Genomic DNA, 121,896 nt, shown 5'->3' with positions numbered 1-121,896 from the left:
CTGGGCTGAGTGTGTCTCTTTGCTGTGCGTGTGTCCAACCCTTCCTCAACCTTCCAGCTTCACTTACTTTTGCAGAATACAAGTTTCCTTCATCACTCTGTCTTACAGCTGAGGAACCAGCCTAAGGCATTCATATATAAACAGCCCCTTGGTGTCAGACTCACGACCTCCCATCCTAGAAAGAACTTGAGGACCCATGAGACCAACTCCTTACCCTCCCCAGGCCTCTGAGCCCCTTCCCAGGGCACACAGTCTCTCTAAAGGACCCCTTCCACAGGGCTGCTCTGCCACAGTTTGCACAGCTCCAGCGATGGGGAGCTCACCCCTTCCCCCGACCTTCACTCTGTGGCCCCAACTGTATTTGTTTTTACGGAGCTGAGAGTTGCCTGAACACTTCCACTGGGCTTGACTTCAGGGAGTAGCAGGCCCCACTTCCCCTCTCTGCTCTGCCACAACTTCCCCAGAGCCTTCCCTCAGGTTCTTCTCAACACTCCTCATCACCACCATCCCGGGAAGGTGTCACAGCCAGGAAGACCTGTGTTCCCACTCCAGCTCTTCTCAGCCTCAGTTTCCACATCAGGAAAATAGGGGGAAGTAAAATAACACATGGCTGTCTCTGAGATGGAACAGGCCTCTGAGCCCCCCGGGAATGCGACCTGGTGTCACACGGCCCTCCTGGGGTCCCCTGCCTCTTCTGCGTCCCTTCGATGGACAGGAACTGATTGCTCACCTTGTCCAGGTGTGCTTGGCGGAGGACACTGGCCGGGTGGGGACAAGCATCCCTGCCCCCACAGAGGGAAGCTCTGTGTGACAGCAGAGTAGGCCAGGCCACAAGGAAGGAAAGCGAAGCCCAGGTAGAGGGAATAGTGTGTTCAAAGCCCCACTAAGGAAAGAACCTGGCTCCTGGGAGAACTGAAAGATCAAGGCGGCTGGAACTCGGGGATCATTTCTTCAAAGGATTGGGTGTCAAAAACCATTGCACATTCATTCAATAAGTTGCTAGCCGTCAAGTTAGAAAAGAAAGTAAAACAAAATAAATGAACAACAACAAAAACCTGCCTGTGTTCATTGCAGTATTATTCACAATAGCCAATACTTGAAAACAACCTAGGTGTCCAGGATAGATGAATGAATAAGCTGTGGTACATACACATATACCTAGACACCCGATGGAATATTCCTCAGCCTTAAAAAATAAAGAAATCTTGCCATCTGCAACTACATGGACAGACCTGAGGGGCACCATGCTAAGTGACACGTGCTAAACAGGGACACATGCTAAGTGAAATAAGTCAGTTAGAGAAAGGCAAGTACTGCATGATCTCATTGATACCTAGAACTTTTTTTTAAAGTCAAATACATAGAAACAGATTGTAAGGTGGTTGCCAGGAGCTGGGGGGTGGGGGAAACCAGGAAGTGTTGGTTAAAAGATACAAATTTTCAGTTACATGAGATGAGTAAATTCTGCGGATCTAATGTATAGCAAGGTGACTATAGTCAATAATACTGTATCTGCCTTATACTTGAAAGGTACTGTTGAGAGTAGCACAAAACAGCCACAAAACATCAAAATGGTAACTATGTAGGTGAAGGATGTGTTCACTAACATTATTTAGGGAAAGGTTCTGCAGTATATACATGCATTGAATAATACTGTACACCTTAAACTTACAAAACGTTATATGTCAACATCAATTAGATCTCAATAAAGCTGGGGGCAAGAAAGAACAGACTACTGACATCTACCACAGGTTGGATCTCAAAAAACATGATGCAGGATGAAAGAAGACAGCATTTACACAGAGAGTTATTCCAGTGATATGAAGTTCTAGACACAAAAGCAAACCTACAGTGTCAGGGAGCAGGTCCATAGTTGTGACTGCGTGAAACTAACTTGGAGAGGGTAAGAGGGAACTTTCCAGAGTGATGAAAATGTTCTAGATCTTGATTAGAATTTAGTTATACAGAGGTATACATTTATGAAGAATGTACACATAAGCTTTATTTTACTGTATAGCTACAAAGCATATCCTAAATTAGGCTTTAATGTAGTTCGGATTTTAAAAGAAGAAAACAAAACCTGTGTTTGCTAAAGGATGAACCAGAGTGAGGTAGAAAGCAGGTTCTGGATGCCAGGCCTGGACAGAAATCCTGAGCCCTGTCACTTCCTAGCAAAAATCCCTCAGCTCGCTATACTTCAGCTTTCGAATCTATAAAACAGGGACACTAATAATATTCCCACACTGGGTAGAACTCAACAAATGTAAGCTTTAAAAAATAAGGCGGCCTTGAGGCAGCGGGCCCTCCCTCGGCAGAGAGTGCCAAATCCTGGACTGAGGAAAGAGGGCAGCCTATGAGAGTGAGGTCTGCAGGGACTACAGCTCCCAGCATGACCCTGATGGAGCGGGGCGCGATGGGAGTTGTAGTCCTAGCCGGCTAATTACACCCTAGGATGCAGTCGGCGGGGATGCCCTCTGCATCCCAGGCCTGAGCAGGTATTCACACTTTGTTCCAGGCTGGCTCTAGCAATGGACAGAAGCATTCTCTTGTCGCTAGTCTCCCTACCTCCAGAAGAAGGTTATCATCATTCCCATTTCACAGAACAGGAAACAAGCTCAGAGAATGACCCACAGAGAGGAACCAAGATCTGCTGACCTCAGAGTCTTTGCTCTTTGTATGTATATCCCTGACACCTCTCTCTCTCTCTCTCTCTCTCTCTCTCTCTCTCTCTCTCTCGCACACACACACACACACACACACACACACACAAATTCCAAAGCTGAGGGAGGGGAACAAACTCTCCTTGAAGCAAAGGGTCTTTGAACGGCCACAGGCTCGTATTATCTTTCCTATTTAGTCACTCATCCAAGGTCACACAGGTACCAAAGGGATCGCCTAAGGTGCCAGACCCTGTAAGCCTCGCCCTTGCGCGCCCTTTGCGACCGGACACTGAGTGGGCGTGGCCGAGACACGCTCCGCCTCCTTCCACCCTCCGCTCCCGCGCTCTTGGTGCAGTCCAGGTACTTCCATACGTGCGCGGGAGCGAGGGTGAAGCTACGTTGCTGCTGTAGACCCCGCGCGCGCGCGCGCGCCCGGGTGAAGAGGTCTGTGGACCGTTCCACTGCGTGGGGCCAAAGGGGGGACCGCGGCAGGCGGCGCTCGGGCCGCAGCGGGACCAGGACCCCGGGCTGCAGCGGGAGCAACGCGCCGGCCGCCGGGTGGGGTTAGAGCCCCGCCGCGGCCCCAGGTAACGCACGGCCTGGACTCTGCGCCGTGCGCCCCAGACGCAGGGCCAACGAGGATGGAGCGATAGGGGGCGGCAGTGGGCTGGCAGTGTAGCGCAGGGACCTCCAGCGAGGCCAGAGTCCGCCGGGCTGCGTCCTGGGCGGGAGCTTGCAGTCCTGGGACTCTGGGTCACCGCCGCTCCGCCCGCTGTCTAGTGTTCCCGTACGGGGAGCCCCTGGGAACTACAACTCCCAGAGTGCCCTGCGCTCCACGCATGCTCCGATCGCAACCCCTGGCGAGTCCCGGCTAGAGCTGGAGCCCAGGAGTCCGGGACAGAGCTGCAGTGCTTTGGCCTCCTTAGGGCTACCCCAAACACTTTACCAGCGCTCCTTGTCCCAGCTGCTGGGGATCCAGCGAGACTCGAACCTTGCCCTGGGGCTGCCTCGGGTCGGAAGAACAGACCACTGCACGCCAGCGGCGTGGGTACTGCTTTGAGGGTAAAGGAAGGCGCGGGGGCTCCAGAGGGTCTGTGTCTTGCCCAAGGTCACACACTCTGTTGCCTGAGGGCTATGAAGTCCGAGTCGAGATGGGGCCGGGGTAAGAAAGACGATGTGGGTGTAGGAAGCTGGCCTTGTTGGAGGGAAATGGGGAATTCAGCTGGATTCATCTCCCAGGAGCTGCCAGGCTTCCACATTCTTGGAGCTCCCGATTTTCATCTCTGGATGCTGTGGTGACCCATACCCGCTCCTTCCTTTGCAGACCCTATGGGTTCTACGGGTGACAGCTATAGCAGGGAGGGAGTCAGAAAGGGGATCCCCTCCCGTTGCCCTACCCACGGAGCTCACACCCTTCAAGCGCACGGTGTCTTCCAGTACCGTGGAAAATGAGCACACAGTGGAAGCCACTGTTGACTCACAGTCACCTCTATTTTCATTGGACAAACTGTGAGCCTCATAGAGGTGGCAGCTTTCTCATAGTCTAGGTGGCTGGCTTCTGAGGCACGGCACTTAACCATCCGTGTCTGCTGCCCTCTCAGTAGCCTGTAGGAGATGAACAGCAGTGCTGCACACACTAAGTGCTCAGGAAATGTCATCTGTCACTACTGTTGTCATCATCCTGGTTTTACAGAAGTGAGACTGAGGAAGAGAGAGGCCACATCACTGACCAAGACTCAGAGCTGGGGCCAGAGTGCTGCAGCCTTGAACCGGGACCTAGGAACACCTTTATAGACAGGCCACCCTCCCCCATATGCATAAACAGCCTCTGCTTTTTAGGGCAACCGAAGTTTGGGGCTCAGGTGTGTTCAAGCCTGCCCTAAGCAGCAAGGACTTGGCAGAGTGGGGCCCATCAACCCCTACCCTAGTGTGTGAGGCTCAAGTCTGATGCTCTGGGGTAGCTGGGAGGTCTGTGTCCTGAGCTGGATTTATTAGGCTGTGCTGTGTGTTCCTGGACCATCCCTCAGTCTCTGTGTTCTGCCAGCTTCACTTGGGAAGGCTGCTGGGCCCTGCATCTGGAGGAGGGCTTGAGGGCTCTTAGAAGAAAGGAGTGGAGTACTTTCTGACGCCTGATAGAGGGAAGGAGGCAGCCAGCTATCCAGGGTTTTAGGTAGGCAGGTGGAATAGGGGAGGCCTCAGCAGGATCCATCTCTTGCAGAGTCCTGGGGTGGAAGCTGGAAAGTAGGTAGAATCCAGTACTTTGCCTTCAAGGGACCAGGGTTCAAATCCCTCTCTGTCTTTCTTCCAGTCTGTGATCTGGAGAGGCTTTTTCCCCAAGGACATCTGTGCTTTTGATTATTGGACACCTGGAGACCCTGTGTTGGCATTTGCATTGCGTGAACCAAACTTAATGTTAGCTTAAAATGTGACCCATGTTTGCCCCTTCATGGCTATGTAACGGTGGGTAAGTCACGTCCTCTTTTGCCCAAGCTTCCTCATCTGTAAAGTGGAGCACACACTGATACCTAGCTTTAGGTCACTGGGAGGACCAATGAGATATCAGGGTAGGATTTACTCAGATCATGCAGGAGACTCCAGAACTCTGATTTCTCCACAGAACTTCATGGGAGGTACTTGGCCAAGAGTGAGCCACCCCCATTGGTCATTTCTGGAGCTCCCTGGGCCACACTTCTGGGAACTGGGTCAAGGGGAATCATTTCCTGAGCCATTTTCTTCATCTGTAAGATGAAAGTAACAGAACCTCCCTTCAGAAGGGTAGGGGCAGGGTGGGGTGATGAGGGTGAGGCACACAGTAGGTATATAGGCCACGGGCCCACACTGGGGTTCCAAAGCAGAAGATTCATCAATGAGAGGAAAGTCCAGATTCCTGACTTCCCTGGGAAATTGGGTAAAATTGAGCCTCCTTCCCGCTTGCTCCAGAGTGATTTTGCATGTGCCCAGGAAAGTTTTTCAGGTTAGGGTTAGAGTGAACATGTTATTGGCCAGAACTCCCGATTTCTCCACAGAACTTCATGGGAGGTGCTTACCCAAGAGTGAGCCACCCCTGTCGGTCATTTCTCGAGCTCCTTGGGCCACACTTCTGGGAACTGGGTCAAGGGGAGTGGGAGATGTGTTGTTGGCCTCTTGTCCTGTGGCGAAAAACTTGAGGGCTGTGGGGATTTGCTGAGGGTGTCTCAGGGACCTAAACCAGAGGGTCACGTGTGAGATAAGGCAGGACGAAGATTTCCTGGCCCTGAAGCATTAGGGGCAAGGAAGAGCAACCCAGAGCTCCTTCCTTGGACATCCACTGTCCAGTGTAAGCCAGGCCCTGCTGGGGGTAGAAGGAGCAGCCCCATGACATGCCTTCTGCTGTCCTGATGCGGTGTGATAATAGGCGTGCTATGTATTGTAGAAACCAGGAGACAGGTCGGGAGAGGCTCCAAGTAGGCAGCCTTTGAGCTGAACCCCTAAGGTTGAGCAGAGTTTGGCCACAGGTGAGGAGGGGATGTTGAGGACACTTTAGGCAGAGAGAATGGGACAATCAGAGTGCTCGTTTCTTCAAAGGAGTAAGTAGATTATGGAGTAGTAACTGGAGTCATTTCCTGTGTGGTGTGGTATCTGACTCTTGCGACCCCATGGACTGGAGCCTGCCAGGCTCCTCTGTCCATGGGATTCTCCAGGCAAGAATACTGCAGTGGGTTGCCATTTCCTTCTCCAGGGCATCTTCCTGACCCAGGGATTGAACCCAGGTCTCCTGCATTGCAGGCAGATTCTTTACCAACTGAACTATGAGGGAATCCCAGAGTGTTAGTCACTCAGTTGTGTCCAACTCTTTTCGACCCCATGGACTGCAGTCTGCCTCTGTCCATGGAATTCTACAGACGAGAGTAGTGGAGTGGGTACATTTCCCTTCTCCAGGGGATCTTCCTAACCCAGGGATTGAACCTGGTTCTCTCTCCATGGCAACCCATTCCAGTATTCTTGCCTGGAAAATCCCATGGACGGAAGAACCTGGTTAGGCTACAGTCCATGGGGTCGCAAAGAGTAGGACATGACTAAGTGACTTCACTCACTCACTCCTGCATTGCAGGCAGATTCTTACCATCTGAACCTAGTACGGATTCCCACACTGTGGCCTCAGGCAAGTCACTTCCCTTCCTTGAGCCTCAGATCCTCACCTGTAAAATGAGATTACCCCTGTGGTTTCTCAGTGAAGGCTGAATGTCAGTGCACTTAAAAGTGCTGAATCCTCTCAGGCAAGGAGGAGATTACTGAGACATGAAGTGATCATGACAGGACTGCGTGCAAATCAAATGGCATGAAGTGAAGGTCAGGGTGCATCTAGGCCTGAATACAAAGATGGGGAAGTTCAGCACAAGCTAGAGACTTCACAGCTTCCTATAAGAGGTGAGATGGGAGCCTAGCTTCAAGGGGCAGAGCAGAGGAATAGATTGGTAGAAGGGAAGAGAGAGGCAGGGAAGGCCAGAGGGAACACAGCCATGTAGCTGTGGGAGAGAGGCTGGGGAGAAGTGAGCCTGAAAAGTTTGGTGGGGGAAGCTTGTCTTGTTAAGCACAGCCCTGAAAGCTAGGCATTAGGGAGCCATTGCAGGGTCTACCCCTATCCAGGCAAGCAGGGGTTGGTCTGTGTAGGCACTTTGAGTGTAGGACAGATTTTCTGATTGCTTTTATGGAGTGAGAAAAATAAAAGGTTGGAAGGGATTTAGGGGGAGGGAGAGTTGCTGTTAAGGGGATGGTTAGAGAAAGGCAGCCCCATTTATTCTCATGTACCCATAGTTTAATTGTGATGGAGAGAGTTTGGCATTCCAGGTAATATCTGTAGCATGCCTCCTGAATTTGATCTCTCATCCCTACAGGTCTGCAAATAGCACCTGGATACCATTTTCAGTTTTTGTGTTATTGGCTGCACATCCACAGTATGGTGTCAGATTGTTGCTGCTCTAAACATTACTTGGATAGGCATGTCTGTTCCCCAGACTTCCTTCAGGGTTGTTTCTATTGGATGCCTCTAAAGGAACACAAGTTTTAATGACTGGAAATCCTTAAGACATACTGTTTTGCAGTAATTTTCTCTAGAATTTTCAGTAGGTTATACAGGATAGTTTTTTTTTTTTTTGAACAGCAAATATACAAAAGCATATCGAATTAAAAATTTTCCCTCCTGGCCCAGTGCTCTCTTTCAGTTCTCCATGAGGGCAGTTATTCAGTCTCCTGTATACCCTTCCAAAAATATTCTATTCTGATACCGAATATATCCTATTTTAAAAACCATTGATACTGCTACCCTCAGTTCAGTATCTTTCAGTTTTGAAATCTGGGGTTATGAAATATACCAAAGCAGCAGAGAAAATCACACACAGGCACACGCCCAGCAGCCCCACTACACAGGCTTAGCAGATGTTTTAACATTCGTGCTGGTATCTCGTGTAGGGCTGATTCGGAGGTAGCCCTATGTCAGTGCAGCTCCATCTAGAGGAGTCTAGTTATGGATTATGTGTGTAGTTTATATTAGGCCTGTTCCCAGCTCTTGAATATTTTAAATATTATTGATTTCTCTTTTTTTCCCCCCCATCGATATGGAGGTAATACCCCATTTTGTATAATGTCCCCAGGCAGACATGGAGGCAGAGGGGAACGAAGCCAGGCTTTGTCTTGGATTCAAGCTTCACCTCAGCAGTGTGACCTTGGGTTAATGACACCCCTCTTGATGTTCTTTACCTTTGTAAAATGGGCAGGTTGTAATAATCCGTCTCATAGGAATATTGTAGAAAACTAAAGACTTCATTGGGTTTAGTTACACTATCCACCTAGGCAAGGAGCTCTCCTACGCCTCGCCTAGAGCAATTAGAGCGCAGGTGGCCTGGAGAATTCCATGGACCGAGGAGACTAATGGGCTACAGTCTAGCGGCTTGCAAAGAATCGGACAGGACTGATGGATTAACGCTTCCTTTTCACGCCTCCTACTCTAGCTTCAAACTGTTCCCCGCCCCTTTCCCTGGCCACGCTAGGGGCGGGCCGGTTAAATGTGTTTGTGACGTCAGCGCGCGCCGGGCCAATCCCCCTTCCCTGTAAGCGTTATTAGCTTATTTGCATGAATTGCCCTTTATTGGTTCGTTGAGCAAGCCAGGCCCGCCCAACTATTTAAAGTCACCGCGCTATATAAACAAGATGCGGAGCGGCCAAGCCATGATGTCATCGCGGCGCAGTAGCTCTCAGAGCTGACGTCATCTCCGGGGAGGTTGTCGGGCCAGGGCTGTTAGTCTTCCTAACCACTCAGGCTGGCTTAAGGGACGCTCTTGCCCCGTCGAAGGTCTGGTTCATTGCACTTCAGTGTCCCAGGCGCCGCCCGCGGCCGAGGAGGGAACCATGACACAGTAAGTCCGGGCTGCGGCTCTCCCGGCGGGACCCGTTTCTCGGGCAGGGAGACAGAACCTCAGAAGCATGAGTGATTCGCGAGTTTGCATAGCAAGTTAGAGTTGCAGCCAATTTGTCTTACCCCCGTAGAAGGTCTTCCATCTTTAGGTCAGGCCATGTGGCCCCGCCCCTTGCTTGTGATGGCTGCGGTCACTAAGTGAGGAGGTGGGGACGAGAAGGAGGTTTTTTAAAAAAAAAAAATCTGCCCTCAAGATGGCGACCCACTAATCACGTGCTGAGTCCCGGCGGGTGATTGGTTCTTGGCACCCCCCGGGGGGAGGAGCTCTTGGCAAGGGGCGGGGCCCTTGCGGGCAGCTGCCGGCTACTGTTTGCCGGAACCTCCCGGCGCGGCCCCGCGAGTCCCCCTCCCGCCCGGCGCGCGACCCCGCCGCTTCGAATGTTGTGAATCAAATGTGGGGTTTGTTACATTCTGCTGCCGCCGCGGACAGTTCTTAAAGGGCCAGCCGCAGGCAGCTGCGCAAACCCGGCCGCGTCCTGCACTGCCTCCTGCTTCCCAAGGGCCTGAGGTGGCCACGCGTGGGCCTCACGAGGCAGACGGTCGGCGGACGGACAACAAAGAGAGGGCCCCGGAAGGACCCGGACAGCCCCCGGACTAGGGGGTGGGGAAAGGAGCACATTGTTCCGCAGGGCGGGGGCTCTTAAAGGGTCCAGGCAGCATAATCCCACCCCCACCTCCGCCCCCTGCCCAGCTTGGCCGTTCTAGATCGGGAACAAAGGAGTCACGGTGTGGCCGAAGGTGAGTCGGGGACTGAGCCCCCAACTCCCGATTTCTGTATCCCTAGAACTCCTGCCCTCCTTCCCCTGGGACTGGGTATTGTGATCTAGCTGGCTCTGCAGGAGTTAATCACGGGCAGTCCGGAGTGGGGACTGCGAGGCCTCTAGAATCCGGGACCCCTCCCCACCCCCAGCGCCCCCCAAGGCCAGGCCGAGTCTCCTTCTCCAGAGGCTGAGCGCTGCGGTTGGAGAGGAAGGAGCCGCCCCCTCCCCCTGCAGCCGCCACTTCCTTTGTTGTTGCTTTTGTCTCACGCCGAGCACATGGTCCGGGATCCTCGGCTCTTAAAGTCACAGCGCTCTGGCCCCGACGCCGCAATCTGGCCTCTCGTCCCAGATGTTCCTCTGAGCACAGCACAAAGGAGTGAGAAGGGGGTGCGGGAGGCCCCGCTCTGGGCGAGTATCCGTACCACGGCCCCTCCCCCACGCCTGTCCCCTTTCCCAGGGAGGGTTGGTTGAGGAAGCTCCTCGAACCCCTCTACCTGCGCTTGGCCCACGTTGAGGAGGGGCTTGCCCTTTAGGGACACTGGTTTCCTTCCCCTGTAATGTGACCACCTGGTTTCTTGCGTCTTGCTTATTGTGGCTTTATTTGGGAGCTCTCGGAAGGAGAGATTTCCACCCCCATTTTACAGTTGTGGCAACTGAGTCTCAGAAGGGAAGATTTCCTTGACCAAGGTCATCTAGGGAGTCTGGGCTGGCACACGACTCTTACTTAACTCAGAGCTTGGTGGTCCTGCCCTCAGCTGCCACCAGACACCACAGTTGGGTAGCTTTGCTTGTCTTCCAGGCAGTGCTGGGCCCAGCATGCCTCTTTTGGGGGGCTGGTGGGAGGGAGTAGGGAGGGGTGCTTTTCAGCCTACCTCAGTCTGCTCCTGTCCTCAGGGCCTCACTTGGCTTATCATCTGCAAAACAGCCCCTATTCCTGCAAACAGCAGCCAGGCCCAAATTATATGTTAGGGTCTCACTCTACCAGGATGAGGATAGCTGCTTGGGGCACTGAAAGTGCCTGGGGGAGGAGATGGATGCAAGATGCAGTCCCTGCTTCTGGGCAAGATTGGATTTAGGGATGGGACCTTTAGGGCTCTTTTTCAGAGACCTTAGTAAAAGCCCAGCCCAAAGGACAAGTGGTAAAAGGCAGAGCAGTTAGGTGGTAGCTTTGCTGTTTGACCTTGAGCAAGTTGCTGGCTCCAACTTTGGGCCTCACTTCTCTCCACAGTAGGGCTCGTCAGGATGTCTGAAAGAGAAAGCTCTCCTGATCTCCTTTAGGGCCTACAGTAGAGATTTGGCATTAAGTAATTCTTGAGGGTAATGATGGTAATGGAAGCCAGGGTTGAAGAAGCCTGGGCCTAGGTGACCAGCCAGGACTAAATCTTTGGCTTTGGCTTTATAGTCTGGAGTAAGTTACTTCCTTCCTTTGGGTCCCAGTTTGCTCAACTGTAAAGTGGGTAAGTTCCCCCTGGGCCATCTCTGTTCCCAGTCAAGAACCAGGGCCCCCTCCTTGCTAGCTGGGGTATTCCCTGAGGGAGCCTGTCTGACTTTCTGATAGTGTAAAGCTCAGCTGATACCTGAGCTTTACAAATCACTGCAGTGGACTTTGGGGAGTCCTTACCAGTCCCCTGGGAGCTGATTATTGGCCTGTTCCCATTTTACAGATGAATAAGCTGTGGCTCAGAGAGAGGAAGCAAAGTGCCCAGTCCTCAACCAATACTGGCCAGAGATCAGGGCATCATGTGTTAATAAAATGCAAGGGTTGACACTATTACCTTTGGCACCATTGGCCACAGCTAGAGGGCTTCTGTCTGGTGGTTGGATTTCCCAGCTCCTTGCCACTTCCCTTTCCTGCTCTGTGGGCATTTTTGAAGAGGCTGGCCAGAGCAGAATCCCATGGGCCTGGGCCTCTGTGGTTCTTCACCCCTGAGCCTTGACATTGCCCAGCCTTCAATAAGACAGCATGGCATAAGAGGAGCAGTTGAGGCCACTGCTATGTCCCTGGGCACTCAACTCTAGCTGACTGGCCTTGGATCTCACTTCTCTCAGTGAGATCTCATCCTCAGTGTCTCTACTTCTGAGGGTTGCTATGAGGACTTAACTGGGATGGCACATGGAAAGTATTGTAGTTCTGGTTAATAACTCCCCATCAGCAGGACTGAGGTCTCTCAGGATCTCTGAGGTCAGTTAGAACAGAGGTTCTTAAGCACTGCCTGTGTTATAGAAACTGCTGGGGAATTTGGTGGAATTCTAGGCGCTCTTGTTCCCCAACCTTCTTAAGATTCTAACCCAAAATATCTAGGGTGGGTCAGGAGTTTGTTGTTTCAGTTATTTGGGGGTTTCCTCTGAATCTCTCTTAGGCTGTGTTTGCTCGGCTGGATCATCAGCAGGAATCGAGGCTGTGTGCATGTGTGTACACGTGTGTTAGGATGTGCGCTTGGGCCACACCGGGGGTTACAACCCCAGTCACCTGTGGTGGGCAGGCGGGGAGTGGGTCTGGGGTGGCCTGGAGAGAAAGCTCATGCTCAGAGTGAGGGAGTCAAGCAGGAATGAGGGACCAGATTTTCTGCTTCACCACACACACACACGCACACGCGCGCATACACACACACACACACACACCCCACTCACTCTCTGAAAGGCCAAATTTTTATGTAATCTCCCAATTTTTAATCATTGGCACTAACTTCACTGCTGCCAGACTGATTACATAGACCTTAGACCTATGTTATCAGCTCTCCTGGGTGCATTTACCACATCAGGCCTGCCCTGTGCTGGGTGCAATCTAATGGGCCTTGTCCACCCCTCTGCCAGGTGCTGGCTGGGAGGAGCGTGAATTCCAGCTCTTCCGTGGCCTTGGGCCCTGTGCTGTCTTAGCAGGTAGAGAAGAGTCCCCCCTTTCAGGCTCATTGTGAAAGTTAGGGCCCATGCACATAAAGCCCAGTGCAGAGGAGAGGAACAAGCAGTTGAGGGGACAGTACACACACTCCTAATTGTGTGAACAGAGAGGCAGCACTTGAGGCTGTGTGTGGAGGAAGCATAGGAGTTGCGTTCTATGGAGGCGGGGTCCCTGCGGTAGGAACAGCCAAGGGCTGGTCCTGCTAGACGTGCCCTTTAGCTTTGCAGGGCCTGACAGATTCCAGAACTTTCCCTGCGAGGGCCTCATTCCAACCTCTGGAGTTAATGCCCCCCCCTGCCCCACCCCCACTCCGCAACTTGCCCCACCTGGACCCCAGCTCCTGCCCCGCCTCGTTCCCACTCAGCTTCCTCCCTTAGGTTTAGGTTCTTGCTTCCTCTTTTTTCTTAGCAAGCCCTACCTCCCACTTGTGGGCTGTGTTGGGTCAGGTTTGTACAACCCCCTCCAACCCCTTCCTCCTGCCCCAGAGGGCCTGGCTACATGCCAGACCCACCAGTCCATCAGAGGTTGACTTCCTTTATCACTTCATTGCGTCTTGCCAAAATTCTTGGCCTGGACCCTTTCCTGTTGGCAGCAGGGTACAGCAAGAGGCTGTAGTCAGCCCACCTCCCCGCTTTGACACTTCCTCTGGCACCTTGAGCAAGTCCTTTCCTGTCTCTGAGCCTCAGTTTTCTCTTCTGCAAAATGGAGCTGACAGTTCCTTCTTTTAAGAGTAGGTGAAGTCTCACTTGGGTGGGCACTGTGGTAACAGATTATGGAAAGAAAGTACACAGTCGACCCTCTTTATCCATGCGTTCACATCCATAGATATAACCAACTGTAGATTGAAAATATTGGGGGGGGAAATCCATCAAGTTGCAAAAAGCAAAACTTGGATTTGCCCTTTAGGTAGCATTTACATCATATTTACCTAGCATTTCCATTGTATTAGGTATCATAAGTAATCTAGAAATGATAGAAAGTCCAGGGGAGGATGTATATAGGTTATATGCAAATATTACACCATTTCACATAAGGGGTTATTTAAGCGTTCTCAGATTTTGGTATCATAGGAGTCCTAGAACCAGTGCCCCATGGATACTGAGGGATGACTCCTGGCTTGTCTTGGACTGAGAACCCTCAAGGGCAGGAACCAAGTCAGAACCTCTCACATATTAGTAGTGGAAGGAGTATAGTCCTTCTTGAGCCAAGCAGGTGGAAGGGAGGAAGCTGGAGTCCCCTCAGGAACCCCACTACCTGTAGGTCATATTTGTAGACCCTTGCACCATGACAGGGTTCCTTGGAGACCCACCCGGAGGGAGCCTTACACCAGAGCCACCTGGCCTGGAAGCATGTTAGCCAGCCCTCTGGACTCCCTGCAGGCCAAGGCTCTCTCTGGTCTGTCTGTCCTGAACCTCAGCGCCAGGGCACAGTGCTGCCAGGGGAGCGCAGGGGCATGGCGGGTGGCATCAGTGGGCTTCTGGAACCGGGGTGCAGAGGTTTGATCCTCCCTCCCTGACTGCTCATGGAGCAAGGGACTGAACTTTCTGTGCCTTAGTCCCTTTGTCGGTTTGCCTCCTAGGGTCGTGTGCCCTGGCCCAGCCCCTCCAGCCCTCTGCCACCCCTGATGCAACCATGGGCTCTGGCAGTGACTAGGTGGGCACCCTCTGCCCCTGGGGGTCAGCGGCGATTCCCTGCAGGACCCAGCAGCAGCCCGGGCCAGCTCTGGGGAAGGTAGGAGGGAACCTCCCAGTCCTATGGATCCTGGAGCCACTGCCGTGGGGGCTGTCAGCCTAGGCTGGCACAGGGGCCGGGGGCGGTGGGCCCAGGGCCCTGAGCTATCTTCCTTCCCCAGTGGGTAGTGGACCTTTGGCTTCTTCCGTGCTCTGTGAATGAGCAGCCCCCGTCAGTGCTACTGGGGCCTCCTCTCTGGTGCAGCCCCAGCCGCGAGGGCCCCCTGGCCAGCCCGCCTTCCCAGGATGAGCGCTTCCCCTCCCAGCAGCTGCCGCCCCGACCAGCACACCTCCCCGTAGAGGAGCGCCGAGCCTCGGCTCCTGCCGGCGGGAGCCCCCGAATGCTGCACCCAGCCTCCCAGCAGAGCCCGTTCATGGTTGATCTCCACGAGCAGGTAGGCAGAATCCCCAACCCCGCACTCCGCCTTGCCGCCCTGGCCTCTGGCAAGTCGGGCCAAGGAGCAGAGGAGCAATACCCTGACTTCACCTTGCTGAACTCTTTGCTCCGTTCGGGGAGGCATCTTTAGCCCTGGTGTACAGGTTGGTACATTGAAGCCCAGAGAAGGGAAGGACCTTCCCTGGGGCCACACGGTGGATGAGTGATAGAGCTATAAAGCCCCTCCTGGGTTCCCAGAGGACTCTCTGGGGCTTGGGGTAGGAGGTGGCAGCTGGGTCTACGGTGGGTAGGCCCCAGCTAGAGAAGGGGAGAGAGCTGGCCCGGCGGGACTGTCTCAGCTCGGGGCCAGCCGAGTGGCCTCCCCACAGTTCTGGGTCTCTCTTCTGCAGGTGCACCAGGGACCTGTCCCTCTGTCCTACACAGTCACCACAGTGACCACCCAAGGCTTCCCCTTGCCTACAGGCCAGCACATCCCTGGCTGCAGCACTCAGCAGCTCCCAGCATGCTCCGTGATGTTCAGTGGGCAGCACTACCCGCTCTGCTGCCTCCCGCCCCCGGTGAGTGAGCACCCGCCCAGGCCTCCTGGTCCGTCTCTAGCTAAAGGCCTCGGGCTTGGGCCTGTAGCAAAACTGAGCTGCACTTAACGGCCCTTAGCCAGGCTGTCTGAATACCCTGGGCTCCAGGCCACAGCCTTGTCCAGAAAAGTGTATGTGTATTCATGTCCAGTGGAAGGGCATTGCAGAGCTCAGGGCTGGCCCTGCATCCCAGGGCCTGCTGTATGGTCTGGAGGAGTCACTGTGGGCCTTCAGAGCAAGATGTCCTGCCTGGGAGGCCTAGGCCAGGGCCAGATGGTCCAGAGGACTTCTCGCTGGGTGGAATTGGCCCTGGCCCTGGTCCCACAAACCTAAGACCCAACCCAGAGCCCAGAAGAATGTTCTCCAGCCTCTGCCCCCTTTCTCAGCAGCTGATCCAGGCATGTACCATGCAGCAGCTCCCTGTGCCGTATCAGGCCTACCCCCACCTCATCTCCAGTGACCACTACATCCTGCACCCCCCGCCGCCAGCCCCACACCCCCAGCCCGCTCACATGGCGCCTCTTGGGCAGTTTGTGTCCCTGCAGACACAGCACCCACGCATGGTGAGTCCCGGAAACGGGTCTGATGCTACAGGGAATGGTGGGTGGGGCGGGGCCCAGGGGACTCCCCTTGTCACTGACTCTGCCAAACCCCACCTCCCCCCCCCCCCCCCGCCCGCAGCCCCTGCAGCGCCTCGACAATGACGTGGATCTCCGGGGGGATCAGCACCCCCTGGGGAGCTTCACCTACTCCACCTCGGCCCCAGGCCCGACCCTGTCGGCGTCCGTGCCCATGCACTACCTGCCGCACGACACCCTGCACCAGGAGCTGTCCTTCGGTGTGGTGAGTGCCACCCCTGCTCTGGCTTGAGGGTGACCAGGGAGACAGGTCCGTGGCTGACCTGCCCCTGGCCCCCCTCCCGCAGCCATATTCCCACGTGATGCCTCGGAGACTGAGCACCCAGAGATTCCGCCTGCAGCAGCCGCTCCCCCCACCGCCCCCGCCGCCGCCCCCACCACCGTATTACCCCAGCTTCCTGCCCTACTTCCTGTAAGTACCTGCACAGCTGCTCCAGAGCTGGGGGGTGTGTTCTCCTGGGTTCGTTAGTGGTTAGACCCTAACAGGGTCCCACAGAGGTCCCGGGGCTGCTCGAGCCCCCTACTCCCACCCCCCAGCATCCCCAGTAGACCAGACCTGCACACTCACACTCCCCAGTAGGGTCTCCGGTGTGAACAGTTCAGAGTTCTGGGCTTGGTTTCATGGTGGGAATCAGGGGATTCCCCCAGCGCCCTCTGTGCCTACTGCCCTTGACCCTGGGCCCACATGCTTGTCTCCCACTAGCTCGATGCTGCCGATGTCACCAACAGCAATGGGGCCCACCATCAGCCTGGATCTTGATGTGGATGACGTGGAGATGGAGAACTATGAGGTCCCGTGGAGCCTGGTCCTGGGAAGTGGGGGCCTGGGGGACCTCCAGCCCTGGCCGCCGCTGACTCTCCCCTCCTGCCCGCGTCCAGGCTCTCCTGAATCTGGCCGAGCGGCTGGGAGACGCCAAACCCCGTGGCCTCACCAAAGCGGACATCGAGCAGCTTCCATCGTACCGCTTTCACCCGGACAGTCACCAGTCAGAGCAGACACTGTGAGTGCCCTGGCCTCCTCTTCCAGCCCCCTCCCCGAGCCTCTCTGAGCACAGATAGGTTTCTAATCTCCTGGATGGGGCTTTGTGCCCCGCCGTGAGTCTGCCCTGCCCTCAGTGTGGGGGTGATGCTCTGTGCCTCCTCCCAGGTGTGTTGTCTGCTTCAGTGATTTCGAGGCGCGGCAGCTGCTCCGGGTCCTCCCCTGCAACCACGAGTTCCACACCAAGTGTGTCGACAAGTGGTTGAAGGTAAGGTTCCCATGCTGCTCCCAGGGGTGGGGAGGGAGGAGGGGGACTGGAGGGCTTCCCTCTGCGTCCCTTCGGCATCCAGGAGTTCTGGCTCCACTCAGGGAGCCAGGTCCCTACCAGGGAGCAGAAGAGCCTCCGATGGGATGGGGGTTGGGCGAGAGTGGAGTCTTGACATGCGGCTGCTTCTCCCAGGCCAACCGGACGTGTCCCATTTGCCGGGCCGACGCTTCCGAGGTGCCCAGGGAGGCTGAGTGAGGCCCCACAGCCACCCCGGAGAACCCTGCCCAAAGTTCTGGAAACTTGGGGGCCCCAGGGAGGGCGTGGTCCCGGCCTGCCCTGCCGTTCCTGCCTGCCTCTCCAGAGCTGGTGTCAGGGTCAGCCCGAGAGAAGCCCCTGCAATAAGCCCCTGCATTTGCCAAGCTCCAAAGACTCCTTCCCCGTTTGCCCACCCATCTACCCACCCGGGAGCAGCCTGAGCGCCCGCGACTCAGTCTCTCTCCTGTTTGCCCTCGGGTCTGTCTCCTTTTCCTGCCAGCACTGGGAGCCAGGGTCCATTCCCCTAGTGTGGCCGGTGGAGATCGTTGGCCCCAAGATGGGCAAAGGGGGAGCTGTCCGGGGTCGCCTGGTCTCTTGCACTGAAGTGGCATGCCCTCTGTGCAGGTGGCACTGACAGGCGTGGACAGATGGTGGCAGGAAGCCCAAGTGGGTCCTTCCGCCTTGACCCCAGGCAGACTCAGGCAGCCAGGCTGCTGTGAGGGTTGGGCTGGCTCCCTAGAGGGCCCTCAGCCCAGGCACAACATTCCGGCCGCAAGCCCAGGCTGGGGAGCATCAGAGCCAGCCTCCCAAGCAGGTGGGAGGCAGGCTCTGAGCTGAGGCAGATGGGCCCTCTGAGAGGGGAGAGTGACCTCCTGTGTTGCTGGTGGCTGCCCTCCCTGGCAGTGACGGTGCCCAGACCCGTGCCCGATCTCCCCTTTCTGTCGTTTTGCATGAACGTGAGGAGCAGCAGTTTTTGTTGATCATTTGGCCCCAAATTGCGTGTAGGATCTGAGGGTGTGGATTTTTAAATAGTCTCTTTTTTTTGGTTTAACGGGGGTATAGGGACCAACCAGGACCAAGTGCCCCGGGGGCAGGGAATGGTCCGTGCTATGCCGCCTGGCCTGCATGCATGTGCACGGCCGGGGCTGGGCCGGGTGGCTGGCGGTCGTGGGTGGGGTTGGGGGCTCTGTGCTCAGCTGATAACTGCCATGCACTGTACTGCACACGTCCCCAGAGCCTCCCGGGACCGGATGCTTTTCAGGGCATTTCTCCCTCTAGCCAGGACCTGTCTCCCACCTGCCTGGGCGTGTCTCCTCCAAGGAAGTCCCGGGAGGACTGGGCCCAGGGAGGGTGTGGACCCACCTCCAGGGGCCCCCTCCCAGCTTGAGCCCTGCCCTCCAAGGTCTGGAGGAGCCCCCATAGGGTCTGGCTGAGTTCCCCACCCTCGCCCTCGTGGTCCCATTCCTTCTCTTCCTCACCCCCAGCTGGGGTTGCTGCCCTGAACGAACCGCGTGTGGGGCCGGCACATCCTAGCAGGCAGCCCCTGGCGCCTGCTGCCTCAGGGATGCTCCAACCACCCTCGTTCAGCAGCGGCCCTGGCTTCCCGCCACCCCCCAGCCTGCCATGGGGCCCCATCAGCCTGGCCCCACCCCGTGGAGAACCCAAAGTCTTACTGTATATAACTCCAGGTGACATTTCTATATTTATAGCAGTGTTGAAAACCCCACGTTTTACACAGAGAACCACCCTCTCCAACCCCCCTCCCTTCCCCACCCCCAAAAAAGGTTTTCAGAACCCTTTCCAGTTCCTGGGGCAGGCGGAAACAGGCTCACGGATTGTGTGTCGGCTGCAGCAGTGATTCCAGCGAGCAGCTATTGGGGGGGAAACAACATTAAAAAAAAAATCACTTAAAAAAAAAGATTTATAAGACAATTATTTAGGATGTTTGTGATTTGCCGACCTTGCTATAGATGCCATGTTACCAATGATTTCCTGTGGTGGGGGCTTGTCATTGTTTACTGTTTTATTTACCAACTTCTGGCCTAGGCATGACAGTGGGCTCCATCCCCCAGCCCTGGCTGGGCCCAGCACCTGTGTCCTGTGTTAGAAAGGTCTTTTATATATATATATATAGTTACATATATATATATAAACATGTAATTTGGGGGGGCCCTGTTCCTTGCACATTTTACAGTTACCTCATTTTTCCCATGTATGTATTTGAGAAAATGCTAATATATAGAGAAAAAAATGGTTCTTAAAGCTTAAATGTGTGGTTTTTTCCATTCCATTGGATTCACATTGGTTTGTAGCATTTAACATAACTAGTATGTTGTATTATATATGTGTATACCGATTGAAATTTTTAACAGATTTGTACTTTTTTTAAAATGAAAGTTGCTAGTTCTGCTTGACCAAGTAGTGCAATCATTATTTTTTTTAATATTGTTGCTGATTTCAGAGGGATATTCACTAATAAATGTATGATGTATATCAAGTATTGCCCAAGCTGCTCTTGGCTGCCTGTGTCCTTACTGTCTTAATGGGAAATAGGGCAGGGGGCATCAGTCTGAGAGTGGGTAGGGGCCCAGGATGAGACAGGCAGAAAACATTGTTCTTCACTTTGGAACCTTAGGGAAAATGATCTCTTGATGGAGAGGGGTCTGTGGATCCAGTTCAGTGATAACTGCTCTGAGCCAATCTGCTTCACAGGCAAACTAGGTAGGATTCTGTTGGCAACTGACAAGATTCCATCTCACCGGTTTGAGGAAGAGGGCACTTCCTAGTCTTGTCATTTACATTCTGGAGGTAGGTTTTGCTTCATCCTGACTAGATCCAACTCGGTCTTCTTGTAAGGAACCAAGGTCTCACTTCATGTTACAACTTTGTTCTGCATAGTGCTTCCTGGTAGCTCTAGCTTTAGCTTAGTTCAGTTGCTCAGTCGCGTCCAACTCTTTGCGACCCCACGGACTGCAGCATGCTAGACTTCCCTGTCCATCACCAACTCCTGGGGCTTGCTCAAATTCATGTCCATTAGTCGGTGATGCCGTCCAACCATCTCATCCTCTGTCGTCCCCTTCTCCTGCCTTCAATCTTTCCCAGCATCAGTCTTTTCCAAGGAGTCAGTTCTTCACATCAGGTGGCCAAAGTATTGGAGTTTCAGCTTCAGCACCAGTCCTTCCAATGAATACTGAGGACTGGTTTGATCTTGCAGTCCAGTTCAATTCAGTTCAGTCACTCAGTCGTGTCCGACTCTGCAACCCCATGAATCGCAGCACGCCAGGCCTCCCTGTCCATCACCAACTCCCAGAGTTCATCCCAGACTCGGATCCATCGAGTCAGTGATGCCATCCAGCCATCTCATCCTCTCTTGTCCCCTTCTCCTCCTGCCCTCAATCCCTCCCAGCATCAGAGTCTTTTCCAATGAGTCAACTCTTCGCATGAGGTGTCCAGAGTACTGGAATTTCAGCTTCAGCATCATTCCTTCCAAAGAAATCCCAGGGCTGATCTCCTTCAGAATGGATTGGATCTCCTTGCAGTCCAAGGGACTCTCAAGAGTCTTCTCCAACACCACAGTTCAAACGCATCAATTCTTCGGCGCTCAGCCTTCTTCACAGTCCAACTCACATCCATACATGACCACAGGAAAAGCCATGGCCTTGACTAGATGGACCTTAGTTGGCAAAGTAATATCTCTGCTTTTGAATATGCTATCTAGGTTGGTCATAACTTCTTTCAAGGAGTAAGCGTCTTTTAATTTCATGGCTGCAATCACGATCTGCAGTGATTTTGGAGCCCAGAAAAATAAAGTCTGACACTGTTTCCACTGTTTCCCCATCTATTTCCCATGAAGCCGTGGGACCAGATGCCATGATCTTCGTTTTCTGAATGTTGAGCTTTAAGCCAACTTTCAGTCCAAGGGACTCTCAAAAGTTTTCTCCAGACTCTCAAGAGTTTGCTCTAGTTCAGTGTCTCCTAATTTAGCATCATCTCCATGCAAAAACTTTTTTTTCTAATTCTAAGTAGAATTATTAGTAATTCTAATAATTTCTGATCTGGAGTCTTGTTAAACCAGCAGGTTGTACACCCATTCCTGAACCCTGTGCTACCATTAGGGAGTTAGAACAGCATGACTGGCCCAGCTGCATTACATACATCCCCACTCATGGGTCCCACTGAACCTAAAAAAATTAAGCTGCTCATCCTCGAGCTCAGTGGGGACAGAGGGCCTGAGAGCCACCAAAGGGACCAGACTGGTGAGGTGGAACGTTCCTCTTCTCCATGGTGGCGTGTGGTATTGCAGGGCTGCCTACTGATTTGCTAGTATGTCAGAGCAGCATGGTCGGGGGCAGGAGCGGCCCGCTGGGGACAGGAGACCTGCTGTGTCTGTGATGTCACCATCTGTGACCTTGGTCAGGGCACTTGTCTTTCAGCCTTGAATAGTTTGCAAATTAGGGGGCAGACTCAGCTGAGTGGTTCCCTAAGTGTTTCAGAGAAAGTCACATGAAACATTAATAGGGTTTGTGTAAAAAAACTGCCGTGTGATAAAGTAAGTTTGGGAAACTCCATGCTGAGAGTCAGCTTTTATCACAGGGCTTCTCTGAGCCTTGGCTGTGCTGCTGTGAATCTGTAGCAGTGCATATACACTCTGAGCAGCATTTCCTGTGTTAGGCCTCTTTAGCCACATGCAGGTCCAGGTTGCATTCTTGAGCACACTGGGGCATGGTGAACTAGACCAGTGGTAGAAGCTGAGTTTCCAGACTGAGCAAATTGTCAGATGGGGAAGTCTCTAAACTCCTTTTCAGTATTTCAAAAAGCCTGTAGGAAAGAAAAAAACACGGATAATAACAACTGATGCAAAAAAAATTTTTTTTGGATAAAATTCAACATTCGTTCTAAATAAAACTTTACAAGGTCATCTATACAAAACCTATAGCTAACATCACCCTTTATGATGTGAAAGACTAGTTGCTTACCAATCCTGAGATCAGGACAGGCAAGGATATCTGCTTTCATCACTTCTATTCAACATACTGGAAGTCTGAGCCAGCACAACAAGGCAAGAAAAAGGAAATGAAATTAGGAATGCAGAAATGGAAGAAATAAAACTAACACTATTTGTAGATGATATGAGGAAGATCTACGTAGAAAATTCCAAAGAATCTACAAATACCTAGAACTAAATGAGTTTTTCAGGTTTGTCAGGCTATAACATAAGTAAACAAAAACTAATTGTATTTCCATATACTAGCAGTGAACACGTGGAACTCAAGAATAAAAACCTGATAATATTTAAATCACTTGAGAGAAAATGAAATGTATAAATCCAACAAAACATAAGACTTCTATGTTGAAAACTACAAAACACTGATGAAACAAGGCAAAGACCTACATAAATAGAGAAATCTGTCGTATTCTTAGATTGGAAGACTCGGCATAGTAAATTGTCACTTCTTCCCAAATTGATCTCTAGCTTTAATACAATTCCCATTTAAGTCCAGCAAAGCTCTTTTTTTTTTTTTTACATACTGACATGCTTATTTTAAATCTTACATGAAAAAGTCAAGAAACCAGAGTAGCTAAGGCAATTTTTAAAAAGAATAATAAAATGAGAAGAACTTCTCTTCCTGATTGTAAGACTTCCCTGTAGAGACACATTAATCAAGACATTTTATCAGGAGAGGGATAGCCAAATAGATCCATAGGACAGAAAAAAAGAATTCAGAAATAGACCTGCATGCATACAACCAACTGATTTTTGAACAGTCAATGAATAATTTTTTTCAGCAAATACTCCTGGAGTAATTTGATAGCCAAAATCATTGTAGATGGTACCAATGTCAATTTTCTGGTTTTATAGAAGATGTTATTGTTGAGGGAAAGTAAATGTACTTAAGAACTTTTTGTAATGTTTTTGCAACTTCCTATAAATGTATATTTATTTCAAAGTTAAAGGGAAATTGGATAAAGATTTGACATTATGAATCAGAGTGAAATTATATTATCCCTGGGCTCCCATTCTGTCACTTGAAGTGGTCATTCTGGTTACCTCCTATTAAAAGCTCTGCCTGCCACCAACTACAACAGTGCCTGGCCCATGGTGGCCATTTTGGGGAATGAATTAATTGGCAGTTATTTTACTAACAGTTGGTATAATTGGCAGCATCTTTTCAAGGGTCACACACTACAAAGTGTCCTTGGAAGGAGGAGGGTGGGTCTCCCCAGAACTGGATGTTTTCTCACCATTTTTGGGCTCAAGTGTCCTTTGAGCTCAGCCTATTTGCTGACATGTAGAACCTTCAGGGCTTTTTTCTGGGCACAGAGGGTGTAACAGTCTAGACAGTTCAGTTGCCCCTCAGTCCTCGAGGCCTGGTAGGGTTCTTGGGTTGTCATTTCAGCAAAACTGGTTGAGTACCTCTGCCCCAAGCCAAACACGGTTTTAGGCCTTGGGGAGACTCCAGTGAATGAAACTAAGTTCCTGTTACCAGGAAATGGGCATTCCAGGAGAAACAAACAATATTTAAAAACCCCGAAAACCACCGTTTCAAATATAACAAGGGCCATGAAAAAGAATGGGCACCTCTATACAGGGCTTTCAGAAGAGGCAACCAATATTGAGATTAATGAGACCTGAGTGTTGAGAAGGAGCTGGTCAGGAGAAGAGCATTCTGGAGGGAAGGAACAGAATGTGCAAAGGCCCAGAGGCAAGAATGAATTTGGGCAGGGTGAAGTTGGAGAGGAGCAGGGGCCAGCTCCCACAGTGTTTCGTTTGTTCTTCCACACCCTGAGTTGAGGTATTTATTATCTTTGGATTTTATTTGGAGGAACTGAAGCTCAGAGAGGACCAGGGCTAGGCCCAGGGAGAAAATGGGAGAATCAAGACAGCCTTGCAGTCTCCACTTGTAAATTCTCCAAAGTCAGAGAATACACTTCTGAAAAGCCCAAATGGTGGCCTCTTTGGTCTCTTCTTCCCTTTCTTCTAGGCTCCAGGCAAGCCCTCTCCCACTGCCACCAGAAACTTCCTGGATGAACCGGGAGTAGAAGGTTTTTGTCCCTAGGAGGGGTCCTTTGGGGGCTGGCAGCCACAGGAGTTTTGTTTACGTTTTTTTCCCAAAGTGCCCTGTTTTCACCCCCTTGCTGTGTGTGCTGTTCTCTCTGCTTGGAAGACCATTCACATTCAGTGAGCACCTGCCACACTGTCGTATTTCTCTCACAATCCTTCTATGTTCTTGACTGTAAAACTGTTTATACCTTCCTCACTGGGGCAACTGGGGGCTGACTGAGGCTTGGTTAGAGGAGCTGCCATGTGCCCCCTGCCTCCTTGGCCCCTGAATCACACTAAGATGCCTCAGGGGCTTTAAATTCTCTCTTGCTGGTACACATGCTCCCTTCCCAAAGCCCAGCTTGAATGTCCTCTCCTCAGACCCCTCCCTCAAGCCAGAGCAGGCTGCACTCTACTCTGGTTTTCACTGAACACCATGCGAATGTCTCACCTGTTAGAAGTCCTGCTGGTTGCCCATGACTTTGCTTCACCAGACCAAGGACTGTCATATTCGCCTCGTTCCCAGACCCTAACGAAAGGGCAAGGAGACATTGGTGAGGGTTTCTGAGTGGATGAATAAGTGAATAAATGAGTGAGCTGCTGTTAAGAAAAAGACATGGGAAGTTAACCCCAGTCCCAGGGCCCAGATGATTTTCTACAGGCCCTGCCCTCTTCTTTTGTGGTCCCAGAGACAGTGAAATTAACTGTTTTCTCTCACATTAGTTTTTGTACGATGATGTCCACTCCCTGGCCTCCACTGACGAGCTGGGACACACCATCATCCTCCACCGTTATTCCGAGCACAGATGAAGTTTATGAGAGAGAAGTGCAGGCTGGGAAAGCCATCATTCTTGGCCGGCCAGGCAGACTCAAGGCCGCAGCAGGTCGCCGGAGAGGCTGGTGCCAGGGCCCAGATCAGCCAGAAACTAGCCACATCTGTGGCTAGAGGATAAAAGGATTTCTTTGCAGTAAACATATAAACATTTTAGGTGATTCTAACCAAAGTATAAACAGGGGAAAAAAAAAACCCAAACCTGAAGCAGATATGCCAAAATATCAGTGTTAATTATTTGGAGTGGTAGGAATGTGAACGACGGTTATTTTCTTTGCACTTTTCTGCACCATTTTAAAATAAAAGGCTCTGCCTCTGCTGTATGGGGCGCAACTAAAAACAAAAACCCCCATCTGCTTGCGTTATGCTCCAGAGGCGGGAGCCCTGACATCTGAATGTGCCTTCTACCTGCGACAACCCCCATCCCTCAACTGTGCTCCACCCTTTCTGAGACCTGGACCCCACCCTTTCTGAGGTCTGGCTTTCCATTCTGGGACCTACCTTGTAGTCTTTCGACACACTAGTTCTTTCCTTAAATTAGCTACAGTGGGTTTGTTGTTGTTTGCTAACTACAGCCGACCTCTTTAAAGGGCTTCCCTGGTGGTTCAGATGGTAAAGAATCTGCCTGCTATGTGCGAGACCTGGGTTTCATCCTGGGTTGGGAAGACCCCCTGGAGGAGGGCATGGAAACCCACTCCATTATTCTTGCCTGAAGAATCCCATGGACAGAGGAGCCTGGTAGGCCACACAGGTCCATAAGGTCACAAAGAGTCAGACACAACTGAAGTGACTAACTCTACTTTTCAACTACAGATCTCTTTAGATACAGAAGGTAAGAACTACATGAGCAAACCCAGGTGTGTGGAGTCCTGTGTGTCTAAAATGGCATTCTAGGCCAAATACGACTTTCATCTACTGTCCTGCCAGGACCTGGGTGTTAATGAAGCCAGAGTTAAACAAGGGTCATATCAGTATGATTCTGGAAGACTAGAATCATGTAGTCTAGGTACTTGCCTTCTTGGCAGTCAGAGGAGTTCGAAAAATTGACAGCATGTTGTTGAAAACCTTTCTATCCAATGTGAGTTGTCTTGGTCTGACTTTAGGCAGGCAAATGCCTGGTGTGAAAGAGTCAAGAGATCTGTGTGTGTTACTTAAGTGTGATTGTATGGAGGAATAGAGAAAAATGAAATTACGATGTTCCACCAGGGCCCCAGAGTTGAGGCCCCGACTTCCAGCCTGGGGAGCTGAAAGCCTCTGGATGTTCCCACATGACCTCTCTTTTCAGAAACCAACTGGCAGCAGTGAGGGAGGCAGACTAGTACATTTTCATGCCTACTCGCACAGTGTATTCTGGGCTTAATCTCGCCTGGGCCCTCAGTTTGCTGAGACAGGCTTCTAAGTCTTCCTACACTCTGTCTTGCTCTCTGAAACGGACATATCAAATCTCTCAGTCTAATTAGATCTCTGGCCCAATCACTTCCATCACTCCCCCCAACCTGACAGAGTGAACAGACATCATAACATGGGGACACCCGTAACTTGTCTTCAAACCTACATTCTAGAAGTCAGAATGCACTGACTTTTGTTCCCATCCTTCCTCCTAAGGCCAATGCCTCCCACCACTCAGGTGGCATCTTTCTCTACTGTCACTCCTCTGTGCATTTTCAACCTTTCTCTAAAACCTCCGCTTTTAGCATTTAAACATAACAAAGTCTCTCCTACTTTAAATAACCCTTCCTCAGTCCTGGTTCCTATTTCCCCCCATACTTTCACTGACAAATTCTGTTAGAGCTGCCTACATTTGATCTTCCCACTTCACCTCTTATGTATTACTTCTGTCTCTGACACTATCGTCCCCCATTGAAATAGCACCTTTGTTCCTAAATTCAGTTTTTGGAAACCAGTAGCTCAGCTGGCAAAGAATCCACCTGCAATGCAGGAGATCCTGTTTTTGATTCTTGGGTCAGAAAGATCCCCTGGAGAAGGGAAAGGCTACCCACTCCAGTATTCATGGGCTTCCCTGGTGGCTCAACTGGTAAAGAATCCGCCTGCAATGTGAGAGACCTGGGTTCAATCCCTGGGTTGGGAAGATCCCCTGGAGGAAGGCATGGCAACCCACTCCAGTATTCTTGCCTGGAGAATCCCCGTGGACAGAAGAGCCTGTCAGGCTACAGTCCGTGGGGTCGCAGAGTCAGGGGACTAAGCACACATAAGCACATTCTCAATTTCTCACTCTCCTTGATCCTCCATATTTAATCAACCTCCTAGTCTTGGCCACTATTTTTCCTAAATAGTGCTCAGTCCATCATTAGCCTCTCCATCCCTTCAGTTCAGTTCAGTCGCTGTCATGTCCGACTCTTTGCAACCCCATGGGTGCAGCACACCAGGCCTCCCTGTCCATCACCAACTCCTGGAGCTTGCTCAAACTCATGTCCATCAAGTTGGTGATGCCATCCAACCATCTCATCCTCTGTCGTCCCCTTTTCCTCCTGCTTTTAATCTTTCCCAGCATCATGGTCTTTTCCAATGAGTCACTTCTTCGCATGAGGTGGCCAAAGTATTGGAGTTTCAGCTTTAGCATCAGTTCTTCCAAAGTTAATCCTTTAGGTTTAACTGGTTTATCTCCTTGCAGTCCAAGGGACTCTCAAGAGTCTTCTCCAACACCACAGTTCAAAAGCATCAATTCTTTGGTTCTCACCATCCCTAGGCTGCTCCTGATACACAACTCCATCGTGTCACTTATCTTGCCCTCTCCCATCCAGTCTCCCCACTGAGAAAATCCACTTTCTAAAACCCTAATCCAACGTGCCTCCCTTGTTTAAAGCTCTCAATGGGTTTCAGGATAAAGTGTGAATTCTTTAAACTCTTCACATATTCTGACACCCAACCTGAGGGAATGGAAACACGACAACAATTGTTCTGTGTCAAACATCAACTGGGCAATTTCTACATTCCAAAAGGTCTTGTAAGAGGCCAATGAAAGTGGTGATTAAGAGGTCATGGGGGGACTTCCCTGGTGGTCCAGTGGCTAAGACTCCCGGCTCTCAATGCAGGGGGCCTACATTTGATTCCTGGTCAGGGACCTAGATCCCACATGCCACAACTAAGACCTGGCACAGCCAAGTTAAATAAATTGAAAAAAAGAGGTCATGGGTGACCATAAGAGATGGTAAGTGGAGATGAAAGTATAATTAACAGGAGGTTAAGGAAGAAGCAGGGGCTGGTTGTGCAAACTATCTTGGAAGGGAAGGAGACAGGGAGGTGATTTTATGGGTAAAGCAAGGTCAAGATTTTGTAAGGGAGGAGATGCCAAATAGTTTGTGGTAGAAGATAAAGCAATCCAAGCAACTGAAAAGGGAATAGTTTTTGGTAAAGATCTGGTGATCATAACACAGATGGTGTCTGATAAGAGTATAAAATAACTTTTCTGGATTACAACTTAGAGATAACACAAACATTTTAAAAAGTAAAAATTTCCATTCCTTTTTGACTCAGTAATTTCACTACTAGAATTTTTTTCCTGAGAAAATAAACATGGACATGCATACTTAGCTATAGGGATGTTCATCAATTTATTATCTAGAAAAGCAAAGAAAAAGTTTAACAATCTAAATGTCATAAGAGGCTTTTGATCAATATGTGGTACATCTATTCAGGGAAATGCTGCACAGCCATTAAAAAAGATATAGAAGAATGTGTGAAATAAGAGATAACTCAATATTTATAATATTACCCCATTTCTGTATTAAAAATGCTTTTATATGCAAAGTCTAGGAAGATACACATCACAATATTAACAATGGATATCTCTGGACAGTGTGGTAATTATAATTTTTTTTTGCTTTGAACTTCCTTAAATTCCCATCATGAAAACAACTTATAAAATTATACAATCATACATGCATGCATGCTCAGTCGAGTCCGACTCTTGCAACTCCAAGGACTATAGCTCGCCAGACTCCTCTGTCCATGGGGTTTTCCCAGAAGGAATACTGGAGTGGATTGCCATTTCCTCTTCCAGGGGATCTTCCCAACCTGGGAATCAAACCCATGTCTCCTGCATCTCCTGTATTGTCAGGTGGGTTCTTTGCCACTGAACCGCCTGGGAAGCCCATACACACAAACATAAAGTGAATCCATTTACACAGAGTTTAAGAACAGGCAAAACTACGGTGAAAAAAGTCAGAATAGTTACCTCTGAGAGCCCACTGACTGGGAAGACACACAAGGAAACTTTCTGGGGGCGAGGTATTCTGCACCTTGGTTTTAGTGTACACTTAGCTAAAACTGTATCAAGCTGCGGATTTATGAGCTGGACATCTGTGTTAATTATATCTCTTTTGAGAGAAAGTACACCCACAGGACAGAAGAGAAACAGGAAGCAGGTGACAAAACACAGAACCATTTCGAGGTGAACAAGGGAGATGAGGAAGTTCTGGGCAAGACCTCGTTTTCTCAGGAAGTAGGCTGTTGCAGTAGGCGTTAAGAGTGAGTAGGATGCACGTGGGCTTGGATCTGAGAAAGGGGACACAGTGATGGAGTGCCAGTGGGGGTACAAATGCGTGAATTTCCCTGAGCTGGATCAAAGGAGAGGGCACCAACCCCTAGGGCTCCTCAACTCACTGTGATACATCCTAGGATTCTGCAGCTGAAGGATCAAGAGGGAAATCAAACTGAGTTTCCTTTGGGAATTGTGACAGTCAGCACTGGCTTGTAGTGGAGAGATGTGAAGCCAACATGATTCCATAGAGACACTGAAGCAAGAAGGGGACAGAAAGGCTTTGAGGGCAGAGCAGGGACAGTGGAGTTGGAACGGTAACGGCCATAGTGAGGAGGGTCAGTTCTTAAGTCCTGAGGGTGAGGCAGTTCTGAGTGAAGGCCATACTCAAAGCCTAGGACTGCTGGCATAGAAGGGGAAAAGCGACCACTCAACTTTGTGTCCATGTACCCAGTCCAAGCACTTCACAGATACCAGTTCCTTTAAATGGCATCTGGAGGGACCGTACTGCCAGTACAGTGTTTTAGGACTCGGCGTTTTCATTGCCAGGGGCTGGGATGGTTCGCAAAATGGCACCTGGACTTTGCAAGGATCCTGCTGTGAGGCTTATGTATGAGGAAACTTGCCAGCAGGAAGCAGTTTCAAATCCAGATTTGACTCCAAAGCTGCTTCCTGCAATACTACACTGCCACAGAAGTTGAGTACTATGCTCCACACAAATGGAGCTGGAATTTTAGGGAATCCACATAGGTAGGTGTTGAGTCACCGCACGTTGCTGGTGGAAAAAGTATCAGTTGCCAACATCTGGAGAATGGCCAGTAGCAACCAACACGGTATAGTAGTCTAAGCACATGGCATGTGCTCTGGGAGCTTGCCTGGGAGGACAGCGCGTCAAAGTGGCAGAAGAGGCAAGAGGAAGGAACTTGGGGGGCCCAGGACTTGTGGCTCTATCAAGGTGAAAGCACACATGGAGTCCCAGCAGCAGTGACGGAAGTGCATCAAGAAAAAGTGTCAGGCACTATCTGCCCATAAGCAAAATCTCAACCACTCCCGTTTCTTTCCTTCCTTGATCTGCATGGGGATGAACTGCTAGCAGTGGGCCAGCTACAAACTGGAAAACAGTAACAGGAGCTTTCGCCCAACACTTCTTGTGTGCCAGGCACTCTGCAGCAGCAATTTATTGAATCTTCGTGGAAATGCTACATCTGGACCTATCTTACAGATGACACTGAAGCCTAGGGAGTTGAGGTTAGCTGGCCAAAATCACAGCCACAGCCAGGATTTGTGACCAGATGTACCTGGCATCAGAGTCTGCATCTTCCTTGACTATTAATAGATGAAACAAATTTTGTATGTCAGCAATCAAGCAAATCTTGTGAACAATCAACTGTAAAGTTTTCATTTTTAGGGGATTCTGACCTAAGGTGAATTAACTATTATTGCAGACTTACTAGACTGAGAAGACATTCTAGTTTGCACTTAAGATGTGGGTTAAAAAATACATATATGTATCTTTGGGTAAGCAACAGGGCAGACTCTGCAGGTGACAAAAACTTATAGAAATGAGTTTTTTGCCCAGGACAGATAGTAGGAAAGAGGCAAAGAACTGAGGCTTAAATCTCCTCAGAAATAAAAATAAAGCAAAAACAGACTAGGAGGGTAGTTCTAAAAGTCAAGAATCTGTTAGATCCAAAGTGACTCTTCTCTAGCCACTCATTTGCAAGAACATAGGTCTGTACAGGCAGGAGAAATGACATTCCTTAATAAACTGATCGTTATTAACGCCAGAAAATATACCTTCAAAATACACTTCCTCAGAGAAAGGGGAATAAACGACACCTGCATCAGGTGCTTTACATATATAGTTTTTCCCCCCCCTCCATTTACTTGATTTTATCTGCAAGCCCATCCTGAGGCAGATGGTATTAACTTCATTTACATTTGGGTGAAACTAAAGCTCAGGGGACCCGAGACAGAGGCTCACAAGACAAGTGACAGACCACAATCTGCACACAGATCCGCCAGCTTTCTATTCACTCCTGAGCTGCCATTTTCACAGGAACACATCATAGGTCTGTTTTGACTCCCTGCTTCTTTTTGACCCTCTCTTACTTCTTGGCAATATTCCCTTCCCTGATGTTTTCCAACCTTGCCTTCAGACAGAACCACATCTCCCCCAGACAGAAAGACCCACAACTTGGTATGAAAATTTTGTTATAAAACATTTAATGTTAACCTACAATACAATGTAAACTTTTATGAAAAAAATTTAAAGTACACTAGATTTCCTCAGTAAATTGTCACGTAACTTATTCAGGTGCAGTACAAGTTGGGCACTGCATCCTTGGGGGATGGATTTCTTGTTGCTGCGTCTCTCGCAAGTCCTTAAAAAAAAAAAAAACAAAACCAGTTCTAAAGTGGAGCTCCTTGTTCAAGCACCAGATTAATACTCCCCTGACTGCGTTCTGGGGGTTATCACTCCTTCCCACAGTCATTTTCCGTAACTTTTTCCTTGGCCTTGGCACCATTTGCAGTGTTCATAATGACTGTTCAGTTGAAGATTCTAGGTTCTTTTTAGCTTGTTTATAGTCTTTCTTTTTTAAAGAAGTATTCTCCATTGGCCATTTTTTATCCAAACGTTATAGTGAAAGCAAGGACAAAGAAGTATTTGCTGCAGGAAATTCTGCAGGTGTTGAAGAAAAAACTGAGGCTACAGAAATTCAGCTGACTCCAATTGGGTATCTTTGCTTGGTCACTTCCTACGGAAATTCAGTTGAATCTACTTCAGTCTTGGAAATGCAGAACAAAACTGGAAACAAGTGTTTTTGTTTAGCTGATGACTTGGCATTTGAAAACAGCTGAAATAATCAGGCGATTTGGAAACAAGAGCAAATGCTTGTGGATCACCAGCTTCTCTGTTTTCTTGCTTGAAGGTCCCATCATGTTCCCAGAGGTCCTTGGGAATAACATACAGATTGTACCGGCATTGACAAAATGTGCACCTTTCATGGAGTAAAGGAGTGGGATGAGTGGCAGGTCTCGATCAGCAAGAAGACAGGAACTGCTCTGAGTAAAGCAGCGGTAAAAAAAAAAAAAAAAAAAAAGGACAAAAGCAAAACAAAGCAAATTGACAGGCCATCCTGAGAGTTGTACTGACACAAATAGACTTCAATACTCCGGCACTGGACCTCCTTCACTGGTCAGGTTAGCAAAAGGCAAGAGGCACAGGGTGCACGCTGTAGAATGAGATGCAGATCGAACTATTGAGCAGACTTGGTACATCCAGCCTGGCAAAGGTCCTGCCAGGGAAATGCAAATTCTAGGCAGGCAGGTTGGTTCTGAGTCAACTGAAAAAATTCCTCTTTGCGTGCTTGTCAGCAAGAAGCAAACTTCTCACATAAGGTGGCCTGGAGAACATGGTTTATCCTGGAATTCACTTCAGATAACATTTTATGCCAACAGCCAGCAATCTCCCACTCATCTGGTCATGGGATGGCAGGAAACAAAGTGGAAGGATGACAGAAGCAGGAGCGGGGTTACATTTTCCTGGAGATTGTGCTGTTGACACTTGTGCCAAGGCCACTGAGAAATTCTCAAGGTCCTCAGGTGACACCTACGGGGCTCCCCACCTGCCCTTGGTGGTGTTTACCCCAACCACTGAGGGCAGCAGCAAATAGCAGCCATGTCAGTGCAACCTAAAAGGATGGCCCTCAGGTTTAGCTAAGCAGGAGATAAGCCTCTGGAGACTGCAAATCCAGCAACTTGTGCTTGACCTTGGTATGAGCCCCTGGCCTCACCAAATGCTAGGCAACTGTGGTAACTTCAGTAGGTTGCAGTGTTGGGTCTACACCAGTCTACCACAGAACACCTTGGAATACTTGTCAGCTCATGCTAATACATGGCCTGACCCATGTACCCATTACCATAAACTCAACCACAGACAAGACATCCAGAGGCTAAAAACCCCTACTACTTCAACAGCAATAGAGAGGATAAAAACTTGTCTCCACAGCAGGCGGCTACTTCAAAAACTGAACTAACTGTGCCTTCCAAAAATTTACACAGGCTGAGTTCTGCCTTGGCTTCCTTCAAGCCTATGGTTCTTTCAATCCTTAAACCACCACTACCGCCAATTCCTAAGGAGATAGGCAAGGTCCTCTCACATGGTTCTGTTGGTTGCATCACAGGCCCTGTTAGTCCTTTGGAAAGGCACCAAGCTTGGCAATTTAGGAAGGCTCAGGGCTGGGCAGAAAGAGCATGCACATGTCAGAACAGGAATGAACTGCCATCCTTTGGTTCAGACCCCATAATGACCACTGATCCAGATTCCAAGGAAAAGCTGCAGTTTTATGTATAGGTAAATCTACATGGAGTTCATACCATATATACGGGTCTATTGGTACATACACCACCTTTGCAGGGGTACAAACCTGGACTTCCTCCCATTGCCCCAAGTGGGGTGCATAGGTGGCAAGAAAGGACAGCAAGAGTTGGACCAAAAAGAACAACCTCTCTGGGAACGTGAGAGGGACAATGGCAGAAATAAGCATAAACCAGCCCAGGGCACCTTTATTACACTCTTGTGGGCTAAGGAGCCCAGGGCAAGGATTCATGGGTTTAAAAACTGGCTCCTTATCAAATAATGTTAAGGAAAACAAATACATCTATGTCAGCCTCATTCCTTTGGTCATTACAAAGCAACAGAAAAAAAATTAAAATTATTCATGAACTGTAGGAAGTTGAGGAACATCTCTCCGCTCTGTGCCTTCTCTCCCCTCTTCTCTGGAGGTGGGAGAAGCGAGTCCTCAGGAGATGCTGCAGTAGCTGTTTGATGAAGGTTTTCACTTTTATTTTCCATAAAAGCAAGAATGCATGAGATCTAGTGGGAATGTCCCTTCCCCAGTTGGGACGGCTGGGTTGGAGGCAGAGTCTCCTTTCATTGGAAGGTGTATGGTGCAAGAGGGAGTAGGGAAGGGTGGGCTTGCCAGCGGGAACGTTCATTGCTAACCTCGCGTGCGCACACAGGTGGTGACTCTTGCAGGCAGCATGGTTTCTGATCCTTCCTTAGGACGCAGCAGTCTTTAAAAAAAATATTGTATTATAATAATAATAATATCAATCTCTCTTATTTTTGTGTGTTTTTTTTTCCATTTCTTTTGGGGATTGGGGTGGGAGAGAAGAGGAAGAAAAAGTGTCATTCGTCTGTTAGGTCCTGAACAAAGAGAACTTCTGTGTGGCTGAGTCCGGCCTCCTGCAGCGTTGGGGGGTTGGGCCACTCCTCTGAAGGGAGGCAGGGCAGCACCCTTCGGGGAAAATTGGCTTCAATCTGAAACTTTTCAGGGCTTTCTTTCAAGGAGAATAAGAAGTCGTGGATTACCTGCAGAGGTCACAGAGAAAAAGGGCAGTGAGAAAACACACACACACACACCCCAACTATGAAATCAAATATAGCTTTCTCCAGGATGACTTGGAGATACAAAATTACCGCATTACAGTGAAATTTCATTTCAAAATCCATCCATTTCACAGAGCAAACATGCAGGGAAGCTCTTTTTAAGAGATTTGTTACCCAGTCCTGCTATGAATTGATATATCTCTTTCTCTGAAAACTGGTCTGATATAAACAACAAACCGTGCTGTTGTTGAGTTGGTTAAGTCCTAGCCGGTGCAACCCCATGGACTGTCACTCGCCAGGCTCCTCTGTGCATGGTATTTCCCAGACAAGAATCCTGGAGTGGGTTGCCATTTCCTTTCTCCAGGGGTCTTTCTGATCCAGGGACTGAACCCATATCTCTTCAATTGGCAGGTGGGTTCTTTACCACTGAGCCACCAGGGAAGCCCTAAACATTTTTTACTTAGGAATTGTCAAGAGTTAGAGAAAAGTTGAAAGCATAGGTATAGAATTTTTTCTTTGAACCCACTGAAAGTGAGCTACCAACTGAATGTCCCATCATCGCAGAATACCTGTGTATATTTTACAAACAGAGCAATTACCTTCATAATACAAAATCTGCAAAATTAGGAAACTTAACTGATATATTACTATAAAAATATACATTAAATTTTCATTCAGGCCCCATTCAAGTACTGGCAGTTGCCTTTTAGAGCAAAAGCATCCAGTTTAGAATTGTGTGTTGCATTTAGTAGCTGTCACATCTCCTAAGTCTGTTCCTTTAGCCTGGAACAGGTTTTCAGGATTTCCTTAACTTTCATAACCCTGACACTACTAAAGGTTTCCGGTCAGTTATTTGGCCTATTTGTTTATCTGAAGTTTATTCACGATTAATTCCAGTTATGCATCTTTGGCAGGAGTATTATAGAAATGATGATGTGATCTATTCAACGCATCCTATTCAGGTGGAGTATAATTTCAATTTGCTCTATTACCTATGATGTCCACTATGATCACCTGATTAAGGTGGGACCTGCCAGGCCTCTTCCCTCTTAGTCTTTTCTCCATTGTAATTAAGGAATATTTTGTGGGGAAGTACTTTGAAACTCCAGAAACATTCTGCTCCTCAAACTTTCTTCAACTTATTTACATAGAGCCATGCTTTCCTATTTCATTCAATAGGTTTTAATGTTCAAACTGTTTCTGATGGAGTCTGAGAAGCCCAATGAAGCTGGCTTCTGTGTATTTCTGACATGTCTCCCATGTTCTCTGAATAATTCCTTGCTTTGTGGCACAAGGTATTACAGGTGAATCTTGTATTTTCCATCCCAGCCATGCAATCAGCCATTTCTCCAAGGAGCCCTGATTATTCTTTTTGAAACATTTTTAATTTTTGGTTGCACTGGTCTTCACTGCTGCATGCAGGCTTCCTCCTGTTGTGGCAATGGAGGCTGCTCTTCCTTGGAGTGCATAGGCTTCTCTTGTTGTGGAGCACAGGCTCTAGGCCCATGGGCTTTGGCAGCTGCAGTACTCAGGCTCAGTAGTTATGGCACAACACACGGGCTTAGCTGCTCTGCAGCATGTGGTATCTTCCTGGACCAGGGATTTAACTCACATCCCCTGCATTGGCAGGTGGATTCTTTACCTCTAGACCACCAGGGACATTCCCTGGTTCCTCCTAATGGACAATGGCATTTAAAAACCATGATCTACGGAATTTCTTGGTGGACCAGTGGTTAGGATTCCATGTTTCCATTGCAAGGAGCACAGGTTCAATCCCTGCTCAGGGAACTAAGACCTTACATGCTGCATGATGTAGCCAAACAAAGAAAAAATAAGAAAATAAATAAAAACCATGATCCAGGTACCAAAAGTATGTTCACTGCTACTGGGGTGCTGATGTTCCTAGGCACTCTGTGGAGAAAGTTAGGCAACGTGTACACACATATACACATCTGTATCTTTCTCTCCCTCTATATATGCTGAATGCTAAGAGTTGATTCCTCTTTCCAAATGTACACCCTCCTTACCTGGTTCTGGCTTTAATATCTACTCCATTCCCAGGCCACCTGGGCTCTGACTTCTCTTCACTGGTCCCCATAAGTGGATACCTCCTTAACTTGATCGAGATCGGGACCAGCACCCTCCATGTGGACCTCTCCTCTGAGAAAGCCCTCTTAACTCTAGTTTGGCTCTAACAAGATACAGGTAAATTCTTATTTTCCCCTCTCTCTTAACTCCACCCATTAGAAATACACACCCTGGCTGATCTATGGTCCTCTTCATAGCATATTCCATTTCTTTTTAAAAACCATTTATTTGGCTGCGCTGGGTCTTAGTCGTGGCACGTGGAATCCTTAGCTGTGGAACGTGAACTCTTAGTTGAGACATGCAAACTTTCAGTTGCAGCATCTAGTTCCCGGACCAGGGATGGAACGAGGACTCCTGTGTTGGGAGCATGAAATCTTAACCACTGGACCACCAGGTAAGTCCCCTTTTTTTGTTTTTTTAAACAAGTATTTATTTGGCAGTGTCAAGTCTTAGGGGTGGCATGCAGGATCTTCGCTGTAGCACATAGGAACTTTTCATTGCAGTGCGTGTGGGCTCAGCAGTTGTGGTGCGCAGGCTTAGTTGCTCCTTGGTGTGTGGGATCGTCTGAGACCAGGTATTGAACATATGTCCCATGCACTGGAAGACCAGGAAGTCCCACATATTCCACTTCTAACAAGACTCTAAGGGATGTGCTATGAAGGACACTGCATCCAGGTCCCTCACAAAGATCAGGAACACACTATTCAAGTTACCCTTACTTTTTTGAGGGAATCTATTTCTATTTCCTTTTTATTCCACCTCTCATGTACGTGTATTCCCTTTTGGTGAAGCAGTCCTTCCTGTGTTTGTCTTAACTTAAACTTACCTCTTTAGAATTTTTAAGGGGCTATAGCTACAAATCCATTTAAAGTTCATTTTCCTCTTACCTAATCCATTCATGATTTTACAAACTTCTCATATTTTGGTCCATCAACCTTAATAATTTTCAGTTCCCTTTTGTCTTTGCCATTTCCATTAACATTCATTCTCCTTTTCTTTTCTTGAGATGCATCAGTTAGACTTGCACCAAGTATTCTTGGTATGAACCCAGTAAGGGTTTTACAAAAGGGCAAAATATCTTGCTCCTTTTTCAATCACTGCTTGATAATACTCAACACTAATACAACACTGGCATTCTTTATCACTGGCAATGCCCTAATACCATCAAGAAACACATAAAATCACTCTAGAGGTCCCTTTTGGTTCGTAATGGATAGAAAAATGAGTTCTGGGCTGAGTTTAATTTGGATTCTCTCTTATACGCATTTATTTAGGAGAGAGTCAGGTGCCACTTTTCTGCCCACTCACAGAAGCTGGAGATTTTCGTACATTTTACCCTTTTTTCAATCCTAGCATTTAATCACTGTCAAGAGTTGAGCACCATGCGCAAACAGTGCATTTCATGTAACATTCACTCATACTCACTAGAGTATGCATTTCATGTAACATTCACTCGTACTCACTAGACCTCACAGGAAGATCACAGTCTGTAAGGGCACTAAAAACTGCAACTTATTCTTCAGCTACTTGCTGTAACACTACGAATGTTAAATGAAAAGCCAACAGTGCCACTATACCTCTCATCACACTTCTTTCCTATCTCTGAGCCCTGTCCTCATTTCTCCATCTTAGTTTTTATTTTTTAAAATAACTTTTAGTGCAAATCTTTTTAAAGGCTTACAAGGATTAAATATTTATTAACAAAACAAATGGGTTGGTTACCCTTTGACTAAAAGTCTATTCTATTCCCCAATTCTAATAGATTTTACTCTAAAATTCTGAGGAGAGGAAATTTTGTTTGGGCTTTTCATATATGTAATCAGAGTTTGGGGAGTAAAAACTCCAGAAGAGCTTGGGCATACTACAGGGAAACGGTTAGTCAAGATGGCTGCAAGCTAAAACCTACACACAAAACAGCAGTTAGGAGACACATCAAGGGAAGGGAATGAACATATAGTAACCATCTACAACAGAGTAGGTCCTGTGTGAGGCTCATTCATGTTATTCCCAAATAAGATATCCAAAGTTAGGGATGAAGAGTACTTTCCTCCATATAAATCAGTGTATAAATGAGAGATAAATAAAATGGAGAAGCTATTTATTTCACCAGGATGCCTCAAAATGTTTTACTGTGAATTAGCTCTTTGAATAATCTTAACATTCTTAGTAGTCAGTAAGCTCTGTGAATTTCAGAACCACACTTTACTCACCTGCATAACTCACAGGGTACCCAGCACAGGGCCTAAAATACCTTCAGTTTAATGTTATCAGAGGGCAAGTTATATTTCCATTTTACATCTGCGATATATCTGAGGCCCTCTAAGAGATTCTGTAACTTGCTCAATGTTCTCCAGTTAAACAGGAAGAAGTAATCAATGTGCCACCCAGCCTCACCTAACCACAGAGCAGCCACATTTCTATTTTGCGGTTTGTTGTTGTTTAGTCACTAAGTCATGTCTGACTCTTTTTTGACCCCATGGACTGTAGCCCGTCAGGTTCCTCTGTCCATGGGATTCCGCAAGAAGAATACTGGGGAGTGTTGCCATTTCCTGCTCCAAGGGATCTTTCTGACCTAGAGATTGAACCCAAGTCTCCTGCATTAGCTGGTGGATTCTTTACCACTGAGCCTCCACGGAAGTCTAATTATGCAGTTTTCTCCTGATTATTTCAAGTGATCAGGGAAATGGCAGAATCTAGTATAGTTGTAAATTTGGAAAGGCAACATACCAACACAATATAAACATAAAGGCAACATACCAACACTAAATATAATTCCTTCTGATAACAAATATCAAAAATAGCACTTGAATGTTTACTATGAGCCAGGCACAATGTTGAGTACTTTACATACGAACTTAATCCTAATTATCCTATTGCAGAGAGACCATTATACTCATTTTACAGATGAAGAAACTGAGGCGTAGAGATTAAGTAAACTGACCAAGGAGAGACATTTATTAACAACAGAACAATGAGAATTTGCTCCTCATTCTGTAAGACTCTGTCTGTGCTTTTAACTACATCCCTATGGAATGACAAATACTATCTACCTATGGACACCGGCTATACAATGTAGCCCTACTACGTGGGGCTTATGAGGTAACCTGAGAAGAAAGAAAGAGTGACAACTGCATGAAAACTGCCCATGCACTTATACCCAGCTGTGTAATTCCAGTCCTTCTAGGGCCACGGGGATAGAGCCTTTTCTACACAGCAAGGGGTGCTGATGGGATTCTGAAGCCAGTGAAAGCCGAGCAGCCAAAGAGAGCCTCCCACCTCCAACACCTGAGTCTTCTGTGGAACTTCTTGGTAAGGTATCTTTTCTTCTTGGCAGAGCTCAAACATGACATAATGAAATCTTAATAACTGCTCTGTGTTGGCAGCTAGACCTGAAGGAACCTACAATAATTCAGTGCCCTCTTCACTCTCTGTTCCACCCCCTTCCTCCTCTGTTCATTAGAGCAGCAGATAAACCAAGAACATTTTTGAGAGTCCTTAAAAGCTTTCAGATCTATAGCCCAGACATTAACACTTCACACAACTGAGGCAGTCCTTACTGTTAGAGACTGTGAAAAGTGGAATCGTCTCTCTACTCGAGAATCATTGGGTAATTTGAAAATGATTTTGACACTTTCAGGGTCATCAGGGGAAGGCTCCGGGGGCAGACACTCCAACTTCCTTTCCTTCTCCTCTTGTAAATTCTGTAGAGACACAAAGCAAAGGTGAGACTATGGTTCCAACTAGGGAACAAGGAAACAAGAAATACAATCATATCATAGGTTTACTGGAGAGTATCAGGAAAAAAACTTCTTGGCAAGAGTCAGAAACACCTCACTTTAAATTATATTTACTTGATAACACACCACTGCATCACATGTATTATTGATTGACTGTTAAGGTATGCAACTGGTAGAAAAAAGGGAAGGACTGAAAGACACTGGCTATAATCAAGCAGCAATATGCAATGATGAAACAAGATCATGAATTAAATGTCAGATGAGCTAACCCTGGTACCTGAATGTTTAAACACTACTGCTGTGAATTAGCATATTGAACTGTTTACTATCTGTTTATGCTTCCTTTTCATGGAACAGAGTTGTTTTACATAACCTTTATACTTACTCTTATATTTGTTTTAATAAACTTTTTAAAAAATACTTTTTGTGAAAAATGTAGTAAATATTAAAATGGCACGGAGAATTTAAATCATCCACAATCCTATCATCTAGTTTTTTCCTTTCACACTTAAGAAAAGACCAGTCTGGGAGTCGCAGAAGCAGAGACAGGCTCCTCACCCGTCGCCGCCTCTCTTCCGCCAGCTTCTGCTGTTGCACCTCTTCCTCCTTCCGCCTCTTCCGTTCTCGCTCCTCTCGCTTCTTTCTCTCTTTTTCCTGGTCAGCTCTGAGAGAGGCCAAGTAGGCCTCATCCTGTTGCTGTCTCAGCACCTGGGTCTGGTTTCGTTCTTCCCTGTGGACAGATCAAAAGCACAAAAGGAAAAGATAAATCTCACAAAGCCCTGCATTTCCTTATACTGAAATTTTTTAGGGGGTTAAAAAGGTTGACAATCTCGGCAGATAACTATTTCACACTATCATGAGAGAGTACAAAGAAAGCAAACAGAATCTAAATGCACTGTCTCTTAATTTAATTTGGCAGAAAAAGAAATGGCGAGCTTTTCCACTTCTTTTTAATTTTTCACGTAAAACTATCCTTTCCCCCCAATCCTAACAGAAGTAACTCAGTATTATTGCCATCAAATGATCATCAATATCATATTTTATAGGTAAATACCTTCTCGGGTAACTGCATTTTTGTATATGTTGCTTTTATAAAACCAAAAAACCATACAGATATTTTAGCAGATTTGAAAAATACAGAAACACCTTATTCAGAGTTGTACTAATCAAAAAGGAAACACTAACATTTTGGTATACTTCTTTTTCTCTCTGAAAAATTGGGTGTCTATGTAGAGTGTTGTGTGTCTGTGTCTGTAAAATTAAAAGAAAATATCCCAGAATGTTAAAGTGGTGGTAGGGTTTATGAATTATTTAAAATTTCTTCTTTGTGCTTTTCTGTGTTTCCTGAATTTCCTACATTAATTCCTGAATATTACTTATACGATGTGGGGGGGGGGGGGGAGTTATAACCATTTCTCAGTTTTTATATTTAAGTTCTTTATATCATGCTCAGCTATTTTAAATGACATGATTTATAATCCTGAGCACAGAGTCTTTATTTTGAATGACATCTCCAAGGACAAATGATCTGATGGAGTTATTTAGGTCCAAGTATCCATATATGAATATTTTAACATTAAATGGAGAAGGCTTTTGAAGTTGCCTAACACTGAGAAGAAGTCAGGATTTGTGAAGCCCCAGGTAAGGCACCCACGTCTGCAGCTGGTCTCTCAGTTCCAGAGAGGAACTCCCCTGTACCTCTCTAGGCGTTCGGACACCAGGTAAGTCTGATTTGCGTCCATGATAAATGTCAGCTGGTTAATGAGGTCATCAGGCTGAATGAGGCCTTCTAGACGTCCTACCACAGTCATCCTCCGATCCTTCAACATAATCATGGCCAGGAATGGATAGGTATTTTCTCTTAAAGCCTGTGAGACTGACAGAAAGAAGATCCAAAAAATCAAGGGCAGGACTTAGGGATAAAACAGAATAATTATCTTAAGAGTTCACACAACAAGCAAGAGATAACTGCTTTAGTCTCAACTGGGAAACAGTGGAGGTGTCATTTATTCCCTGCCTACCTTTTTTCCTCCCCTACTTTCTCAATCTTTTTGTTGTTGTTGTTGTTGTTATATATTCATGTTCCTATGTCCAATCAGTCTGATTAGAGGAGGGCAGGCTTTTCTGGTGGGGTGTGGTTGTCATGATGATGCTAGAGCAGGCTGCAGAGTTCAAGGACAATGTCTATTTGACAGAGCAAAAAGGATATACAAGGACTCTGGCTACTGCTTATTATAATAATCTTCCTTTGTGCTGGTTGGGGTCAAGCCTAAAGAGACCAAGGCTGCAACTCTCCAGTTTTCTGTTACTGGTGATGATCTCAACCATCATCTTCCCTATCTTTTGTTCCTTTTATCCAACCCCTTCCTTATCCCCTTTTCCTATGTCCTATACATGCTACCCAATAAAAAAAAAGGGCTAGCTTTTCTATTCTGAACAAGCTTGGAAAGTTGGTCCTCCAAATAACCAAGATTGTACCATAACAGTTTTACCTTATGATTTGAAAAGAAGGGATTTTAAGCTTCTATAAAAATATCCTTAGTCTCCTTCTATCACTGCTCATCTCCAAAGCCATATTAGAGTGTCAAATATGCAAGGACTTATCAGCTGTTTAAAAACCAATTAGGAACAACAACTCGGATTCCAGGATGCACAAATCATCTACTGCATCTTTGGTTCTCAGGATTTAGCACAGAACCTGTATGCCAATATATACTCAAAAGTTGCTGAACAGAAGTAGCTGCAAAGTAAACTGTTTTCCTTCACTAGATGCCTTTATATCTTATGGTGGTTTAGTTGCTAAGTTATGTCCAACTCTTGTGACCTCATGGACTGTAGCCTGCCAAGCTCCTCTGTCCATGGGATTCTCCAGGCAAGAACACTGGAGTGGGTTGCCATTTCCTTATCCAGGGGATCTTCCCGACTTAGGGATCAAACCTGGGTCTCCTGCACTTCAGGCATATTCTTTACCGACTGTGCGACCAGGGAAGCTGATATATCTTACACTGACTTCTAAAGATATTCACCTCCAGTTAAGAGTTCGGAGCAGGCAATGGCACCCCACTCCAGTACTCTTGCCTGGAAAATCCCATAGATGGAGGAGCCTGGTGGGCTGCAGTCCATGGGGTCACTAAGAGTCAGACATGACTGAGCAACTTCACTTCGACTTTTCACTTTCATGCGTTGGAGAAGGAAATGGCAACCCACTCTAGTGTTCTTGCCTAGAGAATCCCAGGGACTGGGGAGCCTCGTGGGCTGCCGTCTATGGGGTCGCACAGAGTCAGACACGACTGAAGTGACTTAGCAGCAGCAGCAGCAAGAGTTAGTTACAGTCAGTAAAGATCTGAGCTTTCTGAATCCCTATGGGCATTCAACATACTCAAACAACTATCTCACTGTGCAAGAAGCTCTGGTAAAATTGCTAATGACAAGAATAAACTCTCTGGTAAAAAGCCCACTAAGATTAAAGGCAAGTTGCTGGCCAGGACTGGGTATTTTAAAAAACAAAACAGGTTCTGGCAATGGTTAACTGTAATAAGTGGGCTAGAGTCTGACAGACCTGAGCGTGCTCCAAAACTTGCTAACTGTATGATCCTGGGCCAGCAGCTTAAACACCTAAACTATACAGTGGAGGTAATACAATCCCCATCTCTTGTGACTGCTGAGAGGTTTGGTTGGCCACAGAATAGTCATGCGATAAATGGCATGTCTGTCCAGATTATCTGAAAGATATTCTAACAATTTCAATGAGGAAAAAATAACCACACAACTTACCTCTGTATCCCTCAGGTTTGTTTGTGGAGCATGCCCAGAAGAGCATCCTAGTGTTTATTAGTGAAATAACTTCAGGTGCACAGAGTGTGTTGCTGTGGAGAGGGATGAAAATGACATAAGAGGAACTTGCTTTCCACAACTATCAGCAGATAAGGTCAGAAAAGAGGAAGGAAAAAAACAATCCACTTACCGACAGAATTCATCAGAGTCCTGGTGATCATCTCCATGAAGATAAACCAAAAGAAAGCGAAGCTCCCGTTTGGCATCATTAAGTGCCTGTGAGAAATAGAAGATCACTAATTATGATGATGACTGTGCCTCACACTTTTAATTAGAATAAAGATCCTAATGGATACAGCTATGTATTTAGGAACAAAAGAAGAAATAAGGAAAGAAGGTAAGCAAGAAAAGCAGAAAACTCCTGGGCTTCTATCTTCACACCCTTGGCATTCCTCTCCCAACAGAAAGTCCATATGCTAATAAGCTTCAATGAAAAAGTTTTTAGTGTTGTTAGGATTTAAATTCTATTAGGCAAGTGAGAATAAAGTATAAGCAGCCTGACAGAAAAAAGCCCCATGTAATCACAGAAAAGTCAGCTGTTCCCACAGTCTAAAGGAAGATAAAAACAGGAGAATCTGACCTGAAAAAGGAGACGAGAATTTTGTCACTTTATAGCTACAGCAAAACGGAGAAGGCAATGGCACCCTACTCCAGTACTCTTGCCTGGAAAATCCCATGGACGGAGGAGCCTGGTGGGCTGCAGTCCATGGGGTCGCTAAGAGTAGGACACGACTGAGCGACTTCACTTTCACTTTTCACTTTCATGCATCGGAGAAGGAAATGGCAACCCACTCCAGTGTTCTTGCCTGGAGAATCCCAGGGATTGGGGAGCCTGGTGGGCTGCCGTCTATGGGGTCGCACAGAGTCAGACACGACTGAAGTGACTTAGCAGCAGTAGCAGCAGCTACAGCATAATAAATACTGTGAAGATAAGCTGGATCCCTTGCCACATGCCAAACGGATGAGAAAATGAGGGACCCAAGGGCATTTTAAAGAGCATGAGTTTTAAAAGATCTTCAAAAACAAGGCAAGTGTCCCAGATTCCTGTGTATGCTTTTTCATTTGTAGACTCCTGGACACATTACAATTCAATTACGATTTCCTGAACGATCAATAGTGGTCTACCCTCAGGATCACAGCAAAGAGGGTGTATGAGAGGTCCCATCTCATTCACAAATGTATCTCTAGCATTGAGCACAATGTGTGGCATATAGTAGGTGCTTAAGGCTTACTGAGTGGGGTGGGAGCAGCCAGTAAGAAAAAAAAAATGTGGGAGAATCACACAGGAAGCAAGAATCAGCATTTTTCTCCTTTTCCAGATAGATTCAGGAATCCTGGAGGCTGCAGAACAGAACCACTCTTAGGCACATGCCCACCACGCTACTTCTACATTTGTTTCTGGTGAAGTAGGGGTATGCCCAATACCCACAGAACTCCTACTAATCTTCGCCCCCTGAGAGATAAAAACAGTCAAAGGTGTGTGTTGCTTGGGTTAAATGAGATGTGCTGCCTTGAGTCTATGGTCTATGCCCTTATTCAGTTCTGTGAGGGATCCAAGAAGACTTAGGCTTTGCCTACAAGGAGCTTATAGTCTGTATAGGAGATAAGACATGAACACAAACAACTATAAAATAAGGAAGACTGTGAAATTGCTATAAGATTTAAAAAAAAAAACAAGACTATTTTAGTCTATAAGTAGGCAGGGTAGAGTTCAGCAATCAGGAAAGGTACAAGAGGGGAGAGACACGAGCTGGTGAAGGATGGGCAAGATTCCAGTTAACAAAAATGTGAGGAAGGCATTCCAGATAGAGGAAACAGCAAAGTAAAAGCAAAGGCACAGAGGTGGGACGTTACAGAGTGTGTTAAGGGGATTGTTTAGCTGGAACCTATGGTACAGGGAAACAAGTTATGCAGGAAAGACCTCAAAAGAGGTTGGGATTAGATCAAAGAGGGCCCAGCTAAAGGGCTTGTTTGTGTGTGTGTGTGTGTGTGTGTGTGTGTGTATAAGCTATAAAAAGTCATTTAAAGGTTTTGAATAAAAGAATGACATGATCAGTGCTGGCCTATGCTTTCCTTTGAGGATAGAACCGTATCAATAAATTGGCATCTATATGGTTTGTGGCACTGACCTGGCTGTACGTTCCCAGGTAGAAGACAGGGTGTGCCCTCCCATATTTCTCTTCAAAAGAGTGCATAAATGAAACAATGTCCCCAACGGGATCAGTGACCCGGCTGCGAGGGTCAGGCCGTATAAAACGAAGAGCAAACCTGGGGAGGAAGGAATAAATATCACATGAATCGGCTTACTGTAGTGCACACGGAGTGGGCCAGTTTGTAAAGATTCCTACACAGAGCCACAGGCTTGGCAGCAAGGGGAGGTGAATCACCTGTGAGTGGACCATCAAACCTGAGAATACAGTCTGGCTCCAAAGCCACAAAGCAGCAAGCTGTGCAACTGCCTGTTTAAGAAGAATGCAAACTACTAGGATTATAAATTTCAACACTGGTGTAAACAAATATTAAGTGCTTTTTGCAGAAAAATTTAGGACTGAAAGAACTGGGAAAGGAAGACACAATATCCACAAAGGTCAAGAGTCAGGCTGTGCCCTCAGACTCTTGTAATGGCACTGTCTAAAACAGCAGCCAAGAGCCACATATGGCTATCTAAATTACCAAGAAAATTAATTCAATACAATCAAAAAATTTAGTTCATCACTCACAACAGCCATATTTCAAGTGCTCAACAGCCATGTGTGGCTAATGGGTTCCATAATAGACAGTGAAGATACACAACATTTCCATCATCACAGAAAGTTGTTAGATAGTGCTGTTCTAGAACAGGGCTGTCTCTTTCTGATTGTTCTACTTGCCTCTCCCTTTCCTTTCTGTTCTCCTGGAATTTTGAGTTATGAATCCACATTCCCAAACTATTCGGATTATGGACAAGAACTTCAAATCCAAACTTGCAGTCACGATTTACTTGCTCATCAATGGGGCAAGTAAACTCTGCTCAGTGATTTATGGTTGACAGCATCCATAGAGGAAGTTATAAAATGGGTCTAGACAACACTTGGCAGAGTTGAAGACTTGGAAGTTACTTAAGTTTAAAGATGGTAGATCTGTTTCTGAAGAGGCCATCTTATCACATTTGTACAATACCATTTATTTATCCTTTGGGTTTCCATAAAAGGCAAAGGAGCAGGGGCTTGATAAGTCAAGGTGCTACATTACATTAAACAAGTTGCTTGGATGATACAGTTGCATTAAAATTAGTAACACATGCCATGCATATTTTTCCCCAAGGAAGTGAACAATATTCACATACTTGATTCAGCATAGAAAAGCTAACTACACTATGATACTCTCCTTAGCAAATACTAAGCCAGTTCTTTATCCCCTTAACAAATTCCCCATATACACACAATGTCACTTGGAATTTCTCCTGAATAATCAAATCTAACTCATAGACACAAACATTCCAAAGCAAATTAAAAACAAAAGAAAGAATCTGTGTATGTGGAGGAGTGATTAGAAATCCTCAAGATTAATGTTTTGATAACTTTATCTGAAATCAAGTATTTTAGGATTATCTTATTACTCCAAGTTTTCAAATTTTATGAATGAATGGATAAAGGTTTTAATTATCTTTTGTTGTTGTTCTTTCTCATCACAAAACAGTCCAATGGCCAACACAATTTAGGACAATTAGCTTAAAAAAAAAACAAAACAGAGATAGCAAATGATTTTAAAGATTTTTACATGCACCTCTGAAGCTGGTCGGTCCGTACCTTCAGGCTCTGTTCCCTAGAGTAAGGGAAAGATTAGCCTGTATTCAGAGGCAGGTACAGGTTGCGCTGTATGCATACAAGGCTACATTTATTGGCCTGGATGCCCATAAACATTCTAGTTCTCCGTAAAGATTAGGTGTGGATTCATCTATTACTGAGTTCTAGATCAGACACTCAAGTCTGATGTGCACCTTAGGTCCCCTGACGTTTTACAGTCTTTCTGTAGCTTCTTGTGCTGAGCTCTCCAAACGGTAAAAGAAGGAAGTGAGAAGAAAAGTGAACGTGTGAAGCAAGGGTGTACACACACGTGGAAGGGTTATAGTGCCAGCAACCTATGGGTTGCCAAGACAAAGGGAAACGTACAGAAGGGGTGTCTAGAACAGTGAAACTGTTATAGGAGGAATCTGGGGAAAAATGGGTCATTTCAGAGCAAGTCAATCTGTTGGAATTATGAGTTGTAAGATGCATTCGGGTGAAACTTAACAAGGAGTGTGAAGCTAGCAAAGGTAACAAAGGTTGGAACAGAAAGGGTGTGAAGACTAACTGGGGAATGTAGGGGGAAAACATGGTGGGATAGGGAGGATACAATAAATATAGGCAGACTCATTTGTGAAAATGGTAAAATCTGTTGTTACGTTCGAAAAACTGAAAATATTTTCATGCTATATGAAATACTTTAGAAAAGGCATTCAATATGATGATAAACTGGCAAGTCAAAATTTATAAGAGCATAAACCTTATTCTGATCTGTTTCTGCTCCAAAGTCTACCCTGTTGCTACTAAACACATGGGTACAAAGGTACGTACCTAAATATATCAAGTATTGTATAATAGGTAAACCGGAACGGAAGCATTATCAAGTAATAGCCCCATCCAAGCAGCCCCTGAAATTCCAAAAACAAAGTTAGATATCATTCTCCCAACCCGTAATACCTTAATTGCTAGATAAGATTTTCATTCTTTTTTGTCCTTTATGTGATTTCTCCTTCTGTCACATATGGTTCTCTTTTCCTGGACCACTTCATCTTTCTTAAAAAACCAACTACTTAGTACCTCATTTCATCGAATACTAACACTATTTTTATATTAAATCTGCTTGAACACTTTTTGTGCAGCTACTTATATTAGTTGTCAAATTCAATTCCAAGTTTTCCTCCCCAAATCATAAATACTCATTCTTTCATTGTTAGAGTTAACACATTAAAATGTAGTATATAGAAATAACAAGAAAGATAATCAATATTACTACCTTGGACCTCTGTATAAAAGTGACGAATGATTGTATTAATCACAATTACAAATCTCCAAATACCTGCTAATCTCAACAGTAGTGTTAATTATTTTAGCAATATTGATTATTGCTACTCTTATTATTAACTAATAAATACATAGGGCTCTATAGCTTACAAAGCATTTATTATATATTATATTATGTTAATCTGATATCCTCTTTGTGTCCATGGCCAGGGAACTCTAGAGCTCTGGAACTCTATTAGTCGACATTAGGGTCTCAAAGTCAAGCCCAAAACAAACTGGAGTAACACTGGGCACATATGCAGTCAAGTGCAGAATCCTAAGCACTGGACCGCCAGAAATTCTTTTGAACTACTCCTTGAAGCATATAATCCTCTAAGATTCTGTGCTCTTCTACTGTTAAATACCCTAAAATAGCTACTTAGAAACTCTGTTTTTCAAATTTTACCAAGTACTCTGCAAAAGGAATGACAGAATACATTTTAAATTCAAGTGTAAGAAGTGAGTGTTAACTCTTAAGAATAAGAAAGGGAAACTCTAAAAGTTCTCTGGAGTTCACTGTGAGTATATACACCTGACTTCCCTAATCTGACTGTGAATAATCTGAAGAGGGAAGAATGCTTCTTTATTCATCTCTAGATTCCCAACAGCAAAATATCAAGTACCCTGAAACACTCTTAAATGCCAACTGAATATAACTGAATCACTTCCTTGCTACTACTAGCCCTGAGATTAATTTCAAAGATATGGCCAAGGCTCCCACAGAACTTCCAAGTATTTCCCTAGAAGTAGCTTAAAATTAAGCAAAATGAAACAGCAAAGAATTCAGTAAACATTTTAATTTAAAAGTGCAGGGTCTACTAAACACACAGCAAACATTTTTAGACACATAAATACATGCAGACAAAGTGTCATAAACATAAAACAAGGCACAGAAAACTCTTCAAGTAACTGGCACAGAAACAGGGAAAATAATAGTTACTTTCATTGGTTCACTAAGGAATAAAAAAAAAAATGATAAACCCAATAAATCTACCAAGGAGCTAGGTCAAGCTAACAGGTTTATATTCTCAATATTCCTTTTGCTCCTATCATACAGAGATCAACATAACCAAGTAAGAGAACTTTTACAATAAAAAAGGGAGAGGTTCCAGCTATGAAATAACTTGCCCTTGGTTGTGGCCTTGAGACAACATAGCTGTAGATCCTGTGGTCAGCTGTATTAACTTGCAAGGGTCGTGATGGTGGTGGGTTGAAAACACTCGGTACACCCTCTTGCTCGTTCAATCTGTCCTGCACAGCAGCCTGAGAAGAAAAAACAGTAGCACTTCAGTGATGCTCATATCAACCTAGAAGAGACAACTATTGCTGGTGTGTCAAAATAGGTCACCAGGGAGTACACACTCATGAACCTTTTTTAACTTGCTAAGGTGGGAGGCAATGTGTGGTGATGGCTCCATAATTCATATACAGAGGCATCCAAGGAACCTGTCTGGAAGCTCACTGCTTTTACTCAGATGGTATATACTATTTAGGGTGGCCAGGTTACAAGGTGTTTCACTGTACAAGCATAAGAAAAACCACCCACAGAGAACACAAACTATAGACACAGTTTGTGTCTGGTGCCCCCAGAACTGTGCAATGGAGCCATCTTGATCAGCTGGTATTGAGGGAAAGCTTGGCTTTGGAGCAGAGGAAGTTAGGTCTGAATCCTAGCTCCAGCACTGAGAAAGTTGCTTGGCTTATGTGCCTCAGTTTTCTCACATGCAAAATAAATAAACAATACTTTTCAGGGTTAATCTGAAAATTTAATGAGATGACCATACAAAATCCTAATATAATTCCTGGCACAAAGATGATATTCAGTAAAAAAAAAAAAAAAGTTTCATTCCTTTCCTAACTCTGCCCCTGAAACTGGATATTTGTCCCAGTATAGTTAGAAAATTTGGCTTTACCCAAAGGGAAATCTGATCTCTACCTTCAGCTTCTGGAGGTAATCAACGTCACACCTGGTAAGAGTATCTTTGCTATGGGATTTTATGGTGGAGCTACGTACCCCACGCCCAAGGTAAGAGAAACCCAAGTAAGATGGTAGGTGTTGCAAGAGGGCATCAGAGGGCAGACACACTGAAACCATACTCACAGAAAACTAGTCAACCTAATCACACTAGGACCACAGCCCTGTCTAACTCAATGAAACCAAGCCATGCCTGCGGGGCAACCCAAGACGGGTGGGTCACGGTGGAGAGGTCTGACAGAATGTGGTCCACTGGAGAAGTATTCTTGCCTTGAGAACCCCATGAACAGTATGAAAAGGCAAAATGATAGGATACCGAAAGAGGAACTCCCCAGGTCATTAGGTGCCCAACATGCTACTGGAGATCAGTGGAGAAATAACTCCAGAAAGAATGAAGGGATGGAGCCAAAGCAAAAACAATACCCAGTTGTGGATGTGACTGGTGATAGAAGCAAGATCCGATGCTGTAAAGAGCAATATTGCATAGGAACCTGGAATGTCAGGTCCATGAATCAAGGCAAATTGGAAGTGGTCAAACAAGAGATGGCAAGGGTTAACGTCGACATTCTAGGAATCAGCGAGCTAAAATGGACTGGTATGGGTGAATTTAACTCAGATGACCATTGTATCTACTACTGTGGGCAGGAATCCCTCAGAAGAAATGGAGTAGCCATCATGGTTAACAAAAGAGTCCAAAATGCAGTACGTGGATGCAATCTCAAAAACGACAGAATGATCTCTGTTTCTCTCCAAGGCAAACCATTCAATATCACAGTTATCCAAGTCTATGCCACAACCAGTAACGCTGAAGAAACTGAAGTTGAACAGTTTTATAAAGACCTACAAGACCTTTTAGAACTAACACCCCCAAAAGATGTCCTTTTCATTATAGGGGACTGGAATGCAAAAGTAGAAGTCAAGAAATACCTGGAAAAACACAGGAAAATTTGGCCTTGGAATGCAGAATGAAGCAGGGCAAAGGCTAACAGAGTTTTGCCAAGAAAATGCACTGGTCATAGCAAACAGCACAAGAGAGAAGACTCTACACATGAACATCACCAGATGGTCAACACCGAAATTAGACTGATTATATTCTTTGTAGCCAAAGATGGAGAAGCTGTATACAGTCAACAAAAACAAGACCGGGAGCTGACTGTGGCTCAGATCATGAACTCCTTATTGCCAAAGTCAGACTTAAAGGGAATAAAGTAGGGAAAACCGCTAGACCATTCAGGTATGACCTAAATCAAATCCCTTATGATTATACAGTGGAAGTGAGAAATAGATTTAAGGGCCTAGATCTGATAGATAGAGTGCCTGATGGAACTATGGAATGAGGTTCATGACACTGTACAGGAGACAGGGATCAAGACCATCCCCATGGAAAAGAAATGCAAAAAAGCAAAATGGCTGTCTGGGGAGGCTTTACAAATAGCTGTGAAGAGAAGAGAGGCAAAAAGCAAAGGAGAAAAGAAAAGATATAAGCATCTGAATGCAGAGTTCTAAAGAATAGCAAGAAGGGATAAGAAAGCCTTCTTCAGCGATCAATGCAAAGAAATAGAGGAAAAGAACAGAATGGGAAAGACTAGAGATCTCTTCAAGAAAATTAAGAGATACCCAGGGAACATTTCATGCAAAGACGGGCTCGATAAAAGACCGAAATGGTCTGGACCTAACAGAAGCAGAAGATATTAAGAGGTGGCAAGAATAGATGGAAGAACTGTACAAAAAAGATCTTCACGACCCAGATAATCATGATGATGTGATCACTCATCTAGAGCCAGACATCTTGGAATGTGAAGTCAAGTGGGCCTTAGAAAGCATCACTACGAACAAAGCTAGTGGAGGTGATGAAATTCCAGTGGAGCTGTTTCAAAACCTGAAAGATGATGCTGTGAAAGTGCTGCACTCAATATGCCAGCAAATTTGGAAAAATCAGCAGTGGCCACAGGACTGGAAAAGGTCAGTTTTCATTCCAATTCCAAAGAAAGGCAATGCAAAAGAATGCTCAAACTACCGCACAATTGCACTCATCTCACACGCTAGTAATGTAATGCTCAAAATTTTCCAAGCCAGGCTTCAGCAATACATGAACCATGAACTCCCTGATGTTCAAGCTGGAGTTAGAAAAGGCAGAGGAACCAGAGATCAAATTACCAACATCCGCTGGATCATGGAAAAAGCAAGAGAGTTCCAGAAAAACATCTACTTCTGCTTTATTGACTATGCCAAAGCCTTTGACTGTGTGGATCACAATAAACTGTAGAAAATTCCAAAAGAGATGGGAATACCAGACCACCTGACCTGCCTCTTGAGAAACCTGTATGCAGGTCAGGCAGCAACAGTTAGAACTGGACATGGAACAACAGACTGGTTCCAAATAGGAAAAGGAGTACGTCAAGGTTGTATACTGTCACTCTGCTTATTTAACTTCTATGCAGAGTACATCATGAGAAACGCTGGACTGGAAAAAACACAAGCTGGAATCAAGATTGCCAGGAGAAATATCAATAACCTCAGATATGCAGATGACACCACGCTTATGGCAGAAAGTGAAGAGGAGCTAAAAAGCCTCTTGATGAAAGTGAAAGAGGAGAATGAAAAAGTTGGCTTAAAGCTCAACATTCAGAAAACGAAGATCATGGCATCCGGTCTCATCACTTCACGGGAAATGGATGGGGAAACAGTGGAAACAGTGTCAGACTTTATTTTGGGGGGCTCCAAAATCACTGCAGATGGTGACTGCAGGCATGACATTAAAAGACGCTTACTCCTTGGAAGAAAAGTTATGACCAACCTAGATAGTATATTCAAAAGCAGAGACATTACTCTGCTGACTAAGGTCCGTCTAGTCAAGGCTATGATTTTTCCTGTGGTCATGTATGGATATGAGAGTTGGACTGTGAAGAAGGCTGAGCGCCAAAGAATTGGTGCTTTTGAACTGTGGTGTTGGAGAAGACTCTTGAGAGTCCCTTGGACTGCAAGGAGATCCAACCAGTCCATTCTGAAGGAGATCAATCCTGGTATTTCTTTGGAAGGAATGATGCTAAAGCTGAAACTCCAGTACTTTCGCCACCTCATGCAAAGAGTTGACTCATTGGAAAAGACTCTGATGCTGGGAGGGATTGGGGGTAGGAGGAGAAGGGGATGACAGAGGATGAGATGGCTGGATGGCATCACGGACTCGATGGACGTGAGTCTGAGTGAACTCCAGGAGACGGTGATGGAGAGGGAGGCCTGGTATGCTGCGATTCATGGGGTCACAAAGAGTCAGACACGACTGGGCGACTGAACTGAACCGAACTGAACTGAAGCACCGTAGAAAAACCAACCATGTAACTTAAGCTGGAGACTTTGAGTAATGCAGTATCAGTCAACCTAGAGACTGAGTTCAGTGACACAGGCAACTAGTCAAATCAATCATGCCTCTGTAATAAAGCCTCAGTGAGAAACTGGACACTGAAGCTGTGGTGAGCCTCCCTGGTAGGTAACACTTGGTGCCTATTGTTAAATACCTGGGCCAGGAGGGTAACATGTATTTGGAACTCAAGACTTTGCCCAAAGAGCTTCTTTCTTTAGCTGATTTTAATCTGTATCCTTTCCCTATAATAAACTGCAACCATGAGTTGTAATAGTTTTCAGTAAGCTCTTTTAGTGAATTATCAAACCTGCATATGGTTTTAGGAACACCTTGTACTTGCAGTTGCTAACAGAGGTAAGGATGGTCTTTCAGAGGACTGCATGCTCTCTAACCTTCATAGCTGGCTTTAAACTTTGCCTCTAGGTTTTACATTTTAAAGTGTTGACACACAATTCAACGGGAAAGAACAGTCTTTCAACAAATAAGGCTGAGACAACTGGATACCACTGCAAAATAATGAAGCTGACCTACTAAAATCACCCTGTATACAAAAACTAACTCAAAATACACCAAAGACCTAAATGTAAGAGCTGAAATTATTAAACCCTTAAAAGAAAACATAGCTGGAAAAAAAAATCTTTGTGATTCTGGATTAGGTTACGGTTTCTTAGATAAGATATTAAAAGGACAGGCAACAAAAGAAAAAAACAGATAAAATGGACTTCATCACAACTTAAACACTTTCATGTACCAAAGGACACTATCACAGAGAAAAAAGACAACCCCACAAAATAGGAGAAAATATTTACAAATCATGGATCTGTTAAGGGTCTAGTATCTATACAGTATATAAAGGACTCTTACAACTTATCACTTAAAAGACAAACAACTCAATTTAAAAATGGGCAAAGGACTTGAATAGATATTTCCCCAAACAAATGATCAAAATGCATATAAAAAAATATACTACATCATTAATCATCAGAAATATGCACACGAAAATCATGAGATACTACTTAACATCCATTAGAATGACTATAATATAATAAGAGACAGATTTTTACAAATTGTAGGTTAGGGTGTGGACTTCCTAGGTGACTCAGTGGTAAAGACTCTGCCTGCCAATACAGAAGACATAGCTTGGATCCTTGGGTTGGGAAGATCCCCTGGAGGAGGAAACAGCACCCCACTGCAGTATTCTTGCCAAGAAAATCCCATGGACAGAGGAGCCTAGTGGGCTACAGTCCACAGGGTCACAAAAGAGGACACAACGAAGTGACTGAGCACCTGTGCACGTGAGGATGTAGAAAAACTGGAACCATCATGCACTATTCTGGGGGGTATAAAACAGTGTAACCTCTGGAAGCAGTCTGGCAGTTCTTTAAAAGGTACTCTTTGAGACCCCATGGACTGTAGCCCACCAGGATCCTCTGTTCACAGGATTTTCCAGGCAAGAATACTGGAGTTGGGTAGCCATTTCCTCCTCCAGGGGATCGTCCTGACCCAGGGATTGAACCTGAGTCTGCTCTATCTCCTGCACTGGAAGGCAGATTCCTTTTTTTTTTTTTAAATCACTAAGCTACCTGGAAAGTCCTAGAGTTATCACATGATTCAGCAATTCTATTCCTAGATACCCAAGAGAAATGAAAACATATGTCCCACACAAAAACTTATACACTAATATCCACTGAAACATTAATAATAAAAACTGAAAGTGCAAACAATCCAAATATCTATGAACTGATGAATGGATAAAGATAACCGTGGTATATTCATACAAAGAATATTATTTGACAGTTAAAAAACTGATACATATTGTGACATGGATAACCAAGTGAAATAAGTCAGATACCAAAGGACAAACATTGTTTGATTCCACTTATATGATGTATCTAGAATAGTCTAGTTTTCTAGTGGCAGAAAGTAGAGTTGTGGTTACCAGAGGCTGGGCAGAGACAGTAATGGGAAATAACTGATTTAGTGGGTAGAGAGTTTGTTTGGGAAGATGAAAAAGTTTTAAAGATGGATAGTGGTTAATTGCTGTACAACAATGTAAATGTACTGAAATTAATGTTACTAAATTATACTGCCCCTTAAAAATTACATACCTGGGTGAAGCCAGATGTTCTTCACATACTTCAACTAAAACTATATATCACAAAAGATTAAAAGCAGAAGTGAATATGAAGATCCAGCTTTTTTTTACTAAGCCAGACAAAAATATCTGCAAACATTTATGTTAACATACAATGAGTTTATTATTTTAAAAATGATTACTAAACTAAGAAAAAAGATATGAAACTGAAAGATGAACTCCCCAGGTCAGTAGGTGCTCAATATGCTACTGGAGAAGAGTAGAGAAATAGCTCCAGAAGGAATGAAAAGGCTGAGCCAAAGTGGAAACAATGCCCAGTTGTGGATGTGTCTGGTGATAAAAGTAAAGTCCGATGCTATAAAGAACAATACTGTATATGAACCTGGAATGTTAGGTCCATGAATCAAGGTAAATTTGAGGTGGCCAAACAGGGGATGGCAAGAGTGAACATCGTTATTTTAGGAATCAGTGAACTAAAATGGAGTGGAATGGGCAATTCAGATGACCATTACATCTACAACTGTGGACGAAAATTGCTTAGAAGAAATGGAGTAGCCCTCATAGTCAACAAGAGAGTCCGAAATGCAGTATTTGGGTGCAGTCTCAAAAACGACAGAATGATCTCTGTTTCCAAGGCAAACCATTCAATATCACAGTAATCCAAGACTATGCCACAATCACTAATGGAGAAGCTAAACGGTTCTATGGAGACCTACAAGACCTTCTAGAACTAACACCAAAAAAGGATGTTCTTTTTATCATAGGGGACTAGAATGCAAAAGTAGGAAGTCAAGAGATACCTGGAGTAACAGGCAAATTTGGCTTTGGGGTACAAAATGAAGCAGGGAAAAGGCTAACAGAGTTGTGCCAAAACTTTCTGGTCATAGTAAACAGCCTCTTTCAACAACACAAGAAATGACTCTACACATGGACATCACCAGATGGTCATCATCAGACTGATTATATTCTTTGAAGACCAAGATGGTGAAGCTCTATTCAGTCAGGAAAAAAAAAAAAAAAAACCAGGAGCTGACTGTGGCTCAGACTGTAAACCCTTTACTGCCAAATTCAGACTTAATTTGTAGAAAGTAGGGAAAACCAGCAGGCCATTCTGATATGACCTTATGATTATATGGTGGAAGTGACAGATGGATTCAAGGTATTAGACCTGATAGAGTGCCTGAAGAACTATGGATAGTGGTTTGTAACAGTGTACAGGAGGCAGTGATCAAAACCATCCCCAAGAATAAGAAATGCAAAAAAGGCAAACTGGTTATCTGAGGAGGCCTTACAAATATGTGGGAACGAAGAGAAGTGAAAGGCAAAGGAGAAAATCTGAATGCAGAGTTCCACAGAACAGCAAGAAGGGATAAGAAAGCCTTCCTAAGTGATCAATACAAAGACATAGACGAAAACATAGAATGACTAGAGAAGTCAAGAGAAGACTAGAGAAGTCTTCAAGAAAACTAGAGATACCAAGGGAACATTTCATGCAAACACGGGCACAATAAAGGACAGAAATGGCAAGGACCTAACAGAAGCAGAAGATATTAAGAAGAGCTGGCAAGAATACACGGAAGAACTATACAAAAAAGATCTTCATGACCCAGATAACCATGGTGGTGTGATCACTCACCTAGAGCCAGACATCCTGGAGTGTGAAGTCAAGTGGGCCTTATGAAGCATCACTAAGCAAAAAACTAATGGAGGTGATGGAATTCCAGCTGAGCTATTTCAAATTCTAAAAGATGATGCTGTTAAGGTGCTGTACTTAATATGCTGGCAAATTTGGAAAACTCAGCAGTGGCCACAGGACTGGAAAAGGTCAGTTTTCATTTCAATCCTAAAGAAAGGCAATGCCAAAGAATGCTCAAACTACCACACAACTGCATTCATCTTACAGTAGCAAAAGTAATGCTCAAAATTTTCCAAGCCAGGCTTCAACAGTATGTGAACCAAGAATTCCCAGATGCTCAAGCTGGAGTTAGAAAAGGCAGAGGAACCAGAGATCAAATTGCCAACATCCTCTGGATCACAGACAAAGCAACAGTTTCAGAAAAACATCTACTTCTGCTTCACTGACTACACTAAAGCCTTGGACTGTGAATCACAACAAACTGTGGAAAATTTTTAAAGAGATGGGAATACCAGACCAGCTTATCTGCCTCCTGAAAAATCTGTATGCAGGTCAGGAAACAACACTTAGAACCAGACATGGAACAACGGACTGGTTGAAAACTTGGAAATGGGTACGTCAAGGTTGTATATTGTCATCCTGCTTATTTAACTTATATGCAGAATATACCAAGTGAAATGCTGGGCTGGATGAAGCTCAAGCTGAAATTAAGATTGCCAGGAGAAATATCAATAACCTCAGATATGCAGATGATACCACCCTTATGGCAGAAAGCAAAGAGAACCAAAGAGCCTCTTGATGAAGGTGAAAGAGGAGAGGGAAAAAGTTGGCTTAAAACTCAACATTCAAAAAATGAGGATCATGGCCTCCGTTCTTATCACTTCATGGCAAATAGATGGGGAAACAATGGAAACCATGATAGACTTTATTTTCTTGGGCTTCAAAATCACTGCAGATGGTGACTGTAGCCATGAAATTAAAAGACGCTTGCTCCTTGGAAGAAAAGCTATGACCAACCTAGACAACTTATTAAAAAGCAGAGACATTCTTTGCTGACAACTATCCGTATAGTCAAAGCTATGGTTTTTTCAGTAGTCATGCATGGATGTGATAGTTTGACAATAAAGAAGGCTGAGTGCCAAAGAATTGATGATTTTGAACCGTGGTGTTGGAGAAGACTCTTGAGAGTCCCTTGGACTGCAAGGAGATTAAACTAGTCAATCCTAAAGGAAGTCAACCCTGAATATTCACTGGAAGGACTAATGCTGAAGCTCCAATACTTTGGCCACCTGAACAGAAGACTCTTAGAAAAGACTCTGATGCTGGGAAAGATTGAAGGCAGGAGATGGGACGACAGCGGATAAGAGGATTGGATGGCATCACCAACTTGATGGACATCAGTTTGAGCAAGCTCCAGGAGATCATGAAGGACAGGGAAGTCTGGCATGCTGCAGTCCATAGGGTCGCAAAGAGTCAGACACAACTGAGTGACTGAACAGAGCAACAACATGGTAATGAACAGATACAGCCTATATAAATAAAAGCTCTCTGGAGAACAACATACATATTTTGGGGCTTCCCTGATGGCTCAAACATAAAGAATCTGCCTGTAATACAGAAGACCGAGGTTTGATCTCTGGGTCAGGAAGATCCCTTGGAGAATGGAATGGCCACCCACTCCAGTATTCTTGCCTGGAGAACTCCACAGACAGAGGAGCCAGGCAGGCTCATCTATGGGGGTCTCAAAGAGACACAACTGAGCAACGAACACTTTCACTTTTCACACACAAATATTTCTAGAGTGGCACAGAAATATCTGGGAAAAAAGCAAAAGAAATTGTTAATACTACTATGTTGGGAATGTAGGACTGTGAGACAGTGGTAGGGAAGTGATCAGAGCCAGATTTTTAAATATTTAATCTTAGGCTTTGTTTGAACTTTTTCAGCTAAATTTTCTTCTATTAATTGATCTTTAAAAACTGAAGTATAATTGATCAATTTCTGCTGCACAACAAAGTGATTCATTTATACACATCTATATCATTGTTCTTCAGTCACTCAGTCGTGACCGACTCTTTGCAACCCCAAGGACTGCAGCACACCAGCTTCCCTGTCCTTCACAATCTCCTGGAGTTTGCTCAGACTCATGTCCATGGAGTCGATCATGCCATCCAGCCATCTCATCCTCTGTCATCCCCTTCTCCTCCTGCCCTCAATCTTTCCCAGCATCAGAGTCTTGGTTCACTGGTTTGATCTCCTTGTAGTCCCAGGGACAAGAGTCTTCTCCAACACCACAGTTCAAAAGCATCAATTCTTTGGCGTTCTTTATAGTCCAACTCTCACATTCACACATGACTACTGGAAAAACCATAGCTTTAATTGGATGGACCTCTGTGGGGAAAGTAATCTCTCTGCTTTTTAATATGTTATCTAGGTTGGTCATAGTTTTTCTTCCCAGGAGCAACCGTCTTTTCATTTCATGGCTGCAATCACCATCTACAGTGATTCTGGAGGCCCCCAAAATAAAGTCTCTCACTGTTTCCACTGTTTCCCCATCTATTTGCCATGAAGTGATGGGAACGGATGCCATGATCCTTGTTTTTTGAATATTGAGTTTTAAGCCACTTTTTTCACTCTCCTCTTTCACTTTCATCAAGAGGCTCTTTTTTAGTTCTTCTTCATTTTCTGCCATATGGGTGGCGTCATCTGCATATCTGAGGTTATCAGACTCCCAGCAATCTTGATTCCAGCTTGTGCTTCTTCCAGCCCAGCATTTCTCATGATGTACTCTGCATAGAAGTTAAATAAGCAGCATGATAATATACAGCCTTGATGTACTTCTTTTACTATTTGGAACCAGTCTGTTGTTCCACGTCCAGTTCTAACTGCTGCTTCCTGACCTGCATACAGGTTTCTCAAGAGGCAGGTCAGGTGGTCTGGTATTCCCATCTCTTCAAGAATTTTCCACTGTTTGTTGTGATCCACACAGTGAAACACTCATGTAGTCAATAAAGCAGAAGTAGATGTTTTTCTGGAACTCTCTTGCTTTTTCCATGATCCAACGGATATTTGATCTCTGGTTCCTCTGCCTTTTCTACATCCAGCTTGAACATCTGGAAGTTCACGGTTCATATACTATACTGAAGCCTGGCTTGGAGAATTTTGAACATTACTTTGCTAACATGTGAGATGAGTGCAACTGTGTGGTAGTTTGAACATTCCTTGGCTCTGGAATGAAAACTTAACCTTTTCCAGTCCTGTGGCCACTGCTGAGTCTTCCAAATTTGCTGGCATATTAACTGCAGCACCTTAACAGCACCATCTTTTAGGATTCGAAACAGCTTAGTTGGAATTCCATCACCTCCAGTAGCTTTGCTCATAGTGATGCTTCCTAAGGCCCACTGACTGAATTCCAGGATGTCTGGCTCTAGGTGAGTGATCACACCATTGTGGTTATCTGGGTCATACTTATCTGGATCTTTTTTGTACAGTTCTGTGTATTCTTGCCAGCTCTTAGTATCTTCTGCTTCTGTTAGGTCCATACCATTTCTGTTCTTTACTGTGCCCATCTTTCCATGAAATGTTCCCACGGTAGCTCTAATTTTCTTAAAGAGATCTCTAGTCTTTCTCATCCTGTTGTTTTCCTCTATTTCTTTGCATTGATCACTGAGAAGGCTTTCTTTTCTTTCCTTGCTACTTTGGAACCCTGCATTCAAATGAGTATATCTTTCCTTTTCTCCTTTGCTTTTAGCTTCTCTTCTTTTCTCAGCTATTTTTAAGACCTTGTCAGACAACCATTTTGCCTTTCTTTTTCTTGGGGATGGTATTGATCACTGCCTCCTGTACAATGTCACTTCGTCCGTCCACAGTTCTTCAAGCACTCTATCAGATCTAATCCCTTGAATCTATTTGTAACTTCCACTGTGTAATCATAAGGGATTTGATTTAGGTCACACCTGAATGGTCTAGTGGTTTTTCTTACTTTCTTCAATTTAAGCCTGAATTTGGCAATAAAGAGTTCATGATCTGAGCCAGAGTCAGCTCCCATCTTGTTTTTGCTGACTATATAGAGCTTCTCCATTTTGACTGCAAAGAATATAATGAATCTGATTTTGCTGATGACCATCTGGTGATGTCCATGTGTAGAGTCTTCTCTTGTGTTGTTGGAAGAGGATGTTTGCTATGACCAGCATTCTCTTGGCAAAACTCTGATAGCCTTTGATGTTTCATTTTTTCATTTTCTACTCCAAGGCCAAATTTGCCCGTCATTCCAGGTATCTCTTGACTTCCTACTTTTGCATTCTAGTCCCCTATAGTGAAAAGGATATCTTTTTTGGGTGTTAGTTCTAGAAGGTCTTGTAGGTCTTCATAGAACCATTTAACTTCAGCTTCTTCAGTCTGTGCCCAGTGATTGGGGCACAGACTTGGATTACTGTGGTATTGACTGGTTTGCCTTGGAAACGAACAGGGACCATTCTGTTTCTTTATTTCACTTAGTATGACATAATCCCCGGCTCTATCCATGTTGCTGCAAATGGCATTACTTCTTTTTTTCTTTTTTGGTGGCTGGGCAGTATCCCACTGTACACACACACATGGCATGCTCTTCCTCCATCCCTGCAGGCTGTCCCCATGCCTCCTGCGGCGAATCGCGCTGAGCCTGGCAGGTGTGCATCTCTGTGGGCGCCCAGGCAGGGGCTGCGCAATGCATGGCGGTTCCGCTTGTGGCTTCCTGAGGAGCCGTCACACTGATTTCTGCAGTGACTGCACCAACTTGCCTCCCGCCAGCAAGGCAGGAGGGTTTGTTTTCCCCACACCCTCTCCAGTATCTGTTATTTGTAGTATTTTTAATGATGGCCATTCTGACTTGTATGTGATGGCACCTTACTGTAGTCCTGATTTGCACTTCTGTAATAGTTTTAAGTGATATTGAGCATCTTTTTGTGTAACTTCAAATGAAAGTTACTTTTATGTATTATTTTTATGAGTTACTGAAAGTGAAAAAATGTAAATATGGCATAATCCCATTTATGTAACAAGAAAATTATATACAAATCTATACAGCTATATAAACAAACAAAAAATGTTTCTCAATAACTCCTGGACCAAAAAAGAAAACAAAACATTTAAAATAATAGTTTCAGAAGAAAATTCACAGGCTTAAATTTAAGAGTACAAATAAATCAACAAAGCTGCAAAAAGCATAATGGTAAAAAAGAAAAAAAAAGAACACAGACCTACAAAAGTATGGTAAAATTCATTAATGTCAGATTTTGTTTTATAAACAGTAAAAAGAACTGATAAATACAAAAGTTTTTTATAAACAAAACAAGTAAAGTAAGTCTCCAGCAAATCTCATTTTAAAAAAAGGAAAGTAAGCATAATAAAAACCATGAGAAGAGGGAATAATAGAACAAATACGGAAGAGAGAAAATGACATAGTGCTTGGGATAGCCTATGCTAATCTCTAAACCTATCCTGAAAACCTCAAAGGAAAAAGGATCCTCAAGAAAGCTTATCAAGAAAAAAGCAGGCAACAAATAGATCAGGAATAATGGGAGGAAAATGAAGAAGTTAATACAGAAAAGGCAGAAGCCAAGTTTTAAATTGCTTTCTTTTGAATCTATGCTAACTAGTCTTCTCAACCCATTTTATCAAGTCAGTCATTTTTAAAAGCCAGCATATGCTTGAAATAAAAGTCTAACAAGGAGACAATACCAAAGTATTATACAGAGCAACATAATGCCTTCTGCCTAAAATGCATTCCCCTTAAAATTTCACATTCGTCATTCCTTTTCATCATTCAGGTGTTAGCTCAAATATAACCTCCCTAGAAAGGCCTTACTTGACCACCCTATTAAAATGACTTTCCTTATCCTCTTTATTCTATTTTCTGTACTCATCTTATTCACAGCATTTATTACAAACTGAAGCTCCATGAGAATAGGGACTTAAGTCTTGTTTGCTGGCATAGTGCCAGAGCCTAAAATTGCTCAAAAATAGCGCTGAATAACTAAATACCACTTGTAATCCAGTACTCTATTCAAATAATATACCATACATAATTAAAACAGTTAAGTTCAACAGATATCAAAAGTGTGCTTGATTAAACTCAACATCCACTAATAAAGCAAGAAAAGAGTAACAGTCAACAGATATTTGAGAGCCTATGATATACTAGGATCGATTTTAGATGCTGGAATACAGCAGTCAAAAAAACCAAAAACACTCTGCTCTCATGCAGCTTATTACATTCTCGTAGCTCTATCTCAGAACAATAACTAGCATTACACTTGATAATAAAACATTGGAGGCATTATAGTGAAGACAAGGTGTTTGCCATTACCATTATTAATTGAGATTATTCTGAAGTACTAGCCAATTCATCATTAAATAAAACATAAGATCCATATACTGAAAAAAAAAATCGAGCTGCATAACCAAATAGAAAATTCAGCGGAGTAAATTTTAAAATATTTAATAAAAAGGTTCACATTATGGAATCTAGCTGTAAATCAAATATATAAAAACCAGTATTTTCCCCAAAGAGTCATTAAGAAAAAATAAAGAGGGAGGGACACTATACTGAGGGATTTGGTCACTATCTTTTCTGTGATTTTATAAACTCTGATCATAATCTTCACCTTTCACACAAATTTAAAGACTGCTGCTGCTGCTGCTAAGTGACTTCAGTTGTGTCCGACTCTGTACAACCCCATAGATGGCAGCCTACCAGGCTCCTCCGTCCCTGGGATTCTCCAGGCAAGAACACTGGAGTGGTTAATTTAAAGACTAAAGAGCTGTAAATTAAAAAAAAAAAACTATTGAGAGAAGATTTTTGCTGTGAAAAGGAAAAAAAGAAACATACATGTCTTTGAGATCTGTTTTCAGAGCACGGAACAAAGAAATAAGTACACTCATAATGAATCCTATAATACCTCTATGTTCCAGTTATGCTGTTCCAAGGTATGGCGACATTGATCCATAGATTCTATGCCAGTCAGATCCTGAAAGATAAAAACAAAAAATTACTTAGCGAAAACCAACAGTACATGGTGGATATTTTTACCCTTATTAGAATACTTATAAATACTGCAGGGGAAATACTCTATCAAGTGCTGAAGGCAAACAGATATTCAAGTATGGTAAAACATCACTATTCAGAATTCACTCAAATGGTTATCATGTATGTTAAAACAAAAAATTTAAAAAACAACAACAACAACAACAAAAAAATTCTTGTCTTAACTTCAAGGCTTTTAATTAAAAAGACTACTTGACTATATTCTCTCAAATTTAAGTTTAATATCAATGTTAAACATCTATTCTATTTATAATACATACTCATATAATGCAGGTTTTCTGCAAAGCATGCCTTTTACTAATTTACATACCTTACCTATCAGCATTAGACTTAGCTTATAATACAAACGTAAAACTTTTTATTAAAAAGAATCTGTAATTCAGATGCTTCCCTCCTGTAAGTACTCTCCCTACTCCTTTCTCCTTACACGATTTTTAGGTTTCACTTTGTCTATGATCAAATAAATCTGCTCTGACTCTTCTCTCAGTTCAGTTCAGTTGCTCAGTCGTGTCCGACTCTTTGCAACCCCATGAATCGCAGCACGCCAGGCCTCCCTGTCCATCACCAACTCCCGGAGGTCACTCAGACTCACGTCCATCGAGTCGGTGATGCCATCCAACCATCTCATCCTCTGTCGTCCCCTTCTCCTCCTGCCCCCAATCCCTCCCAGCATCAGAGTCTTTTCCAATGCGTCAACTCTTCGCATGAGGTGGTCAAAGTACTGGAGTTTCAGCTTTAGCATCATTCCTTCCAAAGAAATCCCAGGGCTGATCTCCTTCAGAATGGACTGGTTGGATCTCCTTGCAGTCCAAGGGACTCTCAAGAGTCTTCTCCAACACCACAGTTCAAAAGCATCAATTCTTCAGCACTCAGCCTTCTTCACAGTCCAACTCTCACATCCATACATGACTACTGGAAAAACCATAGCCTTGACTAGAGGACTCTTCTCTCATCCCCCTCTAAATGTAGAACATTTCCTGAAGATGTTCCTTTGGCTTTTACCTCTTCCTGGCAATCTCATTTAATCCTCAGCCTTCAATGATCCTTTCTACTCAAATGACTCCTAAATGTACTTCTTCTCTCCTTAAGTTTGGCAGCACATTTCCAATAGCCTATTCAACATTTCCATCTAGATGTGGCACAAGTACTTCAAATATATCATTTAAAACTACTGTATGTGTTAATGACACCACCACCTTCCAAACTATACAAGCGAAGATGACATCTGGATCCTCGGTCGCATCTCTGAGTACTCTATACCTTGAACTACACACTTCATCGGTAACCAAGTTCTGATGGTCTTCTGTATCTATAACCATATTTCCATTCCCACAGCTAGCATCTTCAATCAAGCTTTTATGATACCTCAAGTGAATGGTCAAAATAATTTCTCTTCCTAACTCTTCCCCACCTCCCCTGGTCTCCCCACTCCTGTGTTGTGTGTATGTGTTATTTCTCTGCTCAAAACTTTTCAGCTAACTGGATAATAAATTCCAAAATTCTTAGCTTGGAATTCAAGTGTTCCTACAATGTAGCCCCAACCTAGATTTTGGCATTATTTTCTATTTTCCCTTAGGTATCCAAAACAACAAATCTAACAGCTTCTGTGTATACCAAATGACCAGAACTTCCACAAAGCTAAATCCTAGCCTTCCTTAAAGGTCTAAGAGAGAAGCCAAACCTACCCATCTATCCTTTTCATGCAGCCTATGTCTACTGTTATTGTCTATTCTGTGTTATTACTATATCCAGGGATACAGGGATAAATACGCAGTCTCTATCCTCAACAAATCCCTCTTAACAACCAGCAAGCAACTGGAAAAAAAGAGATTGATCTCAACCTGACAAGAATGTGGTAACATGCACTGGTGAGTCAAGAGGCTGAGATTCTTGTTTTGGTTCTGTAACCTATGATTCAAGGATCAGACATAATTGAATTCCAGCTTCTTTTATGTACAACACGAGGGATTTAATTTGGACTGAATATCCTTTCCAGAGCTTAAAAGAACAAAACAAAAATTAAAGTTTGCATTCTTTAGGTATGCAATTGTTTATTTTTTAAAATTACACAGAAATTTAAAAAAATTTAAATTACACAGTATAGAAACTTTGTTAATATATTTTTATGTTTTAAATACGGGAAAATTAGAAAGCTCTGTTAAGAACTCTAGAGATCTATTAAGAACCGATGGCTATGACATCTCTGATCATCTTTAATTTTGGTTCCTGACCATCTGGGCCTCTTACTAGTTTGGCTATTCCCTTCTGGCTTGTACTATGTTGGTGCAAAAGTAATTGCACTTTTTCATTGAACTTTGCTGTTTGATATCGGAATACATTCTTAAATAAATGTGGTGATGTTATACATCATTTTAATGTGCATTTCACTTTTCTTTTTTTTGCTAATGACTTATTACTTGCTGTTTATTTTATATTTATTTTAAACTAGGGAAATGATGTTAAACAAAAAGCAAATTCGAGTGATTTTTAAATTTGAGCTCACTGGGTCATAAAGCAGGGAGACAACTTGCAACATTCACAATGCATCTGGCCCATGAACTGCTAATGAACATACAATGCAATGGTGGTTCCAGAAATTCTGCAAAGGAGACAAGCGCCTTGAAGATGAGCATAGTGGCCAGCCATCATAAGTTGACAATGACCAACTGAAAGCAATCACAGAAGCTGATCCTCTTACAACTACACAAAAAGTTGCCAAAGAACTCAAAGTCAACCATGCTATGATCATTTGGCATTTGAAGCAAGCTGGAAAAGTGAAAAAGCTCGTTAAGTGGGTGCCTTATGAGATGACGGCAAATCAAAAAAAAAAAAAAAAAGATTTGAAGTGTTGTCTCCTTTTGTTTTATGAAACAACGAACAATTTCTCGACTGGATTGTGACATGTGACAAAAAGTGCATTTTATACAGCCAGTAACAACCAGCTCAGTGGCTGGATGGAGAAGATGCTCCAGAGCACTTCTCAAAGCCAAACCCGCACCAAAAAAGGTCATGGTCACTGTCTGGTGGTCTGCTGCTGGTGTGATCCACTACAGCTTTCTGAATCCTGGCTAAACCATTACACATGAAGTATGCTCAACAAATCAAAGTAATGCACAGAAAACTGCAACCCCTGCAGCTGGCAGTGGTCAACATAAAGGGCCTAATTCTTCTCCAGGACAATGCATGATGCAGGTCACACAACCAACACTTCAAAAGTTGACTGAACTGGGCTACGGAATTGTGCCTCATCCACCATATTCACCTGATGTCTTGCCAACCACCTACCACTTCTTCAAGCATCTCGACACCTTTTTGCAGAGAAAACGCTTCCACAACCAGCAGGATGCAGAAAATGCTTTCCAAGAGTCCGCTGAATCCCAAAGCATGGATTTTTATGCTACAGGAATAAACAAACTTATTTCTTGTTGGCAAAAATGCATTGACTGTAATGGTTCCTATTTTGATCAATAAAGATGTGTCTGAACTTAGTTATAATGATTTAAATTTCACAGTCCGGGGACTTCCCTGGTGGTCCAGTAGCTAAGATTCCCTGTTCCCAAAGCAGGAGGCCTGGGTTCAATCCCTGGTCAAGGAACTAGATCCCACATGTCACAACTAAAGAGCAAAGATCCTGAAAGCCGCAACTAAGACCTGGTGCAGCCAAATAAAAAAAATTTTTAAAGTCACAGTTTTAAATTACAACTACTTTTGTACCAAGCTAGTAATAGAATCTCCTTTAACTTTGATTTCTTTGCCATCCACTGCAGAGAACCGGGATGTCAGGGTTCCACTTCTCTACATATTCTCCTTAAGAACTGGACTTTACTTTTACCTTCTTCTCAAGGTATGAATGACCACTGGGTCTATACCAAAAATATTTTCTACCTCTCTTATACACCTATCATTTTCTATCATCTATTATGGCTATTTACACTCATTCTACTGCTTTATTACAGGATGCAGGCTCCTTAAGAGCAAGGAATGTGATTCATCTCTATATAATGCTCCCCAGTACCTTGCACACAATAGATGCAATTTAGATCCCTCAGTCAGAAAGATCCTCTGGAGAAGGAAATGGCAACCCACTCCAGTATTTTTGCCTGGAAAATTCCATGGACAGATGAGCCTGGTGGGCTACAGTCCATGGTGTCTCAAAGAAGCCAGACAAAACTGAGTGAGCACATGTGCACGCATGCACACACGCCTCCCCCTGGTACACAGTAAGGGCTTAAAAGGTTACAGAAAAAGGCTGTCCAAGTTAAAAAGACCTTTTAGGGTAAGCTTCAATAATCATAGCTATTAAGTGAAACTCTCTAGACATTCTCACCAAAGTTCACTGTACATTAATACCCTGAGTTTTTTTTGAAAAATTAAACTCCAAATATTCTAACTAGAGGCTAAACTAGTAGTTAAAAATACCTATTTGTAGAATATTCCCTTAAGAATTAAAGTTCATAATCATTTTAATTGTCATATAATATGTCAATTGGCAAAAACAATTGACATACAGATGCTATAAGTGCTTCTGACTTTTTGCTATTAAGACAGCATTCTCATGAACACTTCTGTTTATAAAACTTCTCTGTATTGAGGATTTCCCCCTGAGGATCCAGCTAAAAATTACAGGCCAAGGAATGTACATATTTTTATGTTCTTGATACATACTGCTAAAACACACTAAAATGCACTTTAAAAGGACCATTCCAATTTACACTGATTAGGGTTGGTTTCAATGTGAGTCAAAAGCTAAGTATGTCTCAAGCCAATAATCATTTCATGCCAATTAAGTTTTGCAATGCCAGCTTTCTTCAAAAAGAAAGACTGTAACAGGTATAGGTTGAGACACTACATAAGCTTTGCTACCAATTCTCTCCTCACCTCCAACACATTTAGCTGTAAGCACATAAAGAAGAGAAGTAAAACAGAGAAGCTGAGGGAACGTTATATTTAATAACTTCAGTTATTGGCTTCAAGCTCCTCCCAAACTGATTTCTTTAGAACCCAACAGGCTGTAATTCTCTTGTTTAAATTTTATTCCTTCATTTATTATTTTGGGCCTGCTGGGTCTCCGCTGCTGCGTGGGTTTCTCTTCAGCTGCCACCAGCCGAGGCTACTCCCTAGGTGCGGTTTGTGGCCCTCTCACCCCAGTGGCCTCTCTTACTGTGAAGCATGGTTCCCAGGCACACAGGCTTCAGCAGGTGCAGCATGTGGGCTCAATAGTTGCGGCTCCCAGGTTCTAAAGTGCAGGCTCAATAGTTGTGGCACACTGGCTTAGCTGCTCAGAATCATGTGACATCTTCCTGGACCAGAGATCAAACCCATTGTCTCCTGCATTGGCAGGCAGATTCTTTACCATTGAGCCACCAGGGAGGTTCCTGTAACTCTCTCTTAAAAGGAACTGGCACAAAGCATAAGAATCTGTCTGCCAATGCAGGGGACATGGGTTCGATCCCTCGTCCGGGAAGATCTTTCATGGCGAAGAGCAACTAAGCACGTGAGCCACAACTATTAAGCCCGTGCTCTAGAGCCCGCAAGCCACAACTACTGAAGCCTGCGCACCCGAGAGCCTCTGCTCTGCAACAAAAGAAGCCACTGCAACGAGAAGCTGGCACACCACAAGAGGAATAGCCCTGTTTGCCACAACTAGAGAAAGCCTGAGCAAAGCAACGAAGACCAAGTGCAGTCAAATAAGTAAATGATTTTTAAAAAGGAACTTTCTTTTGAAAAGAGACCCACTTCTCTCTATATCCCCTAGATCCAGTGCAGTACCTTAGCAAACAGCAGAAAATATTTAAACAAACACTGTTCTCATGTCAGCGATCAACTTTTACTTCATCCCTCTCTAGTTTTTAAGTACTGTTCTTTTCACTATTACTTTGTGTAAGGAATTATATATTTTCCTCAACAATCCTATGGGTATCATCATACCCAGTATCAGTTGAGAATATCAAGACTCTTTAAAAAAGAATTATGTGAAAGACACTCCACACTAATTCAGGTACACAGTAAGTGCTCACTGAAGGTCAACTAAATCTGTAATCTCACCTAACTGGCTTGCTCTTCAGAATTTTGCTTTTACATTCAGATCTACTGACATCTGAGGTGACATGAGATGGCATTGGCAAAATAGCTTCAATATGTAGAAAATTTTAACTTTGGCACCCTCTAATCTTTCAGGACCAGTGTCTACCACAAATCCCCTACTCGGGCAGGTTTGCCCAAGTCTGTCTTACTGACAATCATCCCTGGTTCCAAGATGGTCTCTCCCTTCCTCCTCCCGGCCAGAGCTAATTCCTCTTCCAGGAACTGCCCCCAGCAAGGATGTAGCACAAATGCTACACTTAGTTTCATTAATTTATACAAATGTAACAGAAGGTGGCTCAGTGGTTAAAAAAAAAAAAAAAATCAACCTCCAGTGCAGGAGACCAGGGTTCGATACCTGGTTCAAGAAGATCCCCTGGAGAAAGAAACAGCAACCCAGTCCAGTATTCTTGCCTGAAACACCCAATGGACAGAGGAGCCTGGTATACCGGCTATAGTCCATGGCGTTGCAGAGAGTTGGAGAGGACTTAGCAACTCAACAACAGTAACAACAGACTGACAGCATTAGTAGGAGAAAGGCATTATTTATCATTAGGGCAAAAAACACCCGGAACTCCAATCAATCTCTAAACAACAAAATGCATAATGGAGATCAGAGGGAAGTGTGTGAACTATTCGATATCCTTCTACTCCAGCCTTGGTCTGATTTCCTCCTTTCCCAAGTCAGTTGATAACAGGATGTCAACATCACTTGGCAACCTACCTCTGAAATATTCTGATCCTTCATCTCTTGCTTAAGTGTAACTCAAGGAAGGTATCACAACCAGATATATCATTCAACTACTTGGAAAGGGACTGGGCAACTAGAGTTAATCACTCTAACGTAATCACTATAGAGTGCTTTTCTAAGAAGTGTTTCTTTCCACATCTCATCTGTTTATAACTAACAAACACTGGAGGAGGTTGGGGCAAAATCTCAGTTGAAATCTAAGTACTCTCTAAATTTTACTTGGCTTGTTGGCTCTAGCTTGTTGAGGATACTTTTTTTAAAGTATTTAATTGGAGGAAAATTACAATATTTTAATGGTTTTTGCTATACATCAACTCAAACTGGCCACAGGCATACATGTGTCCCTTCCCTTCTGAATCCCCCTCACTCCCCACCTCACCCCGGTTGTAACAGAGCTCTTGCTTTGGGTTCCCTGCATCATACATCAAACTCCAACTGCCTATCTATTTTACATATGCTAATATATGTTTCAATGCTATACTCTCAAATCACTCCACCCTCTCCTTCTCCCACTGAGTCCAAAAGCCTGTTCATTATGTCTGTGTCTCCTGTGCTGCCCTGCACATAGGATAGCTGGTGCCATCTTTCTAGATTCCATATATACGTGTTAATATATGATACCTGTCTTTTTCTGACTACTTCACTCTGTATAATAGGCTTTAGGTTCATCCATCTCATTGAAACTGACTCAAATGCATTCCCTTTTTTTAATACCTGAGTAATATTCCACTGTGTATACGTACCACAACTTCCTTATCCATTCATCTGCCAATGAACTTCTAGGTTGCTTCCATGTTCTAGCTACTGTAAATAGTGCCACAATGAACACTGAGGTACATTCGTCTTTCTCAATTCTGGTTTCCTCAGGGTATATGGCCAGTAGTGGGACTGTTGGGTCGTATAGGCAATGCTAAAGAATGCTCAAACTACCGCACAATTGCACTCATCTCACACGCTAGTAATGTAATGCTCAAAATTCTCCAAGCCAGGCTTCAGCAATATGTGAACCGTGAACTTCCAGATGTTCAAGCTAGTTTTAGAAAAGGCAGAGGAACCAGAAATCAAATTGCCAACATCCGCTGGATCATGGAAAAAGCAAGAGAGTTCCAGAAAAACATCTATTTCTGCTTTATTGACTATGCCAAAGCCTTTGACTGTGTGGATCACAACAAACAATAAAATGTGATAGAGATGGGAATACCAGACCACATGACCTGCCTCTTGAGAAACCTGTATGCAAGTCAGGAAGCAACAGTTAGAACTGGACATGGAACAACAGACTGGTTCCAAATAGAAAAAGGAGTATGTCAAGGCTGTATATTGTCACCCTGCTTATTTAACTTCTATGCAGAGTACATCATGAGAAACGCTGGGCTGGAAGAAGCACAAGCTGGAATCAAGATTGCTGGGAGAAATATCAATAACCTCAGATATGCAGATGACACCACGCTTATGGCAGAAAGTGAAGAGGAGCTAAAAAGCCTCTTGATGAAAGTGAAAGAGGAGAGTGAAAAAGTTGGCTTAAAGCTCAACATTCAGAAAATGAAGATCATGGCATCTGGTCCCATCACTTCATGGGAAATAGATGGGGAAACAGTAGAAACAGTGTCAGACTTTTTGGCAGCGGGGGGTGGGGGTGGGGGGAGGAGGGAGGCTCCAAAATCACTGCAGATGGTGACTGCAGCCATGAAATTAAAAGGCGGTTACTCCTTGGAAGAAAAGCTATGACCAACCTAGACAGCATATTCAAAAGCAGAGACATTACTTTGTCAACAAAGGTCCGTCTAGTCAAGGCTATGGTTTTTCCTGTGGTCATGTATGGATGTGAGAGTTGGACTGTGAAGAAAGCTGAGCGCCGAAGAATTGATGCTTTTGAACTGTGGTGTCGGAGAAGACTCCTGAGAGTCCCTTGGACTGCAAGGAGATCCATCCAGTCCATTCTGAAGGAGATCAGTCCTGGGTGTTCATTGGAAGGACTGATGTTGAAGCTGAAACTCCAATACTTTGGCCACCTGATGTGAAGAGTTGATTCATTGGAAAAGACTCTGATGCTGGGAGGGATTGGGGGCAGGAGCAGAAGGGGACGAGAGAGGATGAGATGGCTGGATGGCATCACCGACTTGACAGACATGAGTTTGAGTAAACTCCGGGAGTTGGTGATGGAGAGGGAGGCCTGGTATGCTGCGATTCATGGGGCTGCAAAGAGTCGGACATGACTGAGCGACTGAATTGAACTGATGGTAGTTTTATTCCTAGTGAGGATTCATATTTTAACTTTTGTTTTCAGTTATTCCCAGAGAGAAACTTAGCAGAAAGCAGAGATCTCTATTCTCTCCTTCCTCCAACACAAATAGCTTTGCTTTATACAATAAGCAATATGCCCTCTTTGGTAGCAGCAGGAGAAATGGAAAGTGAAGTCCTTTCAGGAAGTGAAAGGCTAGGCTTTCAACCTAGGTTCTAATCTGTAACTAAAGCTTTTATACTCAATCTTTATTATTTACATTTAATTACTGATTTACCAAATTAAATACCTGCATATTCCACTTACTAAGCACCTATTCCTATGTAATAAGCACTATAAGTCATAAAGCCCTCATTTCCACCACTGAGAAACCCAAGTATTCAAGAGGGCATGTACTCTGTATAAGAATATCCTTATTTAAGAATAATAAGTGGTGCAGCCAAGATTAAAACCTTGAGTAACAATCTCTGAAGTCCAGGTTGTCTCCTATGCTACACTGCCTCCCATTATTTAATTAATTCATGTTAAAAACAAGAAGTTTTCAATAAATTCTCAATTTGGAAATTTTCAACAAAATTTTTGTTCAACTGACAATACAACATCTGGAATTCTTTTTCTATTTTCACATTAAAGAAATGATAAAGTGAACACAATATTTCAACCCCTTTGTTTTGCATAAAAGGAAACTAAGGCTTAGCAAAGTGAACAAGCTTTCCCAAGTCACAGAGCAAGAGAATGGTAGAACTATCCAGTCTTATTCCCAGTCTCTTCTTTCTTCATTGTATCTACAGGCAGCTAAGTAACAGCTCATAAATGTACATAAAATTATTTTCCTTTATGCCTAGGGTCAACAAATAATCAGCATAGATTTATTCTTTAAATATAGTTTGGTGTCAAGTAAGACTGGAAAATGCTGCTTATCAAATCTCCTTTCTGGAAATTCCCAATACATTTTTTTAAAAAGGCTTTGAAAACTCCTGCCTTCAGTTAAAAAGGAAAAAACAAACAAACAAACAAACACCTTTAACTTCACATAAAGGAGATTTTTTTTTTAAAGAACTCAAACTAATATCTGTTTGAAGAGTTAACCTACAGAACTGTTTGTGAACCACAGGTATAGACAATCAAGAGATGTCAAATTAATGTTCCATATGAATCAAGAGCTAACCATACACACATAGCAGCTTCTTAAACAAACCCACAATATTTATCCAAGCAATTACGAGTAGGTGGAATAAGGGATGGAACTTTGTCGGAAATTTAGAAGACACTCCCGTCTTCAACAATCCTTCATTCTAACTCTACCATTCACTAGCTTGGTGCCCTTAAATATCTTTCTGAGTTTCTGTTTCTTTACTGGCAAAATGTAAATAAAAATACTCATTAACTCACTAGGTTGTAAAGAGTAAGTGTACAATGCTCAATTTAGCTATTATTTTTAAGAAACATGCTGCTGCTGCTAAGTCACTTCAGTCATGTCTGACTCTGTGCGACCCCATAGACGGCAGCCCACCAGGCTCCTCTGTCCCTGGGATTCTGAGAATGTTATAACGGACCTTGGTTTATGAGGACAAGAAAGACATTTGTACATCAATTAAGATGACCATGTGGATTTTTCCCCTTCGTTTTTTAATGTGAAGTATTATGCAGATTGGTTCATATATTGAACCACTTCTGCATTCCAGAGATATATCCCATTGGTCATGGTGTATACTCCTTTCAATATGCTGTTGAATTCAGTTTGGTAGTATTTGCTTGAGGATTTTTGCATTAATGTTCATAAGGGATATTGGTCTGTAGTTTTCTAGTAGTATTTGAGTATCAGGCTAATGCTGCCCTCAAAGAATGACTTAGAATGTGTTCCCCTCCTTTTCAGTTCTTCAAATGTTTGGTTCAATTCACCAGTGAAGCTGCTGGGTCCAAGGCTTTTCTTTGTTGGGAGAGTTTTAACTATGGATTCAATCTCCTTACTAGTTACAGGTCTATTCAGATTTTCTATTTCTTTGTGACTTAGTCTTGGTAGGTTTTGTATTTCTTGGAATTTGTCTATCTCATCTAGGTAATCTAATTTGTTGGCATTCAATTGTTCACAGTACTCACTTCAAAACATTTTTTTAAACAGAATTGGTAATGTCTCCATTTCTTTTTTTTTCTTTTGGCCGTGGGACATGCGGGATCCTAGTTTCCCAACCAGGGACTGAACTCATGATCCCTTCAGTGGAAGAGCAGAGCCCTAACCACCAAGCCACTGGGGAAGTTCCCCCATTTTCCTTTCTGGTTTTAGTAATTTGAATCTTCTCTCTTTTTTCCTCATTCCACCTAGCTAAAAAGTTTGTCAATTTTGTTGATTTCAAAGGACCAATTTTTGATTTCACTGATTTTCAGTCTTATTTTGCTATTCTCTCTGCTGTTTACTTAGGCTCTCTCCTTTACATTTCCTTCCTTCCACTAGCTCTGAGTTTAGTCTGTTCTTCCCCTTCTAGTTTCTTAAATTATAAAGTTAGGTTGTTTATCTGAAATCTTCTGGTATTGTACTGTACCGTACTACACTATATTTTGAATTTTGGCAGCATGCAGGATCTTAGTTCCCTGATCAGGGATCGAACCTGTGCCCCATGCACTGAAGCATGGAATCTTAACCACTGAAATGCCAGGAAGACCTTTTATTATTACTTTTTAAAATGTAAGATCTTTTGTGTTTTTTAACATTCATGTTTAAAAGCTACAAATGCCCCCTATCACTCCCCAAGCACTGTTTGCTGCATCCTGTAAGCTTTGGCACATTGTATTTTCATTCTCATTCCTCTCTACATATTTTCTACTTTTCCTTGTGATTATTTATTTCATCCATTGGTTAAGTGTGCTATTTACATAAATTCATGAAATTTTCAATTTTATTTCTGTTATCAATTTCTATCTTAATCACACTGTGGTTTGAGAAACTACTTTGTATGATAGCTATCTATTAAAATCAATTGAGACATAACTTCCTATATACGGAAACCCTAAAGATCTCCCCAATCCCTGTTAGAACTAAAAAATGAATCAAACAAAGTAGCATGATAAAAGTCAACATAGAAGTTTCAGTTGCATTTCTTTACACTAACAATGAATACTCTAAAGAGGGAAGTAAGAAGACAATTCCATCAATAATGGCATCAAAAAGAATAAAATACTTGGGAATTAATTGAGGAGATAAAAGACTTATAAAATTAAAACTACAAAACACTACTGAAAGAAATTAAAAGATCTACATAAATGGAAAGACACCCAGTGTTCATGGATTGGAAGACTTAGTACTGTTAAAAGGTCAATACAACCCAAAGTCAGCTACAGATTCAAAGCAATCCCTATCAAAATCTCAATGATCTTTTTTTTGGGTGCCAAAATAGAAAAACCAATACCCAAACTCATATGGAATCTCAAGGGACCCTGAAAAGCCAAAAATAATCTTGAAAAAGAAGAACAAAGATAGAGGACTCACACCTCCTGATTTCAAAACTTACTATAAAGTTACAGCAATCAAAATAGTGTGGCACAGACATGAAGACTGACATACATATGCACTGGTCTCCGGCCCCCAGTTCCTGACATACAGCTTGTTGCAAATACCACAAGGCTCGCGTTCTAACATTTAGTTTTTGATCCCAGTTCCTGACTCAGAGTGTCCAAAACTGTTGTAATTTCCTATGTGATAAGAACACTAGGAGCATCTTGTGTTCTAATATTTGTTTTTTGACCCTGATTCCTGAGAGACATCCGAAATCCCTTGGAATTTCTTGGATGACAACCTTGTCTTTTGCTCTGATAAGGTGACTCTTGGATAGGGACTGGTCATCAGACAGAAAAACCGTGATTAGAAACTTCAATTTTCAGCCCCAGAACTTCCCTACTGGTACAGTGGTTAAGAATCTGCAGGGAACTAAGGTCCCATATGCAACAGATAAGCTTGGGTACACTAGAGCCTGTGCACTGCAATAAGATCTGAGGCAGCCAGATACATAAAGAATTAAAAAAAAAAAAAATTTTAGCCCTACCTCCCAATCTCCAGAGAGGAGCTGGAAATGGTGTTAATAGTCAGTTGTGCCTAAGCAATAAAGCCTCCATAAATAATACCCTACTAGTACGAGATTCAGAGATTAGGCCATCTACATGCCAGGAGGATGGCGTATCCCAGCTTCTCTGGGACAGAAGCTGCCCTGCACTTGGGACCCTTCCGGACCTTGTCCTACATGTCTCTTTATCTGGTCGTTTTTCTGTATCCTTTATTATATCTTTTGTAATAAATCAATAAACAAAAGTGAATCCCTGAGGTCTGTGAACCATTCTAGCCAATTATCAAACCCCAAATGGGGGTCATGTGAACCCGAATTTATAGCTGGTCAGTAAGAAGCTCAGGTGGCACTGGAAGTGAGGGCAGTCCTGTGGGGCTGACTGCTTAACTTGTGGGATCTGATGCTAACTTCAGGCAGACAGTGTCCAAACAGAACTAAATTGAATCTGGGAGAACTGCTTGATGTGTGGAAAACCCACACATCTGTTTAGAGTAAAGGAGAAACAAAGAGGAGTTGCTTTTCCTACTCATTTACCTAACACCATGTGCTCAGTCATGTCTGACTCTTTGCAACCCCATGGGCTGTAGCCCACCAGGCTCCTCTGTCCATGGAGATTCTCCAGGGAAGAATACTGGAGCGGGTTGCCATGCCCTCCTCCAGGGGATCTTCCCCTGGGACTGAATCCAGGTATCCCACACTGCAGGCTGATTCTCTGTCATCCGAGCCACCAGGGAAGCCCACCATCTATAAAAATTAACTCAAAATGGATCCAAGACCCAAAAGTAAAACCTAAAGCTATATATATGTAACACGTAGGGAAAAACATAAGCTAAAAACTTCCTGACACTCGATTTGGGAATGATTTTTCTTTTGCTTTTTTAAATTGGCTGCACCGCATGAAGGATCTTAGTTCCCTGTGGACCCTGATTTGAAGTTCAGAGCCTTAACCAGTGGACCACCAGGGAAGTCCTAGAAACGATTTCTTCAAAGTGACACCAAAAGGCACAGGCAAGAAAACGAAAGAGACAAACTGGACTTTGTGACAATTTTTAAAATTTGTACAACAAAAGACACTATCCAGAGTAAAAAGACAACCCCAGAATGAGAGAATATGTTTGTGAATTATGTATTTGATAAGGAATTAATACTCAGAATATAGAGAACTCTTAAAACAACAACAAAAACACAACTTGATTAGGCAAAGGACTTGACCAGACATTTTGGCAAAGAAGATACACAAATAACCAACAAACACATGAAAAGATGTTCAACATCACCAATCATTAGGGAAATGCAAATCAAAACTATAAGGTACCACTTAACACCTGTTAGTGTGGCTAGTACTGAAAAAAACAGGAAATGAAAAGTGCTGGCCAGGATGTGGTGAAACTAGAACCCTTGTGCACCACTGGTGGGAATGTAAAATGTTACAGCAACTGTGGAAAACAATGTGCAGCTCATCAATAAATCAAAAACAGAACAATCATATGACACAGCGATTCCCCTTCCGCGTGTGTACCCGAAATAAACGCGGTCGTGAAGAGACACCTGTGCACCCACGCTCACAGTACTGTCCACAGCAGCTAAGACGGGAAATAATCCAGTGTCCATTGCCAGATAAGGCAAATGAGCAAAATGTATGTATACGTAAAATGGAGTATTATTCAGCCTTTAAAAAGAAGAAACTTTTGCAATATCCTACAAGAAGGATGAACTTTGAGAATGTTATGCTAAGAAAAACAAGCCAGTCATAAGACGACAACTACTACATGATTCCACTTCTATAAAGTATTTGGAGCACTCAAAATCATAGCGAAAGATAGTAAACTGGTGGCTGCCCTGGGCTAGAGGAAGGCGGAAATGGGAGTTACTGTCTAATAGGTGTAATTTCAATTTCACAAGATGAAAGGAGTTATGAAGATGAATGATAATGGTTGCACAACATTACAGATGTCTTTGCTATTACTAAATTGTATACTTAAAATTGCTAAGATGGTAAATTTTCTATGTATTTTACCATGTTTTAAAAACTGGAGGAAAAACACATTTTTGATGTGAGATGAACTTCAACTTGATTAAAAGGTTCTGAAGTACTACAATCAGATTACTTTGTTTTCTAGGAATCAAATAAATTGATTTTTTTTTATTTTTCCCTTCCTCCTAAAAAAGGGATACTTAAAGCCGCAGGAATTGCTTTAACAAAGAGAGATAAACATCAGGAACAAATGCAGTGGGACTTCCCTGATTAAGTCCCTGGTTAATTCAGTGGTTAAGAATCCACCTTCAAATACATAAGACATAGGCTCGATCCTAGTCAAGGAACTAAGATTCCACACGCCTTGGGAGATAAGACTGAGCACAACTAGACAAGCACACCACTACAACAAAACCCTTCTGGGAAGTGGAGTTTCTGGTGAATTATTAAATTCACTCAACAAACAGTAACTGACATCATGTGGCAAGCACCACAAAGAAATCACAGTTCTGATCCCCAATAAGTTTGTGGCGTAAAAAGACTTGTAAATAATTAGATTATGACAATGACCATATACCAGTAGTAAACAAATCCAAGTGTTCCAGGGGACTCAGGATATCAAAGTTCTGAGCTGAAACTGGTGGAAGGAGGTGTTTCAGAACAGGGGAATATGCACAGAAGCATAGAGGAATGAGAAAGAATGTCACGTTAGGGAAACTAAAAAATATCCCTGGAATAGAAATAGAAAGGGTAGAATATGATAGAGTTGAACAGTGAAATAGGAGCCAGATCATGAGAAGTAAAGAAAGATTTCATGCTGGTTTAATCAATACAAAGCAAACAAAAAAATCTTAATGAGTGACACAATCAAATCTTTGCTAGAAAGATTATTCTGGAAAAACTAAGAAGGCTAAATCAAAGAGGAGAGAGACTTGAAACCAGGAGCACTGGTACAGTTACTGATATAGTTCAAAGTATATTGAAATGCAAGTATAAACTAGGGTAGAGGCAATGCAGATAGGAGTGCGTGTGGTGGATTTTTTGGTTTGATTTAACTCCACTGCAGACAGTGATTACAGCCATGAAATTAAAATACCTTTGCTCCATGGAAGGAAACCTATGACAAACCTAGACAGTGTATTAAAAATCAGAGACATGACTTTACCAACAAAGGTCCGTCTAGGCAAAAATATGGTTTTTCCAGTAGTCATGTACAGATATGAGAGTTGAACCATAAAGAAAGCTGAGTGCTGAAGAATTGATGCTTTTGAACAGTGGTGCTGGAGAAGACCCTTGAGAGTCCCTTGGGCAGCAAGACCAAACCAGTCAATCCTAAAGGAAATCAACCTTGAATAGTCACTGGAAGGACTGATGCTGAAGCTGAAGCTCCAATACTGACACCTGATGCAAACTGCTGATTCACTGGAAAAGACCCTGATGCTGGGAAAGAATGAAGACAAAAGGAGAAAGGGGCAGCAGAGGATGAGATGTTTGGATAGCATCAGTGACTCAATGCACATGAGTTTAACCTCCGGGAGATGGTGAAGGACAGGGGAGCCTGTTGTGCTATAATCTGTGGGGCTGCAAAGAGCTGGACATGACATATGGACTGAACAACAACATTTAACTCTAACATGAATTTATAAACATTAATACATATACACATGCATACATGCTGAAAAAAAAATTCCACAGATATTTAGCATGAAAACACTTTCTCTTCTAAATTTATTCCAAGAAACTGACATTCTCATGAAATAAGAGTTTAAAGACACACATATACAACTGGAAGCATTAACATCAAATCTTCAGTTTTATTACTTACTTTTTGCTATTCATTTTAAGAAAAAACATAATATGGATAAATGGCCACTAAGATTTCCTAAATATATTAAAAGACCGTTAACTGGCCCAAAAGAAAATTGACAAAATTAATCTTTACCAATATTCACCTCAAAGACAGGCAGGGTTTCCCCAGTGGCACAGCAAGTAAGAATTCACCTACAATGCTGGAGACGGTTTGATCCCTGGGTGGGGAAGGTCCCCTGGAGAAGGAAATGGCAATCTACTTCAGTATTCTTGCCTGAAAAATTCCTTGGACAGAGGAGCCTACAGGACTATAGTTCATTGGGTTGCAGAGTTGGACACAACTGAGCATGCACGTGCACACACACACACACACACACAGATTTGCTTCTAAAAGAACAGCTGCAGTACAGATAATCCTCCACTCAGAGTAATTTGAATTTATACTGCTCTGCCAATTACACAAATGTTATTCCTGAAAACACTTAGAGGAATGTATAAATGATGGCCAGCTCACTCTGAAGAAACAACCCCAAACTTGAATCAACTTGATCACAAATGCCTGTAATTGTTACATAAAGATGTAACAAACAAAAGCCCAGCAAGAACTACAGAATCGGTTTGTCCAAAAGCTTACAAGAAGACAATAACTGTGTTCTTGAATAACAGCACTCAACAAGACAAAATGTTAATCACATCCTCTCAAATTCATTTGTAAATTAAATAAAATTTCAATTTTATGAAGCTGATTACAAAATTCTTTTGGAAAAGCAGGTAAACAAGAAAATCTGTGAAAATCTTGAAAAAGAGCAGCAAAGAGACCACCTCTTTAGATTAAAATATACTATCTCTTGTTCAGTCGCTCAATCATGTCTGACTGTTTGTGATCCTATGAACTGCAGCACACCAGGCATCCCTGTCCATTATGAGTAGTATGTGTAAGATGAATGGAACAGGAAAGAAAGTTGAGGAACTGACTTAACCGCATACAGAATTTTGTACTGAGAAAACAATTTCAAAACAAAGAGCAAAAGAAAGTTTAAAAATAAACAAAAACAAAGAAAAACGCTTGTAGACCCTATTTCTTAGCTTTAGGTTTACAGGAAAACTCAAAGTATGGAGAGTTCCTATACTCCCTTCCCGATATCCACTTTCCCGTTACTAACGTCTTGCAGTCTTGTGCACGTTATAACTGCATTAACTGAAGCCCACAGTTTACATTAGGGTTCACTCTTTGTCGTACACTTTATGGGTCTTGTCAAATACATAATGTCATGTATCTATCATCATGGTGCCATAAAGAGTTCCACTGCCCTAAAAGTTCCATGCTCCATTTGTTCTCTCCTGTCTAACCCCCATCCCTGGCAACCACTGATCTGTATACTATCTCTATAGTTTTGCCTTTTTCAGAAAAGCATATAGTTGGAGTCAGCTATAGAAGCTTTTCAGACTGGTTTCTTTCACTTAGCAATATTCATCTAAGGTTCCTCTGTGTCTTTTCATGACTTGAGAACTCATTTCCCCCCAGCCCCGATGGAATAATAATATTCTATTGTACGGATGTACCAGTTTGTTTATCCATTTATATACTGAAGGACACCTTTGTTTCTTCCACCTTTTTGGCAATTGTGAATAAGGCTGCTATAAACATCTGTGTGCAGGTGTCTGTGTGGACATAAAGTATTTTTATTTTACTTTTATTTAATTTAGGTAAATATTGCTGGATCATATGGTTAAGACTATGTTTACTTCTTCTTCTTTTTTTTTTTTGGCTGCACCGCTTGTGGGATCCTCATTCCCTGACCAGGGATTGAAGCCAGGCTGTGAGAGCTCAGAGTCCTAACCACTAGACCACCAGGGAATTCCCTAAGACTATGTTTACTTTTTTAAGAAACTGCATAACTGTTCCAAAGTAGCTGTACTATTTTGTATTCTCACTAGTAATGGATGAATTTCTGTTGTTCCATATCCTTGCATTCGGTGTTTTACATTTCAGCCATTCTAACAGTTTATGGTGGTTATCTCATTGTTTTAGTTTGCAATTCCTTAAATGATACTTGAAGTTCAGCATCTTTCATGTTTCTTTATCATCTCCTGTATATTTCTTCATTGGTGAGGTATCAGTTCAGATCTTTACCCTACTTTGTAACTGAGTTCCTTCTTTACTGCTCAATTTTAAGAGCCCAACCATACAACTGTTTAGAAGAAAACATAAGTGAATTCTTCTACTGCCTAAGTGTGGGGAAGTCTTTAACCATGACTCAAAATTCATAAGCAATAAAGGAAAAGATTTTGTATTATACAAATAAAATTCTGTGTTAAAAAAACCCCACAACATGAGTGTGGTCAAAAAACAGCATCATACAAAATGAAAAGAGCTGAGAATAACACCTGCAACTTATTTAACAGGTGAACAGTTAACATCCCTAATGTATGAATTAAAAAAATACAGAAGAAAAAGGATGGCACTTCTCTGGTGATCCAGTGATTGGGACTCTGTGCTTCCACTGCAGGGGGCATGGGTTCAGTCCCTGGTCAGGGAATTGGGATCCCACATGCTTCAAAGTGAGGCCAAAAAAAAACCCAGAAAAGGATAACTTGCTACACAAGTGGGTAAGTGGACCATTCACAGAAAAAGAAACTCAAATGGTCTTTAAAAATATAAAAGTTGATCAACCTCACTCATAAGGGAAAAGTAGATTAAAAACTACACTAAATTTGACAACATATTCTATTAGTCAGGTTGTTGGGGCCCTCAAACATTGCTAGTGGGAACATAAAATGGTACAATCCTCAGAAAGAAAATTTGGCAATATCTAGCAATGTTACATATTTATATGTATATATATATTTAACCCTTTGACCCAGAAATACTAAAAAAATAAAATGTTAAGTACACAAGGCTACTTACCATTATGTTATTTATTATAACAAATAATGAGAAATAACCCAAATATCCATCAGGAGGGGGCTAAATTATGGTATGTATACCGTATATTTACATAGCTGTAAATATCAAAGAGAGAATTTCCTACATTGCCATGCAGTGATCACAAGAAAATAATAAGTATAAAAAAGCAGGTGGAGAAAAGTGTGTAATAAACATCACCATTTATCGGGGAAGTCATAAATATATTTACTTAATACTTACATTTTTAAATAAAAGGGTTTGTTCTCTTTTTAATTCTAAGCTTATATAGGAGTAGGAGAAGGCAGGGAACAGAACAGAGTATAAGGGAGAGTAAAAGGAGTTAGATTTCTTTAAATATATTGCTACATGTAGATTTGACTTTGGAATCATATTGCTGTTTTATAAAACAAAATTTAAAAAACAGCAGCACCAACAATCCCTAAACATCACAAGTAAAAATCAATGTAGAGACAGTAGCGTAACAACTCAAAACTATGCCACATGACTTGAAAACACAGTGAAATTGGCTTCCCTGGTGGCACAGTGGTAAACAATCTGCCTGCCCATTCAGGAGACACTGGTTCAATCCCTGGGTCAGGAAGATCCCTTGGAGGAGGAAACTGCAACCTACTCCAGTATCCTTGCTGGAAAACTCCATGGACAGAGAAGCCTGGTGAGTGGGTTACACTGACCGTGTGCATGCTCAGTTATGTCTGTCTCACTGCAGACATAATGAGATGGACGTAACTGAGCATGCACACGCAACTGACTATACATTTTACAATAAAAAGGCTTAAACTGTTTCAAATAATCATACTGTTGTCACTAGTAAGGGTATTATTTTGAGACACTTAAAGTGATGATTATGTGATAAAGCAAATGAATCATCATGATAACCTCATTAAGAACCACATTTTTTGGTATAGAGAAAGGAGAGGGGAAACATAGTGCAGAATTTTAACTAGCAGTCCTGAATTTGAATTGGAAATATAAAACTGTTTCATCATGAATTAAATAAATACAAATATATGTGTGTGTCTGTGTTATACATGTATTTCCTAGTTCAATTAACTAAAAAGTTCTAGAACAATCCAAGAGCAATGAGCCAAGGCACACATACATTTCCTGGAGAAATGGCTAATTCAAGATTCAGGTAGAAAATGCGCAAGATGAGTCAAACATCTCACAACATCAGAAAGCTAGAAAGCTATCAAAGGCTACTGGGGCCATGACAATATAATAAAAAGTCTTTAGGAACAGAAACACGAGTCTCTTACAAACTCAAAAGGGAAATATTTTCTGTGATTCTGAAAAAATAAAATTGTGCATCTATTAGGTTTTCCTTAAAAAAAAGGTCACCGGGAACCAAACTAACACTCACAACTGTCTAAGATGGCCCAATCTAAGCATCAATAAGCACAATGGCATGAAATGTACAACATTAAATATGTTTACATCCATGACTTCATTGCAAATTTAAAAAATTTACAATTAAAAATTAAAAAATCTGGCTGGTTACTTTCTAGGATGCTGGGAATCAACTCATTATTTAAAAACTAATAACTGAAAGGATTAAACGTTTATTTTGCCTTGATTATACATACTGTGTGCTATGCTTAGTCATGTCTTACTCTGCAATCCCATGGACTATAGTCCACCAGGCTCCTCTCTCTCTTGGATTCTCCCAGCAAGAATACTGGAGTCCGTTGCCATTTCCTCCTCCAGGGGATCTTCCCAAACGAGGGTTTGAATGCAGGTCTCCCACACAGCAGGGAGATTCTTTACCAGCTGAGCTACCAGGGAAGCCCTATACATACTATAACTTAGTGTAACTAAACAGGTGAGGGAACATGTATCTTTATAGAAGACTCCCAATTAACAAACAAAGGAAGACAGAATCAAAATGTCATCACATTGCATGTGAAAAGACTAGGTATAATCTAATGAAATATAATGTATTAATATTAAGCTTATAGAAAATGTATCCAAGGACACTAAAACTATAAGCTAGATTTGAGTTTTCAAGTGAAAAAACTTTACAAAGTTTAATTAACACTTTTAATTCCCAAATCAGTTAATTCTGTATATGTGAAAAATACCAGACAAGTCTTCTGTTTAAAATACTTTCTGTATATACTCTTTTTGAAGAGGACTTGCACTCCTTAGCTGCTGCTGCCAAGTTGCTTCAGTTGTGTCCGACTCTGTGCGACCCCATAGACGGCAGCCCACCAGGCTCCCCCGCCCCTGGGATTCTCCAGGCAAGAACACTGGAGTGGGTTGCCATTTCCTTCTCTAACGCATGAAAGTGAAAAGTTAAAGTGAAGCTGCTCAGTTGTGTCCAACTCTTCGCGACCCCATGGCCTGCAGCCCACCAGGCTCCTCCGTCCATGGGATTTTTCAGGCAAGAGTACTAGAGTGGGGTGCCATCGCCTTCTCCGCAAGTATATGTTAAGCTACTTGATAAGTGTTTGTCTTCTAATTCCAATTTTAAAAAAGGACAACATTCTTACAAATTCTCAATTCTACTCTTTTATCAAATATTCCCTGGAAAAATACAGAAATGTAAAAAAAAATGTGCACAACCGAACAATCTCCCAAACAGCCTCTTTTTGGATAGAGCCCTAGTATTTATCAGGTACTTTACATGCACTGTCTTATAGCCTTTAAGAATCCAAGACACCCTTTCATGATAAAAATTTAACCGGGAATAGAAGGGAACTTTCTCACCCTGATCCAAGAAACATTCATAGCTGACACAGACACAGAGGACAAATTTGTGGACAAGGGGGGTGAGAGGGGAGGAGGAAAGAGAAGGTGGACTGTATGGAGACAGTAACATGGAAACACGTTATTACCATGTGTAAAACAGCCAGCCAGTGGGAATTTGCTGCATGACTCAAGGACTCAAACCAGGTCTCTGCAACAACCTAGAAGGGATGGGGAGGGAGATTCAAAATGGAGGGGACAGAGGTATACCTATGGCTGATTCATGTTGATGCTTGGCAGAAACCAAAATAATACTATAAAGCAATTATCCTTCAGTTAAAAATACATAAATTAAAAAAAAATACAGCTAGTATAATAATGGTCAAAGACTAAATGATTTCATCCTAAGATTAGGACAAGACAAAGATGTTTGTCTTTGACCATTTTTATTCCATATTATATTAAAACATTTAAGCAAGAAGTGGGGGAAAGGCATCCAGATTGGAAAATAAGAAGCAAAACTATTCACAGATAATATAATCTTATATATAGAAAAAACTAAAAGTTTTTAAAAAAATGAATAGAGAACTAAAAATGAGTTCAACTAAGTTGAACAATACAAAATCAGTATACAAGAATCAGTTATATTTCTGTATTTCTATACACTAATAATGAACCTGAAAATAAAATTAAGAAAACCTTTCCTTTCCCAGTATCATCAAAAAGAATAAAATATGTAGGAATAAATCTAATAAAAAAAAGTACAAGTTTTGTACACAGAAAACTACAAAACATTGAGAGAAACTAAAGATGACTTAAATAAATGGAAAGATTCTCATATTCCTGGACTGAAAGATTTAGTATTAAGATAGCATGGCTCCCCATATTGATCTAGGGTAAACAGCAATTTCTATCAAAGTTCCAGCTGGTAATTCCTATCAAAGTCCCAGCTATCTTTTTTGCAGAAATTGACACAGGTGATGCTACAACTTATTTGGAAATGAAAAGGATCTAGAATAGCTAAAACAGTTCTGAAAACGAACAACGTTGGAGGAGGACTACTTTCTGACTTCCACTATTACACAACTGCAATAGTCAAAGACAGTGTATTAACAGCATAAGGATAGATACCAATGAAACAGAAATGAGAGTCCAGAAATAAATCCTCAGTTATGGTCAACGGATTTTAAACAAGGGTTTCAAGGTTATTCAATAGAGAAAGAATAATCTTTTCAAGAAATGGTGTTGGGAAAACTGGATACCCACATCCAAAAGAACGAAGTTAGACCCCGATCTAAAATCCATTAACTAAAAATGAATCAGACCTTATACGTAAGAGCTAAAACTACAAATCTTAGAAGAAAACAGGTGTAAATCTTTGTAGCCCTGGATTACACCATGGTTGCTTAGATATGACTGCCAAAGGACAAGCAACAAAAGATAAAGCAAGTAAATTGGACTTCATCAAATTAAAAAACTTCCAAGACACCACTAAGTGAAAAGACAACTCAGAGAATGGGAGTAAATGTTTTGCCAATGATATATCTGACATAGGACTTGTACTCAGGATAAAGAATACTTACTACTCAACAACAAGAGAAATAGCCCAATCAAAAAATGGGCAAAGGACAGAAATAAACCCACTCACCTATAGTCAATTAATGACAAAGGAGGTGAGAATATGTAAAGGAAAAGACACCCTTCAACAAGTGATACTGGAAAAGCTGGACAGCTACAATGAAATCAGAAACACTCCCTCACACCATACACAAAAATAAAAATGGTTTAAAGACCTAAATATAACGCACCAAGCCATAAAACTCCTAGAAGAGAACACAGGCAAAAATACTTGGACATAAATCACAGCAATGTTTTCTTAGATCAGTCTTTTAAGGCAAAAGAAATAAAAGCAAAAATAAACAAATGGGACTTAATCAAAGGTTAAGGCTTTTGCATAGCAAAAGAAAGCATCAAAAAAGGGAAAAAAAAGGCAACCTAAAGGAATGGCAAAAAATATCTGCAAATGATGCAACCAACAAAGGTTTAATATCCAAAATATTACAAACATCTCACATAACTCACCATCAAAAAACCTCCCAAATAACGGAATCAAAAAATGGGAAGAAGACTCAAATAAACATTTCTCCAAAGACACACAGATGGCCAACAGGCACATGAAAAGATGATCAACATCATTATCTATTAGAGAAACGCAAAGTCTAAACCAAAATGAGTTATCACGTCACACCTCTCAGAATGGCCATCATAAAAAGAACACAAATAACAAACGCTGGCAAGGATGTAAAGGAAAGGGGAACCCTGCACACCACTGGTGGGAATGTAAATTGGTGTAGCCTCTGTGCAAAACAGTATGGAGGTTTCTCAAAAACTGAAAGCAAAACTACCATATGAGCCAGCAATTCCATTCCTGAGTATATACCTGAAAAACACAAAACAAAAAAGGTCAAAATGTGGACTCCCCAGGTGGTCCAGTGGTAAAGAATCCACCTACCAATGCAGGAGACACAGGTTTGATCCCTGGTCCTGGAAGATGTCCACATGCTGCGGGGCAACTAAGCTCACGTGTCACAACTACTGAGTCCAAACACTCTGAAGTCTGTGCTCTGCAACAAGAGAAGCCACGGCAATGAGAAGCCAACACACTGCAAGCAAACAGTAGACCCTGAGTTGCTTGGCAACTAGGGAAAGCCCGGTGCAGCAACTAAGACCCAACACAATCAAAATAATTAATTTAAAATTTTTCATGTATTAAAAGAGGTGACACTTTGCCATTTGCAGCAACGTGGACAGGCTGGGAGGGTATTACGTTAAGCTAAGTGAGTCAAAGAGAGGAAGACAAATACTATACAGTATCACTTACATATGGAATCTAAAAAATGCTATAAACTAGTGAATATAACACAAAAAGAAGCAGACTCACAGACAGAGCAAACTAGTGACTACTGGTGGGGAGAAGGAAGATAGGAGGAACGATATAAGGATGGGGATTAAGAAGTACAAAAAACTACGTGTAAAATAAGCTACTAGGATATACTGTACAACACAGGAAATACAGCCAATATTTTATAATCGCTATTAAATGGAATAAACTTTTAAAACCTGCAAATCACTATATTGCATACCTGTAGCTTATATAATATTGTACACCAACTATACTTCAGTTAAAGGATACAGCGTGTACACATACATACACATATATGTACAATGAAATATTACTCAGCCATAAAAAAGAATGAAATATTGCTATCTGCAGCAACATGGCTGGGCCTGGAGAATATCATACTAAGTAAGACAGAAAATCAATCTGACTTCAGTGTTGACCATCTGGTGATGTCCATGTGTAGAGTCTTCTCTTGTGTTGTTGGAAAAGAGTGTTTCTCTTGGCAAAACTCCAGTGCATTCTCTTGGCAAAACTCTATTAGCCTTTGTCCTGCTTCGTTCTGTACTCCAAGGCCAAATTTGCCTGTTACTCCAGGTGTTTCTTGACTTCCTACTTTTGCATTCCAGTCCCCTATAATGAAAAGGAATCTTTTTTGGGTGTTAGTTCTAGAAGGTCTCACAGGTCTTCATAGAACTATTCAACTTCAGCTTCTTCAGCATTACTGGTCGGGGCATAAACTTGGATTACCATGATATTGAATGGTTTGCCTTGGAAACAACAGAGATCATTCTACAATTATCAAAATCAGTATGAGGAGAGTGAAAAAGTTGGCTTAAAGCTCAACATAGAAAATGAAGATCATGACATCTGGTCCCATCACTTCATCGGAAATAGATGGGGAAACAGTGGAAATAGTGTCAGACTTTATTTTGGGGGGCTCCAAAATCACTGCAGATGGTGACTGCAGCCATGAAATTAAAAGACACTTACTCCTTGGAAGAAAAGTTATGACCAACCTGGATAGCATATTGAAAAGCAGAGACATTACTTTGCCAACAAAGGTCCATCTAGTCAAGGCTATGGTTTTTCCAGTAGTCATGTATGGATGCAAGAGTTGGACTGTGAAGAAAGCTGAGTGCCAAAGAATTGATGCTTTTGAACTGCGGTGTTGGAGAAGACTCTTGAGAGTCCCTTGGACTGCAAGGAGATCCAACCAGTCCATCCTAAAGGAGATCAGTCCTGGGTGTTCTTTAGAAGGACTGATGCTAAAGCTGAAACTCCAATACTTTGGCCACCTCATGCGAAGAGTTGTCTCATTGGAAAAGACTCTGATGCTGGGAGGGATTGGGGGCAGGAGGAGAAGGGGACGACAGAGGATGAGATGGCTGGATGGCATCATTGACTCAATGGACGTGAGTCTGAGCAAACTCAGGGAGTTGGTGATGGACAGGGAGGCCTGGTGTGCTGCGACTCATGGGGCTGCAAAGAGTCGGACATGACTGAGCAACTGAACTGAACTGAAACTATAGTGGAGGTAATGAAGATAATGGAGACCTCCCTCAAAAGATCCCATGCATGTACTGCTACACTCAGTGGCCCCAGCCTGCAGCAGACCAACACCTCCGCCGGAGACTCCTGGATACCCACAGGCAAGTCCGAGACAGTCTCCTGTAAAGTCACTGCTCCTTTCTCCTGGGTCCTGATGCACAAGGTTCTGTTTGTGCCCTCCAAGAGTCTATTTCCCAGTCCTGTGTAAGTTCTGGCAGCTCTATGGTGGGGTTAATGGCGACCTCCCCCAAGAGGACTTATGCCATACCCACACCCAGAGCCCCTGTCCCTGCGGTAGTCCACTGCTGACCCATACCTCCACAGGAGATGCTCAAGCACAGTTCTGTCTCAGTCTCTGTGGGGTCCTTGGGACCTGGTGTGCACAAGGTTTGTTTGAGCCTTCTAGCAGTTTCTGGTGAGAATGGGGTTTGCCCCTCCTACCATCTTGCTGGGGCGTGGGGTATCTCTTCAGAGCCACTTTAGCACCTACTGTCTTACTGCAGTTTCTCTGACCTTGGACGTGCGGTATCGCCACATGGCCGGAAGGACTGATCATTGAAAGGACTGATCACTGATCACTGTTCACTGTAAGGACTGATGTTGAAGCTGAAACTCCAATACTTTGGCCACCTGATACAAAGAACTGACTCATTTGAAAAGACTCTGATGCTGGGAAAGATTGAAGGCGGGAGGAGAAGGGAATGACAGAGGATGAGATGGTTGGATGGTATCACTGACTCAATGGACAGGAGTTTGAGTAAACTCTGGGAGTTGGTGATGGATAGGGAGGCCTGGCGTGCTGCAGTCCATGGGGTTGCAAAGAGTCAGACACGACTGAGTGACTGAACTGAAGACAGAAGAAGATAAATATCATATCCCTTATCTATGGCATCTAAAAGTAATACAAATGAATCTATATACAAAAACAGAAATAGACTCATGGTTACTAAAAGGGAAAGGAATAAGAGGAGAGATGAGAGATAAGTTAGTAAGAGAATGGGATTAAAACCCACAAACTACCATACATAAAATAGACAAGCAACAAGGATTTACTGCGTAACACACGGAACTAAATTCAGTATCTTTTTTGTTTAGTTGCTAAGTCCTGTCCGACTCTTTTGCGACTGCATGAACTGCAGCCCGCCAGGCTCCTCTGTCCAATTTTCCAGGCAAGAATACTGGAGTGGGTAGCTATTTCCTTCTCCAGGGATCTTCCTGACCCAGCGATCGAACCTGGGTCTCCTGCATCCAGATTCCTTACCATCTGAGCCACCAGGGAAGCCCTAAATGGCCAATAAGCATAAGAAAAGATGCTCATCATTATTTAGGTCATTAGTGAACGAGTGAAGTCACTCAGTCATGTCTGACTCTTTTCGACCACATGGACTGTAGCCTACCAAGCTCCTCTGTCCATGGGATTTTCCAGGCAATAGTACTGGAGTGGATTGCCATTTCCTTCTCCAGGGGATCTTACCGACCCAGGGATTGAACCCGGGTCTCCCACATTGTAGACAGACGCTTTACCATCTGAGCCACCAGGGAAATCCATTTAGGTCATTAGGGAAATGCAAATCAAAACAATGAGATAACATCTCACACTTTTAGAAAGGTTTCAAAGATGAATGATTAATAAATGTTAGTAAGGATGTGGAGAAACAGGAACCTTCACATACTACTGTTAGGGAAAATGGTATAACTACTTTGAAAAATTTTGGCAATTTCTCAAAAGTTAAAGTTACCAAATGACCCAGCAATTCTACTCCTAGTTGCAATGAAAACATGTCCCAATAAAAACTGGTATGCAAATTTGTAGCAGCATTAATAAGCTAAAAAGTGAAAACACTACAAATGGCCATCGACTGAAGAATGGATAAACAAAATGTGTTTTATCCAAACAATGAAATATTACTGGCCATAAAAAAAAATGAAGTACTGATACAGGCTACAATATGGATGAATTTTGACAACATTATGCTAAATGAAAGAAGTGAGGCACTAAAGGCTGTGTAGTGTATGATTCCATTAATACCAACTGCCCAGAACTGGCAAAATCCATAGAGACAGAATATAGATTAGTGGTTACCCGGGGTTAGAAGGAAAGAATGGGGATTGACTGCCAATGGGTTTCTTTCTGAGGTGACAGAAATGCTCTGGAAGTAAACAGTGGTAATGACTGCACAACTTTGTAAATATACTAAAACCACTGAACTGCATACTTTAAAAGGATTAATTTATAATTTTAAAAGGGTTATTTATGATATGTGAATTATATCTCAATAAAACTGCTATTAAAAGAACCCAAGACATAAAACTAAAACATCAGCGGTTAGAAAATTAGTAATGATCAGAAAACGTAAGAAACTGGACAGAAAATAAAGTTAAAAAAATCTACATAAATATACAAAATTCCACAGTGTTTCTATTGGCAACCACTTAGAAATAAACAGGTATCCCATTCCCAGGGTGAGCAAAATTACAAAATACCTAGCAATAAGTTTAATAAGGAACGTACAAAAATCTAAAAGAAGTTACCAAAAATATTTTAAAGGACATGTGACATCTGAATAAAGAAATGTACACGTTCCTGAACTTCAACCAGTCCCAAATTAATATATTATTTTAAGCAATTTCTGTAATTCCATGGCTGCACAAAATGATTTTTAAATGTACATGAAAGAACTTGTAAGAATTACCAATAATTTAAAAAAAGAATAGGGAAAGAGTCCTGTCCGCTCAGATATTAAAATCTGATATAAAGCTGGTATTATTAATTCAGTAATGCTACTAGCAAATAGGTTATCGAGAAGTATGATAAGAGGACTACTCAAATCAGTTGGGGGAGGAAATGACTATTTAGCTAACCTACAGTCTTTACTGGAAAAATATGAAGTTGGTTTCTCATCTCATATATACAGAAATTAATTCCATATGGATTAAAGACCTGATTTTAAAAATAAATCTGTAAAATATTTTGAAAACAATAGAGAACATTTGTATAAGCTCATTAAGTAGAAGGCATTCTTACACAAAATAGACAATCAAAAGGCCAGAAAGAACAAAAAAAAAACACGACAATTTTAAACAAGTGTAAGTGAAGAGATAACAAGCAAAGATAAATGATGTTATGGAAGAAAATATTTGCTATACATGTCCAGTGTAAAGAACTTGTACAAACTGATAAGAAAATGTCAAATAATCCAAAAGAAAGTGAAAAAGGATAAACAGGGAATTTATATAATAACTAACCATAAAGAACTTCAATCTCATCCACAATCAGGAGTTTATAAAACAGTGAATTTGAAAATCAGCACATTTTATTTGGCAACCAGAAAACATAACTTCTATATAATGTGGGACACATGCATTATCTCTATTTTTAAAAAACAGAGGCTGATAAGCCAATCCGTCACTCTTATGTTCCTACCCTTTCCCATTTGAAATAGCTTAAAACAAGTGTTTGCATTAGCTGTTCAAATTCAAGTGACTGCAAAACAAAAATCAAGAATTATAACTACCACTATCACTAGAATGCAAGTTGAGAAAAGGACTCTCAAAATTTAATCAGATTGACGAAAACTGAAAAGATACCATCCAATGCTGGCAAGGATGTGGAGAAACAGGTCATCTCACATCCTCTTGGTGAGACTGTGGGCTGCCAAAACTTCCTGGAAAGTAGTCTAGCACATTTTTAGGATTCTGTTTAGAATTAAAAGCCCTGCTTTATCAGCTATATCTCCTAGATCCATCCTTAAATTCCGTGAGCACGTCCTTCACTTTCATGTTCTAACTGAAGCTTGGCTTTTCCCTAAAAATACTCGCTCTGAAGCCCTCTCTCCCATTTTCTCTCTCAAACCCGTGGGTATGGAAGTGAGAGAATGGTGCTCCTTGTTCATTCCCACTTTAGGGGATTCTTCTTCCCTTCTCCTTAAAAAGTCCATCTTCATGTAGAGCAGGTTAAGAGAATTCACATTAGCGATGATTTCCAGGATTAGAATCACACTCTTGGACTTTCTTTATTGTGTTCTCTGTCTTAAAAGTGTCCCATACTATTTCCACTGGTCCTACTCACTCACCTGTAGTTGAAAACAAAATCAAAACCTAAACCCAGAGAGGTAGTGTTAGGTGACAGGAAAGAGCACCAGACTTCTGGATTCTAAGCTCATCACTAACCTTAGGTAAACTATATCCTGATCCTAGTTTACTCACCAACACCAGAACCTACACCATGCTTATTGGGAGGACTTAATGATACAACGCATCTAGAGCACTTTGAATAAAGTAAATGTTCGATAAGCGTTTGTGTGTATGTGTTAGTCACTCAAGTCTGCCGTGTCTGACTCTGACCCTACGGACTGCAGCCTGCCAGGCTGCTCTGTCCATGGTATTTTCCAGGGAAGGATACTGGAGCAGGTGGCCATTTCCTTCGCCAGGGGATCTTTCCAACTCAGGGACTGAACCTGGGTCTCCTGCATTGCAGACAGATTCTTTACCATCTGAGCCACCAGGGGAGCCCAATAAGTGTTTAAACAAACAACATAAAAATAAAAACACCTTCAAATCTCAAATTTCATACTCCTGTACAAGAAGAAAAGAACTCTTTCTCTACTGGCCACGAATAGCTCCTTTAGTCCCTTCTCTTTGCCCATGTCATTCTTCTCCAGGTGTTCAAACAAAACCTAGAGGCAGTATACCAGGGAAGTCTGCTACACTTGGAAATTTGGAAAAATGGACTTCAATACAAATGACCTTTCCCATATTTGCATTAGCTCCTCTAAAAACTCATTATTTCCCATTTGAAGCAGCCTAAAACAAACATGGCATCAGTTACTCATATTCAACTAGATCCAAAATAAAGAGGAGAAAATAACTAGAAAAATCTTAAAAGACATAAGACAGACTCAGAATCTGATAAATATACCCTAAGGAGTTCCAATCAAATCACATGTCACAGAAACGGTGAAACAGGAAGAAACCTGAGATTTCCAAAATATTTCACTTTTTGCTAATTTCAATATATAAAATGAAGCAACAAATTAAAAACCGACTCCTAGCAGTGTCATCCTGTTCTGATCCCTGTGGAGAGTCCAAGCACATACTCCATACTTTTAGTGATGCAAACTTGAAACCCAGTGTTATTTCACTAGAGAGTTAGAAAAAACCTTTGGTGGGTCCTCATGCCTACATATTAAGCTTTAAACCACTGAACATTGCTCTGAAAGGGTTCCAAAATCTGGCTCTAATTTACCTTTCCAGTCTTATTTTCAACTTCCAATTCTCCAAATCCATCACAACAAACACATTCCACATTATTTCACAGTCATATCTCAGCTCTGAACATGTTTCTGCCCACCTCCAATCATTTCATTTGTTCTTCAAAGTGGCAAAGAAGAGTGGAAGGAGTCCTTTAAGTTCAGACCAGACACACTAGATTTCTAATTCCGTCCCCACTGCTTAATAGCTTAATTATCTGGAGAAAATACTTCAAAAGACCCATTTCCTTACCTAGGAGGCATATCACCTGTGGCACCTTTACAAGGCTATTGTGAGAATTAAGCATAATCATTATAAACTGTTTAGCACCATGCCTGAGGCACAGTAGAAACTTAATGGTAACTACTAAGCCATCTTCTTTACCCCTCCCACCTTCATCAATACTATTATTCCCTAAATTTCCTTTGTTTATACCACTATGTTTATTATACTTATGAGCACTAATACACTGAAAAATATCCATTATTTATGTATATATCTGGTTTCTCCAATAGCTTACAGGCAAGATGGCTATGGGTATGGATTTCTAAATCTCTGTCACTTACTACTTCAGCAAATTACCTGGCCTCACAGAACCTGTTTCTTCGTTAATACACTGAATTGGGGCTAACACCTTACAGTGTTATGAAAAGGTTTAAAAGAGTTGATGTACATCAAATACCTGGTATAATGCTTGACACCTAGTAAATTTCGGAGTGTTAATGGTAATCCGGATGGTGAATGTAATCCAAGCAATTGCTTAGAGAACACACAAATGTAAAATGTACTTGCCTTATTAAATAAAGCAATCTTAATACAATTCTAACTTGCTACTCACCTCTCTTACTGATAGAAATATCCAGTGAAGACAAAAACAGAGGTTCCCATGCACTTTATCTCAGAAATGCTACCCCATATTCATGTTCTTCCAGGACCAGACTTAGTACTTCACGACTTATGGTTCACATCACCTCATTAGACTTTAAAACCATATGGGGGCTTATCCCTCAAGAGTTGTAAGGAATAAAATGATCTGCCAAAGTTAAAGAAAACTCTGAAATTAGTGGTCTACCAGGAAGCGGAAGCTAGTTGTCCGCTCTTTATTCATTCTAATTCTAATCTGCTGTGTCATCCATTTCTCTACTCAGAACTCCAATCAAATGTCAACTACTTCTATGACAGTATTTTCCAATCTATATGCTTCCAACCCACTGCTTGATTTAAGAGAAAACACTTCAAAATTAACTGCAGTGAAATCAAGGAAACCACAGAAGAGCTAGAACTTACAAACAGGAAAAAAAAAAAAAGTATTAGTGCACTGGCATTCCACTTTCAGCTGTATACTGCTACTCCCACGTGTTGCATAGCATCACCTCAAGAACGCAGGAAATGCTGAGGAAATGCAAGGAACCCGGCTTTAAATCTGACACCATAACCTACTAGTTGTGTAAACCAGGCCTGTTACTTCTTAAGCCTCATATCCCTCATCTTTATAGAGACTGTAACTATTATGAATCTCATAGGGCCATTGTATTAAATACAATTGTTGTATTAAACAATTAAACTCTTGTATAAAATACATTAGTGTGCCAAATGTTTTAGCAAAGTACTTACAATACCACACTCAATAAATGGTGTTCTAACCATTTGGTGTTATTGCCTGAGCACTACAGTTCTTGGTAAATACCGTGGAATTAATGAATACTTAGCACAGTTTATATTAGGAAATAAGTGTACCACTAACTTTGATTCTACCCTAAGTTAAATAAGGATTAACAGTTGCAATACTGTTTGAAAGAAGTTTACTGTTTATGAAGCCCTTTTAAACATCCATAAACTCACTGTGATCTCCACAACGTCCTTAGGGGGTAAACACTTAAGATATGTACCACAGAAATAAACTGGTACCCACTAGGGTAACACAGAGCCAAGGTAACCTAAGTTTCCTCCAACCGGATTCTCCAGCTCTGGGATAAGGTGTTTAGTGTCAAAAGTTTTTAACCTATACATCCACTAAAACGAGGCAGACTGCAGCAAGTGTACCATCCATCCTCCTCAAGCAGAGCCAAGCGCGTGAGTCCAAGAATCAGCTCCAGGAAATAAACCCCTTCAGAAGGCACAGATGACATTTACAACGCTGCATTGTTTCAATACGAGGTGTCCTCCCACACCTTTAGGGTGGGGGCCATTTCTGCCCCCACCCTACCAAAGCGCCCAACACACGACCTGGCACCTAAAAAGCCATCAATAAATGTTTGTAGAAATGGTATGGGAAGTTGCTGAAAGGCTCTAACAGAGACCCGAAACGAGGCCAACTCCACGGTGGGGATTAAGCATCTCAGCGGATCCACAGTCGTGGGCGGAGAGGGTCCAACCGGTAACCTGGCTGGAAAGGATGGCTGAGGACGGGCACTGCTAAAGGAGAACTTGGAGAGCTGACCCTCTGATGAGAGCTAGAGCAGGTCTGGCCGCAGCCATTCCTGGAAGGCCGGGGACAGACAGAGGTTCGGAGGCCGGGGGCACCTAGCAGGGCAGTTGGCGGCTGGGGGGGAGGGGGACCTTCTGCTGGTCTGAGAAGAATCTCGGGCCCAATATGAGCAGGGTTCTGGGCTCCTCTAGGGACCCACTCCCTAGCCCGCGGCAACATTCGCTGCACCGAGTGCTCGCTGCTACCTGAAACTGCAGCAGCTTCTCTGTCTGCTCCTGGGTTAGATCCCGCTCCTCAGGCGCCGCCATTTTGCCGCCGCCTCTACGCTTCTGACCCGTCCGCACCGTCACCCGCCGGAAGTGACCTCAGCAGCAACCACATCCGGTCTGAACGGCCGCCGGCGCTCAACTGCGTCTGCGCGTGCCGGCCCAACCCAGGGGCTGGGGAGGGGTGGAAATGGTGATAATTTCCGCCGCCAGAGGGCGCCTTCTCTCGTGCCGACCCCGAATACTTCCGAAAATAGTCGAGGAACTGTGTGGACAAGTCGCCTTTTGGAGTCAGGCGAAGGCAGGATAGATCCTTGAAAGAAAAGTTATGACCAACCTAGACAGCATATTAAAAAGCAGAGACATTACTTTGCCAACAAATGTCCGTCTAGTAAAGCTACGGTCTTTGCAGTAGTCGTGGGAGTGAGAGTAAGGAAAGTTGAGCGCCGAAGAATTGATGCCTTTGAACTGTAGTGTTGGAGAAGACTCTTGAGAGTCCCTTGGACTGCAAGGAGAGATCAGTCCTGAATATTCACTGGAAGGATTGATGCTGAAACTGAAACTCTTAATACTTTGGCCACCTGATACAAAGAACTGACTCATTGGAAAAGACCCAGATGCTGGGAAAGATTGAAGGCAGGAGAAGAAAGGGAAGAGAGAGGATGAGATGGTTGGATGGCATCAGCGACTCAATGGACATGAGTTTGAGTAAACTCTGAGAGTTGGTGATGGACAGGGAGGCCTGGCATGCTGCAGTCAATGAGGTAGCAAAGAGTCAGACACGACTGACTGAGTGACTGAACTGAGATGAATTGAATAAGTCAGGATCTTCCAGACTTAGGACCCTTGAATAGACCGCAGAGCCAAGAGGTTCCGAATGCTTTGGTTACTCCCGAATGTCACTAGACAGATTTTGCCTGCTCTTTAAGCATTTTCATCTCCAGTGTTTCAGAATATTTCTTAAGAAATTGTGGCCGTTCAGAAATATCAGTCATTTGATGTTTGATTCCTGCCATGATGTTTCCAAAAGCCCCTGACCATCTCTAGGAGGTTCCGAAAGCCCCCGAATACTGAGCCAGGGGCGGGAGGCATTTCCCCTCGCCGCCTTTGAACCAGAAGCTGGAAGATTAGGGGCTCATGAAAATTGTTGGGACTCGGCCACCTGGGCTCTGCCAGACGTAGGCATAGCTCTCTGTCCACTCCTCTTGGGACTCTGCCCCTGCCTGCCGGAGGCCTTCTCGGGTCTCTGTCCCCTGCCCCGTCTTCTCTGTGAGCAACCGAAGGAAGATCCTATGAGTGGGATTAGAGGACCTGGATTCAGGTTCCAGTGTCCACGTGGCAAAGTACCGGACATCCTTGAGCAAACTTCCTGCTCTCTGGTCTAGTTTTGCCACTGAGGGAATGAGGTTCACCGGCAGCCCCGGATATGCTGCCTTATCTCACTCTCCTTGGAAGCAGCCCCTCACGCTTTCTACTACCTTATCTCCACCTCTCAATGTCTGCCTTCTTCTGCACTTTCCTTTCCCCTTCAAACTCTCCACCTCTCTTCAGATCTATTTTCATTTCCATTTCTTTTCTCCAGCCACCTGTTTTTTCTGTCCAATCTCCAGAAGGCTTTGGGAGGCAGAGGTGTCAGGGTCTGGTGCCTACTTTTCCATCAAGTGTCTGTCTAACTCCTAGCAAGGCACTCAGCCTCCTGGGCCCCACTCTCCTCCCTATCTGGGGTATCTCACGCCACCAATTTCACAGCATTTAAATTGCTGAGACAGAACCCGAAGGATTTTTGAAAACTAAAGCTCTGTGAAGAGTACACTAAGGGATGGAAGGACTAAAGTTTTGGCTATTTCTTTCCAGCCTGAATCTGGTCTTATAATAGGTCTTGAGAAATGGAGTATTTCCTGCCATATCAATAAACAAGGATGCCACAGTCATCAGTGATTCTAGGCCTCCAGGGCAACGAGGAAGAACAACCTGTGATCCAGCAGCCACTTGCTAAGGTTAGCACTGAGGGGAAAAAGGCAGGGTACTGGCCCTAGATAGCTGAGATGCATACAAAAGAAATTATTTCCGTAAACCCAGACTCTTTCATTTTCTCATGTATAGAAACTCACCAAATTCCTTAACTGGAAATATCTGGTTTTCTTTAATTCACAAAAATACCTTTGATGTTCAGACTTCCTGCCCTTTGTTGCAAACCTCCATATGACCAGACTCCTCCCCACACTCCGAGCAGTTCTCTCAGGGTTACTTGAGATGCTGCCTCCTGGGCTTAAGGTCCTAAAAATTTCTGCCAAATAAAACGTAACTCTCAACATTTAAGTTGTGACTTTTTTTTTAAACCGACAGTCTGCACAAACCTTATGACAGTATCCTGGAATTTTTCTTAGAACTTTAAGCTAATTGGAAGCAAATAGCAGCCACTTGAGAGACTTTTTTTTTTAACATCAATTCAAAGCTTAAAGGAGATGCAGTACTATTCAACATCTCCAATAATGATGGATCCAGAAGAACTAGATGAAGGACTGCAAAGTCAGTGGCCTTCTAGAATTGTTGCATAATTCTGATTTAAGATGTATTCTTTCCACGCACAAATTTTGCAGTTGTATTAAACACCATTCAATGTTCTGCTTTTCATACACCCTCTTAATTTACACTTCCCTTTTCTTTGAATGATGTGGTTATAGGAATATTTTACTTAAAAGAAAAAAAAAACATATCATAGGAATATGATATAGCAAATTGGAGAGTCCATTCCATGAGCAAAGATAGTTTCTGCTTCTTAGCTGTAGTTTCTGGCTTCCATGTAAGGCCAATGGAGGGATAATTAGGAATTTGGGGTTAACAGGTACATACTAGGACTTTCCTGGTGGTCCAGTGGTTGAAAATCTGCCTTGAAGTTCAGGGTTCAACAGGGGAAGAGTCCATACGCCTCAACTAGGGGGCAGCACCAAAGACCCAGTGCAGCCAAAACCAAACAAGTTTTTAAAAAAGAAAAATAGGTTTTAAAAACAGGTAAATATCTGAAATAGATAAGCAATTAGGTCCTACTGTATAGCACAGAGAACTATATTCAATATCTTATGATAATAATGGAAAATGATCTGAAAAAGAATATGTGTGTTCTTTTTCAGATTTATATATATATATATATATATATATATATATATATACATACACTAATAAGGGACTCCCCTGGTGGCTCAGACGGTAAAGCGTCTGCCTGCAATGTAGGAGGGAGAAGGCAATGGCACCCCACTCCACTACTCTTGCCCGGAAAATCCCATGGGTGGAAGAGCCTGGTAGGCTGCAGTCCGCGGAGTCGCTAAGAGTCAGACACGACTGAGCGACTTCACTTTCACTTTTCACTTTCATGCATTGGAGAAGGAAATGGCAACCCACTCCAGTGTTCTTGTCTGAAGAATCCCAGGGATGGGGGAGCCTGGTGGGCTGCCGTCTATGGGGTCACACAGAGTTGGACACGACTGAAGCGACTTAGCAGCAGCAGCAGCAGCAGCAGCAGCAGCAGCAGCAGCAGCAATGCGGGAGACCCAGGTTCGATCCCTGGGTTGGGAAAATCCCCTGGAGAAGAAAATGGCGACCCACTCCAGTACTCTTGCCTGGAAAATTCCATGGACAGAGGAGTCTTGTAGGCTACAGTCCATGGGGTCACAAAGAGTTGGACACGACTGAGCGACTTCACTCACTCATGTATGAATAACTAAATCACTTTACCATGTACCTAATGAATGTATCTACTAAAGAGAAACAGACTCACAGACATAGAGCACAGACTTGTGGTTGCCAAGGGGAAGGTGGGTGAGGGAGGGAAAGATTGGTAACTTGGGATTAAAAGATGCAAAGTGTTGTATATAGCATGGCTAAACAGCAAGGCCCTACTGTATAGCACAGGGAACTATATTCAATATCCTGGAATAATGGAAAAGAAGATGAAAAGAAAAAGAATTTGAAAGTATATATGTATGTGTGTGTGTATAACTGAATCACTCTGCTGTACAGCAGAAATTGACATAACATTGTAAATCAACTATATTTCAATAAAATTTGAAAAATTATATGCATCTTCAGATTTTGCTAATTTATTCAACAAATATTTATTGAATGCTTGTTCTGAGCCAGGCTCTGGACCAGATGCTAGAATGGTAAACAAGACACAGCCACTGTTCTTGAAAGAATACATAGTTTAATGAAAGTTTAATTGAATTTTCATCAGTCTCTGGACTGGTGTGTGTGTGTGTGTGAGAGACAGAGAGAGAGATTTTTGAGTCTCAGTTTTATGCCTATAACACAGTGGGATATGTCACTGAGAGCTAAGAGAATCTAATGAAAAATTGTTTCTCTAATTCTAGTAATAAGGACTTGTTAACTCCTTACCATTTTGTTCCTGATAAGGATGAAATCTGTCCCATTGAGTAATGAAAATCCTAGAACAAGCCCTCAATTTCTGAGTAGCTGGAACATAAGGTATTTTCTATCAGTTGGGGGCACGGCATTTTGATTGCTGAGTAAAGCAGACCATTGAGATGTCAGCAGCAGTTTTTTGTTTGTTGGCTTTCTGTCCATCAAATTATTCATTATAGGTTAAGTGACACCAGCAGGAATTAAGATGACTCAACTAGATTCATTCAAAAAGTAGGAAAATTGAGAAAAGAAATACCTTTACCCAACAGTGTATTTTAGATTCTCAGGCTTATGCTAAGGGTGTTTGGAGTGATGAAAATAAACTAAGCTTGGAAACAAAGTTTTGCCTTATGTAAGTCACGAAGTACATCTCCTGTTCTCCAGGGAGACATAAGTTGTTACTGTTCAGTAGCTAAAGTGAAAGTGAAAGTGAAGTTGCTCAGTCGTGTCTGACTCTTTGTGACCCCATGGGCTGTACCCCACCAGGCTCCTCCGTCCATGGGATTCTCCAGGCAAGAATACTGGAGTGGGTTGCCATTTCCTACTCCGGGGGATCAAACCCAGGTCTCTCGCATTGCAGGCAGACACTTTAACCTCTGAGCCACTAGGGAAGTCCCTGTTCAGTAGCTAAATCATATCCAACTTTTTGTGACCCCGTGGAATGTAGCATGCTAGGCTCCTCTGTCCTGCACTCTCTCCCAGAGTTTCTCAAATTCATGTCCATTGAGTAGGTGATGTTATCTAATCATCTCATCCTCTGCCATCCCTTTCTCCTTTTTGCTTTCTATCTTTTCTAGCATCAGAGTCTTTTCCAATGAATTGGCTCTTTGTATCAGGTGGCCAAAGTTTTGGAGCTTTAGCTTCAGCATCAGTCCTTCCAGTGAATGTTCAGGGTTGATTTCCTTTAGGATTGACTGGTTTGATCTCCTTGCTGTCCAAGAGACTCTCAAGAGTCCTCTCTAGCACCATAATTCACAAGCATCGATTCTTTGGTGCTCAGCCTTCTTTATGGTCCAACTCTCACATCCCATCCTTGACTACTGGCAAAATCATAGCTTTGACTACACGGATCTTTGTTGGCAAAGTAATGTCTCTGCTTTTTAACACACTGTCCAGGTTTCCCTTATAGCTCAGTTGGTAAAGAATCCGCCTGCAATGCAGGAGACTGTGGTTGGATTCCTGGGTCGGGAAGATCTGCTGGAAAAGGGATAGACTACCCTCTGCAGTATTCTTGGGTTTCCCTTGTGGCTCAGCTGGTAAAGAATCTGCCTACAATGTGGGAGACCTGGGTTCAATCCCTGGGTTAGGGAGATTCCCTGGATAAGAGAAAGGCTACCCACTCCAGTGTTCTTGCCTGGAGAATGCCATGGACTGTATAGTCCATGGGGTTGCAAAGAGTCAGACACAACTGAGCAACTTTCACTTCCACTTTCCTTGGTGGCTCAGTAGTAAAGAAGCCACTTGAAATGCAGAAGATGTGGGTTTGATCCCTGGGTTGGTAAGATCCCCTGGAGGAGGGCATGGTAACCCATCCAGTATTCTTGACTGAAGAATCCCATGACAGTGGAGCCTGGCCAGCTACAGTCCATAAGGTCAAAGATTTGGACATGACTGAAGTGACTTAGCATGCACACACTAGGTTTGTCATAGCTTTCCTTCCAAGGAGCAAATGTCTTTTAATTTCATGACTGCAGTCACTATTCACATGGATTTTGGAGCCCAGGAAAGTAAAATTTGCAATGATTCCACTTTTTCCCCTTCTATTTGCCATGAAGTGATAGGACCAGATGCCATGATCTTGGTTTTTTAATGTTGAGTTTGAAGCCGGCCTTTTCACTCTTCTCTTTCGCCCTTATCAAGAGGCTCTTTAGTTACTCTTTACTTTCTGCCATTAGAGTGGTATCATCTGCATATCTGAAGTTGTTGATATTTCTCCTGGAATTCTTGATTCCAGTTTATAATTCATCCAGTCCAGTATTTTGCATAATGTACTCTGCATAGAAGTGAAATAAGCAGGGTGACAATATATAGCCTTGAAATACTCTTTTTCCAATTTTGAGCTAGTTATTTGTCCTATGTCCAGTTCTAACTGTTGCTTCTTGACTCACATACAGGTTTCTCAGGAGATAGGTAAGGTGGTCTGGTATACCCATGTCTTTTAAAAATTATCCACAGTTAATTGTGATCCACACAATCAAAGGCTTCAGCACAGTCAATGAAGCAGAAGTAGATGTTTTTCTGGAATTACCTTGCTTTCTCCACAATCCAAAGAATGTTGACAATTTGATCTCTGGTTCCTCTGCCTTTTCTTACCTGAGTATTGTACTATTGATTTTGCGGCTTTGGCAAGTGAATATCTCTGTCTCAGTTTGTTCATCTCTTAGCTGTAAATGAATAATTCCTACCTCACAGTTTGTAGCAATGATTAAATCATAGAGAACATGTAAAATTTATGGCCTTATTATAGCCACCTTGTAGATTTGGGAGAGGACAGAGTGAAACAGTATATTATCCGGTACTATTCAGAATAACCAAGATATGGGAAAAATTAAATGTCCATCCACAGATGAATGGATAAGGAAGATGTGAGATATTTACCCAATGGAATATGACTCAGCTATAGAAAAATATGAAATAATGCCATTTGCAGCAACATGGAAGACGCTTACTCCTTGGAAGAAAAGTTATGACCAACCTAGACAGTATATTCAAAAGCAGAGACATTACTTTGCTGACTAAGGCCCGTCTAGTCAAGGCTATGGTTTTTCCTGTGGTCATGTATGGATGTGAGAACTGGACTGTGAAGAAGGCTGAGCACTGAAGAATTGATGCTTTTGAAATGTGGTGTTGGAGAAGACTCTTGAGAGTCCCTTGGACTGCAAGGAGATCCAACCAGTCCATTCTGAAGGATATCAACCCTGGGATTTCTTTGGAAAGAATGATGCTAAAACTGAAACTCCAGTACTTTGGCCACCTCATGCAAAGAGTTGACTCATTGGAAAAGACTCTGATGCTGGGAGGGATAGGGGGCAGGAGAAGAAGGGGATGACCGAGGATGAGATGGCTGGATGGCATCATCGACTCGATGGACGTGGGTCTGAGTGAACTCCGGGAGATGGTGATGGACAGGGAGGCCTGGCGTGCTGCAATTCATGGGGTCGCAAAGAGTCGGACATGACTGAGTGACTGAACTGAACTGAACTGGATGGACCTAGTGATTCTCAAACTAAGTGAAGTAAATCAGAAAAAGACAAAATATCGCCTGATATCACTTATATGTGAAATGCAAGATATGACAAAATAAACTTATCTATGAAACAGAAACAGACGCACGGACACAGAGAACAGATTTGTGGTTTTCAAGGGGCAGGAGTGTTGGGGAGCAGTGGATTGGAGTTGTTGGGGATTAGCAGCTGTGAAGTATTACATAGAGAATGGATAAACAAGGTCCTACTGTATAGCACAGGGACTATTCAATATCCTGTGATAAATCATAATAGAAAAGAATATGAAAAAGACTATATCTATATATACCCATACACACACACTCATATATATATGGGCTTCCCAGGTGGTGCTAGTGGTAAAGAACCTACCTGCCAATGCACGAGATGTAAGAGACATGGATTTGATCCCTGGGTCAGGAAGATCTCCTGGAGGAGAGTATGCCAACCTTCTCCAGTATTCTTTAAAAAAAGTTATCTATTTATTTGTTACTTTTTATCTTTTTTGGCCACACCATGCAGCATGTGGGATCTTTGCTCCCAAACCAGGGATTGAATCCAGTGGAAGCATGGAGTCTTAACCACTGGACCACCTAGGAAACCCCAAACTCCAGCATTCTTCCTTGGGGAATCCCATGAACAAAGGAGTCTGGCGGGCTACAGTCCACAGGGTTGAGACAGGACTGAAGTGACTTAGCACGCACACATGCACACATACATATCTGAATCACTTGCTATATACCAGAAACTAATACAACTGTACTTCAACCAATACAACAATTGTAAATCAACTGTACTTCAATAAAATATTTTTTTAAAAAGAGAAAAGTCTATTATTGCTAAAGCCTTTTGCAGAAGTTAGATTTTGTTATAAATTGACTCAACATGTGTTACTGTCTTACATTTACTTAGCTTTGGGGGTGGCCTAGCCTCAGGAATCTCCTAGAATAACAGGAAGTCAACTGCAGTATCAGTTGGGAAATGACAGAGCCCCAAAGATATACAGTCGGTAATAGACTGTATCTTTCATGTGTGTGTGCGTGAATCACTAAGTCGGGTCTGACTCTTTGTGACTCCATGGACTGTAGCCTGCCAGGCTCCTCTGTCCATGAAATTCTTCAGACAAGAATACAGGACAGGGCAGCCATTCCCTTCTCCAGGGGATCTTCATGATCCAGTGATCAAACCTGGGTCTCCTGCATTGCAGGTGGATTCCTTACTGTCCAAGCCACCAGGGAAGCCCCATCTGTTTGTTACAAAGGACCTCTTAGCTTCCAATCTCATCTCTTCCCTGGAACACTGCAGTTTCCTCCTAACTGGTCTCCTGGATTTTACACTTGCCCCTCTCATCACAGCTGTCAGAGAAGCTTTTCAAAAAGTAAGTCAAATCCTATTGCTCCTCAACTCCAAACCCTCTATTAGCTTCCCATTGTCTTGGAGTAGAATCCAAGCTCCTTTCTGTGACCAACAAGGAAGCCTACCCTACCCTTTTCGGGCCTCATTATTGTGAACTCATTACTCTCAAGCCTCCACCTCATTATTCTTATTCATACCTCAGGGACTTTGCATTTTTAGAACCCTCTGCCTGGAACACTTGAGTCCTCACATGACGGGTCCCTTTTGATGTTCAGATCTCAGTACATGAGTATAACAACCTCAGATAAAACCTAAAATGTCCGTTTTCTTCAGATCACTAGTAACTAGATGCTATTGTGTTGTTTATCCATTTATCTCAAAGCTCTGTGTTCCAGGAGGAAAAGAGAGGCCAAGTTGGCTTGGGCCACCACTGAGCGCCCAGTACTGAGAGCTACACTGGGCATAGAGTCAAAGGCCTATAAATATTGAGCCCAGGCTAGATCCTTAGAGCAAAGACCTCATGAATGTAGATGGACTTACGGGAATACAGCCTTGGGAACTAAATCAGGAAATAAAGCTACTACCTGTGGGATGTAGACGGAAAGTCTTTACTCACAGCATCTCAAATAGAGAAGAAAAGGAGGACCACCTAAGTTTTGCCCGGTGGAGGAAAGGATCCTAATAACAGTGACTTTTAAGGTAGATATTCTTTTTTAAGGCAGAAATAGTTTATTGCTCTTTTAAAACCCCATGTTCATTAAAAAAAATTACATGATTTGCAAACTGTCAACAAGTTCAAACGACACCTCAGTTGGCAGAGTGGGAAAGGGAGGGAAAGAAGGAGACCTATTTACAGATGGTTTCAGTAACTCAGGTGCATTGAAATTGTCCCTACAATCTTAGACTCTGGCTTGGGGGAGGAGAGGGGAGGATGTTTCCCAAAGATATCGTGTAGGTTCCACTGAACCAGATGCTCAGATTACCGTCTGGATACTTTGGGCTCAATATGCCAATGAACATGGAGATGGAAGCATAACATACTGCCAGGGCAACCTCCCTCCCACTGCAATGAGGGACCAGGGTTGCTGTTACACACAACAGAGGCAGGAAAAGTCGGACTGGAGCCCAGCAGATTCCCTGGGACATATCTGCGCGCTTCTGTACCCAATGCTAACAGAAAAGAAGCAATTGCAACAACAATAACCTGACACGGTTGAGGCAACGCAGACCCCGCAGAAATCAAATTCTGGATATCTCCTCAGGAAAGCAATCAGACCGACAAGTTGGGAAGTATTAGCGAAGTATTCGGAGAAGGCGGTGGCACCCCACTCCAGTACTCTTGCCTGGAAAATCCCATGGATGGAGGAGCCTGGTGGGCTGCAGTCCATGGGGTCTTGAAGAGTCGGACACAACTGAGCAACTTCACTTTCACTTTTCACTTTCATGCATTGGAGAAGGCAATGGCAACCCACTCCAGTGTTCTTGCCTGGAGAATCCCAGGGACGGGGGAGCCTGGTGGGCTGCCATCTATTAGGTCGCACAGAGTCGGACACAACTGAAGTGACTTAGCAGCAGTAGCAGCAGCTAAGTATTAGCTGAGAGTGACAAAATCTAGACTGAATGGTAGGAGGGAGATGATGTAATGTTCACTTAGAGCTTCAGAACCAGCCTCAGCTGCAGAGAACTGTAACTTGTCTTGCTAACTTGTTTTTCCTAAGTCTTAAGAGAGATTGTGGCTTGTTGCTGTTCAGTCGCTCAGTCATGTCTGACGCTTTGCGACCCCATGGACTGCAGCATGCCAGACTTCCCTGCCCCTTCACCATCTTTCGGAGCTTGCTCGAACTCATGTCCATTGAGTCGGAGAAGCTACCCAACTGTCTCAGGGATTTTTATGAATGACTGGACTTTTACTTCGCCTTTCAGAAGGAGTGCGGTCCTTTTGTTCCCACAGTAGAGGAGACCCCATATTGTCAGATGAGACCAGGTATAATGAGAGGGAATGAACAACACTGAGGGCCCAAGGGTGTACTGTGTCAGATGACTCATGTTTTCACTTTGGACCTTTGCAGTTTTACCTGTCTTCAAGGCCCTTGGTCACTTGTTTCGCCTAAGCCATTTCTGTGGTGACCAGCTCTACATGGGTCCTATCTAGTCACCACCATGGTGACACACTTACACAGACACAACCTGACAGAGCTTCACCTCGTGGGTGCACCTCCCACCCCACAGCTTGCCTGTTACCACTGGAATACAAGACACTGTGGGCCAGCACAGTGTCCACCCATGCACTACACAGAAGTGCGGGAGAATTCATGTCCCGTGGGGCAAAACCCTGACCTTTGACAGCTGATATCTACCAAATGAAAACTTTTCATTTCCTGCTCCGTGTTGAGCTGTCTTAAGATGCAAGCATTCAGATGGTCTCTCGGAGGCAGACCTATGGGATGGAGCAGTGTAGTTCCTACCAAACATTAGCCTTCCTCCTATATTTCTCCCTGTTCCTTGCCTCCCTGCCTTGTTCTGTCACGCCCGATACCTTGGAATTGCACTCCCCAGTAAAGTATAAACATGTAGCTTTTGATTCAGGCTATGTTTTCTATGGGACCTAGCCTATGACATCGTGTATCAAATTAGTGGCTCAACCACGGAGAAAATAACAATTTCAAGTGAATTTAAAACACACTATCTGTAGGGCATTAATCCTACATTTTCCCAATAGGCTATATCCTAAAAACAGAAAAATCTTAAATGATATTTAGTAATCACAGGTCAGTAAAAACATTGATGTTGTTATTTTAAAACTATACAGATATAGAAAATAAATATATGGTTACCAAAAGGGAAAAGAGCCTGATGTTGCAGAAGATTGAGGGCAGGAAAAGAAGGGGGTGACAGAAAATGAGATAGATAGATGGCATTACCGACTCAATGGACATGAACTTGAGCACAACTCCAGGAGAGAAGGCACAGGGAAGCCTGGCATGGGGTTACACAGAATCAGACATGACTGAGCGACTGAATAACAGTAACAAAAGGGAAAGGAAGAGGAGGTATTAGGAGATTGGGATTAACAGATACGCAGTACTATATATAAAATAGATAAAACAACAAGGACCTACTGTATAGCACAGGGAACTATATTCAATACCTTGTAATAACCTGTAATAGAAAAGAATCTGAAAAAGAATATATATTTGTGTGCATGCATATGTATAATTGAATCACTTTGCTGTGCATCAGAAACTAATATAACATTGTAAACCAATTACACTTCAATAAAAAATAAATTTAAAAAAAAACTGTATATGGGGGTTTCCCTGGTGGCTCAATGGCAAAGAATCCACCTGCCAATTCAGGAGACCCAGGTTTGATCCCTGGATACCCTAGATCCCTGTCAACCTACTCCAGTATTCTTGCCTGGGAAATTCCATGAACAGAGACGCCTGGTGGGCTACAGTGCATGGGGTCACAAAAGAGTTGTACATGACTTAGCGACTAAACAACAACAATAGCATATCTTCCTGTAGATAGAGCAAAAAAGAGTGGTTATATTATGCTTTAGAACCAAGATTTATGGCTTCCCAGGTGGTACAGTAGTAAAGAATCTGTCTGCCACTGCAGGAGAACCAACATTTTTGGTGAAAGAGAAATATATAGATCTAAAATCAAAAGGATTAAGTAAAACATTGTAATCTTAAATTTAAATTAGAAATATTAATAAGAACACAATTTATTTTTCTTTTTCAAACAGAAAATGTGTTGCCCAATTCTGTTGACTAAAGAGGTCTATTAAATGTAATTACTGAGGAGCCCCAACAATGGTTTCTAAATATAATTTTCTGCTAACAGATCATAGAATTCCTTGAAGAAATGACTAATCCCAGTCTGAGGGCAGGTAATGTACAGGATGAGCTGGGAATGTGTGTTAGAGAGCAAACAAGCTGTTGAACTGTTACAAGGGGCCAAAGATGGGGAAATTTAAGCATCAGAAATTATAACGATGGGCTTTGCTGGTGGCTCAGTGGTGATGAATTCACCTGCCAGTGCAGAAGACACGGGTTCGATCCCTGATCCAGGAAGATCGCACGTGCTGCGGAGCACCTAAGCTTCCGCACCACAGCTTTTGAGCCTGTGCGCTAGACCTTGGGAGCCACAACTATTGAGCCCACGAGCTGCAGCTACTAAAGCCTGTGTGCTCTAGAACCCATGCTTGGCAACAAGAGAAGCCACCGCAATGAGAAGCTCATGCACCGCAGCTAGAGAGTATCCCCTGCTTACCCGACTAGAGAAAAGCCTGAGCAACAACAAAGACTCAGCACAGCCAAAAAAAGTTTAAATAAATAAAAAAAATTATTTTTTAAATATAATGACTATCTCTTCTGTGCTGAATTGCCTTTGCAACTTTGTCAGAAATTAGTTGTTTACATACATGTATGTCTTTTTTCTAGACTACTATTTTCTATTTCTATTTTCTTTCATTGATCTATTTGTTTATTTTGATGTCAAAACCACACTGTTTTAATAACTGTAACTGTATAATAAGTCTTGAAATCTGGTAGTATTAGCCCTCCAACTTTGTTCTTTGCCAGTTTTTTTTTTTTTTTTCTATTTTAGGTACTGCCAGGGTTCTGTGATTGCATTGACTCTATTTTTTTCTAATTTATTTATTTTAATTGGAGGCTAATTACTTTAAAATATTGTATTGATTTTGCCATACATTGATATGAATCCGCCATGGGTGTACATGTGCTCCCCATCTGGAACCCCCCTCCCACCTCCCTCCCCATATTATCCCTCTGGGTCATCCCAGTGCACCAGCCCCCAGCATCCTGTATCAGGCATCAAACCTGGACTGGAAATTCATTTCCCATATGATAGTATATATGTTTCAATGTTATTCTCCCAAATCATACCAGCCTCGCCCTCTCCCACAGAGTCCAAAAGACTGTTCTATACATCCGTGTCTCTTTTGCTGTCTCTCATACAGGGTTATCATTACCATCTTTCCAAATTCCATATATATGTGTTAGTATACTGTGTTGGTGTTTTCCTTTCTGGCTTCAGTTCAGTTCAGTTCAGTCGCTCAGTCGTGTCTGACTCTTTGCCACCCCATGAATCGCAGCACGCCAGGCCTCCCTCTCCATCACCAACTCCCAGAGTTCACTCAGACTTGCGTCCATCGAGTCAGTGATGCCATTCAGCCATCTCATCCTCTGTCATCCCCTTCTCCTCCTGCCCCCAATCCCTCCCAGCATCAAAGTATTTTCCAATGAGTCAACTCTTCGCATGAGGTGGCCAAAGTACTGGAGTTTAAGCTTTAGCATCATTCCTTCCAAAGAAATCCCAGGGCTGATCTCCTTCAGAATGGACTGGTTGGATCTCCTTGCAGTCCAAGGGACTCTCAAGAGTCTGCTCCAACACCACAGTTCAAAAGCATCAATTCTTCGGCCCTCAGCCTTCTTCACAGTCCAACTCTCACATCCGTACATGACTACTGGAAAAACCATAGCCTTGACTAGACGGACCTTAGTTGGCAAGGTAATGGCTCTGCTTTTTTTTTTTTTTTAATATGTCACTTATTTTATTTATTTATTTTTAAAATTTTTATTTTTACTTTATTTTACTTTACAATACTGTATTGGTTTTGCCATACATTGACATGAATCCACCACGGGTGTACATGCATTCCCAAACATGAACCCCCCTCCCACCTCCCTCCCCTGGCTCTGCTTTTGAATATACTATCTAGGTTGATCATAACTTTTCCTCCAAGGAGTAAGCGTCTTTTAATGTCATGCCTGCAGTCACCATCTGCAGTGATTTTGGAGCCCCCAAAAATAAAGTCTGACACTGCTTCCACTGTTTCCCCATCTATTTCCCGTGAAGTGATGAGACCGGATGCCATGATCTTCGTTTTCTGAATGTTGAGCTTTAAGCCAACTTTTTCACTCTCCTCTTTTACTTTAATCAAGAGGCTTTTTAGTTGCTCTTCAATTTCTGCCATAAGGGTGGTGTCATCTGCATATCTGAGGTTATTGATATTTCTCCCAGCAATCTTGATTCCAGCTTGTGTTTCTTCCAGTCCAGCGTTTCTCATGATGTACTCTGCATAGAAGTTAAATAAGCAGGGTGACAATATACAGCCTTGACGTACTCCTTTTCCTGTTTGGAACCAGTCTGTTGTTCCATGTCCAGTTCTAACTGTTGCTTCCTGACTTGCATACAGATTTCTCCAGAGGCAGGTCAGGTGGTCTGGTATTCCCATCTCTTTCAGAAATTTCCAGTTTATTGTGATCCACACAGTCAAAGGCTTTGGCATAGTCAATAAAGCAGAAATACATGTTTTTCTGGAACTCTTTTACTTTTTCCATGATCCAGCAGATATTGGTAATTTGATCTCTGATTCCTCTGTCTTTTCTAAAACCAGCTTGAACATCTGGAAGTTCACGGTTCACATATTGCTGAAGCCTGGCTTGGAGAATTTTGAGCATTACTTTACTAGCGTGTGAGATGAGTGCAATTGTGTGGTAGTTTGAGCATTCTTTGGCATTGCCTCTCTTTGACTTACTTCATGCTGTATAATAGGCTCCAGTTTCATCCACCTCATTAGAACTGATTCAAATGTATTCTTTTTAATGGCTGAGTAATAGTCCATTGTATATATGTACCACAGCTTTCTTATCCATTCATCTGCTGATGGACATCTAGGTTGTTTCCATGTCCTGGCTATCATAAACAGTGCTGTGATGAACATTGGGGTACACGTGTCTCTTTCAATTCTGGTTTCCTCGGTGTGTATGCCCAGAAGTGGGATTGCTGGGTCATAAGGCAGTTCTATTTCCAGTATTTTAAGGAATCTCCACACTGTTCTCCATAGCGGCTATACTAGTTTGCATTCCCACCAACAGTGTAAGAGGGTTCCCTTTTCTCCACACCCTCTCCAGCATTTATTGCTTGTAGACTTTTGGATCGCAGCCATTCTGACTGGTGTGAAATGGTACCTCATTGTGATTTTGATTTGCACTTCTCTGATAATGAGTGACGTTGAGCATCTTTTCACGTGTTTGTTAGCCATCTGTATGTCTTCTTTGGAAAAAATGTCTGCTCAGTTCTTTGGCCCATTTTTTGATTGGGTCATTTATTTTTCTGGAATTGAGCTGCAGGAGTTGCTTGTATATTTTTGAGATTAATTCTTTGTCAGTTGCTTCATTTGCTATTTTCTCCCATTCTGAAGGCTGTCTTTTCACCTTGCTTATAGTTTCTTTTCTTGTGCAGAAGCTTTTAATTTTAATTAGGTCCCATTTGTTTATTTTTGCCTTTATTTCCAATATTGTGGGAAGTGGGTCATGGAGGATCCTGCTGTGATTTATGTTGGAGAGTGTTTTGCCTATGTTCTCCTCTAGGAGTTTTATAGTTTCTGGTCTTACGTTTGGATCTTTAATCCATTTTGAGTTTATTTTTGTGTATGGTGTTAGAAAGTGTTCTAGTTTCATTCTTTTACAAGTGGTTGACCAGTTTTCCCAGCACCATTTGTTAAAGAGATTGTCTTTTCTCCATTGTATATTCTTGCCTCCTTTGTCAAAGATAAGATGTCCATAGGTGCGTGGATTTATCTCTGGGCTTTCTATTTTGTTCCATTGATCTATATTTCTTTGTGCCAGTACCATACTGTCTTGATGACTGTGGCTTTGTAGTAGAGCCTGAAGTCCGGCAGGTTGATTCCTCCAGTTCCATTCTTCTTTCTCAAGATTGCTTTGGCTATTTGAGGTGTTTTGTATTTCCATACAAATTGTGAAATTATTTGTTCTAGCTCTGTGAAAAATACCTTTGGTAGCTTCATAGGGATTGCACTGAATCTATAGATAGCTTTGAGTAGTATACTCATTTTCACTATATTGATTCTTCCAATCCGTGAACACGGTATATTTCTCCATCTATTAGAGTCTTCTTTGATTTCTTTCACCAGTATTTATTTTATAGTTTTCTATATTTAGGTCTTTTGTTTCTTTAGGTAGATATATTCCTAAGTATTTTATTCTTTTCATTGCAATGGTGAATGGAATTGTTTCCTTAATTTCTCTATTTTCTCATTATTAGTGTATAAAAATGCAAGGGATTTCTGTGCACTGATTTTATATCCTGCAACTTTAATATATTCATTGATTAGCTCTAGTAATTTTCTGGTGGAGTCTTTAGCGTTTTCTATGTAGAGGATCATGTCATCTGCAAACAGTGAGAGTTTTACTTCTTCTTTTCCAATTTGGATTCCTTTTATTTCTTTTTCTGCTCTGATTGCTGTGGCCAAAACTTCCAAAACTATGTTGAATAATAGTGGTGAGAGTGGGCACCCTTGTCTTGTTCCTGACTTTAGGGGAAACGCTTTCAATTTTTCACCATTGAGGATAATGTTTGCTGTGGGTTTGTCATATATAGCTTTTATTATGTTGAGGTATGTTCCTTCTATTCCTGCCTTCTGGAGGGTTTTTATCATAAATGGATGTTGAATTTTGTCAAAGGCTTTTTCTGCATCTATTGAGATAATCATATGGCTTTTGTCTTTCAATTTGTTAATGTGGTGTATTACACTGATTGATTTGTGGATATTGAAGAATCCTTGCATCCCTGGGATAAAGCCCACTTGGTCATGGTGTATGATCTTTTTAATGTGTTGTTGGATTCTGATTGCTAGAATTTTTTTAAGGATTTTTGCATCTATGTTCATCAGTGATATGGGCCTGTAGTTTTCTTTTTTTGTGGCATCTTTGTCAGGTTTTGGTATTAGGGTGATGGTGGCCTCATAGAATGAGTTTGGAAGTTTACCTTCCTCTGCAATTTTCTGGAAGAGTTTGAGTAGGATAGGTGTTAGCTCTTCTCTAAATTTTTGGTAGAATTCGGCTGTGAAGCCCTCTGGACCAGGGCTTTTGTTTGCTGGAAGATTTCTGATTACAGTTTCAATTTCTGTGCTTGTGATGGGTCTGTTAAGATTTTCTATTTCTTCCTGGTTCAGGTTTGGAAAGTTGTACTTTTCTAAGAATTTGTCCATTTCTTCCAAGATGTCCATTTTATTGGCATATAATTGCTGATAGTAGTCTCTTGTAATCCTTTGTATTTCTGTGTTGTCTGTTGTGATCTCTCCATTTTCATTTCTAATTTTATTGATTTGATTTTTCTCCCTTTGTTCATTGATGAGTCTGGCTAGTGGTTTGGCAGTTTTATTTATCCTCTCAAAGAACCAGCTTTTGGCTTTGTTGATTTTTGCTATGCTCTCTTTTGTTTCTTTTGCATGTATTTCTGCCCTAATTTTCAAGATTTCTTTCTTTCTACTATCCCTGGGGTTCTTCATTTCTTCCTTTTCTATTTGCTTTAGGTGTAGAGTTAGGTTATTTATTTGACTTTTTTCTTGTTTCTTGAGGTATGCCTGTATTGCTATGAACCTTCCCCTTAGCACTGCTTTTACAGTGTCCCACAGGTTTTGGGTTGTTGTGCTTTCATTTTCATTCATTTCTATGCATATTTTTATTTCTTTTTTGATTTCTTCTATGATTTGTTGGTTATTCAGCAGCGTGTTGTTCAGTCTCCATATGCTGGAATTTTAAAATAGTTTTTCTCCTGTAATTGAGATCTAATCTTACTGCACTGTGGTCAGAAAAGATGCTTGGAATGATTTCCAAGCATTTTTTGAATTTACCAAGGCTTGATTTATGGCCCAGGAAATGATCTATCCTAGAGAAGTTTCCATGTGTGCTTGAGAAAAAGGTGAAATTCATTGTGCTGGTGTGAAATGTCCTATAGATATCAATTAGATCTAACTGGTCTATTGTATTATTTAAAGTTTGTGTTTCCTTGTTAATTTTCTGTTTAGTTGATCTATCCAAAGGTGTGAGTGGGGTATTAAAGTCTCCCACTATTATTGTGTTATTGTTAATTTCCCCTTTCATACTTGTTAGCATTTGTTTTACATATTGCGGTGCTCCTATGTTGGGTGCATATATATTTATAATTGTTATATCTTCTTCTTGGATTGATCCTTTGATCATTATGTAGTGTCCTTCTTTGTCTCTTTTCACAGAAGTCTATTTTATCTGATATGAGTATTGCTACTCCCGCTTTCTTTTGGTCTCTATTTGCATGGAATACCTTTTTCCAGCTCTTCACTTGGTCTGTATGTGTCCCTTGTTTTGAGGTGGGTCTCTTGTAGACAACATATATAGGGGTCTTGTTTTTGTATCCATTCAGCCAGTCTTTGTCTTTTGGTTGGAGCGTTCAACCCATTTATGTTTAAGGTAATTATTGATAAGTATGATCTCATTGCCATTTACTTTATTGTTTTGGGTTCGAGTTTATACACCCTTTCTGTGTTTCCTGTCTAGAGAAGATCCTTTAGCATTTGTTGGAGAGCTGGTTTGGTGGTGCTGAATTCTCTCAGCTTTTGCTTGTCTGTAAAGCTTTTGATTTCTCCTTCATATTTGAATGAGATCCTTGCTGGGTAAAGTAATCTGGACTGTAGGTTATTTTCTTTCATCACTTTAAGTATGTCCTGCCATTCCCTCCTGGCCTGCAGAGTTTCTATTGAAAGATCAGCTGTTATCCTTATGGGAATCCCCTTGTGTGTTATTTGTTGTTTTTCCCTTGCTGCTTTTAATATTTGTTCTTTGTGTTTGATCTTTGTTAATTTGATTAATATGTGTCTTGGGGTGTTTTGCCTTGGATTTATCCTGTTTTGGACTCTCTGGGTTTCTTGGACTTGGGTGATTATTTCCTTCCCCATTTTAGGGAAGTTTTCAACTATTATCTCCTCAAGTATTTTCTCATGGTCTTTCTTTTTGTCTTCTTCTTCTGGGACTCCTATGATTCGAATGTTGAGGCATTTAACATTGTCCCAGAGGTCTCTGAGATTGTCCTCATTTCTTTTAATTCATTTTTCTTTTTTCCTCTGTTTCATTTATTTCTACCATTCTATCTTCTACCTCACTTATCCTATCTTCTGCCTCCATTATTCTACTGTTGGTTCCCTCCAGAGTGTTTTTCATCTCATTTACTGCATTATTCATTATATATTGACTCTTTTTTTAATTTCTTCTAGGTCCTTGTTAAACCTTTCTGGTATCTTCTCATTCCTTGTCTGCAGGCTATTTATCTGTAACTCCATTTTGTTTTCAAGATTTTGGATCATTTTCACTATCATTATTTGGAATTCTTTATCAGGTAGATTCCCTATCTCTTCCTCTTTTGTTTGGGTTGGTGGGCATTTATCCTGTTCTTTTACCTGCTGAGTATTTCTCTGTCTCTTCATCCTGTTTATATTGCTGTGTTTGGGGTGGCCTTTCCGTATGCTGGCAGTTTGTGGAAGTGAAGTGAAGTGAATTCGCTCAGTCATGTCCGACTCTTTGCGACCCCATAGACTGTAGCCCACCAGGCTCCTCTGTCCACAGGCAAGAATACTGGAGTGGGTTGCCATTTCCTTTTCTAGGGGATCTTCCCAACCCAGGGATCGGACCCAGGGATCGAACCCGGGTCTCCTGCATTGCGGGCAGACGCTTTAACCTCTGAGCCATCAGGGAAGCTGGCAGTTTGTGGAGTTCTCTTTATTATGCAGTTTCCTCGCTGTGGGTGGGGTTGTATAAGTGGCTTGTCAAGGTTTCCTGGTTAGGGAAGCTTGTGTTGGTGTTCTGGTGGGTGGAGCTGGATTTCTTCTCTCAGGAGTGCAATGAAGTGTCCAGTAATGAGTTATGAGATATCAGTGGGTTTGGAGTGACTTTGGGCAGCCTGTATATTGAAGCTCAGGGCTGTGTTCCTGTGTTGCTGGAGAATTTGCATGGTATGTCTTGCTCTGGAACTTGTTGGCCCTTGGGTGGTGCTTGGTTTCAGTGTAGGTATGGAGGAGTTTGATGAGCTCCTATCGATTAATGTTCCCTGGAGTC

At 43.0% G+C, this 121,896-nt stretch overlaps 2 protein-coding genes across 21 annotated transcripts; one reads left to right on the top strand and one right to left on the bottom strand.

The window, feature by feature from the left end:
* The first annotated feature begins 2,967 nt into the window (after positions 1-2,967).
* On the top strand, positions 2,968-19,891 carry RNF44 (ring finger protein 44). Of its 19 annotated transcripts, none has more exons than XM_069591737.1 (11): positions 2,968-3,104; positions 14,351-14,502; positions 14,707-14,896; positions 15,288-15,455; positions 15,863-16,036; positions 16,155-16,316; positions 16,399-16,523; positions 16,815-16,902; positions 16,991-17,112; positions 17,259-17,358; positions 17,551-19,891. In XM_069591737.1, exons 2-11 carry the CDS (start codon positions 14,396-14,398, stop codon positions 17,611-17,613), a joined length of 1,299 nt encoding a protein of 432 aa, XP_069447838.1. In that variant the 5' UTR covers positions 2,968-3,104; positions 14,351-14,395; the 3' UTR covers positions 17,614-19,891. The 19 variants fall into 19 exon arrangements, with proteins under 19 accessions (XP_069447838.1, XP_069447831.1, XP_069447835.1 ...); XM_069591730.1 differs by having other exon boundaries at positions 15,860-16,036; XM_069591734.1 differs by having other exon boundaries at positions 3,001-3,247.
* Positions 19,892-31,975: 12,084 nt separating this feature from the next.
* Positions 31,976-101,116, bottom strand: FAF2 (Fas associated factor family member 2). 2 transcript variants are annotated; one of them, XM_069591724.1, is made up of 12 exons: positions 91,726-92,114; positions 88,732-88,803; positions 65,910-65,978; positions 51,033-51,167; positions 49,416-49,492; positions 46,950-47,088; positions 44,951-45,036; positions 44,761-44,852; positions 42,685-42,862; positions 41,545-41,716; positions 40,807-40,950; positions 31,976-35,143 (listed from the first exon to the last, which is right to left on the bottom strand). In XM_069591724.1, exons 2-12 carry the CDS (start codon positions 88,732-88,734, stop codon positions 34,961-34,963), a joined length of 1,278 nt encoding a protein of 425 aa, XP_069447825.1. In that variant the 5' UTR covers positions 88,735-88,803; positions 91,726-92,114; the 3' UTR covers positions 31,976-34,960. The 2 variants fall into 2 exon arrangements, with proteins under 2 accessions (XP_069447825.1, XP_069447824.1); XM_069591723.1 differs by lacking the exons at positions 88,732-88,803; positions 91,726-92,114 and adding an exon at positions 100,956-101,116.
* Between the last annotated feature and the right edge of the window lie 20,780 nt (positions 101,117-121,896).

The sequence above is a fragment of the Ovis canadensis genome, chromosome 5, assembly GCF_042477335.2.
Source record: "Ovis canadensis isolate MfBH-ARS-UI-01 breed Bighorn chromosome 5, ARS-UI_OviCan_v2, whole genome shotgun sequence".
NCBI lineage: Eukaryota > Metazoa > Chordata > Mammalia > Artiodactyla > Bovidae > Ovis > Ovis canadensis.
The sequence above is the reverse complement of the archived record's forward strand: the minus strand, read 5'-3'. Positions and strand labels throughout refer to the sequence as shown.

Coding starts and splice junctions, on each gene's coding strand:
- RNF44 (XM_069591730.1), top strand. CDS start 14,396: ATGCAACCATGGGCTCTGGCAGTGACTAGGTGGGCACCCTCTGCCCCT. Junction 14,897..15,287: donor TGGTTGATCTCCACGAGCAG/GTAGGCAGAATC, acceptor TCTCTTCTGCAG/GTGCACCAGGGACCTGTCCC. Junction 16,524..16,814: donor AGCTTCCTGCCCTACTTCCT/GTAAGTACCTGC, acceptor GTCTCCCACTAG/CTCGATGCTGCCGATGTCAC.
- FAF2 (XM_069591723.1), bottom strand. CDS start 101,018: ATGGCGGCGCCTGAGGAGCGGGATCTAACCCAGGAGCAGACAGAGAAG. Junction 65,979..100,955: donor AGAAGCTGCTGCAGTTTCAG/GTAGCAGCGAGC, acceptor TTTATCTTTCAG/GATCTGACTGGCATAGAATC. Junction 42,863..44,760: donor CAAACCTGAGGGATACAGAG/GTAAGTTGTGTG, acceptor TCTTTCTGTCAG/TCTCACAGGCTTTAAGAGAA.